The sequence below is a fragment of the Ruditapes philippinarum genome, unplaced genomic scaffold (genome assembly GCF_026571515.1).
Source record: "Ruditapes philippinarum isolate M1 unplaced genomic scaffold, ASM2657151v2 ctg2553_1_1_1_1, whole genome shotgun sequence".
Taxonomy (NCBI): domain Eukaryota; kingdom Metazoa; phylum Mollusca; class Bivalvia; order Venerida; family Veneridae; genus Ruditapes; species Ruditapes philippinarum.
The window spans coordinates 837-108,717 of record NW_026860601.1 but is presented as its reverse complement, the minus strand read 5'-3'; the positions used below and the strand labels follow the sequence as shown (position 1 = coordinate 108,717).

Here is a 107,881-nt window from a genome sequence, read left to right as displayed (position 1 = left end):
TCTATAAAAACTTGAAATTACAAATCGTGTCCTTAAAATTCAAAATTATTGCTCTTTATTCAGCTAAAGGTTTCGTTACTTACAATTTCAATGTTACAAATGTAGGTTAAATTTGAACACAGCTTCTCTAAAAATTTGAGAAAACTAAAAATCACGTGAATTATAAAACTCCTATTTTGTATCTATGATTAATTGTTAATACAGTAATACTTATTACGCCTTAAAACGTCATGGGTGAGGCATTTTTCATTACTTTGTATGATAAGACGTGTAGAAATTTCACAGTTTTGTAATTTGTTATTTAGCAAAATTTGTTTATTCAGCAATGCAACTGAGAAATGAATCTACTTAATACATTTGTTTGAAATAATGTACGCTGATAAATAATTATGTATATGTATAATTTATAATGTATGTATCTTTCTTTTCTGTACTTTGTACCGCCAAAATGTTACTTGGCGATGAACATGTATATGTTTTTGCCAATAAATTATTTGACTTGACTTGACTATTTATGTTTTGCCGACAGTACTTTCCATAAATCTGTTTGAGATATTTATTGCAAATTATCGTTTAACATTACAAAAATAATTCAAACCTTCTAGAAACATTTCTCTTTTATGGTAGTAAACCACAGACTCGTGCGGATACATACACAAGTTTGGAATTGGTATAAAATTGCTATGAGAAAAAGGAATTAAAAATACCAGTCTGTTTAATTATTGCATTATTTATGTACTGTAAACATCTTTCATTAAATGTTTTTGGTAATTTCAAATCATAAGATAAATCAATATACTTGTTTCTGACAGTTTAAAGAGGACAAGTTTAAACGTTATGACCACTAAGGATTAAGGTTCAGGATCAAATTTAAAAACCATTGTTAATCCTCATAGATGAATTATTTATTATTTACTTGTAAATATATTAATGAAGCTTTCAAATTAAGATATCAGATTATTAATGCTTAGATATGTATTTCAACCTACTTTTATGTATACCTAACAGATCCAACTAATGAAAAGTTTTATTGTGTATACTACTGTGCATGTAATATCCATTATGCTTTAATATTTGTGTCATCTCTATTTTGTTTTGTCCATCCAATATAATTATTACGTTTACTTTCATGTCATTGTATTTTTCATGCCATTATATATGTATGCTTGTATATATGTTAATCATGAGAAACTTGTAGTTTAAGTGAAATAAACGTTCTTCTTCTTCTTCTTCTTCTTCTTGATAAAATTCGACTTAAAATAGCATGTTTATGAAATTCAAGAATTAATTAATTGCTGTTTTAAACGATATGAGCATTTTACAATTGCTCCAAATTTTGATCTTGGTCCAAAAATTAATCCTTATTTTGATCCGATTGTTTTTGTGTTTGCTTCTATATTCGTCAATTTTATCCCAAATAGGATTTCTTCTTTGAAAATCAGCAGTGTTCTACATTAGGTTATGTACCATTCAGTTCTAGCAAAATATGATCATTTTTTATAAAACAATGGAAATAAAATCAGAATAATTTGATCCTGATCATGAACTTTTCTTAGTGAACACTAGGCCTGGTCATAGTTATAAATGTGAAATGACCATCATTAAAATTTGTTTGAATTGTCACGAACTATAAGACAACATGTAAAATCTCCAAAATAAAAGATTTTCTGTTATAATTATCACATTATTCAGATATGGAAAGATTAAATTTACAACTTGCCACTTTATCGCAATTCAATGAAATAAAATGTGTCTTAAATACTTAGCTTATAGTAAACAAGAAAAACGCAATATTGTAAGAGTTACCACATTTTATTACTTGGAAAATTTTGGTAAATCTGTGGGTTGGGTGTTATTGAGTAATCATTTTACAGTTACATTGTTTACATCTTACATGTATTTGCTACATGTATGGACATTGTTTATACCCGAATAATTAACAAACAAGTAAGGATATGTAGATTGTGCTAATGTTGTCATCCAGTGATATGGAAAACAAATGATCAAGTAACAAGCGAACTGACTAGTAATGCTCTAGCGCTCACATACCTTATTAAATTAATTATCGTTGTACAAGACTTTGTGAAGTGAAATACATGTATTTTATTCCACTTCTCCTAACTATGCATATTCCAAAATTGCAAAAGCTTCTTTTTTCAAGGTTATGTCAACACGTTTTTTCTTTATTCGGCACGGAATATGAGTAATTATGCCAAATTTATTCTCTCTATAGAAGAATGAAATTCATAAAACTATTTTGATAAGGTTTGTGTGTACAAATGCTTATACAAAACAAAATGCGCTTCATTGGGGACAAATGTTTAGAGACTTCTAGATGTGCTTAAGGGCATAGTTTGATACACATTCTTAAACGAAAGAACATTCTCTCATCGTCATTCAAGCCATCCAGCAAATGGATGGTCCGATGAAAGGAAACTCTACATAACTTTTATGAAATCATTCCTACAACTTATCTTTTCCCTCAACTCGGAAATTGTTTGTTTCTTGAACAATACTAGTTGTAGGGACTGATTACTTCAGCAGAGGTACAGTGATAACGACCTTAGAAGGGATTATATGATCAGTCACAACGAAAGTGACATGCTGTCGAATGAAATCACCTTCCCAGATATTCATACTTAATACAACAAGTGTAAAGTGTTGACGACACCTGTACAACATTGAGAATTTCGTGTGTTTTTCTGGTGCTTCGGGATCATCTATTCCAATATCTTTAGTGTTGTGTACCTCTTCAGTCGGTGCTGGTGTGTGTGTGTGTGTGTGAGGTGTTTTACTTCCCATAATCATTATTTGAAACGAAACTGCAATTTTCAGCTTAAGTGCAAAAGTAAAGAGGTATGTGCATACCAACGGCCAAAACAAGTAACACAATAAGTAAAGGTACTTAAATATTTAATAGAAAATAAATTTAAAAGAAAAAGAATAAGCGCATACGGCTACTATGACATTTTACAATGGAGAATATTTTCAGGAACATTTCACTTTTTCACTTTTTTTAAATCATTCTTTAATATGACGACCTGTCTTCCGTTTTGAAGGCGGCTTTTGAGGTTCGTCGAAAGTATCAATTTGTATTTAGATTTTTATCATCTTGATATCCTGTTTATCATACATTTGCCAAACTATCAGTGTCATATATATAGTGTCATAATTATCAGCGTTGCTTTGGTGTATCATTGATGGAATCGGTTTTACCTCGTCAAGATTCTTTTAAGCCACATTTACCTGCTAATTTAAGTGTAATATGACATGAGCAGTTTGGCAAAATAAATAATGTTATACGTATGTTTAAGTTATTGCATTATGTAAAACACAAAAGTTGCCTTCAACACACAAGCCATGTCGTCATTCTTATAAATCTTGGTTAACAAACACTTAACTGGAAATATTTTAATAAGTTACCTATGTGTTTATTTCTGTTTTTCAATTTGATTTATTTTAAAATATATTGGTCTATTTATTTATATTAGTGCTCGTAATAGCCATAGATTTGCATGACATTCTACCGTTCATGAACAGGCTCAATCAAACAGAGCCTGCAACATTTCAAATTGTGTTGTTAAGGATTCCGTTTTCTCTATTTTCCTATTGCATTGTTCCTGAATATATGCGTTTTTTCACATTCCTGCATTTCTCGATAAACATGGTATTTATACATTGATAGGTCATCATTTGACAAGAACACTATAAGCTTGTTACTTGTAATTCATGATACATTGTTCCAAACGTTTTCTCTTCAGAACAAATACATAATACACAAAAATTATTTGAAAATTTTCAAAAGAACATATATGTAACAGTATTAAGTTGGTTTTTAGTAGCGATTCATTTCAAGTCATTGTTGTCCCCAATCTGGTTATACTATTTCATTTGGAAAAGCTAGATTTTACAAGAGACAAACAGGACATGATCTTTAAATTGAAAAACAATGAAATATTATTCTAGAGCACATGTAATTACAGTGTATTTGGCAGTATTTAAATGACATACAGATTATATTAATCAACAAACCTCAGACATATTAGGTGGATCTATTCCAATCTCACAGCTTCTTGAAAATACTGAAAAAGTCACCGGTGCTGTCTCCATTGAAAGTGAAATTTAAGAGCCGCGTCACGACAAAACCAACATAGTGCGTTTTCGACTAGCATGGATCCAGACCAGCCTGCGCATCCGCACAGTCTGATCAGGATCCGTGCTGACCGCTATCAGTTTCTTTACTCGTTATAGGGTTCGTAAGCGAACAGTTTGGATCCTGATCAGACTAGGCGGATCCATGCTTGTCACAAACCCATTATGTTGGTTTTGTCGTGACGCGGCTCAAGATATTTTAATATATTCATTTATGAAAAACAGAGTATTTCATACACAACAACTGATAATTTATAAATAACATGTAAAAATTACATTATTATTTCTTGTGAAATCAACCTTCTATCTTTTTTTCTTTTCTACAAAAGTGTATTGTAAAATATCTTATAATATTTTTGTAAAATCGATTTTCTACTAAAAACATAAATAAACTTATTGATAACAATTTCCCCACCCCTAAAAATAATTACTATACTGGTAGTGATTTCAGTTTTCAAATAAATACTTTTGTGTATTTGAAGCCCATGTAAACATTTCATTTCTATGTTATTAAACTAAGTTATTTCATTATTTATCATAAACATGGTATTTATTAAAGCTGTTTTAGATACTTATGATAAAACTAAGAAAGTTGTCTATCTGCATGCCTCTTATCAATCAATAATCAAATGAGTCAAATCCTGACAATTTATTATAAATCGTCATTGTAGCAAATATAGTCACTTCTTAAAAAAACGACTTTTTTACAAAGAAAAAAAAACAAAACTTTTCTTGAGCTGATCTCATATTATATTTTCTATTATGATATACAGTTAAAGCAGATTATGTCAATACATTAAAGGTATCATTTTCTTCAGACTCTTCTTCAAAATCATAAATTCTTAAGCTTAATACTCATTTGAAATATATAAAAAGATCAAATATAAAGATGAAATATATAAAAAGATCAACATTCAACAAGAAAACCCCATTTGCTAACACCCTGTGACATTTTTGTCTTTATTGGAATGAACAAAAACATCTTTCAGGTCATAAATGGACTTGGGTCGGCCATTTTTCAGTTATTGAAAAGTATACCTATAAGGAGGACTATCTTGAAGCATGTAAAAATTAAATTGAATTTAACTTTGTATTTCTTTAAGGCTGGATTAAAGAATTGTAAAATATTTGCTTTTTTTGGTGAATCTATTGACCATTACATAACATATTGACCCACCCTCTTATGTTACAATATCAAAGCATGGCAAAACATGTTTATATACTGTGTCATACAATCTGTCACAAGTTTGGAAGATTCAGCTCCATCTAAATATGCTGCGAAGTTTTGCAAATACAAAAAAAAAAATGAACAAAAATATGGAGTTAATTTATTTGGCCAATGTTGTTAACATAATATTCAATTAACTGTTTATTTTGAATGCTCTGTGAAATGAATTTCTGTTTCGCTAACTTTGATAAAAATTGTGTTTGCTTTATTGTTAACGCATAACACTATATCATAAATACATGCGCAATGGGTCAAAACATTTCAGTCTCGAGAACATTCTATGACAGACACAATAAGAAATTCTATTGTTTCCCTTTATCTAGAAATGTTTAAGAGAATGTTTGTTCGTGTGATTAATACCTTCACAAACTTCACGTTGTCACTATGTAAACAAGTACTTAAAAATAGATGAAAATTCGAGCTTCGTCGAAGACATCACCCCAAGCATGTATATTATATTCATGAAAGTAAAGACAGTCTGAAATTTGTTATGGTTGCTTCTCGTGATTAACGTGATGGCGCTTGTTATTGCCAAATTATTGTTTGCTATTGAAATCGCATTAAGTCTTAAATTTCTTCGAATTATACTTAATATCGTCTACGTCAACGCAATCATACACCTGGTTGCCACGCGATAAGACTCTCGCTTTTTCTCTAAGATCTTAGGAGTGTACTAAACAGTATAAAAGGCAGCATTGTTCACATTTTACTTTATTGTAAAGAAGTCTGAGAAACGTTTGAGTTTATCGGTTTTTTCTGTATGAAAAACAAAATAACTGTTGAAAAAAACAATTGACAGTAAAAATATGGATCGCAGGTATTTATGATTTGATATTTCAATGAATTTCCATATTTAAAAACAAATCAGAAATAAATATTTATGCTCTCTTTAAATGCATTTATATAATTTTTAATGATTTTATTATTTTTGATTTTTGTTTTATTACATCATTGTTTATGTTGCATGTGGTAAAGTTTGTGTTCATCTAAAGATATTTGAAAAACATTCTTTATGATTTACTCTAAAGCAATTTACTCCTTTGCATTTTTGTACAAAATTATAATGTTGCCGACATTGCTAGTTAATTGTATTTTTCATTTTATAATTACAGTGAACAAGGCAACAACCGATTCCAAATTCTAGTTTTTGGAGTCAGTGGCGTAGGCAAAACAACTCTTGTAAAGCAGCTGCGTGAAGTGAGCGCTCATGTATTTGGACAAGAGGTGCATCAAGGACGGGATGGATCATACGACAATTCTTCTTCGGAGAAATTCATATTTCAAGAGATTGTACAGTTTCAGTTTCCAAGTTTCAAGAAGCTGGCGATCCAAAGATCGGATGCATTTATTTTAATGTATGATGTAGATGACCACGTATCGTTTGACTACGTGGTCAGCTTCTATGCAGAAATTAAACACGTAAAAGGTATGTTGCGTAATTTTATCTATTTATGTGAACATTGCATTAATTAAGTAAAGTATTACCTAAACATCAACATATGCAGTATATTAGAGTTTTAAATATGAAGAATCAAAATTTAATTTTTAACATTGCAACCTTTTTATTATAACTGAGTGATTTATTTTTAATGATATCTACACGAGTAAGTCAGTTAACAATTATTTATAATGTTTTCTTTAATATTTCAGGTGAAAATGCGCCAATTTTTGTTGTTGGTAACAGGACAAATATCCCGGGCGTTTGTGATGCACAATATGAGATAGATAATTGTGATATCAATGAGAATTTAGACAGTTCACACATTAAACTCTGTGCACTCACTGGTGATGGCGTGAAGGATCTGTTCTCTTGTATGCTAGGGCGTCTTTATCAACATTTCATATTTCCAACGGAGAATGTTAATACAAAAAAGACAAAACAACCATTGGGCAAACGGCTTTCAGATTACTTCCGGAAAAAAATACAAAAAATTAACTCAAATTGAATATAAAAAACTATGTAATTGTTAAGACCGTCTGTTTTAATTTGTTACAAAAGACATTATTTATTTGTAGGAATTACTGTTATGTTTTTGTATGTTTTTAAATAAATATTTATTTTTGAATCTTTATTTGTTCAGAGTCTCTTTTTTTGTTTTAAATACATGTATAAAAAATAGTGACATTTGACTTTCTTCGATATATGTACACAATTCAATATGTATACATGATACAAATTTATAAATAGATCAAGCACAAGTTTTAATAAGGTATAAATTATGGTTTTAAGGCATGTAAGGTGATTATCTGAAAGGAACGCTGAATGTAAAATCATTTGTCATAGATGTAGGAAAATGTAAACGAAATATAAAATCACTATAAATGTACAAATAGCAAAACGAAACAACAGCAGTTATAAGTTGAGTTGTTGTTTGTTTATGGTTTTTTTACTAACCTTAAGACATTTCAAATAAAAAGGTTTTAAGAAATGAAAGCAAATCTGAACGTTATGAATCTTTGAATTAATTAACAACGTTATTATTTTCATACAAATACTGATCTTATTTTCCGACAAGCTTGTTCTTCGTTCTTCTTTGACCTTGAGTTTATTGATGGTTTTGAGTCTTCGCTACAATGTTATTGTTCAAACCGTTCAGACATGTAAATACTTGAGCGATAATTGTCTATTACCGCCATACAGGACTCTTCGACAAGTTTCTCAGTATCAATGAATAAATCATAAAACGATCCTTAAAACGGCATATACACTTTAAGAAAACACCAGTACTGGTCGGTTTCAGGAAGCAGACTCGAAAGTGGTTAATATAAGTTGAAAGAACTTGTTTTTGAATTAGTATGTTTAAACTAAGAAAACTGCACAGTTTTACTCCAAATAAATCAAAATTTACATTTCAAATCCTAAAATATTTAAAATCCTTGAACAATCGATTGGTGATTTGTTTTTAGTTTGTAAAGACGCGTTTTTATAAAATTCATGCAAGAACTGTTTGATGAATAAACCTTTAAACATTTTTAGACAACACCGAGATAATTATACATGTTTGTAAATTCCTACATAATAATTTCTTAAACATTTTACACACCAAAAAATTAAATTATGGGTAAATGAAGAATATTTTAATGGTTGAATGAACAGCAGCAATGTCTAGATTACCATGAAATAGAAAACAACTTACAGGTTAGGTACGGAATGCCGTTAGGGCCATCGCCTATGAATGTGTTGATCTAAAGCGCGATAGTCGATAGTACGATGGTGAAAACGCGAAATCACGAAACTACGATGGTGAAAACGCGAAAGCACGATGATGAAAACGCGAAAGTACGATGATGAAATCGCGACAGTACGATACTACGATGATGAAAACGCGATAAACTATCGTGTTTTCACCATCGTACTGTCGCGCTTTCACCATCGTAGTTTCGTGATTTCGCATTCCGGAATGCCGTTAGGGCCATCGCCTATGAATGTGTTAATCTGAAACGCGATAGTCGATAGTACGATGGTGAAAACGCGAAATCACGAAACTACGATGGTGAAAACGCGATAGTGCGATGATGAAAACGCGATAGTACGATGATGAAATCACGACAGTACGATGGTGAAAACGCGATAGTACGATGATGAAAACACGACAGTACGATGATGAAAACGCGATAGTACGATGGTGAAAACGCGATAGTACGATGGTGAAAACGCGATAGTACGATGATGAAAACACGACAGTACGATGATGAAAACGCGAAATCACGAAACTACGATGGTGAAAACGCGACAGTACGATGGTGAAAACACGATAGTTTATCGCGCTTTCATCATCGTAGTATCGTACTGTCGCGTTTTCATCATCGTACTTTCGCGTTTTCATCATCGTGCTTTCGCATTTTCACCATCGTAGTTTCGTGATTTCGCGTTTTCACCATCGTACTATCGACTATCGCGTTTCAGATCAACACATTCATAGGCAATGGCCCTAACGGCATTCCGTAGTTAGGTACCTTTAATTGTGTTTAATTTTATACTTTCTCTTGAGTTAATCGTAATTACGCGTGTATATATGGATTTCCAAAGGAAACTTAGATACGCAGACACGGATCCACATATTGTCGGCTTAATAAAAATAAGAAACTAACTAAATAGAAACTAAATTAGGAAATAGAATTAAATCAAATGGTTTCAAATGAAATTATGCATGTTAAATAGTGTTTTAGTTGTGCATTTTATAATATACAAAATGTACCCATATCTACATCCTCCACCACTAACAAAAAAAATCATTTTGAACATATACATATGTTTCCGTAGATATTAGTTCAAAAGTTAGACACTGCAATCTGCTTTCCAGTGAAAGCCACAATTAATATACCTAATCTGAGATATATAGGCATAGATTTCAAGGATGCTCGCATTTACAAACTAGAGGTTCAGGGAATACCTTAAGAACGCCCAAAACAGCAAAATTGAACATGTTTCAGGCTTTGTACGATTGCGCCTGTTCATGGATGGCACTGGATATTGAAAGCTGTCGTCTACACCCCCTAGCACCGGCTTAAACGGAATTAAACATTTAACATGAAATGGTATTTTTTAATAGATATGTTCAAATCTGTATTGTAGACGGCAGCCCGTGTTGACGATTAAACCACCTGTACCTTTGACACAATATAACTTTTTGTGTACGCTAGTAGAGTTAGAACTACATTTATGGCTGGCAGAGAGGATGTGTGGGGTACACTACAATACAATACAATACAATACAATACAATACAATGCAATGCAATGCAACACAACGCAATACAATACAATAACAACTACAACACAATACAAACCAATTTATTTTAGTGCAGCACATAGCATAACATAATTAATATGTGCCTATTTATAATGTATCGTATGTTTATTTTTATTATCTACAGTAAGATTTGCGTGTGCATGATTGAAAGGTTATATCTGGTATACCATTTACTGGCAGAAATTAAAGCTGACTTACTAGTATGCGCTTTATTGTAAAGATAAAATACGAAACCGTTCTCATCATTTTGTATGTCAAATTTATTGTTCTTCAATAAAAAAAAACAACAGTAAACAGTGATAAGTAAAATGTCATCATGGTCTTATTTTAATTGATTTGTTGACATTAAAATTGCAATTAGTACATATATTGTATTTGATTATTGCTAGTAAGTTATCTTAGTTTCATCACAGATCTTAATTTTATATTATAAAAGTAATATAAATCTGTGGTTTTATTAATTAAGATTATATGCTGTGTACCTCTTAGTTCACGGTACTTAACACTTTGGAACAAGAAGGAAAACTAACAATGAATAGCGAGCATCGCAGATCATGATCAGAAATATGTTTTTATTGCATAAAATGTCATGAACTGTAACATTTAGGTATTTTCTGGTGTATGACACAAGGAAACAACAACATTTTTGAATCAAAATCAGATTTAATGGGTCGGACGTCGCCCATTCATGTAGTTTTGCCATTTTGAAAACAGTATGTTAACAATTAATTAATCGAGATAAAAGGTGTTACACTCTCTTTTTTCGTGTTTCAGTTGAAATTACTATTTGTTATATTGCTCAGTTGTAAATATTAAAATCATCTTTACATTATAACTCATTTTATTAGACAGGAACATTTAGAAGATAATGATTGTTTCAGGCGTATTTACACATTTTAATGAACTATTGTGGCTTTTTGCAGAAACGAGTGCAATGTTTAATTTTGTTTTACGAAAAAAATCTACCAACTTAAAATATTTTGAACAAAAATTTGCTGTTTAAGCACATGGGTGACATGTATATTTATGTGTCTTTTCATCTATCCCATGCGCACAAGATACTAGTTTGCATACTTGTTACTAAGTCGTGCCTCGGGATAATTAAGTGGTACGCAAGAGAAACTATGTCGTGCGCACTAGTTACTAAGTCGTGCGCACGAGTTACTTAAATTGTTCGTTCGCATGAGAGTTACTATGTGGTGCGAATGACATAATCAAATCGTGCACACAACATAATTAACCAGTCTGATTATTCTATGTATATGATTTTTTAAACTTAGAAAATTCCTGTTCATTTTACATTTTAGACACACTTCTATTGTCATTGTAGACATTATATATATACATATCTGGCAGCTGACCTTTGAACTAGTTTAGTTTGTACTTTGCCAAGGATACCAAACAGTGGAACAGTATTTATCTGGATTAAATTCCATGGAAGAATCGGATTCCCAGTTTTCAAGACTGTTGGGGTCTTTTTGGAGGGTATAGTCATCTTGAGTTGATTGAATTGTAAGATATACTATTGTGTCGTCTACAAATAGTCTAGCCTTGCCCTTAATACTGTCATGGTCCTGGGATATCATTTAATAAGTAAGAAAAGGCAATACATGTTTGTTTGTGTTTTATTGTTTACTAAGTTTTCAGGAAGCATATACGTATACTATGCACGTGAATACACACAAGTGGCTATAAAAAGCTATAGAACAACTCCAAGGCCAGGGCTAATGTATTTGTGCGAAATTAACTTTGATTGCATTATCGTTTAAAGTAGAAGCTATGACGTTCCTGTTCTGAAAACAATTTGTTCAGAACAGAATCAAGCCTTAATTGTTACGGATTTACTATAGGATAGTACGAAAATTCAGTGGACCGTCTCCTTCAGAAATACCGAAAATCGGGTGATGGAATTTAGCCATTGAAAATCAAGCGTCTGACGACTTCGGCATGAATTGCTGAAATAAAATTAAGAAATTTCATTTTTGATTTTCAGTTTTGCTCAACAGACATGTCTACATCTGAAGAAAACAGTAAGGCTATTTAATACATTAGTTTAACAATTACAAAACTATGAAGTTTAATGTTTCATTTTTACACATCACCGACTTTTTCTACTAATTTTCGGATATGTTCATGCCGGATAAGTAGAATCTATTTATATAAAACATGTATAAAATACTTTTTAACTAATAAATTTCATACAAATTGCTATTGCCTTTGTAAGTCCCGTAAATAAATCATTAACTATATGTGAAAATGAATATAGGAGCAGGGTTTTACATCTCTTTGAAATTTTAGGGGTCCAGTGGATGCACAGCCTAGAAAAGTAGGGGTCCAGGCCTGAATTTTAGGGGTCCAAAATTATTTTCACTATAAAAGACTATGCAGACCACTCTATTTTGCTTAAAATCATTTATTTACCCTGTAAGAGATATGCATGTATATTGTACTGTTTTCATAAGAAGTATATGATTTCAATATCTTTTATCACTAGGTTTTTTATAGCCCTTTAGTAGCCCTTTACAATAATATCATGTGCTATTTCCAAGGCTTATAAGTCTGTGAGTGGCTGGAATGTCAAGTTTTTGTAGCATATTTTGTTATTGATAAGGTGATTACACCAACAGACTGAAAATTTGTACTGATCTATTTGTAAATATTTTAGCTGAACTAGTAAACACACAATATATTTTTAGCTGAACTAGTAAACACACAATACATAACTTTTACAGACCAGTCAGCTAAATATGTTGCGTTTTTAAAAATATCATATAACAAAAGGATGACGAAACCGCTTTTGCACCTCCTCATAAGTTGGGACATACTTGATGTCCCAGTCAAAAGTTAAGTTCGCCGAAACCATTATATTTATAACACCAACGGTAATAACATACCCAGCGACTTAATTTCTATAACACTATGAAAATAAGTTTGCAAAAAGCACTGCCTTTTTTATTATCGCCGTTCATGTACAAATTACATTCGCATCGGCATTGGATACGCTAACCAATAGTAATTGCTTGTTATAAATAGTCCGTCTAAATATAGCAACAGAAAAACCAAAAACAGCTACCTAAAATAGATTTTACGGTAAACGTCATCAGTTACTGTAGCTTGCACGATAAACGTCATCAGTTTCTGCAGCGGGCACTTGCAAATAGCATGCGCAGTAGATTTCAATTATGTTAACTTCCGAAATAAACAATGCAAGCATTTTCTGCTCACTGTATTAGATTTAAATGGAATCTTGTGAGCTTCGAGAAGAAAGAGATAAAATCATGTCGGGCCAGAAACAATAATATCTATTGTCTAGGATTATTTTTGTGCGTACATTTGGACGCAAGTGGATAACTTATATGCGTACATGTCAAAATTTATGTGTATAGGGACGCAGAATTCTGCGTCCCGTAAAACCCTGTTAGAGACAAAAATATCTCAAAGCAGGTACCTATCCTCAAGGTAGGATGGTCCCCTATGGTACCACTGTTCTTATTATTTCCAGCAAATTGTACACATAAAAAGAACTTGTATTTACTATTTTAATAAATTGTGTTTAACTGTCGCATCTTGCCTTCAAAATACACCTGTCATTCATAGAATAACTCAATGATTTAAATTAGAAACATCTATGGTCATTCAGCCATGTTTTGAATGGCAGCTTAAACGGAGAGCACTATGGTACCGTGGTATGTAAATTGATGGCCCTTTTTGGCTTCAGTAGAACTTTTTCAATAAAATATCATGACGTCACTACAGTTTCAGCAGACGACTTTCACTTGTCAGAACATGAAATTATCAGTTTAACTGGTAAATGTGGGGTAAAATTTAAAAATATTTCCAACACACTCGGGTAGTTTTGGATTTTCCTATCAATGACAGAAATTTATTTAAAATGAAAATATTTCTAACAATTTTTATCCAAATTAAAAAAGCAGCACTTCAACTTTCACTTTAATGATGGAATCATTCAATTGGTCCCGTTCAGTGTGTAAAGAAACACATTTTCTGATTGCACTTGAATAGGCAAGGACGCGGTACCTACGGGGAGTAGTATACTTTATACTGGGAGGTACTTTGTACTGGGAATGTCCAGATATTACAAACAATACTTATATAAAAAAATTCTTTTGTATGCAAGTGTTTTTCACATTAATTTCATACACAATATAGCATTTTTTGAAGAAAATTCAAAGTTTTAATAACCCTATTCACATAAATGTGTTTTTAGGATAAAAACCAGTAATATTGCTAACGATTTGGACCCAACATCAGAGCTCCAGATAGTGTGCGTATAAGCGTAAAAAACGCATAGAAAATCTAAAATACGCATCACTTTCAAAATTCGTGCGTCAAAGTTACGCACAACAAAATGAAAATACGCCTGTATGTCAAAAGTTAAGCGTGAAAGTGTAAACATTCGATATATAGAAAGAGGATGTTTTGAGCATAAAAATACAATATATTTCCATTTTATTGCATTGAAAACTAAAAATTCTGTTGTCAACAACGCATGTTAAAAACAAAAGTAGCAGGAAGTACAGAAGGGAGATAACTCACGTAAAATCAACCTGTGAAATTATTGATGTGCCAGATAATCATCGTAGGAGTTAACATAGTATTAAGTTTGTTTAGGCATCTGTTGACATGCTTATGCCTCAATGTAAACAGAAATATATTTTAATTTCTTTCACTTTTGTTGTGGGAACAAAATAACATGTTTTTCACCTGCAGTTTTGTACTCAATATTTTCGTACCCAGTCTACAGTTACGGACACTTTTCTCTCAGACCAATTTTTTTTAAGGAAAGATGAAAAAAAATCTTATTTATTTTTTCTTTAATTTTAATTTCAACTATAATTGTTCAAACTTAAGTACATGATAAGATACATGCCAACAGAAATAAAGAAAGAAAAATATTGACTCATAGAAAATAAAATAATTTCAAGGCTTCCACTAGTGGGAGTTTGAAAGTCATTTACTCCTTCATTTTGGCTTGTGACCTCCGAAAATCTAATACTTTTCCTTCTTTACCTAGCCCTATATAATGTGACTTCCAATATCAGAGATCTTGAAGTCTTTGACTTCCAAATTTTGAAAATGGAAATCCTGATAATTTTGCTGTGTATCCTAAACTTGAGTTCCAGTATACTCTGGAAGGCTGACTTTGCAGGGTATGTTTTGTATTGTTTCACATTGAATCAATATTTTATTTGTAAAGGGTTTTCTAAACAAAGAAAATAAACAAACATACAAAAACAACAAGTTTAATTTGCTTATAAAAATGCAAAATGCTTCTTTGACAGATTTTACCCCTTAAGTTTTTCAGAATTTGCATTTTACCCCTCACTCTAAATTTTGAGGGGTAAAAACCCCTTGGCCAAAAAAATTATCTGGAGCTCTGATTACATGATATTTTGAATGTGTGTGCAATGCTTATCAAATTGTTACCCTTTTACTGTGTGGTAATTGATAAATATTGAATAGAACTTTAGTATCATTAACAGTAATGGACCACTTACATATGTTTTTAACTTTTTATTGATTGCTTAAAAGTCATTCCTGGTATTAAGTACTTAAAAACAAAGATGGCTGCCACTCATATGAGGTTATTAACAGAACTATCTTTTTGATGTATAGTTAAAATTTCTTTTGGATGATTGATATTTTTGTCAAATAATGGTACCTTCTACAGAAAATAACTATTTTATCCTAGATTTTTTCTGTATTACATGATGGTGGGCCTAATAGGGCTTACCCTCCCGGTAGATAGTACAACCAGGATACATCCTGTAGGGTATCTTGAAATATTTGGTTCTCGATAATCTAACAATAAAATGCAAAAACAACAAATGGAAAAAAGACTCACCTTTATTCTAAATACATCCTTGAATCCATAAATATATTGTCTTAAAGTTTTTTAATTCTTAACAAGCAATGAAATAAGGATTAAAAAATATTTTCAAAAAATATAACATCTGTCAAAAAAAGGATTTCCAACTCAAAGCCACAAATCACAGTTTTTTTGCACAAAATTTCTCAGATCGAATTGCAACATTAAATGATCTTCTTGAACAAGAAAGGCACTGGTGAAAAATCAGTTTTCATTTTTGAACTTTAAGGAACACACAATTTATGGTATCACTATCAGTGGTCAAAATATTCATTCATTTTGATACAGTATTAATTAATACTGTTTGAGGAAATTCTGGAAATAGTAAAACAGCTACATGTAGTCATCCCTTTTTTATCATTGGTAATTAGAATAAAAATTTGATTATATTACTAAAGTAACACTAATAAAATGGTTTTCTTCATGGAAAAAATGATATGGATTTTTGAGAAAAAAAAATGTTTTCAAAATACAAAAATTTCAAACAGAAATATTTCATGTTTGGTGACATGAAATACACATTTCATTTATTTTCATTGTTTAAGCCTTGATAAATTTCCAAGTAAAAAAATGTTCACTGATTTAAAGTTAAAGAAAAGTTTAACTACATGTAAATGAGGTATTTTATTTCCAGCTCTTGTAGAGAGGGTGTTTTTACGGATAGGATCAGCTGAAACAGATGAACAGCTGGAATCAGCTCTTGGTCGATTCCTAACCCCCATTCTCCTTAAACTAGACAGTAAAGAAGAGGGTGTTAGAAAAAAGGTAAGATAAATGACTAATCTATATGGGAGGTTGATAACAATCTCTGACAAAAATGCTTCAAGTCAGTGTTTTATTTGACACATGCACAGATTGTCCTGAAGGTTCCAATAAAAGTTAAATTTTAGGACAAAGCTTGTTGTTATGAATTACATTATTAAGATCATATCCAATAAAAAAGCACTGAAAACAATACATGTAGGGTTAATCACACATTTCATTTTGCATTTTCAAATTTTGTGCTGCCTTAAATTGGACTAGTGCCTTGGGTCATATCGATGTTCTCCCATAAATATTGGGTCACTGAACTATAAAACTTTTATTAGTTACACTCCTTAAGTTACATGTTTTATCAGAGTGTTTATTGTTTTTCTATAGTGATAACAGGTAAAATAAAGTTAGTAGATTTACTAATGAAGCTTGCCTTGGTATTTAATAAATATTGTTGCACATCAAGTTAAACAAATATTATCTTACTGAGGATTGTCAAAGTTTAATCAGTGCTTTCTCTTCCGTATATATGTCCTCTAAAACATTTTTTTAGGGGAAGTATGTGGTCTAAGTGGGGTTTTTTTTGTTGTTTTTTTTTCAATCATTTACTGTAGCGTTAGTGTTATGCAGCATATTTGAAAAAATAGGGTTTGACAGGAAAAATATATTTGTTATGTTTAAATTTTTTACATTTTTATATGAATAAAAAAATTATTACTAAGAACTTAACATCAAGAATATATGTTCATAAATAAGTTGTAATTCCCTGGCTACATGTACATCAAACATTAAATATCTTATCACTTATTAGCATCGTGTGTCATATATGTCAAAACACTTTATAGGGTATACAGACATTTGCCCCCTTTTCAAAATGCATCCTTTGACAGTCCTTCCATCTTGCTTGTTGACGTCATTGGGCTAAGGCATTTATTCCCATTATTTATATACACACAACACCAATGACAACTATGTCAAAACCTAAGAATATTTTGGAAGTAATGCTGAACTGTAAAAGTGTAATGTTAATGTCATCTAGTGATGCAGGTATTAAAGCAGTAAAGATTTTACATTTTGACATTAATATGCATAATCTATTGGTAAAGATATTGATGCAGTTAACGTGTTAAGGAAATTAGAATTGCAGTCATCGTTTAACCCTGCATGATTGTAAAAGGTGACTAAATGGGTTTGAATTACTGGAATCTATGCATTTCTCATCTCCAGCAGGTGAGGTGGTTTAGACACCTGGTGTCGCTTTAAGTTTGTAACAGCCAAGGTTAGCCAAAAACTTCTTTGAAATTCATGTTTCGGCGCCACATCACCTAAACTGTGTTGGTGCACTGTAAAACAAAAGGTCAATTGAGTCAAGGTCACTGAGGTCTACAAAATTTTGTTTGCTTGTCTATAAATATAGTGTAACATAGTTATTAAAGCTGTTTAAAGCCACATAGGTCAGCTTCCATCAGTGGATTATACTGTTAGCTATAATCATGGTACTAATTAGGAATACTTTGATTTGGATTATAATATAACACTGTCATCATTTTCAGGTAATGGAGTTACTGGTACATATCAACAAGAGGTTGAAGAGTAGAACAAAGGTGCAACTACCTGTAGATGAGTTGATAACACAGTATAAAGATCCCAATTCCTCATCCATAGTTACGGTAAACAATAAATGATTTATTCATAAAATAATATTTCATTTTGTGTTTTCTTTTAATGAAGACTACTAATAATGTTAAATAAATAAGACAGTAAAGTTATTGATTTAATTTGTTGCTTTATTTTGTAACAATTTGATTGTCAAATGGTCAAAGGTAATGTTTTAATTAAGCTCAGTGAACGCAGTGACATATGTCCCTTGCCATGTCCAGTTTCTTGACTTTAATACAGTATATTTACAAATTGATGCATAGATAAATATATTATATGAAGAAGGAAATTTAAATATATAGTTTTTATGATTTGATGAAAAAATTTGAGTCAAAAAAATTACTTGTGCCTTGCATGAAAATTAATATTGAAATGTTCAGTCGGTAACAAAATGGTTTTCTTTCTCGATGACAGAATTGTATGTATCTGTTTACATACATTTTGAATATGATTTACTGTTACTTTCAGAATTTCACTGTTATTTATATAAAGATGGGATATCCACGACTTGATATAAAGGAACAGGCAGAAAGACTTCCAGCTTTGATTGGTTGTCTAGAGGGTCGTTCAACAAGCCATCAAGACAAGTAAGTTACTTATTGTCTTTATAGTAAATGTAAGAAGAGATAATGACTTCTGTAAATGAGCCATGTCATGACAAAATCAACATAATTGGTTTGCGACCAGCATGGATCCAGACCAGCCTGCGCATCAGCGCAGTCTGATCAGGATCCATGCTGTTCGCTATCAGTTTCTCTACTTGCTATAGGGTTTGTAAGCGAACAGCTTGGATCATAGATCAGACTGCGCGGATGCGCAGGCTGGTCTGGATCCATGCTGTTCGCTATCAGTTTCTCTACTTGCTATAGGGTTTGTAAGCGAACAGCATGGATCATAGATCAGACTGCGCGGATGCGCAGGCTGGTCTGGATCCATGCTGGTTGCAAACACACTATGTTTGTTTTGTCACGACGTGGCTCAAATGTTTGTTTGTAGTCAAATTCTAAAATAAAACAAGCTGTTGTGATAATGTTGAATGTGTAGACCAAGAAAGTAAAAAAAAAATCCATCAGTTATTCCATCTTTTATCAGTATTGTTAGATATTCTTAAATATTATCACTCACACTTTATGTCTGTCACTTTTAAAAGGTAAAAAGCTTTATCTATTGAAATTTTTTCATTAATTTGAAAGTTGTAAAATTTTCTTGATTTTATAATCCAGTGGTGGATTCTCGAAAGAATTGTTATGTTTCTGTGATTAAATAACACACATGGATGCTTTATAAAAACAGAATAAAATGTTCCAGAACAAAATACTATGCTGCTGTTATAAGTAAGGTTTTAGGGAATGCAGCTTCTCAAACATACTTTGTGAATTCTGTAATTCAAAATAGACATATTCAGTAAGATTTTTTCTAGATTTCAATAAATTCCTGCAATAAGAGTATTTTACCCGAAGATGAGCATAGTATACATTGTATCTTTAAATGAAAACTTATAAAAAATCTAATTTATTTAAATAGTGAGTATTCTTTCAGCTTTTTGCAGTTAGTAATACCAGCACTGGAGAAGGTTGAATTTCCACAGAACATGGATAAACGAAAGGAAAAATTCAGTTTTGTTAGTAACCCAAGTATTGCCAAACTTTTGTTGGACTATATGCTAGACCTTCTGCTCGTGCCATATGGGTATGTATCTGAATTTGTTTGTTTGTTTTGTTTGATTTTAACTCTTTTGAACCACTGTAAAGGTCAAATGGTAATTTTTTAGCTTTACTTAGGGAGGAAGACCTCTGATGCCTCTTTGTGCGTTATTTCAGGCACAAGCCAGCATGGCTTTAACTACTCAAGTATGGATATATCTGAATTCAATATAAAGCTTTTTCAAGCTTGACTATTATATCTACAGATATAAAGTAGAGAGATATCTAATTCACATGGGAGTAAGTATCGGTGATGAATTTGGCATCAGCGTCACACTGTTGCTTTTGTTTTGCATCACATGACTGTTTTACAGTAAAGAATAGAGATACATTCAGTTAATCTGTTATTATTTAGCACTGTTTTAATATCTGTAGATCTCACACTAAACTTGCTGAGATACAAGCAGCTCAGGCGCGGCGACCTGCCACGGCACCTACAGGTGACAGCACTCCACAGCCAGCAGCGCCACCTGGATTGTCAATTTCCTCATTCCGACGTGTGATGGGAGATAACCCTTACCAACCGGAACAGCTAGAGAAAGTTAAACTAGGTGTCATTAGATTTCTGGGGGCTGATTTATTCCCTGAATCAGATGTTGTTTGTCATTACATAATTGGAGCTGCTGATACAAGGCACAGGTTAGTTCACTGTTGATTTATCAGAGATTAAAAAGATAAAATTTGTTTCTGCACACATTGTTTTGTATATTATAAGAAAAAAATGTAACATAATTGATTAATACTTTACTGAGTTCTTTTGATATAAAGGGCTGGAAATAATATTTTGAGATTTGTATACTATTTGATGTCAATCTGGACCAAAAACTTGTATATAAAATTTCAGATCATTAGCTCATTCATTTTTTTTTTCTTGAGTATTTTGTTGCTGCAAAATGACCTGAAAATGAAAATGCTTAAATGCTTTTAACGTAAGTTGGCCTAAGAAATACACAAAAAAAAAATGAATTTTCATTTGAACTTGTAGTCTTTTTCTTTTTGTTTTGCAATGTTAATAATCTGCATAGATCCTGGCTGGGAATGAATCATGAAAATTAATTGTCAGAGTCAACAAGAAAAAGAATATTTCAGCAAATAAAACGACCACTTTTGGGCAGTGACAAAAAATATCAACTTACACAGTATTTGGCTGTCAGTTTAACCTGCCTAAAGGAGATAATAATATTTATGAATTATGACATGAACTATACAATGGAAAATATTTTGAAGTGTTGGTATAGAATATGGACAACACCTCACCAGAAAACATCCCACCATGTAAGATTTCCAAATAATATTTGAAATAAACCAGTATTATTTGTATATTTCAGTGTTGCTACAGCCGCTGATATGGAACTGAGAAAGATTATTACGTAAGTTTTCCGTTGTGTTGTCTCCTCCAGTTATTGTGAGCCTAAATGCATTTTTACCAATCTTTCTTTTTGGTAAAAAAATTATCAAAATATTCAAGGACTCATGCTGAGCTGTTGGTCACTTTGTTGGCCATTTGTGATATTATGAATCTTACACTGGCTGCCGGTACAGACCGGAATAACTAGCTCAAGGGTGACTGTTTACGGCGGTAACATGGCTCTACTGAGTTTCTGCTAAACAGTTACCCGAGAGCTAGATATTCCCATTTGTACCAAAAGCCGATGCTTGATTCTTTTTCTTGCATATTACATATCAATTATTTTCAGAACAGAAATCACGAAAACTGATATTCTCATTATGCACTTTTTTCTTGTGAACATACAACTTCATTCATAATGGTTAAGTGACGTCATCCTGAGAACGCAATCTATTCATTAAAGGCTCGCAGCAACAACGTCATTTAAAGCACGTGACTTGTCTTGTATGGGGATGTTAGATAGGGTTTTTTTAGCACCGGTGTAAACGGTAAATAATCCTGTCTGATATGCAAGAAAATTTTATAAAACACATGTAGGCGAATAATTTTACAGTTTGGTTACAGAAATTAGCATTTATTTTGTCATCAAACTGTTCTGTCACCAAACTATAATATTAATCGCCTGCATGTGTATTATAAAATTATCACAAATGGCCAACAAAGTGACCAACAGCTTAGCATGAGTCCTCTATGACATCCACCAATGTTGGTTTCTGCTTTCATTCCCTGCATTAAAAATCAATAAAGAAAGTTGAAGGCCTCATTAACACCAGTATAGTGTATTTTATTCTTACATGTATATCATGCTGCTTCCAATAGCAGAGTTAATGAAAATATATGGGACAAATTTGTGTAATTTCTTAAAAGATAATGTCTTACGTAATGTTTACAGACATTCCATTTAAGTTGATACCTTAATACATGCCAACAGTAAATAGTGCCTGTTTAAACTGTAATAATATATATATATACCAGGGATGTCCCAGAAATATTTAGATTTTTTTAGAAAAAAATACATGTCTGAAAAAGCTACAGTTGTTTCTTTTGAGCTGTTTGATTTTTTTAATTTTTTTTTATTAGCATCTACATGTTACTATCACATAAAAAATCATCCGAACTTAAAACTTTGTTCAACTAAAAAGCTTAAATGTTACTCGTGGTTTTTAAAGATACTGTTATAACGCATGTTATTACCATAGATATCTGCGTATTCTCATAATACCTTTTCATTGTTTACAGGTCTGTAAGATTTGAAATGATTAGGCTATCTAACGCATTGTTTTGGGATTTTCTGGACTATAGTGCTCAAAGGACAGGTAAGACCGTTATAGATACTGTCAGATAATCTACATAAAGTTTTCACTGTGAAATATTTGTTCTTTATTTGTATAGAATTGCGAGAATAGTCAATATTTTAATATGAGATCTTAACAGGAAGACAAATTACTGGGCTGGAATTTAAAAAGAAAATTTAGTTCTCTGCAGTACACTGTTTAAATATGTGTAAGCTGAACTTAATGTAAAGGTAGTTAATTTCTATCGTAAAAATGTTAATATTTAATTAACAGTTCACACAGCTGAGGACCATCAGTCAAGCTTGATACAGGATAACAATTAATTACACAAACATTAAACTGACTGTAGGCTGAGGTATGTCTATAATGCCAGGAGGTTCTTAATGATGTGGACTGTATAAATAAATACTTTTCCAATTAAAAGTACTCAAAATTGAAAACTGTTTATAGCAATGATAATACTATGTAAAAGGAAAGTCTGGAAGAAAAGTGATCCCTCAAAAGCATTAATCACAACAAAATAACATGGAAATTGCAGAGATAATGAAAAAGTGCAACAACCCTCATTTCCCATAGCACCGTCTTGAGCGGTTCTCAATTCTCAACACTCAATGATTCCGAAGGACCAGAAAAATAGAACAACAATGAAGTAAAGTATGGGGCAACGTTTTACTTTGTAAAATGAGATTATTACATGTATTTACCAATTTCGAGCAGTCAGATTATAAGTATCAAACAGTCTTTATGCATTGTTATCAGATCAAGTCATTATCCTAGAAATGATAGCAGTAAAAGGCTTCCTGATTCTTTAAATAAAACAGGGATGGAGTATTGAACCATGAATTCACCTGTCTTCTCATTTTTCATTACCGGATGTATTGCTTGAAGATAGTCACGTTTTCAAAACTCAGGGCATTTAAGTTTTGCTCCTAGGAGGATGTTATCTTACTTACTCCAAAGACATGTGTTTCTTAGATAATGATCTTTCCTTCCTTGCAAACTTCCTTTTAGTTTGATCTACTTATTACATGTACACTGTATTTCGATGAAATGCTTTTTGGGTTATTGGGTACAAAGATTGCTCGATTAGTTTTTGTTTTTTTTTAAAATAAGGTAAATAGAGGGATGGGTAACTTTCCCTTGTACTCATATAGAGAAAACATCTTGATAAAATTTGTTTATTTGAATGGGATATAAATTTACCTAAGGAATTGTTAAATGATCCTCTGCCAAGATGCCCAGGATTGTACCTTTTGTGTTGTCAAAAACAGGTCCCTTTGCTGTGAGACTCTTTCAAGTTGATTAAGAAATAAGGAAATCTTGTTAATTTTTTAAACTCAGAAATTAATATATTTTTAATTCTTGAGAAAATGTCAAATATGTGTTTAATAATGTTAAAGAGCATGTAATATGTTTAACAACTGAAGAAGGTAGCACTAAACATGCAGTTATTTGTCGTAAAAAAGTAGTATTTTGACCTCCATGCAAAATACTAAAACACAACAATTACACCTATTGCAAACTGAACAAAAGAAGCAAGAGTTTATTTGTATGTCAAATGAGTTCGGGTTTTTTTTCTTTGATACTGTATCTAGATACAAAAAATTATAAGTTTTTGAGAAATAAAAATGATAGCATTTCTTATACATAATAGTTCTATAAAAGAAATTCACAACAATAATACTGATTCCTCAGAGGGGTCGGTGTTGGAATTAAATTTCCGTAAATACTTCCTGTAAATTGATTTTTTTCACATCAAGAGCACTTGTACGACTTTAGGGTCATATGGTACAAATGTACATCCTTTTTAAGTTATCTCACATGGCATATCATGTGATACCACTCTAACATGTTGATGAACTTTGGCAGGGTAGGGCTGTTTTGTAAATAAATTCCTATCCAAGGGGTTAAAAGAATTCCAAGTAAAGTTTAAAAATCTATTTGGTCAAAAGCTGCAAAGCCCATAGCTTTGATATTTGGATAATAGCATTGCAGAGTGTTCAACCACAAAAAAAAATGTTTAAAATTGACCCTAGTGTAGATAATTGGTCCCTTATGTCAGATGTTTCAACTCAGGGGCCCACTTGTGCCTAAGATAATAAAAAAGAACATCTGAGGTCTTCTTCCACCAGTAAACCTAAAAAGTTATAGTGTTGTGTGACTCAAAACAAGTACCCGTGACAAAAATAGTTTTCTTTTCTTTCAGCCTGCAACACGTCCAGAGATGAAAAGAGTGCCAGCCTGCACCAGAATAAGAATGAAAATTTTACCACATATCTTGAAGGCTAGAGAATCAGCAAATTTCTTTCCTTATAATATACAGGTATGTATTTGTTTATGCTTTGGAAAAATCCTGTTGTATCATCTTAGTAAAAAATTTGCTTGCAATATAAGGAATACATGTACATTGCAAGTTTTGCTAGTTATGATAAGATATGAGTCCTACTTTAGTCTCGTTATTTTATAAGATCACTGTATTAGTTGTATTTGGACTTAATGTCATTTACAGTTGAAATAATTTTTCAAAATGTCTTCGTAAATTTATTTAATAGCATGGGTGAAAATTTTATGAACTGTCATACAACAAGAATTTCAAGGATCCTCAGAGATTTCTTTCTATATAAAAATACAGATGTTTTATTTGACTTCCAACTTTCATTTATGTAATTGTATAATTTTTACAAAGTTGCCTTGTGTTTACAGCTGATATTTGATTGTTTGTATGGTCAGAACACAAACACAAAACTGAAGGTATATGCCATGCAGATGATTCATCATATGTGTTTATAGTAAGTTTTCCATTATTTGCTGAGGAATAGGCAAAAAAAGAGAGAGTTGTTAAATAGGCGACCTTTAACTCGTCCTAAGGTAAAGCTAAATGTGATAATTCTAGCTAAAATATGCCATTTAGTATTTAATATATATTTTTTGTCAGATAGGGACTGCTTATATCATTTTATGTGGACATATTAAAAGTTCAGAAAATATGTTGGTGTATGTTGACTTTGTAATATTTACATTTTAAAGATGCTATTACTTATTGTTGAAACTTACATAATAATACAGGGCTTCCATAAGTGGAAGTTTGGGAGTCATTTTCTCCTAATTTTCGCTTGTGACTTCCAAAACATAACACTTCTCCTTGTTTACCTATATAATATGACTTCCAATGTTAGACATTTTGCAGTCTGACTTCGGGAGTTTGAAGCTTTATGGGAGCCCTGATATTATCTCATAAACCAAGGAGCAAGAGTGTGATACAGTAATTTAATAAAAACGATATTACGCTAGCTTAAAAACACTTTGATGTGACATCATTTGTGTTATATACAAACATAGCATTAAAGCGAGCTAATGTTAGCATTATACTGTAGGTGGGTCAATGAAAAATGACTATTTTAACCATACACCGTTCTTTTTTTGGATTTGTGATAAATATAATATTAAATTTATGTAGATTAAATACTTAATTCATTGTATTTGTTGAATAAAACATTTTATTATTTATTTTAATCAGCTTGTTCAGTATTGAACCTACACTCACTGTCTATGAGTACCTCATTCAATATCCTCTATTTATAGCAGACCTTTCAGGCATGTTTGAACCTACCAGCATAGGCTGATATGAGAATTTTACATTAGAAGAGTGCTACAGGTTGTTGACTTACTGGGCAATGTTTTTCTACAATAATAGCTATTTATTTTTGCATATGAATTCTTCCAGTTGCAGTTCCAGTGATATTAAGTTTATAGCAGTAAGTCCTGTATTACAAACCAAGTTGATCAACCTAGTGAAAGAGGGAAAAGAGGTAAAATATTTATATAATCAGTGAAAATCTTTGTTAATATTTGATTCTTAATGGCCACAAAGTTAAGCTCTGCCCACTTGCCCCTTGATACTAGGAGTTTGAATCCCACCTGGGTCTTTCATCTTAAAAAGCTATCCAGCTAGCATACAGAAGGTAAGCTGTCCTATACAGGTGCTTGCTTATACATAATCTACTTAACATAGTGGAGCCTGAGGTTTTCCTCCCCCAGTAGGACTTGAAACTCGATATAGGGTTTTATTGTGCCAGTATAACTTTGGTACATAATCAATGTTAACAGCATTTTATTAGGATATTGTATGGCAAGCCTGATGTCTTTCTTTTTTCCCCATTCAGGTTAAATAAGACAACTATGTAGAATTTGCGACATAAGGAAAACCTTTTTGAAACCCTTTTTCACTGCTCATTCAAAATTATGACTTTTTGACAAAAGTGTAACAAAATAAGCTTGATATACTGTGATTTGTGGTTTTGTGAAAAGGGATATTTTCATTTGTTCTTAAATTCATGGCTTGTATGTATTTTTGCAAAAAAGTGAAATGCAAGTATACCGCAGACCATGAAAACCATGAAAATTTGTGGATGGACATATCCACAAAAACCATGAAAATTAGTGATCCACTATTAATAATGCTTTTGCTAAGTTTTCTTTTAAAGATAAATCTGAAAAGAAATTTTTTGACATGAAGTGAAATAAAATCATCCCTGAAAGAGTTTATTCCAGTTTTACATATGTTTTTCATATTGTACATTATGGACACAAGTTGAGGTTGGAGAAAGCTTCTGTGTGTTTTTAAAACTTAATACAAAAAAAAACCCAAACAGGCACTTGAATATGTTATTTATTTGTTACAGGATGCCAAGGTATTGAGTCTGGGCTATGTAGCTATAGGCAAGTTAGTGAATAAGTTCCCACAACTTGTGGCTTCAAATATAGCGCTCGTACAAGTCTTCTTCCATGTCATGTGTCAGGTATTGTATTTATATATCTTTAATATGAGAATTTATTATTTTTCCAACAGTAAAGGTACATATTCTTATTCCTAAATATCAGTATTTCATCGATTGATAATCTTTCGTTACATGTATAATGATTTAAATGGTGGTACCAATAAGAGATGATGCTAGGTGTTTAGACCTACATTTGCTGATGTTAAAAGTTTTGGCCTCTCTGCTGCGGGTTTGAATCTCACCAAAGACTTTGGATACATTATTTTAAGGAAGCTAGCTTATGGAATGTTGGTGGTTCTACTCATATGCCCATTTTGTGCCTGAAATAATGTACTATGGAATACTTAAGGTCTTCCTCTGCCAGTCAAGCTGGAAAGTCCTTGTGTGACCTTTACAACGTTGGTGTGAAACTGAAAATAAATACTATGAACAGTTAAGCATTGGGACATAATCATTTGTTGGTTAACTGCTTGTCAGTGTGTGAATGGAAAACTCTTTGAAATTGGCTCCTTTTTCAACTAAACTTAGCAAACAAACAAAAATAATTTGTATTTGTAAGGTAATTTCAAAAGAAGTTTTTTGATCAGCTTCCCTGGATAAAGGTATATGTTATTCAAACTTATGATAAAAATGTCTTCTTTAAATCTACAAGATCTTGAGTTAACATATATCATACTTAGCTTGACTATTGAAGAATAGGATAGGCTTATGTACTCACCTCTGTGTTGGAGTTACCATAACACTTTTGTTAAGTTTTTGCATGCCAGTTGGTATCTCCAAAACTACTGAAGGAAATGGGATGAAACTTCAAGGACTTGTTCTCTGGGATTATCAAACATGAAAGGCACAGGTCCCCTTTCTTACTGAGTTGTGTCCCTTTTCTTACTATCATATGCTGAGAACAGTGTGTGCTGTCTTACAGTCAGCTCTTGTAAGCATTACATTACCCTGGTGTTAAAAAGGCTTATATCTTAAAAACTTTTGACATGTATAACAAAAAAAACAGACAATAGTAACCATAATTATTTGTAATTTCAGGTAGATTCAGAAATGCGTCTGGCAGTACAGGAGGCATTGTCCCTAATGGCTGATGCATTCAAAGATTTAAATGAATCAAACATGAAAATCATGGAAGCATTACTAATGGAAGCAATTGACAAGGTTACCTAACTTTTTGTTTACCTTGCAGTACATGTACTTTACCTCCACTATATTTTGTGTTGACTGATTTTATATTCTGGTTTAAGAGGGTAAGATTTATGTATTAAATGTATGCTAGCTCATTGATTATTACAGTATTGAATGATAATAATCAAAAGATGGAGAGGAAAAAAAGCGATACTTTTTAGGTAACTGTTATGACCAATTGCACTGCTAAAATCAAAAGGGATTAGCTTTTAGTTTATACGAATTTTTTTAGCTTAATTGTGTTGGAAGCTATAAGCTTATTAAACGTCCTCAAATTCATTCCTAGAACCAACCAGTACTAAGCAATAACTGTAAAGTGTGTTGCTCAAGGAAATTCTACCTCAAACAACAGCTTGCACAGCTTGTTGGGTCTGAGCCCACACAGCCAGCAATCCTTAGATTATTAGTCTGACATGTTAACCACTCAGCCCTGCTGCCATTATTTGCTTTTGCCACCAGCGATAGGCCAGTCTGCTGTCTGACCATGCTTTAAAGGCGACGAACATGTAATGATCATATGCTGAATAAAGAATTGAATTGAATTGAATACATAATTTGAATCTGTGACAGAAATCTGTTTAGAAAGACTACAGCTTCTTCATGAAAATGAGAATAAGATGTAAAAGTAAGAAAACAAGAAATTTCAATAAAAGCAATTTATCATGAAAGTCATTTCACTGTATTGACAAAATATTAAAGAGTAAGAATTTACTTTTATGAATGATGTTGTTATATAGGAAGAACCACAGGCTAGGATGATGGCTGTGCAGTATTCGGAGCGTATATTTCCCCAGGACCATGTCACCTCCAGATATATCCTCTTACTGGCTGCTGGTGATCAGTATGTATTCAACCTTTTATTATTTTATATATTTTCTAGCTCAGTTTAGCACAAAGTGCACAATGGTGAGCTTTTTGGTCATTTAGATTATTATTATTATAAAAAATAATATTGGAAAACAAGGTTATGTAGGATTATATAGGAAAATACTGTTAAAATCTTTTTGTGGAAAAGGCCTGCAGGCTCTTAGAAAAGTAATATAAAACATGCCCCTGGATTTTAAAAAAGCTCCCTCCTGGGTGTCATTTACTTTACATTGACTTATGTAATAAACTTGTCTTTGATGTTTAGCATGTAACATCACCTTATGGTCCTCTAATAATTGTATGAATGATGCCCCTTGGGTCAAAATTGGCCACTATCTTAGGGTAATTTAGTTTAAAAAACATACTCGGAAATCTCATTTAAATCTTCTAGTAGTAAACAAGATGCCTTAGATATTTGGCATGTTTTTCCTAGCCTATCTCTACTAAAATCTTATCAATAATACAGCTGTGATAAAAAAGTCGCAACCTGTGTGATCATACGATTTGCTATTGTATTGAAGATTTATGTACTTATTTTAGCAGTCAATCACAGGTGACCAATCTAGGGCGAACTTGATCCTCTTTTTATCCTTTTAATCTGACAAACTCTGTGTCTACAATTAATGATTACTAAATTGTTTTACAAGGTTTATTGTTATGTAAAATATATTTTTTACGTTTTTTGGAGATATAGTATGATAAAAATAATCTTATTTTATTATATAGGAAAGAAGATATTCGTATAGAAGCTATGAAAGGTTTACACCCTCAACCAGTTAGTGAGAAGCAATCTACTCAACCGGTTGAAACTGTACTCCCAAACTTCACAAACATGGTAGAATATATCAAGGAAAAGGTAATACTGTTCTCAAAAAATTATATTATTTGTTTTGATGGATGCATGAAGTTTTTCACCTTGAGACTTTTTTTTTCAAAAATGTAGTTATCAGATTTGGACTACTTTATTACTTTTACCAAAGGAGTGTTTATAACCTATTTTGCCAAATGTGGTATATATTAAAAGATGATATATATCAAGACCATATAGTCACCTAAAAAAAATATGTACATCTAGGCCCTGTGATTAGTCTGCTTTGATTGACATTTAGATTTCATAGACATTTATAGGGACACATTTAAATCTACTTGTGTGAAACTGTAGGGCCTAGAGATTTGATATTTGGCATGAAATATTGCCTTAGGTATCTGTACAACAGTTATATAAACCATTTCATAAGCCTAAGTGTCGGTTTTGTAGCATTGACTCATATTAAATGGGAACGGGGGGAAGTCTTTTACTTTACATTACCAGTTTTAGGATAATCATTAAACATGCATGTATAAGACTTCATGATGTAGAGATAACTTCTCTCTTATTCAGATATTTGCGTGTAACATTGCCTAGTGGATGTCACAAAATTAATATAAGCTAATGTCCCTTGGTTCTTAGATGCCACTACACAAGATGACCAATCTAGGGATATTATGACCCTCTTTTTCCCATTTTTTCAGGCTGATATTCGTATTACAACACAGAACAGATCTGTTGTTGCCAACCATACATTACCATTCAGTCCAGCAGCATTCAACGAGGTCTTATTGTACCTACGAGCGTGTCTCGCACACAGTGCTGGCCTGAAACCTGACATGGATGGGATAGCAGATATGAAAGATCAAGCCCCGAAAATATCCAAATATGTTAAAACCCTTCTGACTGGAAGCAGGCTGGATGCTAGTCCAGTCAAAACATACATAGACCTTGTACAACTTCTTCTCAAAGCTGTTGGAGGTGAGAAATACATTTTTTACCACCTCCTTGCTTTATACATGCAATTGTTTTATTAGCTCAAAACTTTGAAACTGAAAATTAAAAAAAATAATAAAGTAACAAATTGAAAGTAGATCGAAATAAACATTCTTATTTCAAAACACTGACATTACCTAAGTTATTTGACTATGGCTTTTATATAGCAAATCATGCCAGGTTTTTTTTCATATTTACTGGAGGTGTATATGTTGTTAACATCACAAGTTGCTTTTTTCTGGCTTAAGTATTCTGAAAATTTGGTAACATATGTATTCTTATGCAAGCATACTGTATGTAATTTTCCAGGCTGAATGGATTTTAAGCAGAAATGAATACATTTTCCCTTCTTTAGAAAGGGCATAATTATATGAGTTCAATTAATGTGAATAATGATTTTAGAGCATATTAAAGCATATTAAATGCTTATCACCTGTAGAAAATAGCACCAAATGTGAAATTATTTGTTTTAAAGGTAGCATAATAAACAAAGTAACATTTTGACTTCCATACAAGATACAAATCAAGTTTACACACAGTTTTCATTTGTGTTAAATAACAGGAACATCAATGATACAACTCTTTCGAGAATCGACCATAAGAATGTGAAACCTACAAAATTTTACAGTTTTTAGATTTCATTAAAGTATTTCATTACATATAGCTTTACATCCTTTAATCTGGGGCAAGGTCATTTGCTTGGAGGTTGTTATTTAAGCTGTGTAAATACCTTCAAGAATTTAAAGTTTTTTATCAGATTCAAAGTTACACTACCAAGGGTAAGTTGATTTGACTTAATCACTTTGCCACACGTAATACAGCGATAGGCAATGTAAAGTGATACTGGTTGGAGAAATAACTCCGACACTAAATCACATACTTTTTGTAATATCGTAATTATCTTCCTGTATATTTTAAATATTGAACCACCTAAATAAAGTTCGGTTCAAAGACTTTACATTACACTACAAAAATTATGTATGAAAATGAGAATTGGTACTTCTTTAAGGTCCTGAATGGGGTATAAAAAACATGGTCTTTTTACCCCTCAACAGTAGATAAAGTCGTCACTTAAATTTTTAAGTAAAAAATGACAGGAAAATCAGCATCATTAATTTATTTTTACATCTTATATGTTTTATCTATTTTTTGTTGATGTAAAAACAAGTTTTCAAAAATATTTCCCAAGTCAGTGGCCTGTGGTCAATACATTTCTAACAACCTCATTGTAATTTAGTAAAAAGAACGTTTTGAAGCAGTTTTTGCCAACGAAAAGTTTCGGTTATTTGAAAAATATTAAAAAGTTTACCAACTTACAAAAAATCATCACATTCTGCCCTGCTCCTATACTACTAGGTGACCATGTGCTTTTTTGTTAAAAAACAAAGTTAAAGAAATTATATTTCTCAAGTGTCAGGGTTATCTATGCGTCGGAGTTATCTCTCCGACCAGTAGCTATAAAAAAAACTACGCATTTGATTGTGTGTTTACAGAATGTTTATATATAACAAAATGAATCATTACTTTTTAATTTTGTTGGAAGTCATTTGATGATCAAGTTAATGCCTCAAATCTATATTAATACTTAAAATGTATATGATTAAATCTGGATCAGTATTTTGTATTGGCAGTTAGGACTCAGGATTTGATTACATGTATATTTAAATATACAAAATACATGTATGTTTTTCAAATTCATCTCTTTTTTTCCTATCCTTAAAGAAACTTTGTTATTTTGACAAGTTTCCGTTGGTACAAAATGACATTTTCCACGTAAACAATATGACCAAAGTACAGGCAAAAAATTCATGATAGACAATTTAGATTTACACTTTCATTGATATAGATATAGTGTTAATACAATGTGTGAATAAACAGTTCCTTTATCATTATACTCCAGTCTCATGCTGAGATAAAATTTTGAAAAATTGATTTGAAAATTTTAAACCCAGGTAAAGAAAAACAACAACAAAATTACTTACCCATATGCCAATGCAAACATTTTAGATACAGTAAATTTAATAACATTAAAGGAATGCCATTGAGGTACAAAAACCGTAAAAACATAAAATTGAAAAAATATCTTAGTAGATCAACTTGGGTACTTGAGAAATTAATATATGAAAGAGATGATAAAGAAGTATACTCAAAAATAAGTTGAAAATTGACATGAGCTGCGTCACGACAAAACCAACATAATGCGTTTGCGACCAGCATGGATCCAGACCAGCCTGCCCACCCGCGAAGTCTGATCAGGATCCATGCTGTTCGCTTACCAACCCTATTACAAGTAGCAAAACTGGTAGCCAACAGCATGGATCCTGATCAGACTGCGCGAACGAGCAGGCTGGTCTGCATCCATGCTAGTCATAAACCCATTATGTTGGTTTAGTCATGATGCGGCTCATTATTATTATGTAGTATGACTCTTAGCCTGTTTGAGTAGGAAAGTGTTTACAGACTTTTCCTTTTTAGGTCAGTTTGCACAATAAAAATTATTATATGAAATTTTGCATACAAGTTATTGGTATAGACATAAATCAAATATAAAAATCTCAAAATTAAATAATACCAGTCATGTCATGTCTAAAAACTTCAGTAGAGTGCTTTTAAAATTTTAAAAACACATGTAATTTGGTTTCTTTTGTTGGTTTAGGTGTTACACCAATGTATTGTTTACTGGAAGTTGTTGCCATGGCAGAAGATCATCTTGTTGACATGTTTGTTGATCAGCTTCCCTGGATAAAGGTATTTGTTATTCAAACTTAAAATAAAAGAAAAGTCTTCTTTAGAAACTACAAGATCTTGAGTTAATATAATTATTTTCAGCTTGACTATTGAAAGAATAGGATAGGCTTGTGTACTCACCTCTGTGCCGGTGTCACAATAACACTTCTGTTAAGTTTTTGTGTGCAAGTTGGTATCTTCAAAATGGTATCTTCTGGGATTGTCTAACATGACAGGCACAGGTCTCCTTTCTTACTGAGCGGTGTTCCTTTTCTTACTATCATATTCTGAGAACATTGGTGTGTGCTGTCTTACAGAGTATTACATTACCCTGGTGTTAAAAAGGCTTATATCTTAAAAACTTATAATCTCATTGTGAGAGTATTTTCTCATTGACTGGGAAGTGTTTTATCTCATTGGGAAAGAATTATCTCATTGGGGAGAGACTACTATGAGGTGTATACACATCAGATTTCTGAGTTAAAGTCCTTGGTGACTACAGCATATTTCTTTATGAAATGTGTCAAATCACATACCCATTCCGCTTTTGCAACTCCGTAAAAATTGTATTTAGTATATAAATATAGCATAAAGAGGCATTTAATGTGTTAAATAGAACATTATATTCATTTTTATATCTTTTTAACCGTTAGATAAATGATTTATTCTGCGGCTGAAATCCGGTACAACAAAAAGACAATAGTTTCCATTCTATTGAACCAAAGCTGTTTAAAAAAATCACAAAAACACCAAAAAGCTTACTTTATTACTATTGAATCATTCTGTTATTGCATAAGAAAGAATATACTATTTTGAAAGTACATTTATCTAAATTGGTGTTGATGGTCATATCTAAATTTTGGATCAATACTTACTCACCAAGTGTTTTGAGGCTGTGAAGAATGATGCTGTTGGTAACTTTTTACCTCAGTAGAGGTTATTTTAATTAACACATAGAGTGCAAAGTACATGTATACAATGTTTGTTTAAAGTTAAATGTAGGAATACACAGTGTGCTGAGGAGTTGTAGTCTTTATGATTGCATGTTACCTGTCTTACATCATTATCCACAATTTCATTAAATAATATCTCCTCCAAAACCACTTGTTAGATTTTGACCAAACTTCACAGGAATTGTCATTGGGTGACCATCTATAATAGTTTATTGATTAATCTTATGTCATTTAAAGTGGATGAGTAATGGTTTCAGTTCTCATCTGATTTCACATATTTAAACTTTACCCAATAACAAGTATTGATAATCTATCAAAATCACAATTTATTTAAATTATAAAAATTGTGTTTTTTGTCAGTTAAAGATATTGATAAGCATTTTTGACTTGCTGTATGTCTTACTCTGTAAACATTGAATATTTCTGTGAAGTATTGTTTTAAATTTTGTTAATTACCCATTCTGCCTGAAATATTTTCATGCTTATATTCTTTGATTACACATTTTCTGTCCAAGGCAGTGTAGTCATATATGATAAAATAATTTCTGTCAATTCACTTTTTCCATGAAGATGTTGTCCCTCTGAAAGAAATTTTCTACCAAAGGTAATGTTGTCATATACGATGGAAAAATTATTTCTCATCACTTTTTCCATGAAGATTTTAATTGATTGTCCCTCTGAAAGAAATTTAAACTATCACTTGTAAGTTAAAGATGATAGGGGACTATGACCCCTATAGGTTTTCTTTTACCAAGTAGGATTTCTACATACATTTATATAATATATGATAAGTGTTTTCAAGAATACAGTAAACAATGTTGACTTTTTGTTACAGACATTTGTGTTTTCCATGAAAGATGATATAAGAGATTTAGCTGCCAACTTGTATGCTATTGTGATTTGTAAACAGAAAGATGAGGACAGGATTCTTGAAGCTCTCACTTCATTTCATACTTCACTATCAGATAAGGTATTGTGCAATGTTGAATAAATAGAATTACTTTATAGTAAAGGGACATTTTCTGCCTCCCCAAAGGGGAATTCTTATAGCTTCTCACTATGGAAAATAAAAAGCTGGCTAACTGTAAACAGAACAAAAGATAACAATAGAGTTCATTCCATAACAATAGAATAAGGGTCATTCAATGAGGGTCCAATGACCCTGGATGAAGCGAAAGAAAATCATGAAAGAAATGACCTCTTATTCCATTTGCACATCTGTCCTTCCATTAATCCATCTGCCAATCATTCAGAATAGCTTTGGGGCCCATATAATGGTAAACATACAATAGCCTCATTGCATAACAATAGAATGAAGGACAATGTTCCTTATTTATTAAAGAAAATAACAAAAAAGGAAATGCCCCCTGAGTACTTGGTAGAACTTACAACAGTTCCAAAAATTACAAATCATTAAAATCATTTACTTCATCAATATCATTAACAACAATATTGTTGCTTTTGATTGCTGTTACAGTTCTGTCAATAAGAAACAGAAATGTTAATGTATTTCTATTTTTTATGTAAAAGAATATAGAAACACAACATGGAGGATTATTGGCACTGGGGTATTTGATTGGACAGCTTTTGAGAAGCAGATGCAATCAAGAAAGTCAAGGGAGCTCACTCTGGCAGAAGATTGAAAAGAGGATAGAGTTGTCTGTACTTGCAATTGGTTGGTATCTTATTTAAAAGTAATTTGTCTTACGTTTTTAATTGTATTACTTGTATTACTAAGGGGTAGATTTTTTCACTCACACTAATGATAAATGTATGAAAAATTCTGTTTGAGTGTAAAAATTCTGTTTGAGTGTGAGTTTTAAAAAGAATGACATGACATAGTCATAAGCAGACCATCCTATACAGTCTAAATATTTTTACTATCAATATATTTGTCAAGCATTTATTTTAAAGTATTAAACTGGGCTTAGTCATAATATTGATAATAATAAACAGGATGTTTTTATCCTGATTCTTCCTTTGGCCACCATTATAAAAGTTACAATTAATGAACCATGTTCACCTGTTTAGTTATTAGTGGTATAATAAATCTGTTATTCAGCAAGGCTAGTTAAAGTATCTGAGGAGACAAACCCTATGTTGTGTGGAGGTGCATGTCAAGCCATTGGTGAGATAGGGCGTAATGCAGCACTACCACTGCCCCCTGGTGGTGAAAGTTCAGATGATGGGGAAATAACAAAACTCTCAACTGTGAAAAACCTTGTCTCCATTATCAAGTCTGGAAAAGAAACATCAAAGGTTAATCTTCTTTCCTAACATAAGGATCTTTTTTTCAATTTATTGCTTAAATTCAGTATTCCTTATATCACAAACTTACATCTTTTGTTGTTAAAAAAAACAACAACAGCATGATTTTACTTTCTGTCACATTCTTTAAAGCAAGCTGTACTAGTTCCTCACATTCATTCAATATTCTATGCAGGATTTGAATTCTTGTTGGCTAGAGATATAGTAAATACAATTAAACCATTTAGGTTCTTTATGATTGGCAGTTTCTGTTTCAAATGTGGTTTATTAGCTAGACAAAGCATTTAAAATTGTCATTATGAGCAAGATATTTTCTAATCTAGAGTAAAGAGAGAGCAGCACTGTGCCTGGGACAGCTGTGTGTTGGTGAGGGAACATTTCCACACAGAAAAGTTGCCATTGAAGGACTTCTAGATTCAATACAGGTAAAAATAAGATCATTAGATGAACACAATCTTTATAAGTAAATTCATTTCAAAAATCATATTGTTGTTTCATGAAAATACTTTATGGTGTTATATTTGTTAATAATGTACACAGACCCTTTACCAAGCAAGAATGCAAACTATACACAACAGTTACTTCCCCTGATCAGTACAGTAGAATATGTAAAAAGAATGTAGCATAGCTTGACATACATATGAGAAATTGGCAAGAATGTATATAGATAGGATTACCCATTTGTGAGGCATTTTGGAATGATGTCTTCCAGTAATATTTTTATACCCCCACAAACAAGGTTAAGGGGGGGTATATAGGAGTCAGCTTGTCGGTTTGTTGGTCGGTTGGTCAGTCTGTCGGTCCACATCATGGTTTCCGCAGATTACTAGAGTTTGGAATGAGGTATTGTAATCAAACTTGGTCTGTTGCAACCTTATGTGGAAACTTCGTTTGGTATTGTATTTGGACCCCCTGGGGTCAAGGTCACTGTAACTAAAAATAGAAAATGGTTTCCGGACAATAGAGTTAGGAATCAGATATTGTTATCAAACTTTGCATATAGCAAGCTTATATGAAGACCTGGGTTGGTATTGCATTTTGGCCCCATTGGGTCAAGGTCACCGTTACTAAAAATAGAAAAATGGTTTCCCGACAATAACTTGAGTTAGGAATTAGATATTGTAAGCGAATTTGGTGTATAGGAAGCTTTTATGAAGACTTGAGTTGGTATTGCATTTGGACCCCCTAGGGTCAAGGTCACTGTTACAGTGTTATTTAAAATAGAAAAATGGTTTCCGGAAAATAACTAGAGTTAGGAATGAGATATTGTAATCAAAAATTGTGAAAAGGAAGCTTATTAGGAGACCCCAGTTGGGATTACAATTAATTGAAGTATTTTTATGTACACAGTTGATAGTTTGTGTTGAAATTTTTCTTCAGACTACTTATTTTTCAAAAAGTCAAAGTTGCTGGTGGGGGTATTAATCACCTTCAGTGATAGGTCTAGTTTTACTTTGAATTGTTGATAGCTACTCCCAAATTTAATGTTTTTTACTCAAAAAGAGATTACTCAATACTGTGTGTACTCGCCCTGTGCCAACTTTGTACCCAGACTGAATCTGTACACATGTCAATATCATTGAGGATATCATTATATGTTGTTTCAATAAATAAACTGTGTTTGAGTGTGTGAACAAGTGTGTTGAGTTAACTTTAAATATGCCTCCCATCAGTAACTTGAAATGAAATATAATAATGAAATAAATAACTCATTTTGCCACATTTACTGCTGCATGAAAAAGAAAAAAAGAGAAGCAAAAAATGATTATTAATCAAATTTAAACATGTGAACGTTTCTTGTTTCTTTTGCGTTTTGCCTTTTACTTGAGACAGAAATGTCCTATTTTTGTTTACCAAGTGGTCTGAGTTCAGTACAGGAAATAATGTATGTCAGGATTTGAGATTTTGTTTGTTAGTCAGGTTATATTATTATCAACAAGTTTGTCCTAGCTTATTATCAAACTGTATAAAATATGAATAAGCTTGAAAATAAAATCAATGATTTATTGCTATTTTAGCTTATTTTGTTTACGATTGTAAGCATGGGTTGGGACATGATTTCCTCTGAGTCATTATATAAGGAAAGCCTTCGTATAAACATTTGTTGTCCATGACTATATCAGTAAACAACATATACACATGTATATTGAAGTTTGTAGGTCACATGCAGCAAATACAATTGTATTTTCCTTTAATAGATATGATATAGGCTTTAGAAATTATGTAATTGTTAGCTACAATGTATTAAGAAACAGAAGAACTTAAAAGTGAATTTTGTGAAAGATTAAAACTAATAAGTATGATTTCTTAACTTACCAGGTATTTCAAAAGTCCTCTTTGGTATTTTATTTAGGGATGTCGGTAGCTGAGTTAATGTTGTCAACTTGCCTCTCACCACTGTTGGAATTTGGATTCTTTCATGTGAGGAAGCTATAGAACTAGGTTATGGAATGTCGCTGGTTCTACTCAGGTGCCTGCTCATGCCTGAAATAATTCACAGAGTGGCACCTAACGTCTTCCTCCACCAGTAAAGCTGCAAAGTTGCCATATGACTTTCACAGTATTGGTGTTATACAAACCAACTAATGTTTTTTCTAACAAATTACATGATATTTTATATAACATGAATTGCATATGTTGTGTGTTTATAATTAAGATATATGGTAAACATGTTTAAACTGTTAATTAAGAGCCACTGGTAAGGCTGTTCATTCTTACATTTTGCATTTACTATTTCAGAGTAAACAAATAGATCTACATTTTACAATAGGGGAGGCCCTTGTATATGCCGCACAGGGGCCGACATCACCTGCAGCACGAGATCTCTGGACACAGACCGAGGAAGAGTTCAAGGTCAGTGTTGAATAAATTGTGATGTTTGTTTTTAAAGTATGTGTTGAGCTATAATTATCAAAAATATACTCATAAAAATTAACATAGTCATATTTTGTTCATATTCTTAGTCATATTTGAAGAGAGTTTTAGTGAAAAATTTATTATCTCCTCTACAGATATACATGTAGATTATACAGATATTTCATATCGGATCATGTATATCACACTTACAGTATCCATATAGAATTCTTTCTTGTTTTTTTGTTACAATATATTATCAACATTATTATTTATGCAATATAACAGACCATACATTGTTGACCAATTCCCTTCAATGCAAATTGAAATGCATGTATAAATAAAGAGGGAAACATTCTGATATGAAATAATAAATATTTCTTTTCTGCAAAAACTACATAAATATTCACTTCAAACTTAAGGTACTTGTTCTTTATAAAGGGCAGGTAAGTCTGCCAAGCACTTTTGAAGAATTATGTTCCCTTTTTTCTTGCTTTGATTAAACTTTAATGAGAAAAGTAAATACTTCATGAAACATAAACAAAAAATGAGATTAACATAAATATGATAGGTCCTGATGATTTGAACTGGTAAATTGTCGGGTACTTACATTTGATTGGTTGTAATGACAATTTCTGATATAGCTGGCTTTTATAATTGACTAAAGACAGAGGTACATTCTTATATTTTAATAACTTTTAAAAGTTTGTCATTTGTTATAGTTTTGACAAGTTAAATGCTTTTCCTGAATTTGAAATATAGATTGATGTGTTCTCTAGTAAATCTGTTGCCATAGTGATATAAAATTGATTTTAAATCAAGAAATGTAATAAACATGGGCCATTTCGTGAACAAAATATTTGATATATTTTAGGCCTCGGTGGGTAATGTGGAAGATGAGGTAGAATGGTATCTAACCACTGTGCTAACACAGTATGTACAGAGTTCAAATCCTCATGTGCGTCAGGCATCGAGCATCTGGCTCCTGGCTCTGGTCAAGAAGTGTGGTTCACATCCAGCTGTTCAGGCCAGACTGACAAGTCTTCAATCAGCTTTCATGCAGCTCCTCTCAGAAATTGATGGTACAATGTTGTTTTTTATTTCAAGAAGAAAATAATTTGAGCCGCTGCACGACATAACCAACATAGTGTGTTTGCGACCAGCTTTGATCCAGACCAGCCTGCGCATCCGCGCAGTCTGATCAGGATCCATGCTGTTCACTTACAAACCCTATTACAAGTAGAGAAACTGATAGCGAACAGCATGGATCCTGATCAGACTGCGGGGATGCGCAGGCTGATTCAGATTCATGCTGGTCGCAAACCCATTATGTTGGTTTTGTCGTGACACGGCTCAAATGTTTTGTTGGCTGAAATGTTTTTAAGCAGAAGTTATGATTATAAATTTGTTTAAAAAAATCAAAACAAAAGAACTGAATTTTGTGACAGTGAAATAAACCTCTTTAGTTTGATGATATGGTCTGTTTGATATTTATCTACTAACCATGGAATGAGGGGCATTAAGTTTATCAGCCATGTTTGTTTGAATACCATACAGTTATGCTTTAACTTGATATCTTACTTTCAATTTTGTCTTTATTCCTGACATATTTGCAACTGCCTTAGTAAACAAGATTTGCAACATATTTTACTTAAAGGGAGTTTTTATGTATTAACTTTTCTGACAAAAATCAATTATACAAGAAATAGTTGGGCAATCTTACTTACCCTTGGGGTCACGATCGTAAGTCTGTGTTCAAATAAATAACCTTTTATAGATTGAAAAATCTTGTTAGCAAGAAATTAATAGAGTTCATGTTGAGATATATTTAAACTTAATCATTTTTCCCTTTAAGCATAAAAACTTCTTTATTTAATATAAATGAATGAATGAATGGAAAAAGCAAGTGGCAAATTTGTAAGAACTACATTGTATTTTGTAGTGATTGTAAGAATGGAAATTTCTATGTTTATTTCTAGAGATAACTCAGGATATATCATCTAAAGGTTTAGGCCTGGTGTATGAAATATGTTCAGCAGAACAGAAGGATGTTTTAGTGTCAAGACTTGTTGACACACTAATGACAGGGAAAAGACAGCAACCTAAAGTGTCTGGTGATACGCAGGTGTTTGAGGAAGGCAGCCTTGGTAAAACACCTGAAGGGTTAGTTCTGGTCGTACTTAACCTCATTCCTGAAGCTTTTTGCATTCAACTTTTGTTTTGTAGCACATAAAGTTTTACATCCAAGAATGTCATCGATTTTAGATTGTTTAACCAATTTCAGAATTGCTTACTAATGTCCCTTTTGTCCTGCTTTTGTTTTTAGCTCACCTGTCACAAAGTGACAGGGTGAGCTTTTGTGATCGCTTTTCGTCCGGCGTCCGTCGTCCGTCGTCCGTCCGTCGTCCGTCGTCCGTCGTCCGTAAACTTTTACTTTAAATGACATCTCCTCATAAACCACAAGGCCAATTTCATCCAAACTTCACAGGAATGTTCCTTTGGTGGTCACCTTTAAAAATTGTTCAAAGAATTTAATTCCATGCAGAACTCTGGTTGCCATGGCAACCGAAAGAAAAAACTTTAAATATCTTCTTTTAAAAAACCATAAGAGCTAGAGCTTAGATATTTGGCATGAAACATCTTCTAGTGAGTGTCTACCAAGTTTGTTCAAATAAAAGCCCTGGGGTCAAAATTGGCCCCGCCCCGGGGGTCATGATTTTCCCTATATGCATATAGTAAAAACTTAAAAAATCTTCTTTTAAAGAACTCAAAGAGCTATGGCTAAGATATTGAGCATCAAACATGTTATAATAGGTGTCTACCAAGTTTGTTCAAAGAAAAGCCCTGGGGTCAAAATTGGCCCCGCCCCAAGGGGTCATTGATTTTCCCTATATGCATATAGTAAAAACTTAAAAAATCTTCTTTTAAAGAACCAAAAGAGTTAGAGCTAAGATATTTAGCATGAAACATGTTCTAATAAGTGTCTACCAAGTTTGTTCAAATAAAAGCCCTGGGGTCAAAAATGACCCCGCCCCGGGGGGGTCATTGATTTTTCCCTATATATGCATATAGTAAAAACTTAAAAATCTTCTTTTAAAGAACTCAAAGAGCTATGGTTAAGATATTTAGCATCAAACATGTTCTAATAGGTGTCTACCAAGTTTGTTCAAATAAAAGCCCTGGGGTCAAAATTGACCCCGCCCCGGGGGTCATTGATTTTCCTTATATGTGTATAGCAAAAACTTAAAAAATCTTTTTTGAAAAAAACCCAAATAGCTAGAGTTAAGATATTAAGCATGAAACATCTTTTAGTGAGTGTCTACAAAGTTTGTTCAAATAAAAGACCTGGGGTCAAAATTGGCCCTGCCCCGGGGTCATTGATTTTCCTTATATGTGTATAGCAAAAACTTAAAATCTTCTTTGAAAAAACCCAAATAGCTAGAGTTTAGATATTAAGCATGAAACATATTCTAGTAAGTGTCTACAAAGTTTGTTCAAATAAAAACCCTGGGGTCATAACTGGCCCGGCCCCAGGCGTGTCATTGTTTTTAACTATATGTGTATAGTAAAAACTTTAAAAAAATCTTCTTTTAAATAGCCCAATGAGCTAGAGCTTAGATGTTTAGCATGAAACATTTTCTTATGGGTGTCTACCAAGTTTGTGCAAATAAAAGCCCTTTGGTTAAATTGGCCCTGCAATGTTTGGGGGGGGGGGGTCGTTGGGGCAGCCTATATACAGGTGAGCGACCTCAGGGCCATCATGGCCCTCTTGTTTGTTTTTTAATCCGGCACAAATGTTATAATCCTGAAACTCTGTCCATTAATCAATTAACATTTGTTAAAGTCAAAACCAACAGGAACATATTGTGTTCCTTTTTTAGCTCGACTATGCAAAGTATATGGAGAGCTGTCCGAATCGCCCAGGCTTCCGCGCCCAGATTTCAGATTAAAGTTTTGGTGCAGTAAAATTTTTCTTTACTATAACTTTGTCATTTCTTAAGGTATCAACTTCAAACTTCAAATATATGTTATTTATCATCATCCCCATCTTATGTGACAAAGTTCATAACTCTAGCACCAATATTTTCAGATTAATCTCCCCTTGAACTTAGAATTTTCCTTAAAAAATATTATTTTTTACTGTTACTTATTTATTTCTAAAGGGATCAACTTCATACTTCAAATATATATACCTTATCATAATTCACATCTTATGTGATAACGTTCATAACTCTAGCACCTATATTCCCATAAACTTTGATTTTTTTACTAGAAAAATGTTATTTTTTACTATAACTTTTTTAGTTTTAAAGGTATCTACCTCAAACTTCAAATACTTATTCCTTATCATCAATTACATTTTATGTGACGATGTTCATAACTCTTGAAGCAATATTTACAGATTTATCTCTCTTTGAACTTAAGAAATATTATAACTTCTTTACTTTTTAAGGTATCTACTTCGAACTTCAAATATATATTTCTTATCATTACACACATGTTGTGTGACAAGGTTCATAACTCTAGCATGACTGTTTCTAGAGTTATTCCCCTTGATCTTGGAATTTATGTTATTTTACTATAACTTAATACATAATTGATTTTTCTTACATAGTTTTGTCCTCCTTACTGCGTCCAGTATTTTATTAGTCAAGCTTCGCTGTCTCCTATGACAGCTCTTGCTGAAATTGATAATTAGAGTGCATTCCTTTCAGAATCATTAATGCTTTCTTTAAAAAAATCTTTAATAGTCAAAGATTGATTATCAGACAGTGAGAATAGGACTCAGTAAGGTCAATAAAATTAAGAAAACTTGGGATGGGAAACACTGAAATATGGTGCATCTATGACCATTGGACACATTTCTTGTTTTAGTATTTGAAAGTTATTCATCACCTGCAGATGGTTTTGTTAATGTCTTTTTCTTAAAGAATACATATACATTTAGTTTGTTGTCTGCTTTTAACATCAGTAAGAGAAAGAAAATTTCACCCTGTGACCTCTACTATGTTTTTGTGACTAATTCTAAGTACAAAAAGAATGCTTTTACTAAATTTGCTGCACACCACAATAATTCTTTTTTCCAAAAAAAAGTAAAACATTTTGTTACTCTATATTTTTAACAAAAGAATTAAGTTCAACTATTTGAACTTTAACCATGTTATGTATTGTGATGTGATCTATGATGTGTATTTTAGGGGAGGATTGTCTACATATAAAGAGTTGTGCTCTATAGCTAATGAGTTAAATCAACCAGATCTCATCTATAAATTCATGCATCTAGCTAATCATCATGCTATGTGGAACTCAAGGAAGGTATGATTATGTGCTGTTAAATGTTCAAGCATGTTTTTTGGTACTTTTTAACTTGTCAGTTTCAAGAAAAAGACAAGGTTTTATGAATTTTGCAGCATTGTTGCCGTCCTTGTGAATAAACTTTAAAGTAGCCCATTATTCAAACATTTTTAGCTCACCTGTCACAAAGTGACAGGGTGAGCTTTTGTGATCGCTTTTCGTCCGGCGTCCGTCCGTCCGTCCGGCGTCCGTCCGTAAACTTTTGCTTTAAATGACATCTCCTCATAAACCACTGAGCCAATTTCATCCAAACTTCACAGGAATGTTCCTTTGGTGGTCACCTTTAAAAATTGTTCAAAGAATTTAATTCCATGCAGAACTCTGGTTGCCATGGCAACCGAAAGAAAAATCTTTAAATATCTTCTTTTAAACAACCCTAAGAGCTAGAGCTTAGATATTTGGCATGAAACATCTTCTAATGAGTGTCTACCAAGTTTGTTCAAATAAAAGCCCTGGGGTCAAAATTGGCCCCGCCCCGGGGGGTCATTGATTTTCCCTATATGCATATAGTAAAAACTTAAAAAATCTTCTTTTAAAGAACTGTAAGAGCTAGAGCTAAGATATTTGGCATGGAACATCTTCTAGTGAGTGTCTACCAAGTTTGTTCAAATAAAAGCCCTGGGGTCAAAATTGGCCCCGCCCCGGGGGGTCATTGATTTTCCCTATACGCATATAGTAAACACTTAAAAAATCTTCTTTTAAAGAACTGTAAGAGCTAGAGCTTAGATATTTGGCATGAAACATCTTCTAGTGAATGTCTACCAAGTTTGTTCAAATAAAAGCCCTGGGTCAAAATTGGCCCCGCCCCAGGGGGTCATTGATTTTCCCTATATGCATAAAGTAAAAACTTAAAAAATCTTCTTTTAAAGAACCCAAAGAGCTAGAGCTTAGATATTTGGCATGAAACATCTTCTAGTGAATGTCTACCAAGTTTGTTCAAATAAAAGCCCTGGGGTCAAAATTGGCCCCGCCCTGGGGGGTAATTGATTTTCCCTATATGCATATAGTAAAAACTTAAAAAATCTTCTTTTAAAGAACCTCAAGAGCTAGAGCTTAGATATTTGGCATAAAACATTTTCTAGTAAATGTCTACCAAGTTTGTTCAAATAAAAGCCCTGGGGTCAAAATTGGCCCCGCCCCAGGGGGTCATTGATTTTCCCTATATGCATATAGTAAAAACTTAAAAAATCTTCTTTTAAAGAACTGTAAGAGCTAGAGCTTAGATATTTGGCATGAAACATCTTCTAGTGAATGTCTACCAAGTTTGTTCAAATAAAAGCCCTGGGGTCCAAATTGGCCCCGCCCCAGGGGGTCATTGATTTTCCTTATATGCATATAGTAAAAACTTATAAAATCTTCTTTTAAAGAACCCAAAGAGCTAGAGCTAAGATATTTAGCAAGAGACATGTTCTAATGGGTGTCTACCAAGTATGTTCAAATAAAAGCCCTGGGGTCAAAACTGGCCCCGCCCCGGGGGTCATTGATTTTCCTTATATACATAGCAAAAACTTAAAAATCTTCTTTGAAAAAACCCAAATAACTAGAGTTTAGATATTAAGCATGAAACATCTTTAAGTAAATATCTACAATGTTTGTTCAAATAAAAGCCCAGGGGTCAAAACTGGCCCTGCCCGAGGGGTGTCATTGTTTTTAACTATATGTGTATAGTAAAAACTTAAAAAATCTTCTTTTAAAAAACCCAATGAGCTAGAACTTAGATGTTTTGCATGAAACATCTTCTTATGGGTGTCTACCAAATCTGTTCAAATAAACAAATAAAAGCCCTTGTGTTAAAATTTTACCGGGGGGGGGGGGGGGGGGGGGGGCTATATACAGGTGAGCGACCTCAGGGCCATCATAGCCCTCTTGTTAAAGTTATCAACATGAAACTAAGTATACTTGCTTATCATGACATATTTATTTTAGCTTGATTGTGAAACATGTTTTTGCAGCTTATGTTAATCATTTCGAGTAGGCTTCCTGGAACTAACCAGTACTGGTGTCATATGAGGGATCATTATTGTGATCCCAGTAGGGCTTGGACCCACAATACCTCGGTTGAGAGGCAGACACTTTAACCACTAGGCCACCGCTCCCTTAACTCTGCTTACAGTGCTATTGTTGTCCATCTTATGACCTAGTAAATCACTTAAAAATGAATCAAGTGACATTGTAGGAACCCTAATGGCTGATTAGTTATACAAACTATCTTAGAAGAACTTGCTGTATATGACTGAGAGTTCATTTCAGATTTAGGATAAGCAAACTCTTAGAATGACTATATATCCTTCCTTGCCAGAAATATTGCAGATACAGAATTGTGAGGTCTGCCATTAAGGTCACTGACTTCAAATCACTTGCCCCTATCTGCTAAAGGTTCAATTCCCATCAGGCACTTTTGATTCTTTCATGTGATGAAGCCCTCCAGATAGCTTACAAAAGGTTTCTTTGTGGTTCTACTCAGGTGCCCTATGCCTGATAAAATGCTTGCAGGGGCATATGACTTTTACAGTGTATGGTGTGATTTAAAATCCACCAAAACAAACAAACTACCAACATTATGTTAATTGTCGAAATATATCTGTTATATTCAACTTTGCTGTAACAAAGTAATTAGTTACTATTTTTGTATGTTTTATGTAGGGAGCAGCATTTGGTTTCAGTACTATAGCAGCTCAAGCCGGGGAGCAGCTGGCCCCTTATTTACCACAAATTGTCCCCAGATTATACAGATATCAGTTTGATCCTAATCCAAAAATACAACAGGCAATGAGTAGTATTTGGAATGCCCTGGTGCAGGATAACAAAAACACAGTAAGTTATATTACAGTTACATGTACACTAATGCTAGTTACAGGCAATGAGTAGTATTCGGAATGCCCTGGTACAGGATAACAAAAACACGGTAAGTTATATTACAGTTACATGTACACTAATGCTAGTTACAGGCAATGAGTAGTATTCGGAATGCCCTGGTACAGGATAACAAAAACACGGTAAGTTATATTACAGTTACATGTACACTAATGCTAGTTACAGGCAATGAGTAGTATTCGGAATGCCCTGGTACAGGATAACAAAAACACGGTAAGTTATATTACAGTTACATGTACACTAATGCAAGTTATAGGGAATAAGTAATATTTGGAATGCCCTGGTGCAGGATAACAAAAACACAGTAAGTTACATTATAACTACACTAATGCTAGTAGATACTGATTTTAATACCAATGAACATGATTTTGTTCATTTTAGGAAATAAACTACTGCAGAAGTTATATGGTTTAGCCAAGATACCAACATATGCTTAGAAATATAGTGAGAAACTGCATTTCCATGTTTCATTTTAATATCATGGATAATTATGGTAGAAATTTCTCATTAACAGTCATTTAAATTTTTGCTTTATCTCAGTTTTGCTATCATTTAACAATTAAACCTGTGGTGTGTTATCCTGTTTATTATTAAATCTATAGGGTTTAGTCCTGTAAAAAGGAAATGATGCTGACAGGTGAACGAAAAAAATCGCAAACTTTTACATTTATGTAAATCATTATGTTGATAACTTTTATTTCTGGTAAAATAGGGTGCAGTATTAGCATAATCTGTCTGTAGAATATTTTCAGTTTTTAACCAGGTTTTCAACGAAAACCGGGTTATTGTAATGCCGAAGTCGGCGGGCAGGCGTCAACTTTTTGTTTCCTCTCAATAACTTGAGTTTGCTTTGGCCTATTGACACCAAACTTGGTGTGTAGGTAGCTTATATCAAGAGGCAGCTTGGGATTGCTACCCAGGTGTCTGTGATCAAGGACATCAGGGTTGCCAGCGGACTTAAAAAGTCAGTGAAATCTGATATTATTTCAAGGTCAGGAAATTGTTAGGGAATTTTGAAAATTGGTCAGTGAAGATTAAAAATCCTGAAAAGTCAGGGAAAATAATTTTGAAGAATTTTCCTTATATGTATAAAGTAAAAACTGGAAAAAAACATGTTCATCTCTTTTAAGAGCTAGAGCTTAGATATTAAGCATGTAACATCTTCAGTGAGTGTCTACCAATTTTGTACAAATAAAGTCATTGGGTCAAAATTTGCCCAGTCAAGGGGGTCATTGATTTTCCTTATATGTTTATATAAACTTAAAAATTCTTGTAACAAACCCAAAAGAGCTAGAGTTTAGATATTAAGCATGAAACATTCCAGTGTGTGTCTACCAAGTTTGTTCAATTAAAGTCCTTGGGTCAAAATAAGCCCCACCCCTGGGGGTCACTGATTTTCCTTTTATGTACATAGTAAAAAACAAAAAAATATCTTCTTGAAAAACCCAGAGTTAGAACTGTGATATTTGGTATGAAACATCTTTTAGTAAGTGTCTACCAAGTTTGTTTAAATAAAAGCCCTGGGGCTAAAATTTGTCCAGTTTGGGGGTCATTGATTTTCCTAGTATGTATATATAGTAAAAACTAAAAAGTCTTCTTTTAAAAAAAAACAAAAGAGCTAGAGCTTAGATATTTGGCATGAAACATTTTCCATTGGGTGTTTACTAACTTTGTTCAAATAAAAGCCCTGGGGTCAAAATGGAGAGTTTTTATATTCAGATGAGCAATTTCAGGGCCATCATGACCCTCTTGTTATTAATTATATTGGCTATGGCAGTATTCTGTAGCTCAAGATAGTAGTTTTGCTTCAGACTTGATCTTATCAATAACATTTTACTGAACACAAAACTACCAAACTTAGATGTATAAAGCATGTTTTATTGACCATATTGTTAAAAGCATTAAAAAAAACCAATAAAAAAAAACTTATGTGTGCAGGGCTTTTTTTTACAGGTTGGGGAAGGAGCCCTGCCCTTAATTTTGGGGATAAATTAAACGGTATATTTGCAAAAGGGGAAAAAAAAACTTGATGTAAAAACGCTTGATTTTAAAGAATTTCTCTTTCTGTAGGGGAGGTGGAGACCGTTTAAGTTTGGTAGTTTTGGTCAGTGAAAAACCTAATTTGGTCAGTGAAAAGTCAGGGAATTTTATTTATCTATGGTGCTGGCAACCCTGAAGGTCAAGGTCACTGTTACTAAAAATAGAAATTCAGGTTCCGCTCAATAACTTGAGTTTACTTTGGCCTATTGACACCAAACTTGGTGTATGGATACCTTAAATCAAGAAGCAGCTTGGGATTGCTATCCAGGTGTCTGTGATCAAGGTCAAGGTCACTGTTACTAAAAATAGAAATTCAGTTTCTGCTCAATAACTTTTGTTTGCTTTGGTCTATTGACACTAAACTTGGTGTATGGATAGCGAATATCAAGATGCAGCTTGGGATTGCTACCCAGGTGTCTGTGATCATGGTCAAGGTCACTGATACTAAAAATAGAAATTCAGTTTCCGCCTAATAATTTGAGTTTGCTTTGGCTTATTGACACCAAACTTGGTGTATGGTTAGCTTATATCAAGAGGCAGCTTGGGATTGCTATCCAGGTGTCTGTGATCAAGGTCAAGGTCACTGTTACTAAAAATAGAAATTCAGGTTCCGCTCAATAACTTTTGTTTGCTTTGGTCAATTGACACTAAACTTGGTGTATGGATACCTTATATCAAGAGGCAGCTTGGGATTGCTACCCAGGTGTCTGTGATCAAGGTTAATGTATTTAGTTTTCATGTTAAAACTTGAGTTTGCTTTGACCTTTTGACACCAAACTTGCTGAGTGGCAGCTTTGGATTGCCACTTACATATCTGGGAGCAAGGTCAAGGTCATTTGCTTACAATAGAATTTTCAGCTTCTACTCAATAACTTCAGTGCACTTTGACCTATTGATTGCTGTCACATCAAAACTTAGTCGTTGAAAACCTGGTTTTCATCGCATTGCGGCGCTTCTTGTATTTACATGTATCCCTTAAACTTCTGGAACTACAAATGATTAGCCTTTTCCTTTAGTATAGAGCTAAGCCAGCCTGCACATCCCTGCAGTCTTACTAGGCTTAATACTGTTGACTGACCAATTTTAAACTGATATCCTCAAATTTGATATATTACCTCAAAATTGATATTGAACAGTTCCAAAACTGGAAACTGGACAAGTCCATTTAAATAAATCAGCAGGTTAGGATTTGGGCTTGTCTTGTCACCCCATTATTTTGTTCTATATTTAAGCTAATCTTATCCCTTTAGTTAATATATCCCTCATGTTAAAAAAAAGTCTATAATTTCTTGTTTTAATATTGACCTTCTTTACTGGTAAATTGTATATGGAATGATGATGCATAGATCCCTGACCTTTCTAATTCTAATTATCAGACTGGTGGATACAATAAGAATTTAACCACAACATTTTGACTGCCCTTTAACTTTGCCCAACCCAATACAGTGGTTCTATGTGAATGTTGTCATGGAAAAAATGTAGCAATTAGCTTAGTATTTGTTTACAAGGAACGTGACTGTTTATCAGATATTGTTTTTCCTACATCAAAAGCCTACCAAACTGTGAAAAAACAAGTCCAGAATTCATTATCACTTGTTGTTTTCATGTAGGAAAAAAACGTATGGGCAGAGTCTCTGTAAATAAACAGGTAAAGGCAGATCTATTTGTGTGATATATACCTGTATGCTTAAAATCTGTTGCTGTGCCTTATGAATTTGTTTTGATCCTGATATTGATCCAATTTTTTGCTCGAGGAATAACAAGAGCTATCCTATTAAATCCTGTTTAAGTTTGAATACCACCTCAAATAGTCCATAAATATATGACTTTGAAACTTTGCACACTTGTTTACCATCATGCCTTTAACCTGTAGGTAACTCTATCAAGCATTTTGACAGAAATATGCCCCTTTTCCTACTTAGAATTCATTAAAGTTTTGTGTACCATCTCAGATAGTATAGAATAGTCAGGCTCGCTGTCTACTGACAGCTCTTGTTTTATCTTTTGTGAGTAACTTTCTAGATCACTTCATACAATGTAGAAATCATAAAACTACAATAAATATGAAACAATTACTATTTACCAAAAAATGAAATAATGGATATATGCTCTTTTTCATTTATTATAAATAACATTAACTCAAGGCACATGAAACATTAAATGACAATGGTTCCATTTACCAGATTCTTGAAAACTCTTTTTTTTTCACAAGCTTTACCTATTTATTATTGACTAATATACTTTTTAATACTTTTTAATGGTGTACTTGAACATTCAAACTTACTATCAAATTAAGTGTTGTAACCTTTAACTGTCTTAGTAGCATAAAGGAGTCTGTAGTTCGAAATTTTGATTTTTACTTTTAATTGACTTTTTGAAATTATAGCTTTGTGTGATATAAATTCATTTTCTGTATTTTCTATTTATACATCCAACTTTTAATATTCCAAGCAGATAGTCACAAACGAGTACTGTAAAAAAAAAAAAAAAACATACACAAAGAAACAAAACAAAATGTCAAAAAAACATCAGATTGACAAGAATCATTTTGGCCCTGGGAAGTGCATATGTAAAATATACCAGTGAATAAGTGATAAAGAAATATTGTACAAATTGTTGAAATAATGATGCTAATACCGGTTGTCAAAATACATTGAACTGATCTCTATAAAACTTATTTGGCCTACTAGTTTTATACTAAAAACTACTCCAATAGTTATTTATTGTTTTCCCCACGAGTTTTCTAGATTTTATTCCTCAAATTATTTTTGTTTTTAACATGTGTCCAGAAAACCAGTAAATTGATTTATCTCGGTTAAAAGAGTATATCATCACTTTAGTGCTGTAATGGGTTAATTCCTAGCAAAATTTGATATAAGTTAACCCATTTCTGCACTTAAATAACAATATTATGAAACATGTTAGAGACATTATGTATGATACCACAAACTGATGGCATTACACATAAAATATTGGCTAATTATGTCATGTTATTTAATATTTGAGTGAAATATGGAATATATTTTCACGAAACAAGATAAAATGCCACATATTTTCATGAGCCGGGAAAGCAAGTGAAAATATGTGGCATTTTATCATGTTGAGATATATACCATATTTCAATAAAAACAAAAAAATAACCTTTTTATTTAATTTCATTATCAAAGAAAAATGGTAATGAACCCCCTTGCTTGCTGCAATTGTACAGCGCACAGTAATATATTATTTATAGATGCGTCTTGTTTTGCACGCAATATTTAGTGCTACATTGTGATGTCACGTAAACAACTCTTTAAACGTCTGTACAGCATTAATGACCGAATTAAAGATATTGGTGTTCGGATTTATTTTCTTAGTTAGACCATTTTCTATCATTCTAGATAGTTTTTATCACAAAATTCAACAAAAAGTTGTTTTGAATTTATCAGATTTTTCAAACAAAATGGCGAAAGAAGTCCCTTAAAATAAATATTAGTTTTGACTCCACCCACTTTCATATTCATATTTCACATTTATTTTTAAAAAATATGAATATTTTTAAAAAATATGAAAAATGTTTGACTGATATAGCACCATATTTCATGGGTATAATAAAATAAAAACAACATATTGATATCAACTAAAATTTTATACTGAAAATCAAACAGCATTAAGACTACTTTGATCTTTTATGTAAATTTCACATGACTTCAAACATTTCAGTCACGTTTTATGTCAAGTGATTCTCTACATTGTAGTCAGTGTAAAACTGTAAATTTTTTAAAATTCTGCTCCACGTGTCTGGGAGTGACAGGCATTGTTGAAAGAAAATATAGACTGTATGTAAATTTTGTTTAACCTCCCTGGGTGTGTAAACATTTTACCTACCTGGGAAACTGTGAATAAGTAATTAGTGGGTAAAGCCTATATCATTTCTTTTACATAATTTTTTTTTTCAAATGCTGTCTAAAGATAAACTATGCCCATCTTTGAGTTAAACAAATTTTATTGCAGAAATTTTTTAAAATCTAGGAAATTCTTACTTTGAAAAAGATAATTCTCAAACTATGCATTGGAAGCTGTATCCCCTTTACATGTTTTGTTAAATTGGTCCTTTCTTAAAAAAACTGACACCATGTATTCTTTCTGTGTTTACCTATTAATGTGTAGAGTTTACAATGACATATAGAGTGTGCAGCAATTATCAATATTTTGAAAATCAAATTTGAGCATGCACATTGATGCTGGATATGTTTTGTCAAAATAAAAGCATATTGTTGGTGTTTTATTTTCAAGTGTTTCAGGATATGTTTATAACCTTTTAAGGGTTTTTTTTTTGTTACAGTAGACCAGAAAATAATGTCATGATTTCTCAGTAAAATTTGCTTTGTAACCTTTATTAAGAATTATAGAATAAATGAGCCATGTCATGATAAAATCAACATAGTGCGTTTGCGACCAGCATGGATCCAGATCAGCCTGCACATCTGTGCAGTCTGATCAGGATACATGCTGTTCACTATCAGTTTCACTACTTGTTATAGGGTTTGTAAGCGAACAGCACAGATCCTGATCAGACTGCGGGGATGCCCAGGCTTGTCTGGATCCATGCTGGTCGTAAACCCACTATGTTGGTTTCCTCGTGGCGCGGCATATATATGGGTTTAAACCTTTGTGACCTTTTTCCATATGCTATGTTAGTTTCATTTAAGCCTCGGTCTCACTTACTCCCGGCAGAGCCCAGGACCATCCCGGTAAGTTACCGGGATGATCCGGGACGATCCGGGATGAAATTATTGTTGCGGTCACACTTACCCCGGCAGCACTACGGTAGTTCCTTACTAACCACCCAGGATGCGCTCCGGATCATCCAGGCAGAGCCCAGGTGAAGCTACGGTTCATGCCGGTGCTTCCCCGGTCGTTCCCGGATGACGCCGGAAGAGCCCCGGTTGACCCAGGCAGAGCCCCGGTCGATCCAGGCAGAGTCCCGGTAGAGCCCATGACGATCCAGGCAGAGCCCCGGTAGAACCCCGGTGGATTGAAAACGCCCGAAAATGATAACATTGATACATAATTTTTATTAGCTCGACTTTTTTTTTTTTGAAAAAAAAAAGTAGAGGTATTGTTATAGTCAGGTCGCCGTTGCCGTTGCCGTCTCCGTTGCCGTTGCCGTTGCCGTCCGAAAACTTGTACCTGGATCATAACTTTTTTATTTCTTGGTGTATTGTCTTCATAACTTGGCCACAACAACCCTTGGACAAGACCTTTCAGTAGTCCACACTAACCTTGACCTTCATCCATAAATGACCTTGACCTTCAAGGTTAAAAGTCCAATTTTTGCTTGTTCATGCTGTTATTGGCTGTTACTTTGTTATTTTTGAATGGATTGTCTTCAAACTTGAAACATAATAATCTTCAAGGATATCCCTTAAAAAATAACCAGTCAGACCTTGACATTCACTCATCAATGACCTTGACCATTTGAAGGTCAAATTAGTGAAATTTTTCATTTTTTTTGGCTATTAATTGGCTGTAACTTTGTTATTTTTGAATGATTGTCTTCAAAACTTGAACATAATAATCTTCAAAAAGATAACTGTTAAAAATATACCGAAAGACCTTGACCTTCACTCATTAATGGACATTGCCTTTGAAGGTCAAATTTATTGAAATTTTCATTTGTTTTGGCAGTAACTGACTGTAACTTTGCTATTTTGAAGGATAAACTTCATATATATAACAGAACATTCTTAAGGAACCAGACCTTGTTGTTTATCAAACCCAAATTTGCTTGGGCTCTTTAATGACCTTGACCTTGAAGGTTATATTACTGAATTTTCTCAGATTGTGCATTAATCGGTGTGTGTGTATGTATAGTATATGTATTATTATAAATATATATATAAATGTGTGTGTGTATATATATACATATATGCAGGTATATATATATATATAAATATATATACATATATGCATGTATAATATATTTATATTATATATATATATATATATATATATAGATATATATATATATATCAAATATATATATATATCTATATCAAATATATATATATATATTACATATATATATACATGTATATAATTGCGTCAATTTTTTTTCTATTTTTAGAAATTGCGTCATGTTTTTCTATTATAGAAATTGCGTCATTTTTTTCTATTTTTAGAAATTGCGTCATGTTTTTTTATTTTTAGAAAATTGCGTCATTTTTTTCTATTTTTTAGAAATTGTGGTCATGTTTTTCTATTTTTTGAGAAAATTGCGTCATTTTTTTTCTGTTTTTATGAAATTGTGTCATTTTTGTTCTATTTTTAGAAATTGCATCATGTTTTTCTATTTTTAGAAATTGCGTCATTTTTTCTATTTTTAGAAATTGCTTCATTTTTTTTCTTTTTTTAGAAATTGCGTCATGTTTTTCTATTTTTAGAAATTGCGTAAATTGCGTCATTGTTGCTATTTTTAGAAATTGTGTCATTTTTTTCTATTTTTAGAAATTGCGTCATTTTTTTCTATTTTTAGAAATTGCGTCATTTTTTCTATTTTTAGAAATTGCGTCATTTTTTTCTATTTTTAGAAATTGCGTCATTGTTTCTATTTTTAGTAATTGCGTCCTTTTTTTCTATTTTTAGAAATTGCGTCATTGTTGCTATTTTTAGTAATTGCGTCATTTTTTTCTATTTTTGGCCGGGTTGCACTGGTGCAAATCCGGGTTATAGTATGGTGAATGTCAGGCGCGGCGGGCGGGCAGGCAGGCAGGCGGGCGGGCCGGGGAAAATATTTTCGTAACAGTTTTTTCTCAGCAACTACTTATCACAGCCCTCTTGATATTTGGCAATACAGCATAGACACATGGTCCCATACCGGGGGGATATAATTTCAGGTCTGTTGCTCATCCACTTCCTGTTTATTCCACTTAGTTAAATTTACTAAGATTTTTTCGACATTAATGGTCAATGGTAGGAAATTTTCGTAACAGTTTTCTCAGCTACTACTTATCACAGCCTCTTGATATTTGGCAAACAGCATAGACACATGGTCCCATACCGTGGATATAATTTCAGGTCTGTCGCTCATTTTCCACTTCCTGTTTTTTCCACTTAGTTAAATTAGTAAGATTTTTCGACATTAATGGTCAATGGTAGGAAATTTTCGTAACAGTTTTCTCAGCAACTACTTATCACAGCCTTTGATATTTGGCATACAGCATAGACACATGGTCCCATAACGTGGGATATAATTTCAGGTCTGTCACTCATATCCACTTCCTGTTTTTCCACTTAGTTAAATTAGTAAGATTTTTCGACATTAATGCGTCAATGGTAGGAAATTTTTCGTAACAGTTTTCTCAGCAACTACTTATCACAGCCTCTTGATATTTGGCATATCAGCATAGACACATGGTCCCATACCGTGGGATTTGATTTCAGGTCTGTCGCTTATCTACTTCCTGTTTATCCACTTTTAAATTAGTGAAATTTTTCAACATTAATGGTCAATGGTAGGAAATTTTCGTAACAGTTTTCTCAGCAACTACTTATCACAGCCTCTTGATATTTGGCATGCAGCATTGACACATGGTCCCATACCGTGGGATTTGATTTCAGGTCTGTTGGTCATCCACTTCCTGTTTACATTAATGGTCAATGGTAGGAAATTTTCATAACATTTTTCTCAGAAACTACTAATCACAGCCTCTTGATATTTTGCATACAGCATTGACACATGGTCCCATACAGTGGGATTCGATTTGAGGTGTGTAGCTAATCCACTTCCTGTTTACCCACTGAATTAAATTTTTGACATTAATGGGTCAATGGTAAATTCTTTTCGTAACATCACAACCTCATATTTGGTGTACAAATGCAACCAGGCCTTTTCTGTCTTTGACCCATTTTTAGAAATTGCGTCATTTTTTTCTATTTTTAGAAATTGTGTCATTGTTGCTATTTTAGAAATTGCGTCATTTTTTCCTATTTTTAGAAATTGCGTCATTGTTGCTATTTTTAGTAATTGCGTCATTTTTTTCTATTTTTAGAAATTGCGTCATGTTTTTCTATTTTTAGAAATTGCGTCATTGTTGCTATTTTTAGAATTTGCGTCATTTTTTCCTATTTTTAGAAATTGCGTCATTTTTTCTATTTTTAGAAATTGTGTCATTGTTGCTCATTTTGAAATTGCGTCATTTTTTTCTATTTTTAGAAATTGCATCATTGTTGCTATTTTTAGTAATTTGCGTCATTTTTTTCTATTTTTAGAAATTGCGTCATTTTTTTTCTATTTTTAGAAATTGCGCCATTTTTTCTATTTTTAGAAATTGCGTCATTGTTGCTATTTTTAGAAATTGCGTCATTTTTGTTCTATTTTTAGAAATTGCGTCATTTTTTCTATTTTTAGAAATTGCGTCATTGTTGCTATTTTTAGTAATTGCGTCATTTTTTTCTATTTTTAGAAATTGCGTCATTGTTTCTATTTTTAGAAATTGCGTCATGTTTTTCTATTTTTTAGAAATTGCGTCATTGTTGCTATTTTTAGAATTTTGCGTCATTTTTTCCTATTTTTAGAAATTGCGTCATTTTTTCTATTTTTAGAAATTGTGTCATTGTTGCTATTTTTAGAAATTGCGTCATTTTTGTTTTATTTTTAGAAATTGCGTCATTTTTTTCTATTTTTTAGAAATTGCGTCATTGTTGCTATGTTTAGTAATTGCGTCATTTTTTTCTATTTTTAGAAATTGCGTCATTGTTGCTATTTTTAGTAATTGCGTCATTTTTTTTCTATTTTTAGAAATTGCGTCATTGTTTCTATTTTTAGAAATTGCGTCATTTTTTTTTTTCTATTTTTAGAAATTGCGTCATTGTTTCTATATTTTTAGAAATTGCGTCATTGTTGCTATTTTTTAGAAATTGCGTCATTGTTGCTATTTTTAGAAATTTGCGTACTGTTCCTATTTTTAGAAATATGCTTAATGTTTCTATTCATATATATACAAAATATATAAACAAAACTAATGTGACAAGACAGACCAACTAAATTTATAAAATGGAAACATCAATATATGTTCAAACCTTTCTATGTTTGCGTTTAGAAAAAGTAAAAAGTCGAGCGTTGCCCCCGCCCGGCGGTGGCTCTTGTTTAATATAATATCTATTGTTCCAGAATAGTAATTCATGATGATTTTCTGAAAAATCCTTATGCCATACTGGATAGAAGGGAAATGGGAAGGGTTTTAATACAAACAAGTGCAATCACAGCAAATTGTCGTTATTCTTTTGAAATGATCTGGGCTTTGCCGGGGCTCTACCGGGATCAACCGTAGCTCTACCTTTATCCTCCGGGGCTCTGCCTGTAGTTACCGGGGCTCTGCCTGCATATACTGGGGCTCTACCGTAGCTCTACCGGCTATATCATACCCCGGATCATCCCCGGTTTGTGCCGGCAGAGCTACGGTGCTTTCCCGGTATAACCCCGGTCGTTCCCAGCAGAGCTAAGGATGAAGCCGGCAAAGCTATACCTTCCCGGATCATCCCGGACCACCCCGGTGATATTAAATATTTTATTCCATCCGGGGTCGAATGCGGGATGTTCCCGGATCATCCCTGATCATCCAGGACGTTGCCGACAGAGTTACGGATGTACCCCGGTTGTTCCCGGTCGTACCCCGGTCGTTCCCGGATCACCCCGGACGTCTACCGGGGCTCTGCCGGGATGTAAGTGAGACTGTAGCTTTAGTACATTTTATCAACTCTGTACGAAAGGATGTTTTTGAAATATCTGGCATTAACAATTGTTTGAAGATTAAAAACTGAATGGTACTAGGAAACTGAATGTTCTTGTTATATTTCAGGTTGATAAATATATGAAGGAAATTCTGAATGATTTATTGTCAAACCTTACCAACAACCAGTGGAGAATCAGGGAGTCAAGGTCAGTATCTGTATGCAGTAATTTAACCCAACCAAATGTAATTATCCTATGCCACCTATATATAGCAGTCTGACCAGGCTCTATACTGTAGTCTGACCAGGCTCTATACTGTAGTCTGACCAGGCTCTATACTGTAGTCTGACCAGGCTCTATACTGTAGTCTGACCAGGCTCTATACTGTAGTCTGACCAGGCTCTATACTTTAGTCTGACCAGGCTCTATACTGTAGTCTGACCAGGCTCTATACTGTAGTCTGACCAGGCTCTATACTGTAGTCTGACCAGGCTCTATACTGCAGTCTGACCAGGCTCTATACTGTAGTCTGACCAGGCTCTATACTGCAGTCTGACCAGGCTCTATACTGTAGTCTGACCAGGCTCTATACTGTAGTCTGACCAGGCTCTATACTGTAGTCTGACCAGGCTCTATACTGTTTTCTAGCTATCTTTAATTTTTTTAATTGATATCCCCCAAAACTTATAATATAAAGTTCCCAATATGAAAGTTGAGAAAGTCCATTTAATAAATACAATAGGATCAAGGCTTTGTTTTATAATAATAAATAATGAAAATAATAGTTTTAGTTATACGTTACCCGAACGCAAGTCGTTAGATAACTGTGTTAATTCGTCGGGAAATAAACTTCTCGATTTATGTTTGAGTACTGATCTCAAAATAGTGAATGGGAGATTAGGTTATGACGCAAATATTTGGAAATTTTACATTTTTGTCTAATTTGGGCAAAAGCTTAATCGATTATGCTATTTTATCGCAAGAGTTGTTTCCCTTTGTTAGTAATTTCATTGTACATGATATGTATACATTTTCGCACCATAAACCAATACAATTAGACTTTAGTTTTAAATGTAACTATAATTATAATGTTAATGACGATATAAATATTGATGTAATAAAATGGGACAGTGATGATGAAGGAAAGATAAATGTTTATAAAGAATCCATTGAAAATGAAATTATGAATATTGATTTAATTGTGAATGATATTATAGCCAATAACATTGAACTAGATAATGGAATTGAGAAAATGACTGAATTATTGTACTGCAAAACATTTAACGTTTTTTGCGAGACAAAATGTATAAGAAATAATAGACGTAAAACTAAAAGGGAAATATGAAAGTGTGTGGTATAATCAGGAGTGCGAGGCTGCTAGAAGAGACTTTAAACATGCAAATAAAAATTACATTAAGCATAAAACTAACCAAAATATTGAAATACTTATTACTAAAAGGCGCATATATCGAATAGCAAAAAGAAGAGCACGCACTAAATATAATCTAAACCAAAAAAAGAAAATGGCTTCCTTAGCTTCAAAACAACCTCAGAAATTTTGGAAAGAAATCAAAAGGCTCCGAAAAAAATGTAGTAAGAATGAAATATCATCCGATGAAATTTTATGAACACTTCAAAAATTTATATTCTTATGAAGATCTTTTCAAAAACGACTTTGTTGAGGAAAGAATAAATAATATTGATATGGATTCTACCAATATTGAAGAGCTTGATGTTAAATTTACAAATGAGGACGTTGTTAGGGCAATTTCTTCTTTAAAAAGCGGTAAGAGTGCGGGGGGTTGATTTACTTATACCCGAAATTTTTATACACTGTAAAAATATTTTAGCTCCTGTACTTTGTAAATTATTTTATCACATTTTTGATACAGGTGAATACCCGGAATCTTGGTGCAAGGGAATCATAGTACCTGTGCCCAAAAAAGGGGATAATAATGATGTGAACAATTATAGAGGCATCACTCTGACCAGTGTATTTTCAAAACTATTTTCAATTATTCTAGATTTTCGTTTTACGTAAATGGGCTGAAAGGAATCACGTGTTAAACGATTTTCAATTTGGTTTTAGAAACAATAAAAGCACTACTGACTGTATATTTGTATTGAGTTCTATTATAGATAGGATAACAAAACATGAAAAGAAAAAAATGTATGCTGCATTTATAGACTTTAAAAAATGTTTTGATCTCTTGTATAGAAATGGGATTGGGTATAAAATTGATTGAAATTGGAGTATCTTTGAAAATTGTAAAAATGTTACGTAGTATGTATGCCTGTGTAAAGTCATGTGTAAGAGCAAATGGAAGATTGTCTGATTATTTCGACAGTTATATGGGTTTAAAACAAGGGGAGCCACTCTCACCTCTCTTATTCATATTTTTTCGTGAATGATATGCACAGCGACTTGCTTAATGATACTGTTGGCTCTTTCACAATAGACGACATACAAATATTTCTTTTATTATTTGCTGATGACACAGTTTTATTTTCTTATTCTAAAGAAGGACTACAACATCTTCTTAACAAATTGTATAATTATTGTAACAATTGGGGAATTGTTGTTAATGTAAATAAAACTGTTGCTATGACCTTCAAACCGGTAATCGAAATGATGATTTAGAGGTCTATTATAATAATGAACGTCTTAAAGTTGTTAAATCATTTACATATCTTGGTGTTACCTTGTCATCTAATGGGAATTTTTATCAAGCTCAAAAGTCTTTATCCAACCAAGCATTAAAAAGCATTGTTTTTTGTTGAATTCTTTATTTGATTATATTTCCTTGAATGTATCTGAAAAGGTTAGACTTTTTGATACTATGATTTTACCGATTTTGACATATGGATCAGAGGTGTGGGGCTTTCATAACTCGCCGGATATTGCTAAAGTTCATTTAAAATTCTTGAAACAAGTTTTAGGCGTTCATCCGCAAACATCAACTTCGGCAGTACTTGGTGAATTTGGCAGATTTCCTTTGACAGTATATCGAAAAATTCGAATAGTTAAATTTTGGTATAGAATTATGAAAGCCTGATACTCTACTTTTTTAAAATAATGTTTATAAAAGATTCAAATGGTAATGTGACTAATTCATGGACAAAAAACGTCATGAAAAATGTTGTCTGATTTAGGTTTTGGAAATTTATGGAACAATGTTAATGTTACAAGCATCCAATTAAATAATATTATACAAAGAATTTATGATCAGCAATTACAACAATGGTGTTCTGAGCTTAGTAGTTTTCCTAAATTATGTAGTTACAATTTATTTAAATTTAACTTTATTCAAGAAAAGTACTTAGATGTTGTAAATAACATTAATCATCGTAAAGCATTATCAAGGTTTAGATGTTCATCCCATAAATTGTTAATAGAAGAAGGAAGATATAGAAATATTGATAGGAATTTACGTATATGTACTAAATGTAACATGAATCAAATAGAAAACGAATGTCATTTCTTATTACATGTAATTTGTCCATTCTATAGTGAATTGAGAGGTCAATGTTTTCCTCGGTATTATTGTCATTGGCCAACCATTAATAAATTTATATCAATTATGCAATCTTTGCAAAAGAAAATAATTGTTAATTTAGCTAAGTTTATCTATTGTGCTATGTGTAAGAGAAGCTCAAACAGTTGATTTTATGAATGTAGGTATTTGTTTCCATATTAATATATTCTTTATTTTCTTCTGTGACTCATACTGACATATTGATATTTTGTAGTAGTTATGTTAACTGTTTACCATAATTTTCTTATGTTATGTAAATATGTTATAAACGCCACGGTTATTTGGCGATGAACATGTATTTGTTTTTGCCAATAAAATATTTGACTTGACTTGACTTGAATAATATTGAGAAGCTTACAAATCCAGTGGAGCAGAACCAGCTTGTATTTCTTTAATTGAACAATTTTATATTTTGACTTGGAATGAAATTGAGTGTTAAAAGGTTCTAATTTAAAAGTATCAATAAATACAACTACACAAATCATGGGTAATTGTTCTTTCTATTAAAAGGGCTTTTTTTTCACAGGTTTGGGAAGCAACCCTGCCCTTAATTTAAAGGGAAAAAAAACTTTATGTAAATTTAGTTTTGGGAAAAAGGCATGATTTTAAAGAAATTTTCTTCCACAGTATGCAAATTTAGTTTTAGGAAAAATGCATGATTTTAAAAAAAATTTCTTTGTGGAAGTCGCCTGCTGAAACGGTCCCTTCTAAAGAAGGAAAAAAGCTCTGTATTGTAATTCATTTTTAAGGCATTGTATGCTGTAACTAATTCTATATGACCAGAAAGTTTTTCAAATGTCATATTATTCCACCTATCTTTTGTTTGTCTCATATTAATATAAATTTCTTTCAGCTGCTTAGCTGTAAATGACCTTTTACGTGGCCGACCTTTGGATGACGTTGTTGAAAGTTTGCCAGAGTTATGGGAATCTTGTTTACGTGTTTTGGATGATATTAAGGAAAGTGTTCGAAAAAGTGCTGATCTAGCTTGTAAAACTCTGAGCAGGGTAATTTAAAGGGGTTGGGTGATTGATTTGTTCATTTAAAATTAAATTTGGGGATAGGAAAAACCATGTTTTAAAGGGTTTCATTTAAACCCTTTTGGAATTACGTTTAAAAAAATATTTTTAAAAAACTTAATTCAGATTGTTAGGTTTCTAGATTTATATGGTAAAGCCTGGTTTCTAAAAAGGGAATTTGGACAAACATTTACCACAGTTTTCATCATTAAAATCCTCTTAACAAAATGGTTGTAGGAATGATAGTTTTAAACTTAGTTGTTCTGAAAAACCTTTGCTGCCTTCAGAATTTGCACTCACTGAGCTTATCTACAGAGTTTAAACTAAAGATATAATTCTCTTCCTGTTCTGTAACTTAGACTGTATCTTTTATTTTCTGTAATGCTATATATGTAAAAACTTGACAACACTAAACATCTTGTGTAGATTCATCCATCTTTCAATCTGGACAATACCATTCATTATTTTAAGGGAAAATTTCCCAATATTTACTAACTAAATATCCAACAGTGCAGACAATGATTTGAACAAACACCAAAGATCTGGCTGATCTTGGTCTGCACTGGTTGCATGGGTAAATTCAGTTGCTACCAGTGGGTTAAGAATTAACTGATTATATCATTTGATAAATTACCCTAAAATGACAAGTAGTAAATCAATGTCACTCATTTGATGGCTTATACTTATTGTTCAAAATTGTAAATTGTAATATAAAATGTTTCAGGCCTCAATTAAGATATGTGATGTTGGTTATGGTAAGGTTGGAGAGAGGGCTACAACAGTGGTACTACCATGTTTGCTTAAATTTGGACTACAAAGTCCTGTGTCAGAGGTTAGAGCCATTGGGTAAGCTTTGATTATTTTTTGCGCATATTTTGCTCTTGTTTTATATATATCCTTATAAATTTTAAATAAAGAACAGTCCAAAATTGTTATGCTTTCTCCATATATATTGATCATAAGTGGATACAAGTTGAAAAAAATACAAACTTTATTCTTATGTAATAGCTTATTGATTCACTTTCTTGTGAAGTTATATAAAAAAAAGAAAATGAAGTAAATTCTTATGTAATAACTTTAACATGACTCATCTTCTTGCAAAATTATTCTGTTGCCATCAGAACAATTTCTACATGTACAAGGGCTGTTCAAAAAGTTTGTGGACCGCAGCTCTATTGTTCACATTTTTTCATTTGCGTACATGATTTTACAAGAGACAAATATTGAAACATGCCCTTTATATATAGAGAAAAAATCAATACAATATGTTTACAAATAATAATTCTGTGAAAATTACAAATAACAAGGGTTATGCGATCGGGCACACGCTAATGGTAAAACAAAGTGACGTTTGTGACGTCAAAATTTAAATTAAAATATCACAAGCGTCATTGCTTCTGAAAGTACACTTTCAGTGTTCAATGTTGCTGGATCATATAACTATAATCATTTTTCTGTATGTTATGAGAAATGAGAAAGAAAACTGTCACCTGTAAAGTCCATTTTTCGTATAAGGGCCTGGAGAGTCGACCAGTTTGCGCTCTTTATTGCAAGTTTTAGTAATCTCGACACTTAACGGACAGTGTTATCAAGTTGATTCATTTATCAGTTGGTGATTTATTATATTTATTTAAAACCACAATCTTCATCCTTAGACAGTATGTTTCTTAACAGAAAAGAAAAATATTTTATCAACATGCAAATATTATCTGCGGTAAATAGCATTTATTATCAAACAAATCAGGGAAAATATGTGTTATACAAAAAGTAAATTAATTTATTATCCCCCGCCGAAAAATTTCGGCGGAGGATTTAGAAATAGTCTCCTTCCGTCCGTCATTTTTGTCCGGAGCATATCTCTAAAAGTATTTGAGTTATCAACTTGAAACTTCATAGGTGGATAGACCTCATTGAGGAGTAGTGCAGTGCACAAGAATGATAACTCTACCTTGCATGATTTTTGAGTTATTGCCCTTTGTTATTTTTCAAAATTGATTTTTGTCCACAGCATAACTCCAAAAGCCTATGAGATATTAACATGAAACTTCATAGGTGCATAGATCTCACTCAGGAGGTGTGCAGTGCACAAGAATGATAACTCTACCTTTCATAATTTTTGAGTTATTGCCCTTTGTTATTTTTCATACCTAATTTTTCACCTGAGTGGAGCATAACTCAAAAAGTGTTTGAGATATCAACATGAAATGTCATAAGTGGATAGATCTTATTGAGGAGGAATGTTGTGTGCAAGAATGATAACTCTTTCCTATACAATTTTTGAGTTATTGCCCTTTGTTTTTTCATGCTATTTTGTCCAGAGCTTTTCTCAAAAAGTATTTGAGTTATCAACTTGAAACTTCAAAGGTGGATGAATCTCATTGAGGAAGAATGCAGTGCTTAAGAATGATAACTCTACCCTGCATTATTTTTGAGTTATTGCCCTTTGTTATTTTTCAAAATTAATTTTTGTCCAGAGCATAACTCAAAAAGCCTTTGAGATATCAAAATGAAACTTCATAGGTGCATAGATCTCAATCAGGAGGTATGCACTGCACAAGAATGATAACTCTACCTTTTATAATTTTTGAGTTATTGCCCTTTGTTATTTTTCATACATAATTTTTCAATTCAATTTTTTTCTCAAAAAGTATTTGAGGTATCAACTTGAAACTTCATAGGTGGATAGAGTTTACTGAGGAGGAGTGCAGCACACAAGAATGATTACCTACCCTGCATTATTTTTCAGTTATTGCCCTTTGTTATTTTCAGCCATCAGTATTCACATAGGTTTCTAATTTGTAATCACTATAGCCATCAGTTTTCATTACCGAAAGACCTCTTAAAATGGAATTATTCTGCTCTACTACATATACATTCTTCCAATGAGCAAACACATTCGGCGTGGGATGGCCATGTTGACATGGCTCTTGTTTTACAATTTACGCTACAGACTACTGCCGTTCAAAAGTTTTTTGTTTAGTTAATCAACATCGAATTTCAGAATTATGTCAATTAAATATTAACAGATGTTTACCCCAATTTAACCTGGTTACATAGTCGTTTGATTTATTTCAATATTTGTGTATATTTAAATATAGTACTAGGGAAATTTCTATGTGTGCCGATGTTGCCTTGCTTTGGTTATTAAAGTGCAAATAATTCGTAAAGGTAGTAAAGGTTTTAGATTAAAGTAAAACTCACTTTTAGAAATAAAGATAATTTCGATTCATATCAACTCTGGTCATTTTTATGAACCAAGTAAAAAATAACAGCAAAAGTCCACAAACTTTTTGAAAATACCTCGTATCATCCTTAAAAAAAGATATGAATTACTAATTTTTTTTTCATATTCCATATCAAAGGTGAGTTGAGTCTCACAATGGTAATGATTATATGATTCACAACTTATTTGTTGTATAATGTGAATAATTAACATCCTTACAAATAATGACGTAAAAGTTGTACATGTATGTGTTAATTAGTCACACATAGTTACGTGACATTTCAGCAGTACTTTGCCAGCACTCTTATATTTCACACTTTTAAGCTAAGAATATGGAAAATTTTATCTTAGTACAATTATACAAGTAAAGAGTCAACAAAATCTTGCTTTACTTGACATCCCTTAATTCCTCTTCATAGCTTATCTCACTGTAATGGCAATGTTTCCACGTGGCAGGTTTTAAGATTTGTCCAAACTTGATCTATTTTAGTGACAAACACAGCTATATAACAAAGTTTTCAGCCAAAATATACTGACCAAGATTTTATTTATTTCTTTTAAATATTTCTGCAAAATAAGGACCTAATAGTCTGTTTAAATTTATTGTGTCTGAAATAGTGCCTAAAGTACAAGTATGAATATTTAACTTTAGCTATATAATTTATTACTTAATAATCTAAACATAATAAAACTGAAGGTGAAGCGTCATTTATAGTGACGGTCATTTTGAAAAATTAAGCAGCAATATATAGAGACAAGAAAAATGCATTTCATATTCTTAACTTTGATTAAGATTGTGATTTAAATGTAATTGTGTTATTCATATGTGTTTAGAAACAAGTACCAACTTTCCTGTGAAATTATATTGTTGTGCACAGATCATAAAATATCCTACATTGAAATCTTCACAAAACTAGATTTTTTTTCATTTTCTATGTCAAATGTGAGTTGAGTTTGACTATGGTTTTCATTATAACTTTCACAATCAGGTAATATATCTTATTCTTATGTTCATGTTATGTTTTATATACAACTGTATATATATATATATCTAGGCTGTCAACTATTCTGAAGATCAGTAAGAATGCTGGCGTGCTGTTGAAGCCACATATACCCATCCTTGTCACTGCCCTGCTGGAGGCCATTAGTGGGCTCGAACCTCAGGTCATGAATTACCTGAGTTTGCAAGTTACCAGTAACCAGGAGATACAAAACAAGGTGAGGATATAGCCATTGCCATGACTAACTTACACCTGTTCTTTAGTGAATAAAATAGACCATCTCATTTTATATAATGCAACAGTTTTTTAAAAGTTTCTTATTTCATATTGTTGCCAACTGATGAATCAGATTGTATGATCATTCTAGGTAGGCTTACACGTCCAGTAGTGAAGAGATATCTGACCATCCTTACAGTCTGACCAGTCTCTATATTCACAGATACTTAACTCTCTGAAATAAAGATGAAAATTTGTAAATTATCTACTCACGAATACAAGTTTGTCATACAAATTTAGGAAATTCAAAAGTTATGATATATGTTTTTTGCATTTTTAGTTAGACAGTGCCAGGATTGCAGCCTCAAAGATGTCTCCAATGATGGAAACTGTAAATCTGGTATGTGAAACATGTTTGAGCCATGTCATGACAAAACCAACAAAGTGCGTTTGCGACCAGCATGGATTCAGACCAGCCTGCGCATCCGCGCAGTCTGATCAGGATCCATGCTGTTTGCTTACCAACTCTATTACAGGTAGAGAAACTGATAGCGAACAGCATGGATCCTGATCAGACTGCGCGGATGTGCAGGCTTGTCTGGATTCATGCTGGTTGGTAAAGCACTATGTTGGTTTTGTCGTGACACCGCTCATATATAGTATGAAGTTTTCTTTTGCATTTATAAAATGTAATTCTTTGTTGTTAAACTTTAGTCTGTTATCGGCTACAGAATCTACCCATGCAACCAATGCAGACCAAGATCAGCCTACAAATATTGCCATCTGATCCCTGTCTTCACTGATTGTTATTCTATCAGTACAAATTTTGAAATATTCCTTGAAAATGATAAATATCTTTACCCACATTGAAAATTGGGCATATGCTAAAAAGAGAAATTTCAGTTGAGCGGCTTTGTCTAAACATTTGATTTGAAGACATTGGAAAATAATTTTACATTGTTTTCCACTATTTCTTGAAAAATTTAATATTTAGAAAAACAAAAACAACAGGTTATTGAGGTTTGAATGATCAATGGTAAATGATATGTTATAATAAGTGTCAGATGTTAACTGTTCACTAAGCAAGCCATCTGGCAATAAAGTATATACTATATTTTATTTACAGTGTGTACAGTATATAGATGACACAGTTCTACCAGAATTGATTCCAAGGTTCACTGAGTTGGTCAAGAGTGGATTAGGGGTGGGAACTAAGGTAAGATGGTCAATTCAATGCCAACACTATACATAGTACATTTACAAATAAATCTTACTCTATTTCAAGTAAAACACATCAGCTATCTTCCCTTTGCTATAGTAGATATATCTGAAAAGAAAATGTGTAGAATTAAGTTACATACATTGTATATAACGTCTGTATATTACAAAGGCTGCTATATTTGAATTACTGTTAAAATAGAAAAACTCCATTGCAATGTAATAGCTTGCAAATGATTAAGTTTTTCAGTTGACATTTGATACAGATGTTAACTATGAATTTGCAAGCTTTGTAGCATTTTTCACGAGATTTTGCTTCTCTAACAGAAATCTATGTTTTATATACAGGCAGCATGTGCAAACTTTGTTGTCTCCCTTGTACGACAATGCTCACAAGATCTCGGCCCACATGCAGGTAAACTTTATTGCACTATGTTAATTGCACAAATGTTATTTGTTTCTCTTTTATGCCCCAGAAGGGAGGCATAATATAATCGCACAGTCTGTCTGTCCGTCCGTCTGTCCCACTTCATTCTTGTCGGGACTGTAACTTTGTCATACATGGAGGGATTTTGAAATAACTTTGCACAAATGTCTACCACATCAAGATGTGTCACGTCCAAGAACTACGTCCCTACCTCAAAGGTCAAGGTCACACTATCATTTTGAAGTTTCACATTATCGCATTTAAAGTAGATAAGTACACACATTTGTGTCCAGACTGTAACTTTGTCATGCATGAAATGATTTTAAAATAACTAGGCATAAATGTCTACCACATCAAGACAATGTGATGGGCCCAAGAATTACATCTCTACCTCAAAGGTCAAGGTCACACTAACATTTTGAAGTTTTACATTATCACAATTAGAATTAATAGCTACACTCAATCCTGTCCGGACTTTGTCATGCATGGAAGGATTTTAAAATAACTTGGCACAAATGTCAACCACATCAAAACAATGTGTCGGGGCTAAGGCTTATGTCCATCTGTTTGTGTGTCCCCACTTACACAACAATCATGTCTAGACTGTAACTTTGTCATGCATTGAGGGATTTTGAAATAATTTGCCACAAATGTCTATCTCATAACAACATTTTGTCGCATCCAGGAACCACGTCCCTTCTTCAAAGGTCAAGGTCACACTTATAATTTTAAGGTTCATGCTATCACAATTAGAGATCACAGGTACAATAATACAAAGAGCAATATTCAGCAATTAGTTACTTTCATTCTCTTCTTTTCATAATACCTGCATGCTTAAGAAACCTTTTCGGGGGCATTCGTCACTAGGGTGACAGCTTTTGGGATTTTTTTTAATTTTTTTCACATAGAATATATCCAACATGTTTACCCAGGGTTTTAGCTGTGCAAAAATGTCTTGGTTTGTGGGTTTATTTTAGATATCAAATCAAAAATGTTATTGAAAAACATATCAAATTTTACATTAATTTGTTGCAATTTCATTTCTATTATTAGACAATAAGTATAATATTTTGTCCAACTTATGTCAGTGAGTTTGGTAAAGCCTCCAGAAAGTGTGCATGCTTCTGTCCATACTGTTCCTTCTTTCTATGTACAATATTAATGAAACAATATATTGTTTTTCTATGATTTTTTTTTATCTATCAGGTAAACTGATGTCAGCTTTTCTACATGGTGTTGCTGACAGAAATATGTCAGTTAGAAAATCATACGCGATGGCACTTGGGCACCTTGTCAGGGTATGTTGTTTCTATATATAAAAATGTATACATGTAATATCTTTATATTCAAATAATATATATTATTAGAAATTTATATTGAAATATATAAGTAATTATGTTGTTTAATGTAGGTTATGTATTAAAGATAAAGAAATGAAATAAAGAAATTTCTTTGAAATTGAAAGATTTGTAGTTTACACCCACAAAAATGACATTGAAATTAAATTCTTAAATTTAAGTTATAACATCACCCATCACAATCTTTTTTAAACCACTTGCCCCTTACCACTGTCAGCTCGAATCCTGCCAGTGGCTTTGCTCTCATGTGAGGAAGCTTTTTAGCTAGCTAACTTAATGTCTATGATTCTACTCAAGTGCTCATTTGTGTCTGAGAAACCTCAGGAGTTCCTCTCCCAGTAAAGCTGGAAAAGTTGCCATTCATGTATGAGCTTTACAGTAAAACTGATGAAGGTTCAATATGAAGTGTTAAATTCAAACCAGTGGATAATAAATTTTCATAAAAGCAAAATTGGTTGTGATACGTGTTTTTTTATCCTTAGTTTTTGATTAATATGATAAATTTTTTTAGGTAAAGTGAAGTTATTTTATTATACATATATATCAGATTGGTAAAGACACAAGTGTAGAAAAGTTGATAACAAGAATGAGAAGCTGGTATCTAGAGAAGGAAGGTATGTCTACTTTTAATATTATTCTCACTTATCTACAAGAATTAGTAAGAAAAATATCTGATTTTAAAATTTACAAGAAATTGTAAGAAAAATAACTGATTTTAAATTTACAAGAATTGTATGAAAAATAACTGATTTTATATTTACAAGAATTAGTTATTTTATTTATGAAATTCAAAAATATTACTGAAAAGAGGTTATAAAAATTTCAGTTTCAATCGATTTATTATATTTTAAACTTTCTTCCAATTTAATAACTACTAAATAATTGATATTTAAAATTTGATGTTACTATGTTATGAAAAGCTTCTAAAACTACATGCTTTATAGAACTTGTGCATGCTTGATTAATATTTTATTGTTGAATGTTTTGTTGTAAACATGTAAATAACTTTCTACATTTTTAAGAGGAGGCAGCTCACAATGGTTGTGGTCTAACGTTACATGCTATAAGTCAGCAGAGTCCTGATATCTTGAGACGTCATGCATCAGTGGCAATGCCTCTAGCTTTTCTAGCCATGCATGAAAATACAGCAGGTAAGTGTATACTTATATTCTTTAAAGTAATTAACCTCTATCTGAAACTTATTTTCACAGAGTGACTGTCATCAAGAACCTTAATTAATATCAATGGAAATTTATGATTTGACTATTTTTAGCACAACTAGTCAAATGATAGAGAGAGCTATTGTATTCACCCAGTGGTTGGCGTCACAGTTTGGTGAAGTTTCTTCATGCAAATTGTTATCTTCAAAACTACTTGAAGGAATGGGTTGAATCTTCAGACACTTATTCAAGAGCACTGTCCAGGGCCCATAACTCATACATGGTTTTTGACAGAATTATGACACTTTTTGAATTTAGTAAATTTTACATTATCCAGGCTTTTGTTTTACTATTGAGCACTTTGAGGATGCTCTAGCACACTGTCAAACAGATTTTCTTTGAAACAGTTTTGGTCCTTTGCTTGTTTGTGTTTGTGTGATATATTCAATGCTAGAAAATATAGTTTTGTGAGAATTTCATTTCACTTGAATTGTTATTTTAATGTTGTTTCTTTTGTTTATCAGTTCCTTTGTTTGTTTCTTACTGAAGTTTACAGATTTTTTTTTCTTATTTCAGAGGGTACACCTAAGGACAGTGATAGTCTGTCAATATGGGAAGAAGTATGGATGGAAATAACACCAGGTATCAATATGAATGTTTAGTTAATTTTTATGATAGTATCCTAGTTATAGTTAGCAAAATATACATGTATATTTTGTTAAGGGTATATATAATCCCACCAGGCGAAGTTTAGAAAGTACAAGGACTAAATTTTACATAGAAAAAGAATTCTATATACAACATTGAAGCAAGACATCAAAACATGCATCATTATGCCCAGGAAATACATATTCAGGACCCCTCTAATTATAACCCCACCAAACAGTTTGAGGGAGGGCTATATAGGAATCACTTTCCTGTCCCATTCGGTCTACAGGGACCCAAAGAGATATTAACTTAACTTGAAACTTGGTACATTATAGCAATATCACAATGCAGCTGCCTTATGTCAAGTTTCACAGCTCTGATAGTTAACTTTTAATAGAATTATGCCCTTTTTATATCCCCTGGGGTCCGTCTGTCCCTCCGTCCGTTAACAATTTGGTTTCCGGAGCATAACTAAATTCCATTTGCCCCACAGTATTCAAACTTCATAGGATGATTGTCCATATTGGGTAGAAGACTCCTATTGATTTTGGGGTCACAAGGTCAAAGGTCAAGGTCACTATGACCTTAAAACTGAAAACAGTTTCCGGAGCATAACTTAAGTTCCATTTGCCCCACAATGTTCAAACGTCATAGGATGATTGTCCATATTGGGTAGAAGACCCCTATTGATTTTGGGGTCACAAGGTCAAAGGTCAAGGTCACTATGACCTTTAAACTGAAAACAGTTTCCGGAGCATAACTTGAGTTCCATTTGGCCCACAATGTTCAAACTTCATAGGATGATTGTCCATATTGGGTAGAAGACCCCTATTGATTTTGGGGTCACAAGGTCAAAGGTCAAGATCACTATGACCTTTAAACTAAAAACAGTTCCCGGGGGATAACTTAAGTTCCATTTGGCCCACAGTATTCAAACTTCATAGGGTGATTGTCCATATTGGGTAGAAGACCCTTACTGATTTTGGGGTCACAAGGTCAAAGGTCAAGGTCACTATTACCCCTATTGATTTTGGGGTCACAAGGTCAAAGGTCACCATTACCTTAAAACGAACAGTTTCAGGAGCATAACTTAAGTTCCATTTGGCCCACAGTGTTCAAACTTCATAGAATGATTGTCCATATTGGGTTGAAGACCCCTATTGATTTTGGGGTTATAAGGTCAAAGGTGAAGGTCACTATTACTTAGTAATTGAAAACAGTTTCTTTAGCATAACTTTAGTTCAATTTGGCCCACAATATTCAAACGTCATAGGATGATTGTCCATATTGGGTAGAAGACCCCTATTGATTTCGGGGTCACAAGGTCAAAGGTCAAGATCACTATGACCTTTAAACTAAAAACAGTTTCCGGGGGATAACTTAATTTCCATTTGGCCCACAGTGTTCAAACTTCATAGGATGATTGTCCATATTGGGTAGAAGACCCTTACTGATTTTGGGGTCACAAGATCAAAGGTCAAGGTCACTATTACACCTATTGATTTTGGGGTCACAAGGTCAAAGGTCACTATTACCTTAAAACAAACAGTTTCCGGAGCATAACTTAAGTTCCATTTGGCCCACAGTGTTCAAACTTCATAGGATGATTGTCCATATTGGGTTGAAGACCCCTATTGATTTTAGGGTCATAAGGTCAAAGGTGAAGGTCACTATTACTTAGAAATTGAAAACAGTTTCTTTAGCATAACTTTAGTTCAATTTGGCCCACAATATTCAAACTTCATAGGATGATTGTCCATATAAGGTAGAAGACTCCTATTGATTTTGGGGTCACAAGGTCAAAGGTCAAGGTCACTATGACCTTAAAACTGAAAACAGTTGTTGAAACATAACTTAAGTTTCATTTGGCCCACTGTGTTTAAACTTCATTTATATGATTGTCCATATTGGGTAGAAGACCCCTATTAATTTTGGGGTCACAAGGTCAAAGGTCAAGGTCACTATTACCTTAGAACTGAAAACAGTTTCCGGGGCATAACTTAAGTTCCATTTGGACCACAATATTGAAACTTCAAAGGAGGATTGTTTTGTGAAGGAGGTAATACTTTATTTAATTCCCATGTCTTACAAATGCTTCATCTTTACTATAAAAAAAAATCACTTTCGGGCATATAATGCTCCGCCTAGCGGTGCTCTTGTTTAACTTATATATATATAAAATATCCCATAAATGTACTAAAGTGGCTATAACTTTATTGTTAATCAATGAATTGTCGTCAGACTTGGACACAACAAACCTTTAGAATGTTCCTTCCAGCTGCCCAGACTGACCTTGACCTTGAGTCATTAAGGACTATAATTAACAGTGTATAGTTATTTCATGGGTGTTTGTGGAACAGTCAAAACTGTTGCCTCGAGGTATCAGAGATGACATTTGGAACTGTTCCCAGACGCCAAAGGCCGAGGGCAACAATTACAGATGTCATCCTTGATATTGATTAATGATTTATTAGTGATTGCTAGTCGGGTTGAGCAGAAGTCTCTTAACACAATAAAGATAGAGAGAAAATGATCAGGGGAAATTTATAGTTGTTGCTGAAGACAAAAGTGGCATTTTGCATGTGGTTTCTAGGGCATGTTAGACTCTACTTCTCTTATACTATTAATGCAATTTATGTGAAATGTTTCAGGATTGATTGTTACCTCAAGTACTTGTTCATATTTTCAGGGTTTTTTGTTTGAAGTTATTTTAGGCTGAGTTATTGCCCTTAAATGAAAAAGTTGTTTTTGCCTATTAGTGAATTTTGGAAAATACTTACTTACCCCACATTACAGATAACACTCTAACATCATAACATTCAATTTACATTTCCAACAAACTGTTCAATCACCCTTAATACAAATGCTTAATTGGCTATCATCAGGTGACACATGTGATCACTGATCAATCTTGTTACTTTTATGAAATGAATATAATGATTTGTTAATAGGTACCGAGGCAGGTATTAGATTGTATTTGTCTGAGATAGTTGAGCTGTTGCGGGAGACTTTGCAGTCTCAATCTTGGTCCACCAAGGCTCAGGCTGCACGGGCAATGGCTACAGTGGCAGACAAATTAGGCTCAAACTTAGGACCTCCACATCTGGCTAATTTGCTGTCAGCACTATTGATTGGACTGCAAGGCAGAACTTGGGCTGGAAAGGTAATTCATTGTTAATATCTTACCTTTTTTCTTGGGACAATTAAGTTAATACACTGCAGCCGCGATATAGCGCTATCCGATATAGCGCTAATCTCAGTAGAACGCTCATATGCCTTGGCTCCCAAAAAAAAAAATCGTATTTTTCGTCAATTATAAAAAAAATTTCATGTATATCAATACCGCGCCTTATCCACTATAACGCTTGTTCAATGTGTCAGTCTAGTGCAATAAACAATAATAATTACGTCACTCATGATCAGAAGGTGTGAAATCATACACAGGTAAGCGTTAATCCGCTCTTTTGTTCATGTTGAACTGTTGATCAGTCAGGTATCAAACTGTTAGCTGTGACATGCAAACACCGACGAGTTGAGTAAATCACACAAGCGTACAATGAATTTTAAAAAGCAGGTAGGTCAGATAAGGAAAAGAGCCAGACATGCCAAGGACCATAACCTTGAGACAGCCGTTCTAACATGGTTTAATCAAGCGAGGTCCGAAGGCATGCCTGTCTCTGGTCCTGTTATCCGGGCCCAGGCAAAGAAGATGAACCAGGAGTTGAATGGCGATGATAGCCAGTTTGAAGCATCTAATGGATGGCTCTCACGGTTTAAGCACCGTCATTCAATCTCCCAGGTTACGATAAGAGGAGAACAACGGTCCGCAGATGAAAGTGCAGCAGCAGCTTACCCGGAGGAGCTAAGGAAATTGGTGATGGACCAACAACTATTTGCTGACCAGATATACAACTGTGAAGAGACCGCGCTGTATTTCAAGATGCTCCCCGATAAAACATTGGCTTGCAAGACTGACACCCAGAAAACACTAGGCTTCAAGCAGGCTAAAGATCGTGTTACTGTATTGTTATGCTGTAATAAGGCAGGAACGCATAAGCTTGCTCCCCTAGTGATAGGGAAGTTTGGGAAACCAAGATGCTTCCACCACATTAATATGAGTAGCCTTCCAGCTCTCTACAGGCATTCTAAAAATGCTTGGATGACGTCAACAATTTTTGAGGAGTGGTTTCATGAGGATTTTGTACCTTCTGTCAGGAAACACCTGCGCCGTAAAAAGTTAGAGGCGAAGGCCATTCTTCTCATGGATCACTGCCCTGCTCATCCGGGTGTTGAGTCGTTGACGTCACTGGACCGTAAGATTAAGGCCGTGTTTTTGCCCAAAAACACCACTTCAAAATTGCAGCCTTTGGATCAGGGATAATTGCCACTTTTAAGCGCAACTACGGCGTAATCTCACAGGCATTATGATTGAAAGCAAAATGTCTGTGTCTGATTACCTGCGCAAGTTGAACTTAAAGGAAGCAATTCATCTCTGTGGGGATGCATGGAGAGAGGTTTCAACGAAGACAATTACTGGCTATTGGAGAAGGGACTAGGAGCGGCGTTCGAGCAGGAGGATAACTCGGGAAGTGAGGAGTTCGAGGGATTTGACCAGGAGGATTTGGCTATAGCAGAACGGCGAGCAACGGAGATTGGGACCTTCACAGAAGAAGAATTGAAGTCAGCTAGACAGTTATTTGATTCTGAGATGGATGATATATGCATCCAGAATTGGATAACTGCCGACAACGAGGTCCCCACCCACCACTTGTTGACAGACGAGGAAATCATCGATAGCGTCAGGGGAGAGACAACGACCGAAGAAATTGACGAGGAAGAAGAAAACATTGTGTATGAGCCACCTCTGGTAATTTCTGATGTGTTATGTTCTCTAGATACGGTGATGCGCTGGATTGAAACATCAAAGCGTAGCACTGTATCTAAAGTTCAGGCCGTCAGGAATCTCATACATGATGCCAGGATGGATGCGAGGGAAAGTACAGTTCAGCGGAAGATGACTGATTTTTTCACAAGAGACAGCTGGAAAGACGATTAATTTAGTCCCATCAACTAGGTATCAATTTTCATGACTACACATAACTCACGTAAACACCGTTTTTTTACTGGAAATTTATAAACAATAAGAACATTTGTGGTTTATATTTTTAATTCGTAAATTTCATGTTTATATCAAACATAATCAGTAATGCTTTACAAAAATAATAAATTATAATATATCAAAAAAAGTTTAGACTGATATCCATTGATAGGTAAGTAAACAATCATTTCCGCTAATAAGCGTTATATGTTTCGACGGTGGGTGGGGTAATGCAATATTTTTGTTATATTAACAAAATGAGCGTTATAAAAAGTTACTTGATACAACGCTGTCTTGAGATCATGGACCCCAACATGAGCGCTATAACGAGGCTCCAGTGTATTATAAGTAACATATCTCTTTAGTTCTTTCTCATGTATTAAAGCAGTCAGTATTTTGCTTTATTTGTGAAGGAAAAAAAGTATATCTTGGACTAATAGATACAATTTATTTTTTGAATATGAAAATATTTCATGTATGATAATTTTCAAGATGGCTGATATATCTATCCAGTGAAATTGTAGGTTTATTTTCATATTAATAGAATAGGTTTTTGAGCTATTTAAGCTCCTAGATGAAAAAGTTCACAGTAATTTGTAAGTCTTCTATTATTGTTGCTTTAAAATAAGTTTAAAAGCTTAATCAAATTTTATTTTCAGGAAGCTCTTTTGCATGCAATACAGATGGTGTGCAAGTCATGTTGGTAAATGTGAATGTTTTATTTCAGTAATTTCAACTATATATTCAATTCAGTATAATAGAGACAAAAGAAATTATGATTTATGTTTATTATTTATACTTTATTATTACAATTTGCTTTAAAGCAGCACGCCTCCAGATTCATGCTAATTTTCATGAAAATGTATTTGAATGTGTAATATTGTGAAGTAACCAAAAGGAAGCAATTTACACATTATCAGTGGCATTTACAAACCATGTAAATTACCAAAAAGTGGTCAAAATATGCCTAAATAGCCTTAATTAACTGTGTTAGTGACGCATTGTAGAAATATAGCTGTAAATACTGAAAAATCAGTCATTATTCGCATTTGATATGTAAAATATTACTTGAATCTTGAAACCTTTTACTTTTCCGTACATCTTAGTACATTTTTCTCAAGTTTGAATGTATTGAAATATTTTGACTCGTCTGGAGGCATGTAGCTTTAATGAAAGTAAACAGTTTATTTTAGCTTTTTGAGTGCTATCTGAGATAATTATAAACTATAACACTAGTACAATTTTTAACAATCTATAAAACTACGATGGAACGCATCTCTTTGCAAACTCACTAGCATTTTTCATTGTTTGATTAATATTGATTTCTCTAAGCTTACAATTTTAAGTTATAGATTCAAAGCAGATTTCTTGATCAAATACAGGATAGATTACACTAAATATGTAGAAAATCATGATTTACTTGATGAAAGTCTCGTTATATTTACAGTGCTAGTATAAAGGCAGAACAAGAGGACTTTGTTTCTCAGGTATAAACAAACTTCTTCCCTTGTAACAGATTTGTAAAGCTTAAATAGAATGAAATGGGGGATGTATGCATTTTGTAATAGTTTTCTTATGTTCACTTAAAATCTAACTTTATGATTGTAAAACTTATGTGTGTCTTTTTTATGCCCCAACTTAAAAAAGGTTACTTCTGTATCTTTTTGATACATGTTGATGAACTCTATTGATTTGAAGGTCATTAGGTCAAAGTGAAAGTGACAACTTGATGTTAAATCTTTATTAAGCAATAATCAGAGTTTGAGTTTTCTCAGTCATATGTTTGTATGACTTATATAATAAACAGAAGTATGTATATATACCATTCTGAAAGACAAATGAAGTGACGGCATAAATGTTCTATGAACACATTTGTAGTTAATTCAAGTAAGGAGTAAAGTTGTGTTTAATTATGAATACTGTTGCTGACACCAATATTATTGGGTTTTTTTAGCTCACCTGTCACAAAGTGACAAGGTGAGCTTTTGTGATCGCTTTTCATCCGGCGTCCGTCCGTCCGGCGTCCGTCCGTAAACTTTTACTTTGAATGACATCTCCTCATAAACCACTAGGCCAATTTCATCCAAACTTCACAGGAATGTTCCTCTGGTGGTCACCTTTAAAAATTGATCAAAGACTTTAATTCCATGCAGAACTCTGGTTGCCATGGCAACTGAAAGAAAAAACTTTAAATATCTTCTTTTAAAGAACCAAAGGAGCTAGAGCTTAGATATTTGGCATGAAACATCTTCTAGTGAGTGTCTACAAAGTTTGTTCAAATAAAAGCCCTGGGGTCAAAATTGGCCCCGCCCAAGGGGGTCATTGATTTTCCCTATATGCATATAGTAAAAACTTAAAAAATCTTCTTTTAAAGAACCAAAAGAACTAGAGCTTAGATATTTGGCATGAAACATCTTCTAATGAGTGTCTACCAAGTTTGTTGAAATAAAAGCCCTGGGGTCAAAATTGGCCCCGCCCCAGGGGGTCATTGATTTTCCTTATATGCATATAGTAAAAACTTAAAAAAATCTTCTTTTAAAGAACTCAAAGAACTAGAGCTAAGATATTTAGCATGAAAAATGTTCTAATGGGTGTCTACCAAGTTTGTTCAAATAAAAGCCCTGGGGTCAAAATTGGCCCTGCCCCGTGGGTCATTGATTTTCCTTATATATGTATATAGCAAAAACTTAAAAAATCTTCTTTGAAAAAACCTAAATAGCTAGAGTTTAGATATTAAGCATGAAACATCTTCTAGTGAGTGTCTACAAAGTTAGTTCAAATAAAAGCCCCGGGGTCAAAACTGGCCCGCCCCAGGGGTGTCATTGTTTTTAACTATGTGTATACTATAGTAAAAACTTAAAAAAATCTTCTTTGAAAAAACCTAAATAGCTAGAGTTTAGATATTAAGCATGAAACATCTTCTAGTGAGTGTCTACAAAGTTTGTTCAGATAAAAGCCCTGGGGTTTAAACTGGCTCCGCTCCAGGGGCCTATATACAGGTGAGCGACCTCAGGGCCATCATGGCCCTCTTGTTTGTTGTTTTTTTTACAAGGCATGTCAAGTAATAGTTCATTTTTTATCATTCAGATAATTGATGCATTACTGCGAGAAAGTAAAAAAGAAAGCATAACCTACAAACTGGAGGCATTGTCTTGTTTTGGAGAAGTACTTGAGGTTTTATCTGTGGACAGATTTTCTGATGTATACAGTATCATGTCCCCAGTGTTAGAAAAGGTACTTTAAAATAATATTTATAATCAAGTTAAATAAACATATATGTATATAGATGTATGGTTTAGCCAAATTGATGATGTATAATATCATTGTGTGGAAAAACTTTTCTTCTTTGTGTATTTGATAAATCTAGTTTTCAGTTTGTGACTTTGTTTCACTTAGATTATAACTTTATAGATGAATTACATAAAAGGGGGAGTATTTTAACTATTTGTAAGTAAATAAAACAAAAATAATACAAATGTTAAAATTTGTTCATCATGTGGTTATGTTTTTTTATCTTTTCGAACTGTTTTTATGCTCCCCGAAAAATTTCGGGGGAGCATATGGTCGGCGCCTTGTCCGTCTGTCCGTCCGTCCGAGCCAACATTTGATTATTATGAGCTTCATTCCGTAGTTAAATAAAGAACATAAACTCATAAAATTTAAAATTAAGAGCTATTTTTTGTTTTTATGAGCTTATTTTGCTTATGGACGTTGGTCCAGGTGGTGTTTATGAGCTCATTTGCCTCATAAACATCAAATTTTGGTACGTCCGTCTGTCCGTCCGTTGTCTTGTCCGGAGCATAACTTGAAAACCCTTGGAGATAATTTGTTGAAACTTCATACAGTGGTAGAGGGCATCGAGGGGGAGTGCAGTGTCAAAGAACCATAACTCTATTTTGCCCGGTTTTTGAATTATCTCCCCTTATAGAAAAATCTTGTCCGGGGCATAACTCTAAAACTATAAGAGATATCAACATGAAACTTTGTAGGTGAATAGATCTCAATGGGTAGATGTGCAGTGCATAAGAACAATAACTCTTTTCATCTTAATTTTGGAGTTATTGCCCTTTGTTAATTTTAATACTTTGAACTTTGTCCGGAACATAACTTGAAAACCCTTGGAGATAATTTGTTGAAACTTCATACAGTGGTAGAGGGCATCGAGGGGGAGTGCAGTGTCAAAGAACCATAACTCTATTTTGCCAGGTTTTTGAATTATCTCCCCTTATAGAAAAATCTTGTCCGGGGCATAACTCTAAAACTATAAGAGATATCAACATGAAACTTTGTAGGTGAATAGATCTCAATGGGTAGATGTGCAGTGCATAAGAACAATAACTCTTTTCATCTTAATTTTGGAGTTATTGCCCTTTGTTAATTTTAATACTTTGAACTTTGTCCGGAACATAACTTGAAAACCCTTGGAGATAATTTGTTGAAACTTCATACAGTGGTAGAGGGCATCGAGGGGGAGTGCAGTGTCAAAGAACCATAACTCTATTTTGCCCGGTTTTTGAATTATCTCCCCTTATAGAAAAATCTTGTCCGGGGCATAGAGTTTGCCCGGTTTTTAGCTCGACTATTCGTAGAATAATCGAGCTAATGCAGTCACCCATTTGTCGGCGTCGGCGTCGGCGTCCCTGTGGTTAAGTTTTTGTATGTAAGCTGGTATCTCCATAACTACTGAAGGGAATGGATTGAAACTTCACACACTTGTTCTCTTTGATTATCTAAGATGATTGGCACAAGTCCCATAACTCTGATTTGCTTTTTTACATAATTATGCCCCTTTTTCAACTTAGAAATTCTTGGTTAAGTTTTTGTATGTAAGCTGGTGTCTCCATAACTACTGAAGGGAATGGATTGAAACTTCACACACTTGTTCTCTGTGATTATCTAAGATGATTGGCACAAGTCCCATAACTCTGATTTGCTTTTTTACATAATTATGCCGCTTTTTCGACTTAGAAATTCTTGGTTAAGTTTTTGTATGTAAGCTGGTATCTCCATAACTACTGAAGGGAATGGATTGAAACTTCACACACTTGTTCTCTATGATTATCTTAGATGATTGGCACAAGTCCCATAACTCTTATTTGCTTTTTTACATAATTATGCCCCTTGTTTGACTTCGAAATTCTTGGTTAAGTTTTTGCGTGTAAGCTGGTATCTCCATAACTACTGAAGGGAATGGATTGCTTTTTTACATAATAATAGCCCTTTTTTGACTTAGAAATTCTTGGTTAAGTTTTTGTATGTAAGCTGGTATCTCCATAACTACTGAAGGGAATGGATTGAAACTTCACACACTTGGTCTCTGTGATTATCTAAGATGATTGGCACAAGTCCCATAACTCTGATTTGCTTTTTTGCATAATTATGCCCCTTTTTTATCTTAGAAATTCTTGGTTAAGTTTTTGCGTGTAAGCTGGTATCTCCATAACTACTGAAGGGAATGGATTGAAACTTCACACACTTGGTCTCTGTGATTATTTAAGATGATTGGCACAAGTCCCATAACTCTGATTTACTTTTTCGCATAATTATTCCCCTTTTTCGATTCATAAATTTGTGGTTAAGTTTTTGTGTGTAAGCTGGTATCTCCATAACTACTGAAGGGAATGGATTGAAACTTCACACACTTGTTCTCTGTGATTGTATTGAAACTTGAAGGGTTTGTACCTTTTCGTACAATTTTATGTATTCATATAGGTAAGCATATTTATACTCAATGAAACACCCTTGTGACAAATTTTAGAATAGTCGAGCGTTACTGTCCTCCGACAGTTCTTGTTGAATTATCTCCCCTTATAGAAAAATCTTGTCCGGGGCATAACTCTAAAACTATAAGAGATATCAACATGAAACATTGTAGGTAGATAGATCTCATTGAGTAGAGGTAGAGTGCAAAAGAACCATAACTCTGTTAAGCCTTATTTTTGAATAATCTCCCCTTTTAGAAAAATCTTGTCCAGGACATAACTGTCAAACTATAAGAGATATCAACATGAAACTTTGTAGGTAGATAGATCTCAATGGGTAGATGTGCAGTGCACAAGAATCATAACTCTACCTTGCCTTATTCTGGAGTTATTGCCCTTTGTTTATTTTTACTTTTTGAATTGTCCAGGACATAACTCGGAAATCATAAGAGATGTCATCAAGAAACTTTGTAGGTTGATAGATCACATTGATTAGAAGTGCAGTGCAAAGAACTGTTACTCTGCCTTGCTTAATTTTGGAATTATTGCCCTTTGAACTTTTTCCACGGACATAACTCTGAAACTACAAGAGGTGTACTTTCCTGTGTCCAAAACCTATTCGGGGAGCATCACCCTGCTCAAACCGGGCTCTTGTTTAAATATGGCATTTGATGACGAGGTTGGTTGTTTATTAATACAGATAACTTTTCACTATGGTTGATCCAAATGTAGTGTGAAATGCTGGGTTATATTGATTTGTGATATTTCTCTTATATGTACAGCAAATGATTGACTGAATATTCAAATTAAATTCAAAATTACAGTTAAAGTGACATTGTGCTATTTTTCCCATTGTTTAGTTGAGCTGAATTGACTATGTATTTCAAAAGATTGACTCTTATAATTGTGATTGACCAACAGTTGATATTGGAAAATGTTTAGGATAAAATATTAATCTGCCTAAAATATATAAAGACTGCCATGAATTTAACGTTACAGCTAAATTTGATGGATTTTTACAGAAATTTTATCGGGCCACATGAGTTTTTTATCATTTATGCAAAGAAAATTATAAAATTGAAAGGAATCGTGGTAAAATGTAAACTTTTTTGACTTTCACCTGTATACTCACTATATACCTTTGGATGGGTATAATGTCACTTTAATAGTATGATGAGGTTATAAACATTTTATCTATAATTAGTTTAAACAAATTTATTAAAACTCATTTGCAGACCATTTAAACACTAGGCTGATATATTTTACTATAAGTTTATTTTTAATCATCAGGAAGAAAGCATGGAAGTAGATGGAGAAAAAGAAGAATTAAGTTCTGAAGTCAAACAAAAACAGCTGGTCTGTTATTTTACAGTGTTAGGTCAGGCCTGGCCTGAAATACAGAGTACGCAAGGTATGAGCTCATTCCCTAAGTTACATCATTTCCTTTGAAATACATTGATAAGTATTTAAATCTTTCATTTATAAAAGGCACTTTCCGATCTTTACATTTTCAGAAATATTTTTTATATAAAACGGGTAATAGATTGAATAGGCTTCATTGCATCAAAACAGAATAATTTTTTGTGTGTATAAAATTCTTAACATTTGAGTTTTGTGTGCTACATATGAGTTGAAACTTGGATGTTTATTCCTCCAAGTCATATTTGTTATGCATCAAGAAATTGTACTTTAAAGACTGATAAAACAAATAAATGGTGGGGGGGGTTCATGTCCAATGGACATTTCTAGTTATTTCTAGGTTTATCAATGATTCATGGAATTATGCTGTTTAGTTTACTTCAAACCGCCTCAGTGGTCGAGGGGTTAGAGTCGATGACTTCTAATCCAGTTACCTCTCTGACGGCGTTCGATCCCCGGGAGATGCGTTGGTAGTTTAGTGCGGAGGAAGGTAGTCTACTAAGTCTAGTACTGGTGTAACTCTCCAGGAACGATGGTTAGGAAACTACCTGCCTATATGACTGAAATACTGTTGGGAAAAGGCGTAAAATGAAACAAACAAACAAACAAAAATATGCATGGCATTGATTTAAAAAAAACAAACAAACAGCCTATTCCTTATTTTGAATGTAGTTTTAATCCTTTTTATTGCATTAGATGTATCACATGGTGACAAACAGTCATGTTGACTTTAGTTAATGATTATAATACTGATATTTTATAGATGAATACATGGAGAGATATGGTTGTATGATGTGTAAATCACTTCAGAGTAACACCTGGAGAATACAGGAGGCTATACTCAAATCCATGCATAAATATCTCAATAGGTTTGTACAGAGAAATATTCATCACTTTACCTTTAAGATATTTACTTAAGTTTAATGTTCTTTGAGTTTTTGAAAATTCTGCTAACATCCAAATTGTGACGTCATAGGAGCAACTGTGGTTGTGACTAAAGCATAAATATAGGCATAGAATCCACTATCTATATAATGATATTGAGATTAGTATGTGATCAGGTGAGCTATCAAGTTTAATGTTTGGGGTTTTCTTTTGTGTGTTGCAACCCACAACAACTTGTGAGTCAAGAACAATTATTTGAGGACATAACATATATAATGGCTGAAATTGACCAAAGATTCAGTGTTCTGTTTAAGAGAGAGGTGGATTACTAATTACTTTTTAGCCTGACTTTTCAGAGAATTCTTATCCTAGCTTCTGCATCACTCTTTGGTTAAGTTTTTGTATGCAAGTTGGTATGCCCAAAACAACTAAAGGGAAAGGGTTGAAACTGTACAAACTTCTCTGTGATTATCTTAACATGATGGGCACAGGTCCCTTAACTCTTTGAATTGCCTTTTTACAGAGTTATGTCTCTATTCTTACTGTCAAGTACTGAGAATAGTCAAACAGGCTGTCATATTGAACAGGCCTTGTTGTTATTCCAGTAATTGTTTACTTATATATGTACAAGTTATTCATAATCTTTTGTAGGATTCAAATCTACATTTGATAACATTTCAAATATCTTACCCACTTAGTTCAACTGACAAATTGATCCCTGTTTTACACAAGTGTTTGTCAGCCATGTTTTATAAATAATCTATGCTGTATTTACAATGATAGATAAAGATTGTAATAAACAACATGCAATGTGATGTCTTGATTTACAGATTATGTTGCCTGAAAGATGTATCAGTACTAGAGAAGAATCAGGATGCCGTGAAATTACTGCTAGAAAATATTATAACATCTATATCGCCATGTCTTGGTAAGGGAGATAATTGTGTCATTTTAAAGGGAGATAATTGGTACCTACATTTTGTTCTTGCTTTTAGGTTTCATTGTGAAATGACAAATCCTTATTAGAATTAATAAGCTATTTAATCTCGTCAGATGTATATATAATTATATATGTATAATATTGAATGAGTATAGATTGAATATTAAATTTATTGAACAAGTTGAATAAAATCATGATTCTAGCCTCTGGCGAGCATAATATTGTTTTATTCAACAAGTTCAATAAATTTAGTATTGAATCTATAAGAATATTATATTCTTTATCACATATCTGAAATTAGAATGGTTTATGGTTTAAAAGAATCATTTTCCATTTATAGTGTAACACTAACATTAGCACGCCTAAATGATATGTTTGTATATGCAAATTACATGACATCAAAGTGTTATTACACTATGTGATAAACATGTATATATTTTTTTATATGCTATACACCATGTAAACGAGTGGTCTTTATAAAAGCGGACTCTTTAATTCTGCATAGCATTTTTGAGGTACAAAATAAGTAACAAAATCACATAATTATTATCATGAATACAAAAAAAACACATAATGAAAAATTATTTAATGACTTTAAAGCTTTAAGACTAGTGATAAGAAAAACAAAGTTAACAATAGTAGTATAATAATAATTTTTGAAAGATTTCTTTAAGATATCAGAGTCAATAAAAAAATTAGCTTTGGCATTAGGTTGGAACTTATGTTACGACCACTGCATTTCTACTGGGGTAGTGTCATTTAAGTTCGTAAATACTTATCAGTTAAAATTGTAATCCAAAGTCTACATAAACTTCCTTCCTGGTGACTGTATATAATTAGTTCTTGTTCTTTTTTTTAAAGGTAACTTGAAGTACACTGTGATAAGAACAGAGGCACTAGTCATTGTTGAGGACATTGTGCCAACATTACAAGGTGAGAGTTTTCACTTATAAACAATGAGACACTCAATGTTGTAGAATTCAAGAAATGTGATGCCCCTTTAAGCAAAGGGTTTCCTTTATAGGCTTAGGCATCTGAATTGCAGTCACTGTTTAACCCTGCATGGTCATAAGAGGTGACTAAATGGGTTTGAATTACTGGAGTCTATGCCTCTAGCTCCAGCAGTTGAGGTGCTTTTGACCCGTGGTGTTGCTTTAAGTTCATAACACCCAAAGTTAGCCAAATGACCGTATAGCAAAAACAAACAAACAAGAAATGTGATAAAATTATGAAGATTTAGATTAGGTTCTGTAGTTAACTGCAATATACTGTATTCCTAGAAAATAGTTTGTGCTTTTTAAGGGTGCGCTTTTCGCGGTGGATACATTTTCACGAATGTTTGTACCTGCAAAAAGTTACATCTAAAAATTGGCAAACATTTGTAGCTTCAACCACTTAGATTATCATTATGTCATTATGATAAACTATGATGTAGTATGGATAACTTTTACCTATGCTTAAATGATACACATTTCAAGGTACAATTTGCCTTAGCAAAACGGTCTTGCTGTTTGACAGTATCCATTATTTAAAAATAAAGCAAATCATATACTGTAAAATCATTATTATCCCTGGGGCACAAATTTTCGTGGGAAGGTTAAACCACGAATTTAAGATCCAACAAAATTTTATCTCAACAAATACTTCTTGCCATGTCTCTATTCTATATATTACAAACATGATTTTTGTGTAATGAATGCCCAGAGGCAAGGATTAAATTTATTGACAAGCGCTGTGTGATACATAAAAATATGTACATGCAGCAAGTAAAATGCGCGGCGATTAAGTGTAAGATAAGGTTATTTATTTTATTTTTTACAAGAAATTGAAAATCCACAATTTAAGAACCCACGAAAATGCCTGTTTTGTTAAAACCAAAAAATTTCATGCCCATGAATATAAGTGAATTTGGAGTAACACATGTTATCGGTATTAACAGTTTGCATACTTTGAATGAAGGTAATTTTATTCGCTAAAAAGGAAGCTGATATTGTTTGTTACAAGTACATTAGCAAGTAATACCTAAATGGGAAAAGCATTTCCTGTTTATTTTGAACGGTAAAGAATTATTTAATTCAAACAATGAATTTGTTTTCAGATAGAAAGGTCTATCATAAATCACAATATTATTTTACTCAATGTTATGATTTTAAATGCAAATAATAATATTTGCAAAGAAATAAGTCATCTAAATGCATTTTCATTTCTCTGTTTTCTGGTATTAGATAATTATGTCATAATGGTATCTTATATCTTACATATAGATTATTTATAGGTAGAAATTTAAGATTTTGTCAAAATCGTACATCTGCCTTAGTCTTGTCTTGTGGGTAATGGAGAGAACACATACAGAAACCTTAATTGTGACATTAGTAACATATATGCTTTTTACCCCAGGGACTTAATATTTGGAAATTCCCAGTCACTATGATTGCGCGAAAGTTTGTTGCGGCAAAAAATTCCATCCTTATGAAAAAAGCGTAATATTGTTTACACAAAATTTTCTAGGAACACTGTTAAGACAAATACCAACTTTCTTTACAAAATATGACTTGAGCCGGATGTTTTTATGACATGCTAATCATGAAATGTTGACAATAAGTATTAACATAGTAATGTATTTATAAACACTATAGTCAACAGGATAGGTATACTAATATGTATCTTTTGAAGTCTTGTCAACAAATTTGTAGGAAACTGTTTTGCTAGGTATTAGAAGGTTTGAGGTTCTACCATGCCTATTTGTCACTGAATTTGAAATAATGACCAATTAGGTCCAGCTCAGCTCTTCCCCAAACGGCCAAACCAGAGATCTGAAATGTAAGTCCACAATATTCACACTTAAACAAGTGTGAGAACAATTTAAGTTGCCACCTACCTGTTTAGTGAGAGATTGTGTCAATTAAAATAACACTTGAACAACTCACTTGTGAAGTGAAGGTTGATTGTATGTGCATATTTATATTTCAGGATTTGGGAAGTTACCTGTATTATCCCAGGAGATATTGGAGATTCTAAAATCAGATATGACATCACTGACCTCTGACACTAGTCCAGAGTTACAGGACAAAGCTGCAACAATTCTCAAAATCATTGCAGGATAAAACCATATTTTTCTTTGCTCTTAACAATGAAAAAAAATTTATGATTGTTACAAAAACTGATGGTTTAGTTAAATGTCTGGAGGGATTATCTTTAAGTAAAAAAAAACCAAAACATTGTGAAAAACCAACAATGTGTTGGTCACTCATTGTTACCAAAATGATTATTTTTATTTTTTAATCGACAGATAATGAGAAACATGTTTAAATAGGATGATACGAGACATCAAAAGGGAACTTTAAACCTTATATTATTCTTAATAAAGCAACAGTGAGTCATGTACCATTTTTACAGGATATTTAAAATATTGAAAGGTAATAAAACATTATAACTTAAAACCAGTTACATAATGTTGTTAGATTATGCTTAAGGTAATTTTGTTAAATTATTATGTTTATAGAACAATTGTTAAATTATTATTACACATCAAAGTAGAGTTTGTATTGGTCAATATTCCTCTCTGTATAATGTAATAAATTATAATGTCCTATTATTACATGTATAGTGCATCATGTTTTACAATGACAATATGGAAGTCCACCTGCATGGCTAAATAAGGAGAGCATCTGTTATGTAATGCAGGGGATGCTGGTTCAGTCCTCAATCTAGGCGAAATTTCTTTGTGACGATTGATCTGCCATTGAGTTTAATTGTTATTTGTTAGTCATAGCTGAAATAATGTGGCTTAGTATAGTAGTCAGTCACTTGCGGAAAAAATGGTAATTACTGGTTAGTTATCCAGGAAAGCTGGTAAATTGTATCCAGAAAAGCTGGTTAATTGGGTAGATCGCCAGGTTATAGCAAAACATGTGTTAACATCTGTGTGAAAATAGAAGAAACAAACCTACACAAGATCTCACAATGCAAACTCTGTCAATTTTATCAAGATATATATTTTGTATGATATAGAATGTTTCCGGAATACAAGTTTTAGATAATTTAACTTTATCTATTTCAATATTAATTATGTAGTAGGCATTCAAATATATTTTGACAATATAAACATGTACATGTAATTAGAATGATGAAGGTTGTGAAGAAAGAAAAATAAATTGTAGAGAAATGCATGAATAAAGATGTATATAAAATTGAATATGACAATCAATGTTGTCATTTTCCCCAAGATATTAATAATGAGCCGGGCCATGACAAAATCAACAAGGTGCGTTTGCGACCAGCATGAATCCAGACCAGCTGTGCATCCGCGCAGTCTGGTCAGGATCCATGCTGTTTGCTATCAGTTTCTCTACTTGTAATAGGGTTTGTAAGCAATGGATCCTGATCAGACAGGGTGGATGCATAGGCTGGTCTGGATCCATGCTGGTCGCAAACGCACTAAGTTGGTTTTGTTAAGGTGCGGCTCTTTTTATCACATCTCTCAAGAGATAAACAAATTACATGAAGGTGCTTAAACTAGCCTTAAAGGTACATTTTGCCTCAGAAACAAATAAATTTTCACTTCTTTAAAAAGGGCTTATATGAATTTTATAATGTTTAAATAATGGTTTAGAGAATGTTTGATGTTTTTTACCTGATGAAAGCAATAAATGTGAAATAATTTTTCATTAAAGTAGCAAAATTTAAACAAAACAGTACTTTGACTTCCATACAAAATAGTCATTCATAATAAGTGCAAAAACGCAACATGAAAACAATGTTCAGGTTGTTGGCCAATGAGAAACGTTTTGGATACTATAAAAGTACTCCAATATTTAAAGCTTTTGAGAAATGAAATTAAAGCATTTCTGAGGCAAAATGGGCCTATAACCATTTGACTAGGGCTATATTTTTCTTCTTTCTGACTGTCTCAGATTTAGTGCAATGATTGAATGATAAAGTTATAGCAGTTGAAAGTAATGTAGATTTTAAGTGTTTCAAATCTTCATAAGCATCCTGTTTGTATTAAGTTGCAAATTTTTGTTAACAGTTTTTTGAAACATCATATAATATTTACAGTTCTTTTGCTTTATTGAATTTTATGAAACAACTCTGCTTCACCCATAACAGTTTGTTCTTGCTCAATTTTCACTGAAACTGTTTTAGGTTTGTGTTTTCTCACTGTTGTAAAGAACTGGTGTAGTCACATTACCAGTTTTGAGGAAACTGAGAAAAACATAAACATATTAAAATTGTGGAAAAGGGAAGATCCCTCCAGAGTAATAGAAAGAAGAAAAATGTATGTAAAATTGACTTGTTTTATCTTAGTGTCTTTTTGAGTGTTATTGGAATGTTTATTATACTTGCTCCCTTCTAGAATGAAGATTCTGTTATTAAAGCCGTCACAGGGAGAGTGATGGACTGTGAATCGGTCAACTCGGGTTCGATTCCCGGACAGTGCAGGTCCCTTTCGTTGAGATTGATTGTGAAATCCTTTTTCGGGTCATTCACACTGTACACCTGAACTGTGCTCATTTACAGAAGTTATCAGGTGCTAGCGAAAGGGAATGCAACTGGTTCTGTTAAACTGATTGACAGCCTGCCCAGGAACAATGCAGTGGCTGGACTGTGCTCTGGTAAATTTTAATGTGACTTACTGCCGTGATCCATAGTAAAAACTATTAACTTCAACACCATATTGTTAATTATTGTGATATTTGCAAGAAGTCATTATTTGCATAAATTGAAATAATTCATGTGTACATAGGATATATATTAAGTACATGTGCATGCTTACACTGAACTACATTAACACTAATTCAGGATTTTTTATTTTGAAAATAATTTCAGAATGAATTATTTAAATATGGGATATTTTACTTTATTATAGTACTTTGTTTAATTCAAATTTATTCAAATAAATTTTCACGTATTAAATGTAATTTCGAATCAGTGATACTGGAGAAATGTCAACAGTTGTATTATTTATTCAGAAGAGATTGTTTTTGAATACAGCTTGTTTACAAGTGATGACTCACTTTTGTCAGTTTGAAATCATTAAATGCTGACCTATGCTGATTTTTTGTTTGTGTTGATTTCCTCTTTTTAGTTCCCCGTCTCAAAGTGACAAGATGAGCTTTTGTGATCGCTTTTTGTCCGGTGTCCATTAACTTTTACTTTGAACGACATCTCCTAATACCCGCTAAGCTAATTTCATCCAAACTTCACAGGAATGTTCTTTTGGTGGCCACCTTTGAAAACTGATCCATGCAGAACTCTGGTTGCCATTGCAACCGAAAGAAAAAACTTAAAAAATCTTCTTTTGAAAAACCTAAACAGCTGGAACTTAGATATTTGGCATGAAACATCTTCTAGTGAGTGTCTTTCAAGTTTGGCCCCGCCGAAGGGGATTATATTGATTTTCCTTTAATGTACATAATGAAAACTGAAAAAAAAATCTTTTTCAAAAATCCAAAAGAGCTAGAGCTTAGATATTTAGCATTAAACATCTTCTAGTGGGTGTTTACCAAGTTTGTTCAAATAAAAGCCCTGGGGTAAAAATTGGCCATGCCCCAGTGGGTCATTGATTTTCCTATTACAGTTGAGTTCACACTAAACTTCACACCCTTGTGCACTTTTAGTGCACTAGAGATGAACTAGAAGTGCACACCGTGTGCGCTTCTAGTGCACTAGACCATATGACCAGGCTGGCCAGGGAAGGTGACACCTAAATGGTTTATTGGATAATTGCATATCAAGTGACAGGGGGCATACATTGTATGTACTTATCTTCGCAATAGCAATCAGTTAAGTTTTTACACATGCACCATTTCAGATAAAAATATGAAATTTGTGATATCAGTTTAAGATTAAGATTTTATATCTGCTTTTGTTTATAGTTTACAATACTTGTTCCTTGTCATGGAAAGTTTTTATATTCAGAGAGCGATTTCAGGGCCATCATGGCCCTTCTGCATAAAATTCTTACCTTTAAGTCATAGAATACATTATAGGAATCTCACAGATCATGTATGTATTTATTATGTCATGTACATACAGAAAAGAAAGTTTTACATTTTGTTATAAACGTTACACTTGATGCTTTCAATTAACTGACACTAGACAGGTGATCGTTCAGCGGGATTTGAGGATACTGATTTATCACACACCCGTGCCGATTTTGCGACTGTAAATATGGTATTGCACGGCCGTGCATATATTTTGACGTGACGTCATTAGCGTTATACAAACAGTGTAAAGACGCGCTAAATGTTAGTGTTATACTATAGCTATAGGCGCTACAATGAAAAATGACTCTTATTTCACTTTAAACGTCTTTATTTTGGGTATGTAATAAACAGAATATTAAATCCGTGTAAGTTCATTACTGAAATTATTGCACTCGTTGAATTAAGTAATATGCTCGCCAGAGACTCACATAATATAATTTTATTCAACTCGTGGAATAAATTCAGTATTGAACTTACACTCATTCAATTTCCTCTATGCATGTAACAAAATAAGAGGACAATTAAACTGGTCTTCTATGCTGGTGCTGTACTATGATGATTTTCTTTGCGGTCAAGGATAACCTACGAAAGTGCAAGCACTTATTTCCAGTAGGGTCCTTACCTAAGCAGACTCTAGAGACAGCTATGAAATACAAGGGAATCCGGGAACCAGTCCCAAGCTCTTATTGAATAGATTCCTTGGTTCTTTTACATGCCCAGTGTATAGCACTGATACATGCGAGGATTACCTGGATTTCTTACCAGTACACCTCTAGTTAGGTGGGAAACACTGAAAGTGTTTCTGAAAAATCCCAAGGGTTTTACCCAGGATCGGACCCGGAACCTCAGGAGTGACAGTCAGTGGTCTAACCAACTGAGCTATCGTATCACCCGGTTCTCGACGTTGACTTTAAAAGAAACAATAATCTTTCAATTTACTATTGATGAGTTATCATGCCGATGCAAGTGAACACCAGATATAACTCGTAATAAAACTTTAGAAACCTGTGTTACTTTCTCTTGACTAATTTTTAAGGTGAACTTACAGTGTTCATAGTCTAATGAATCTATGAAATTTGACCAATTAAATCAAAGTTAGCAAATAAAACACATGTATATACTGTAATTTGGATATGTTAGATGTGTAGTACAAATGTGCAACTTGCATGAACTTAAATCATTCAGCGAAGTCATTTATCTTGCCGATATCGAATTTGAAGCATTCATACATTGTAAGATATTTGACATATTTGGTAGGTAGCCGCCACTTGCTGACATTTACACGGAATTTAAGGTCAACGGGGATCCTTAAAGCCTGAAAGCCTATATACAAGCAGTTCTTTTTAAAAAATATTGTATGTTATTACTTGAAACTGATGCTAGCGTAACTAGTAAGAAGTTATTTCATCAGTAATTGTTTTGATTTACAGATAAATATACTAATATATGGTTAGTTGTGTTGTTGTTTTTTGTTGTTGTTGTTGTTGTTTTTTATTGGTTTTTCTTCTTTGCGTTTTCTAACGCATAGCATACAGTAAGTTAGACAATCTTTACTCTGTACTCTTTAAAATAAGTGTGCGACTGTTTTCTTCAGCGGCTGAACATTGCCAGAAGAATTCCTTGAGGTTTTCCAGTTTACTGTAATAGTTAATGCGAAAAACCACATGACATAATACCAACATAACTTCCTCTTTTTTATATCCTGTTTTATGATTGCTGTGTAACTTAAAATGTCAAACTAATTCAACAACTCGAGTCCATTTAAAACCCACGCGATGATTCAAGTGTTACCATACTTTGTGTACTATTAAATGTCAAATTTCTTGTTGTCATTAGAAATTGTTTGATTCAGCATTATTCGAGGCATGCATATGCTGAAACAATAATTTATTTGTAATGATTAAGATATGTTATATTATCATGCTTATGTAATGATTAAGATATGTTATATTATCATGATTCCGATACATGTATATGATTTATATATTTACGGAAGCTTATAAGTGCCATTTTCAATTTTTGTCTTCGTTACTTGGCACAGAGTCGGGTAATAATTGTGTAAGCTTTACATTTGCATGATCTTAAATTGTAGTTATTATTGAGTTGTCAAAGCGATGAAAGCAACAAGAAAAACAGTCATATTTTGTCCGTATAGTATAAGTATATTGTGTTTTCAAAGGGTTTTAAAAACAACTGGGCCCCCAAAAGATTATGGTTTTTGTTAATGATCATATACCAAGTCCCGAGGCCCAGATTAGCCCCCCCAAAAAGTGTAATATAGGTAAAGATATTAGAAGGTACCTTGAAAAATGGGAAACTTTGACCCATAAAAATTCGATCAAGTGATACTCCAAAAGGAAATTAAAAATTTAAAATTAAATAAATGCCCTTTGTTTGGGATAGTTTTATTTCATCCCAAATTGGCGAGACAAAAAATGAATATGGGCACTTTAACAAGCCACCGTCGGAAAGCCAGGTATGATCACAAATGCAAATCAACAAGGATGTTGAACCTCAGTTCAACCAACCCTACCGCGATATTCAGGGATAGGTGAGTGAGTGGCCTGAGAACAAAGACCAAAGCAGAGGAATGAGCGTCATCATAGAGGCTTGAAGATTTCAGGAGTGTTGTTGGGATCAGTTGCTCTGATTCATTGCATGGATTCCGTTTTATTAGCTCGACTATTCGATAAGAATAAGTAGAGCTATTGCAGTCACCCGAGCGTCGGCGTCCGCGTCGGCGTAACCACTTATGTTAAAGTTTTTGTAATAGTTCAAATATTTTCAAAGTCCATCGACATATGGCTTTGAAACTTTGCACACTTGTTCACCATCATGACCCCAACCTGTAGACAGGAGGAGGTAACTCTATCAAGCATTTTGACAGAATTATGCCCCTTTTTCGACTTAGAATTTACGTTAAAGTTTTTGTAATAGTTCAAATATTTTCAAAGTCCATTGACATATGGCTTTGAAACTTTGCACACTTGTTCACCATCATGACCCCAACCTGTCGACAGGAGAGGTAACTCTATCAAGCATTTTGACAGAATTATGCCCCTTTTTCAAACTTAGAATTTACGTTAAAGTTTTTGTAATAGTTCAAATATTTTCAAAGTCCATCGACATATGGCTTTGAAACTTTGCACACTTGTTCAACATCATGACCCCAACCTGTAAACAGGAGGAGGTAACTCTATCAAGCATTTTGACAGAATTATGCCCCTTTTTCGACTTAGAATTTACGTTAAAGTTTTTGTAATAGTTCAAATATTTTCAAAGTCCATTGACATATGGCTTTGAAACTTTGCACACTTGTTCACCATCATGACCCCAACCTGTAAACAGGAGGAGGTAACTGTATCAAGCATTTTTTTTACTATCAAGCACTAAGAATAGTCGAGCGTTGCTGTCCTACCGACAGCTCTTGTTATCTCATCCAACACAAATTCAAACAAAAGCTGCATGAATTTTGAAAGCTGTTTTATATACAAATAGGGGTAATACAAGTATGTTTTCCAGGGTGATTCTAAATTCTGCAAGATTCTGATTTTCTTCTCGCTCTGAAGTAAACGGTCTTAGTGGTTTTAGTCTTTTTCATATGGTTAAAAAGAAACAAAAAGACGTGATGACAACTTTATTGACACTTGGTGTTAAATAGCTTAGCCTTATTATAACTTGGTGTTAAATAGCTTAGCCTTATTATAAGATGCTTATATAAAGCTTTATTTATGCAATTATGTAAATTGTTGAATAAGTCTTAAAGCTGCACGCCTCCAGATGAGCCAAAATATTCAAGAAAATTAATATAGAGAAAAATGTACTAAAATTTTAAGAAAGGTAAAAGTATTCGAGATCCAAGTTATATTTTACATGTTATGTGCCGTATAAGACTTATTTTGCAGTATTTTATTACAATATTTCTACTGCGTTACTAACGCAGTAAGGGCTGTTTTTGCATATGTTGATGACTTTTTGGTAATTTTCTTGGATTGTAAGTGCCGATTAAAATATGTTAATAATTTTTTTGTTCACTTCACAATAATTTAACATTAAATGCATTTCTAAAATTTTCATGATAATTAATATAAATCTGGAGTTGTGCTGCTTTAAACACTGGGAAATTACTTTTAGCTGCAGTGTTACAATAACTTGTTTATCTTTTATTACATGCTTCCAGATCCTATAGAACCGTCTCAACAATTTCATATGAACTTAATAAATTTAATATTCTCTTACACGTTTTTTGAGGATCGTGAAATAACCACTAACGTCAATTTTAATTGTCGAGTCGTGACATCCTCTACTTAGCACCTTTATTTGACGTAGGTTTTACACAATTCTGTTTTAATTTTCAGACAATTCTATAAAGTTATATTAAGTTATATAAAGTTATATAAAATGAAATGTACATGTACTTGTTATATTCATGTAGTGACTGAAAAACAGAAACATGGCGGCCAATGATCTACATCAACGTTCTATTGAGTATTTAGCACTTTTAAAAGCAAAATCTAACACATATTATGATACAAAATTTTACTATTCAGCTTAATGTAGCAAAAAGATAACCATCTTTATACAATTTAATCAGTAAACAAATCCAATTTAAATGATATTTTGCAAATATTTTCATATCTGAAACACTCTGCATTGTCTAAATCTGCCACACTTAAAGGGACTCCAGCTTAAAATGTGTGCCCGTGCTTCTGCAGATTTTAATGCAAGTGGAAAAATGCATGAACCATCTTTTATATAAAAGTCAAAATAGATTTACCACTCTTTTTTCAATTGATATACGAGATGTAAAATTTTACCAATAAATGAGCGATGTCCCCTTTATAATTTGAATTGAAATGTGCCTAGATTTAATTCTATTCTTTTGATGACAGTTTAAATAACATATCTTGGTAGTAAATTTCTAATATAAGTTCATCGTGTTCGGTTTAATTTGATATAAAGTGTGAATAAACGTATGATAAGTCTCTACCATCCGATATGTGCATCTCCAGAACTGCGAATATCAAAATAAAAGTTGAAGGCATTCCCAGCGTTTTAGTAACAAAATTTTCTATTATGATTTAAATAAAATTAAAATGAAATACTTAAATATCTCAACTCCGGTGGCATAAAAGTGACATTTGCAATTTTTTTTTTAGTTTTTGATACTTATTTTTTTGTTTTTCGTTTTTTGTTTTTTTATGTTTTGCATACATATTTTATTTTAGTTTTGACTACATATTTTTTTTTAGTTTTGCATACATATTTTTTATTTAGTTTTGCATACCTATTTTATTTGTGTTTTTCATACATATTTTATTTGTCACTTTTATGCCACCGTACTCAACCGCTGTCCTTGAGAATATATGAAAGTAGTAAGGTTTCATGATGAAGTATATTATCTAATTTCGTTTGCAATTTTCAAGAAAATGATATTATTTCCTTTTTTTCTTATTTAATTTAAAAAAGAGTAAGTCAAAACATTTCAAAAACGTTTGCAAAGATCTAATTCATGCTGGCGCAAATTTATTCTGGTTTCTCTATTATATACATGTATGTGTTAATTGTCAAAATGTCCGTTGAAGTTGTACGTGATGTTTCTCATAAAATAGATTCTAATAGCAAGAAATCGTAAACAATTTACAAAAAGGAGTGGGAGATGCAGCTGTTTAATTTCCTTTTGAAGTGGGTATCTTTCTTAATGTGCATGTACATGTTTATCTAACAATCTTTGATAAGACAAATTTTCATAATTTCATATACATCAGTTTAAGTCTCAGTTAAAATAGATAAAACCATTTTCATATACATGTACATATGAATGACTGTTAAGGAAATTTCGCATTGTTGATATAATTTTTTGAAGAAAAAGTCGAGCTTTCATGACAGCTAAGTCCCCATCTTTGTCGTTTTCGCCCTTATTTTAGACATTGGAGTCAAGCGAAACCTATAATGTAGCCCAATACTCTAAGACTTTAAAGGTACCAACATTACACTTAATATACTTGACAAAAATTTGGGAAATACTCTGCAATTTATTTTTTGGAGTTATGCCCCTTTTAACCTACAATTTTATTCAAGTAGAATGATTTTAATACTTCCAAAGAATGATTTTAATACTTCCAAAGATTTCAATATGAAACTTGGAATATTTTATTATTATGACAAGACGCAGTGGTCAGACAACTTCCTTTATCCTGAAAGCATTATGTTAAGGAATTGTGCCCCTTTTTAACATAGATTTTTAAAATTTGTTATTTATAAAATAATGAAAACTAACGAAGATGTATTAATTCTTAGCATATTCCATAATTGGGACAAAGGTCACATCTATTTCATCAGTACTTCTAGTTTTGTGCCACTTTTCAATGTGAAAAATAATACAAATATCTTGAACATTCACCCTATCACTATAATATTCTTAAGTTCAATTGTTGCAGCCAAGCATTGACATCGCATGTGGTGCTTTTGTATCAAACCGACAATTTACCATACTTTTCGAATATTGATCACCGTTGCCTGCAGATGTTCCTTCATTTAACACAATTTTTATTTTTAACTTGACTATTAGAAGAATAGAGAGCTATTGTACTCATACAGTCGTCAGTGTCGTTGTCAGCGTCGCCGTAACGCGTGCTAGTCGGTATCTACAAAACTACTGAAGGGAATGGGTTCAAACTTGACACACTTATTTAAGAGCATAACAGGAGTTCACTCTTAAAGCCCCAAAACTCTTACATTTATTTTGAACAGAATTATGGCCCTTATTCTACATTATCCAGGCACTTGTTGAACTGTCAAACACTGAAAATAGTCGAGCAACTGACAACTCTTGTTAAATGCCGAGTTTGCTAAGGCCGGTGCTTGGGGAGGAAGAGGGGGCTGAATGTTACTCGCTGGCGTTCATGAACAGGCTCAATCAATCTTATGCTGTATTATGCCGTGCATTAGCTTACATTTAAGTTTCCATCTTCACCTATCTTCAGATTGTGTTAAAGCTTAATTTACAAACACAAAATATTTTCTCTAAAAATGTCAAATTCAGTATCATTTAAAATAGCTATAGAAAGATTTCATTAGATTTTCCGATTTATAAATTACCATAACTGGCAAAGTTACATGACAGTTTAAAAATAATACCATTGTGCACTTTAGTTGATCAATTCTGTTAGAATTGTACACATTTAGCTTTAGATGAAATGATAAAGTTAATATGAATGTAAAATACAACTTTTGCTATTTATGGCATCCTCAAATGGCTGTGACACGACAGTATGCACTTTAAACCTCATTGAAATTTTATGACTTATCAAAGCAGACAGTTAAATAAAATATAAACATTTACATTCCACTGACGTAGATTTGCTCCTGTACAAACTTTACATTTCCGTATAATTTCCGTGTGGGATAGTATAAACAACTCGTTATCTTAAGGTGGATATATGGCTTAATAATCAATTATTTGTTCGAGAATGCAAAGTGTATAAAAGAACGAACGAAAATGATAATTTGGATAAAAAACAGAACCAGTTTAGAAATAACAATAGAATGAGTTTTTAGTCTAGATGATATGAAACGTGATACTATGTAATAATGCATAATTATTTGCTTTTTAATTAGTTTAATGTATATTGCAAGCTGTTTCGCTATTGAAAATGGAACAATATTTAACTAAAATTGGAGTTTTCCTGCTTATTGCAATCTATATTAATACAATTTGGATATGCACGGGTGCTGAAATTAAACGTTTACATAGGTCAAAAAGATATATAGAATGGGGACCGGATATAACCGGCCCTTATTGTGCAACACGTCCCGGGGGATGTTGTCCAGGGCGTATTGACACGTGTTCGGTTCCTATTCTTGACACGTTGTGCTATTGTGACGAGTTTTGTAATAGAACAAGAGGGGATTGTTGCCCTGATTTTATCTCGTTTTGTCTTGGTCAACGAACAACACCGTCGCCTTTGAAAGGTAAGTTTACTTTTTCAAATAAAGTATTACTGGGATCAAATTATTGTCTTTGGCTCTTATTTTATGGTTTATTTTGCAATTCATAGCTTTATCTTTGCAATTTTTGATGTCTATAAATGAAACCAAATTGTCTATATTTGTAACAAAATTGAGCCATGTCACGACAAAACCAACATAGTGCGTTTGCGACCAGCATGGATCCAGACCAGCCTGCGCATCCGCGCAGTCTAATCAGGATCCATGCTTTTCGCTATCAGTTTCTTTACTTGTTATAGGATCTGTAAGCGAACAGCATGGATCCTGATCAGACTGCGCGGATGCGCAGGCTGGTCTTGATCCATGCTGGTCGCAAACCCATTATGTTGGTTTTGTCGTGACACGGCTCCAATGAGTTCTGCCACATAGACTTGTGAGAATGTGTGCATGGTGTCCAGGATGTCTATGATAACATGCTGTGTATAGCTTATTAACAGAAAAGAAATAGATCGGTTAATAGTGGAAACTGTGCATATAATTATATAGACTGCATCTCTCTTTGCTTCTGTCATAGAAATATGAGCCGTGTCACGACAAAACCAACATAATGGCTTTGCGACCAGCATGGATCCAGACCAGCCTGCGCCTCCGCGCAGTCTGATCAGCTCCATAGACTTGTGAGAATGTGTGCATGGTGTCCAGGATGTCTATGATAACATGCTGTGTATAGCTTATTAACAGAAAAGAAATAGATCGGTTAATAGTGGAAAACTGTGCATATAATTATATAGACTGCATCTCTCTTTGCTTCTGTCATAGAAATATTAATTATTCAAACTGTTGTCTGTGCGTTCAAAATCGGTAAGACTTATCAGTTAAACAGTATTATATAAACATATATACATTAAGTGTATTTAGATAATTAGGGTGTAACCAATCTTATATCTACATGTATTACCCGACTGTCTCCTAAGGTACTCCAGTCCGTCGTATAGTTGCTGCGATAGGATATGAGTGGGATTAAACGTTTTATTGTATACCTTTGTAGCTATCAAGAGCCTCGTGTTTATATCCTGTTCAAAAATGAACACATCTTGATTGTGATACTTATTTTAGTTCTTATAGTCATTTAAGGTATCCATGGTGTACAAATGTAACGTGGTTTATTATTGTATGGTTTTTATTGAGTAATAGAAAATGGGGTCTGAGTATAGCCGATTCTCCTTTTGTGGCACCCTTCGTGTGGTGTCGTCCGTGTCATATTCGCCCATGTCGTATTTCAAATGCTTGATTACGATTTATCTGACAGTAAGTGTTTCTGTAAGGAATTCTGACACAGAGGTCGTGTCCTGACCTAGTATTCACTGAGTCAAGAATTGTCTTTCCTCATAAATTTAATATTAATAATAACTTGATGAAATTAGGCTTGAAATGGCATGTTTATGAAATTGTAGAATATATATACTGTAATTTAACAAGATAGGGGCATTTCACAGTTCATCCAAATATTGATCGATCCTTATTTTGATCAGATTATTTTTATATTTGTTTTGTTATTTCTCGATTTTATTCCAAAATAGGGTTATGTCTCTGCAAATTAGCCTTGTTTTACATTTTAAGGTACCATTTAATTCTAGCAAAATACAATCAGTTTAAGTTTTATAAAACAATGAAAATAAAATAATAAAATCAGGATATTTATCTTTTCTTGGCGAACACGGGACCTGGTGTTTTATCCTTTATTTACTTTACTGCCAAATTGTACTTGCACTTTTGTCAGTTGATGTACATACAATATACATGTACAATCATATCGGAAATAAAATATATCATATTCGGAATTTCCAGGAGCACAGGAAGGCTTTGATAGTGAATCACATTATTTCACAAAATGAAATTAACGTATACTATTGTGCCATCTGACGAAGATAAAAAAATAGTTAAAATAGACTAGAATTAGACATTTAGAATGAGACTTTGACTTTATGATAACTCGAATTGGATTTTGACATTTTAATAATAGTGGAGTATTTATTATTACTTCTAAAGATTTTTGAAAGATTTTTATTGCTAACAACCGTTTATATACGGTCATATAACCTGTAAGGATTATTTATAACGATTTTATAATACAGCAAACTTCTTTGTTTAGGACAAAATTAGATTCCTTCATAAACTGAGCGGCTCGGGTTAAATATACTAACAACCGCCTATATATGACCATATAACCAGTCAAATATCTTTATATGTCACGATTATCCAATGAAAAACCACGTTACAAACGTGCAGTAACATATATGTCCAGCGTGTTAATATTTTACATGGAACATTTCAAAATATCACAAATGACAGGAATAAAAATGAGTTTTACCAATATTACTGATATATACAATGATATGTTGATGAATGTATAAAAGGGGTGACTTCTTGCTTACTATAATTTAACTTTGAATTTACACAAATGATTCAGCCATTGAATCGATTACTAACGACAATATATGCACACAGTTTGAATTAACAATTAGCAAATTTTTTGCTACTGTGAGGAAGGAACAGACAATACAAATGATGTGGTTTAATGGTCATTGACTGATCGTTTTGTTTCGAATAACAAACCCTTTAACAAAAACATTTATAAATATATACAAAGTTACTTTATCAAATTGGCACACATTGCATTGAAAAGAGATCAAATGCAATGATGTGGAGGTTTCTTTAGAAATGGCCAAACGGATAGCTTGCTATCTTCTCCCACAGCAGCTAGATATCTTGTCAAAATATTCAGATGCAACACTTACTTTGCTAGTTATCGTTAGTAATCGGACAATAGTGTCGATTCAATTAATATTCACTTGTAAATTTTCGGTTTTATGTGCACTCTATGATTAAGCAAGAAAAGTATGTATACATTTTGTTATCTAACTTTTCCATTTTTTACTGTGCAGCAAACTACAAATCAATTTACAGCTGTTTTACACTTTTTAACAAAAACTTTTAAACATAATAGCCATTGAATCATAATAAATATAATAATGATGCATTATTTTAATACTGTTTATCAAAACTGTATGTAGTGGCTAGATGTAATTCTTTCATCTCTTTCATCTCAAAGAATGTTAGTTAAAATTTATCTTTATCATAATCAGATATTTTCAAGCATATCTTTTGCATTGAACCAATTTCTAAAAAAAGGATCTGAATATTTGAATAACGCTGTTATGGCTATAGTTTTGCCGCTTTTTTGGTTATGATTTGTTGTTAAATGTGCCTTTTTAGAATACGGGTATAAATTATGCCACGGAATATTTTAAACATATTGAAATACCTCGATAGTGAGGAAAGCTTAAAACTTATTTTAATATGTTTAAAACTTTCCGTTATTTGGAACTAACCAGTACAAGATTCATAAAGAACATGGCCAGGGGACTCTAGAGAGGTTCAGATTATTCTTCTGATTGTTTGTTACAGAGCAACTCCTGCCTACAGAATAGGATTATTTATACATTTATGTGACATCATCAATCGACAGCTTGTATTTGTTTATAGAATGGTTTATTTAAAGAATATAGAATTACAAAGGTTAACAATTTATTACCGTTATGTTATTTCGCTTGGCTAAAATAACTGATAGTTTTAATGGTGACCTATACAATTCGACCTTTAAAGGTCAGATAACAATAAAGGATGTTTTAATATTAACCAAAATCTGAAATATGCGTTGTAAACAGCAATGCTATTTATAAATGTATATTGCATTGTATATGACTGGTATGATACGTTAAAGAGTTCTGACGTACAATAGAGAGATGAGGGCTCTGTTATGTCAAAAGGAAAAACAATACTCAGAACAATATGTTTTCCAACTTTACCAAAATACTTTTTCGTGTGTGTGTTGTTTTTGCTTGATTGTTTTTTGTTGTTGTTGTTGTTGCTGCTGCTCTTTTTTTGTCGTGGAATGCATAAATATATATTTTGGGTACTTGATATAAAATGCTTTTAAAAGAAATACTGATATCGAATTGTCTTTCCGCATGTCCTGAGCAATGATTTGAGATAATTAAATTATCTAAACATCAAAATATTTTTACATCATGAAATTGTTTGCCGTGAATAAAACATGTATACCTACCTACCCAACCTCTTCGTGCCAGTTGGCACATTAGGCTGAAGCCAGTCTCCTCTATTTTGGTATGTCATTTGCAACTTTCTCCAATTCTTTACAGGTTTTCCAATTTTCTTCATTTCAGTGTCTTTGTTTCTCCTCCATGTTTCACCAAGTCTTCCTTTGCTTCTTTTCCCTTCTGCTGGTTTCCACTTGTAATGGAGTTTTGCTCCTTCCTTTTTACATGGCCTAGCGATTTAAATTGTCTTTGCTTGATGGTGGTGATTATAAATTGCTGGCCTGTTCTTTCAAAAAGATCACTGTTTGATATTCTCCTAGGCCAGTATATTTTGACAAATTTTTATAGGCAAGTTGAGTGAAACCCTTTCAATCTCTGGCTGTCTTTCTGTGTAAGCCTTGAGCATTCTGAGCCGTACAAAAGAATTGACAGGATGTTACTTTGGTATAGCCGTACTTTAATTCTTGCGATCTCCATATTTTATTTAGTTGATGAAAGGTTGTTCTAGCCTTTTGTAACATGTTGGATATATCTTTTCTGTGTCATTTGTCTTGTTTATAAGCTGCCATGGTAGGTAAAACCATTTACTTCTTCTAAATCTTCGTTTCCTACTTATGCTCCACGAAAGGTCGCCGCTTTGTCCGTCTGTCTGTCCGTCCGTCTGTTTTTCTTATACGGGACATAACTTTGAAACAACAAGAGGTATCAAC

At 32.9% G+C, this 107,881-nt stretch overlaps 2 protein-coding genes across 2 annotated transcripts; both read left to right on the top strand.

The window, feature by feature from the left end:
* The first annotated feature begins 6,186 nt into the window (after positions 1-6,186).
* On the top strand, positions 6,187-9,973 carry LOC132712747 (GTP-binding protein Di-Ras2-like). The gene is made up of 4 exons (XM_060695174.1): positions 6,187-6,197; positions 6,493-6,806; positions 7,031-7,192; positions 9,957-9,973. The coding sequence occupies exons 1-4, from the start codon at positions 6,187-6,189 to the stop codon at positions 9,971-9,973; spliced, it is 504 nt and encodes a 167-aa protein (XP_060551157.1).
* Positions 9,974-12,023: 2,050 nt separating this feature from the next.
* LOC132712750 (proteasome adapter and scaffold protein ECM29-like) lies at positions 12,024-94,051 on the top strand. Its single transcript, XM_060695178.1, has 47 exons — positions 12,024-12,161; positions 16,656-16,786; positions 18,328-18,444; positions 18,902-19,020; positions 19,973-20,122; positions 20,512-20,775; positions 21,465-21,506; positions 21,605-21,672; positions 22,808-22,860; positions 25,046-25,162; positions 25,543-25,628; positions 26,564-26,648; positions 27,522-27,638; positions 28,656-28,778; positions 29,543-29,646; positions 30,399-30,528; positions 31,185-31,461; positions 34,133-34,224; positions 35,992-36,126; positions 36,687-36,831; positions 37,219-37,415; positions 37,748-37,849; positions 40,164-40,277; positions 41,152-41,359; positions 42,257-42,440; positions 45,476-45,593; positions 48,276-48,446; positions 60,389-60,468; positions 64,651-64,804; positions 65,541-65,662; positions 69,095-69,257; positions 69,597-69,656; positions 70,383-70,472; positions 70,823-70,889; positions 72,108-72,199; positions 72,807-72,873; positions 73,282-73,410; positions 73,996-74,061; positions 77,019-77,230; positions 79,825-79,868; positions 80,613-80,652; positions 82,253-82,399; positions 86,158-86,278; positions 87,050-87,155; positions 88,002-88,099; positions 88,973-89,044; positions 91,082-94,051. The coding sequence occupies exons 1-47, from the start codon at positions 12,140-12,142 to the stop codon at positions 91,213-91,215; spliced, it is 5,535 nt and encodes a 1,844-aa protein (XP_060551161.1). The 5' UTR covers positions 12,024-12,139; the 3' UTR covers positions 91,216-94,051.
* Positions 94,052-107,881: the final 13,830 nt, after the last annotated feature.

Bases quoted from the DNA above. Each gene is read 5' to 3' on its own strand.
- LOC132712747 (XM_060695174.1), top strand. The intron at 6,807-7,030 runs GTATGTTGCGTA...TTAATATTTCAG, and splicing joins AGAAATTAAACACGTAAAAG to GTGAAAATGCGCCAATTTTT.
- LOC132712750 (XM_060695178.1), top strand. From the start codon at position 12,140: ATGTCTACATCTGAAGAAAACA. The intron at 29,647-30,398 runs GTATGTATTCAA...TTTATTATATAG, and splicing joins TTACTGGCTGCTGGTGATCA to GAAAGAAGATATTCGTATAG. The intron at 70,890-72,107 runs GTAAACTTTATT...TTTATCTATCAG, and splicing joins AGATCTCGGCCCACATGCAG to GTAAACTGATGTCAGCTTTT.